The 110,881-nt window shown below is 39.3% G+C and overlaps 3 protein-coding genes across 7 annotated transcripts; all 3 read left to right on the forward strand.

The window, feature by feature from the left end:
* Positions 1-5,931: 5,931 nt before the first annotated feature.
* Positions 5,932-15,270, forward strand: CTXN2 (cortexin 2). Of its 3 annotated transcripts, none has more exons than XM_032195153.1 (3): positions 5,932-6,016; positions 7,041-7,272; positions 14,822-15,270. In XM_032195153.1, exon 3 carries the CDS (start codon positions 14,876-14,878, stop codon positions 15,122-15,124), a length of 249 nt encoding a protein of 82 aa, XP_032051044.1. In that variant the 5' UTR covers positions 5,932-6,016; positions 7,041-7,272; positions 14,822-14,875; the 3' UTR covers positions 15,125-15,270. The 3 variants fall into 3 exon arrangements, with proteins under 3 accessions (XP_032051044.1, XP_032051043.1, XP_032051045.1); XM_032195152.1 differs by having other exon boundaries at positions 7,041-7,200; XM_032195154.1 differs by lacking the exon at positions 7,041-7,272.
* Positions 15,271-20,471: 5,201 nt separating this feature from the next.
* On the forward strand, positions 20,472-71,871 carry SLC12A1 (solute carrier family 12 member 1). 2 transcript variants are annotated; one of them, XM_032194825.1, is made up of 26 exons: positions 20,472-20,882; positions 26,607-26,741; positions 26,958-27,033; positions 31,630-31,725; positions 33,141-33,280; positions 35,255-35,365; positions 35,965-36,076; positions 36,563-36,690; positions 39,933-40,017; positions 41,752-41,903; positions 43,542-43,649; positions 44,469-44,592; positions 45,505-45,606; positions 47,450-47,605; positions 49,297-49,396; positions 49,483-49,594; positions 53,537-53,677; positions 55,348-55,454; positions 56,899-56,981; positions 59,502-59,645; positions 61,926-62,057; positions 62,281-62,392; positions 64,641-64,727; positions 67,278-67,413; positions 69,712-69,779; positions 70,816-71,871. In XM_032194825.1, exons 1-26 carry the CDS (start codon positions 20,472-20,474, stop codon positions 70,949-70,951), a joined length of 3,294 nt encoding a protein of 1,097 aa, XP_032050716.1. In that variant the 3' UTR covers positions 70,952-71,871. The 2 variants fall into 2 exon arrangements, with proteins under 2 accessions (XP_032050716.1, XP_032050717.1); XM_032194826.1 differs by lacking the exon at positions 31,630-31,725 and adding an exon at positions 32,379-32,474.
* Positions 71,872-76,748: 4,877 nt separating this feature from the next.
* On the forward strand, positions 76,749-88,042 carry DUT (deoxyuridine triphosphatase). Of its 2 annotated transcripts, none has more exons than XM_032195164.1 (7): positions 76,749-76,986; positions 77,132-77,282; positions 80,137-80,228; positions 81,300-81,344; positions 86,223-86,297; positions 87,165-87,235; positions 87,688-88,042. In XM_032195164.1, exons 1-7 carry the CDS (start codon positions 76,953-76,955, stop codon positions 87,742-87,744), a joined length of 525 nt encoding a protein of 174 aa, XP_032051055.1. In that variant the 5' UTR covers positions 76,749-76,952; the 3' UTR covers positions 87,745-88,042. The 2 variants fall into 2 exon arrangements, with proteins under 2 accessions (XP_032051055.1, XP_032051056.1); XM_032195165.1 differs by having other exon boundaries at positions 76,751-76,841.
* Positions 88,043-110,881: the final 22,839 nt, after the last annotated feature.

Here is a 110,881-nt window from a genome sequence, read left to right on the forward strand (position 1 = left end):
ACTTCCTCAAAGTCAGTTTTGTATGTCATGTGAGAGAACTGGACTTCTAAGCTTCACATATGTAAGTCCGTTGACTGTTTTCCATGGATGATCATTTTCAGACAGACATTGTCCCCACCTGTTTAATGCCTGCATGGTGAATGTGTTGCACATAGTTTTTCTTTGTTTGTTTGCTAAGGCACCTAAATGGGCTTAGCATTTCTAAACATTGCCCCTTCTCTAGGAAGCCCTGAGTGCAGCTAGAGAAGGCATGCTCTAACAACAGATGTGCTTTGTAAACCACTTGACTTCTGCAACTCATTTAAAAATTCCTTTCTGCACAGGCACAAATATTTCCAAACCAGTCTGCCTTGCCTAAGGCTGCACCCAACCTACACTGCTTTACTTTGTGCTTAAAAAAAAATAATAATAAAAAATAAAAAATTAACTCTGCTCTACAAATGAAACCCTCTTTTGCATAGCTGTAATGGACCTGAAGTAGAGCAACCTGTTTTTTTTTTTATTTTTTAACGCTGGAAAACAAAACATTTTATGATTCAAAAAGGCAAACTGTCAAATGCAACAGCCTGTCTCACGGCAGGCACCTTCCAGACTGCAGCGCAGCACAGCCGTTTCACAGCTAGAGCCCACCTACTGCACAGACCTTCCCACCTGCAGCTGTGGTGCTGATTGCTCCTTCCTCTCACTCCCATGGCCGTTCAACTTTTTTTTACAGTTAGACTTCTCTGACATTCTTCCTCCTGTCCCCTCCCCCAAATAAGTGTTCAACAGCACTTTACTACCTCAGACCCCCCAGATAAAAGACTGCACAGATGCCTGCTACAGGAATTAAACTGTGTGTTGAGGCTTCAGTTCAGTGTGCTGTATATTTATAACCAGAAAAAAACTGTGCAGCATCCTATGCCCAGAATGTGGGATCAGTCACAGAGGAGACATGCTCTACTTGATCTGCAGGGATCTAACCTCTTTTCCGCCCCAGTGAAGGGTTAAATCTCTCTTAAACACTTTTTTTCCCAGTGTTATGCAACCCTTATCTACAACTTAAGTGCCTAAACCTTAATTACTTATTTTTTACCCCAGAAGGCTGTGTAACAACACTAGACTCTTAGCAGCAGTGTTACTGGTTCTGTATTGAAACAATTCACATCATCCTTTCTCCCTCCAAGTCATTACTTTACCTGCTGAAGTTACAAAGGAAGAAAACTTGAGCAACCTGCATTTTGGTCCTTCCTTCCACAACACATAACCTCTAAGGACAGACTGAGTGCCCCTAACACACCCACCACCTCCCTTGTCCATGGTGAGGCAGAGAATACCTACCTCCTGCGTGTCTAAAGGGAACCCATCCCACCTAAGGCCTTAGAAGACCTTTTTCTGCTCCCTGTTGGCCAGGGGCTTTCCCTGAGCTGAGGTGGAGGAGCTGGGGACACACTTGGGGACAGCTGCCCTCCTCCTGGCCCACTTACACCAGGTGGCACTGTTCGTTTTTACTGGATCCGTGCAACTTTCCACCTTCCCCAACATCAACAGTGACTTGTGCTGGACAAAAAGCCATGATTTTCAACTAGCTTCAGCTTCTGAATCCCTAAACTTTTAGGGAGATGTGGGCCTATTCAGATATTTAACATAGGGAGATTGCTGCGTAGAAGCCATTCCTCTGCCTCGTTCTTGGCATTCACCAGAGTACCCTATGGATCCCCAGGATTGTAGACCACATATTGAAGCAGCTGATAAAGTCAGTACCTGGTGAAAGCAAGGCATTACAAGCACAAAGAAAGATCTGGATATTTAAAGACTACATAATGTTATATATGGAGTGGTAATTCGTGTCGAGAAAATGGTTGATATTAACAAAGAAGGGGGAGATTTGGGAGTGTGGCCATGGGGGTCGGCAAGCCCCGTGGTTGAGATAACATTAGACTCTTAAAAATGAGGCCATCAGGAATGTAAAGGAGTTCAGAGGGAACAAAGAATGGTGATTCAGGAGACTCCATGCAGCCTCTGGTTTCTTGTCCTCCAGCCATTAAGGCATGGATGTTTCTGGGTGTTTGCTGTTGTTGTTACATTCAAAGTTGTTAGACCAATGAAAAGTTGTTTTGAAAAGAACTGCTGTGGAGAAAAAGGTATGAGGGGAGCCTGCCCTCAAGATAAAAAAAAAAAAAAAAAAAAAAAGAGGCAACACGATGTGATGATGTTATGTCATCAATAAAAAAAGCAGAGAGAAGGAATGAAAAGGAACAGGCTAGCAAAACGGAGACCAGGACGGGAACAGGCACATTGATTGCCTCATGAAGATAGGTTCAGCCAAACTCAGCAAACTGCTCAGAGAAGCTCGTACTGAAAGTCACTGGAAATAGGCACTCTGGAGCTGGAGAGAAGCTCGAGCTGAGAGAAACGGAGCTGCACACACAACTGCCCCTCGCTGGTAAGCAGTTGCGCATTATGGGGAATCATACGTCCTTAGGAACAAAGACTGTCCTGGTAACCTTACGGCTTATTCTCCTTCTTAGCAATGAGACAGTTTATGATCCTGAAACATGGGACCAAATTGATGTCAAGGTGTGGGACTCTGCAACTAAAAATGACAAGGTTGCAGTGGGATTGCTCAGCACCTGGTGAGCAATCTCTGAGGCCTTAAAGAGCCATGTGGAGCCACAATCACAAACGTGTGGCTTGCCGATAGTAAGGGAGCTGCAGGCTCCTTTACTGATCCGACTGCTACGCCATGGGCCCCTCTGCTGCTACAGCCATCGCAGGCCTTTGCTGTTATGCCCCCTGTTGACCTGGACGTGCCTTTTGACCCAGGCCTCATTGGCCTTGAAAAGGAGATGGATATGCTTTTTCTTCAATCTGGGAAGAATGGGATACATAAGGCCTGAAGACCGAGTTGCTTGACAACTTAAAGCGAGACATATTGTTCAAAAGGAACGGAAAATGGAGACTTAAGTCATGGAACTTAAAGGATTGTTTGTTACCTTTCCTGATTGTACTTATGTATAGGCATACTCGGGTTTAGTATGTAAAGCAATGTTCTATGTATTTAGAATGTTTGACGTGCGTGTGTGCATGTTGTTGGAGCGTGGACCCAGTGCTGTTTACTTGCCTTTTATACCTTTTATAGCTCTGATAAGTATAAATATTACTAGATTCAGATTGAGTTGAGACTTCATTTATAACAAGAAGAAACAGCACAGAACAGAGGTGTTTATCCATTTTAAAACATTAAGTACCCTGGAATAAATTATATAAAATAATTTCCACTTGCAACTCTGATCAAGACACAAATTTTTATATAATCCTTCCTCTGTAATGTGTCCCCCCCCAACTCTATTTGATATCCTGCATATATTATTTCCTTCTGCCAACACATGTTCTCATAAATTTGTTTTCACTTCTCTAAATTTGCTTAGAGGTAACTTTTGAGTTGATCTGTTTCTAAAGATACTTTTGTGCACAATATTCTTCGCTGACTCAACCTTCATAAGCCCATTTTAAATTTCCAGCAGCTGACGGTAGGGTTTGTTTGTTTGTGTAGGAACACTTGAAAAGCCCTCTAAGCTAAACAGAAAAGCATGTTACAATGGAGCTAGTTATCCTTCAAAGTAGTTACGTTTCTTGACACATTGCTCAAATGATCCTTAAACATTAGGAAGTCTTAACCAGATGATAAGACTATAATAATAGGGAACTCTAAGAGTTCCCTATTGCCTTTCATTCATTTGCACCCACTTGGCTATAAGTGTCTTGCCCAGCCTGAAGTTAGGCCAGCTCAATTTGCAAGGTCAATGTACCAAATTACCAGATGACTATAAAATACCTATTTCTGAGGGCTCTCCACTGAAGACACACTTAACACTCCCTAAAATAAGGATCAACGCAAATATGATTTAAGTAACTGATGACAGCTCTTATTAGGTTGAACACAAAGAAGATAGGCCTGATAAAGAAATGGAAAGTAAAGAGCAGTGAATGCTCTATTTGTCTCTGTATCCAGAATAGCCATACATACACTGCTATCCCATCTGCCTTACAAAAAAATCCTGCACCTAACTAAACAAAACTAGTGACCCTTAAGTGAAAAAGCAATGAAATACAGGAATAAATTTAGTTATTCCTCACTTTACCGTTTGAAAATATAACAACTTGAACAGAAAAACATAAGAACAACAACAACAACAACAACAACAAAGTGTTGTCTGCTGACAACGGGTGGCTGAAGGAGACTGATTCTCTATTGAGGGCTGCTGATTTCTGCTTCAGTTTGATGTCCTTTTAAAGTGGATCTCCAACACAAAAACATCTGTAAACTCTTTAAAACTGAACAGTGAGTATCAGGTTCCTAAAAATAATCACATGATTTCAGCAACCTCTGCCATGCAATAGTACAAAAGGAGCAATTACTTTAAGATAAAAAAACTCTTAACATTCACTTCTACAAGAATAATGAGAGGAAAAAAAAAAGAATTTATCTATGAGCAGGAAGACACCACAACTAAAATAAATATCCTGTAAATATTACAGGAAGGTCCTCCAAGTATAGCAATGCCCAATGATTATAAGAGAAGTCTGAATGTATGCCACTCTCCCAAAACAATTCTGCAAGGTGGAAGGGTGACACCATGAAACTTCAAGTCCTTATGTCTTTGTTAATCCCCAAATCCCAAACCATAGCAAAAGATCTTCATTGGGCTCCAAATAAATCAGTGACAAGGCTAAAAAAATAAATAAAAAAAAATAAAATAAAATTTAGAGCTTCTTAGGAACAGAAGAGGCTCCTTATCATATTCTGAAAGCATAGTCATATTATTTCCAACAATCTATTTATAAAGTCTTCATGGGTCTTTCAATATGAGAGGCACTTCAAAAATTAGCTTGGCTTGTAATTTCAGCAACAGACATTGTTTCCCACATGACTGACACTGCACCATTAGATGATCAAGCAGATAACCATTAGCAAGCATCTCTTTAACTTTTAGTTTAACCATTAGTTCTACCAGCAGGAGGGAGCTGTTTTGAGATTACCCAGAAGCCCACTGCAGACACAGCAGAAGAAACAGGAGTTAAAATGGCTGGTAAACCAAAATTATTTTCCCAGTTTGAATTAGGAAGAAAGCATATTAACCTATTGTGATGTTATTGCACGTACCAAGAAGCACGTGGGGTTTTAAAATTATTTACTACAGAACAAATTCTACCAGTAGCTCTAAAGTGACCTTCAAACAAATCTCACCATGCATGGTGCTACAATATGGCACTGCTTCACTGACCCACGTACATTTTTCCAGGGCTGTATTCACCAGGGCAGCATGCAAATATTGAATCACTATCATTTAAAAACAGATTTGCTGTTTATTAGTGCAATATACGGATCCAGCTTTGGAAAAAGAACTCCTCTTTCCTTATCCACTGCAAACACCTGCTGTTGTAGCAAAGGGAGGCCTCTTTAATACACCATCAGCATCAGCTAAACACAGCTAATGAAAAGATGCAACGCGAGGACCGGACTCCCGCCCCAGCAGCGGCTCCCAGCCATATGTCGCCACATGTTCCCTGCTTTAATCGCGATTACCACCGGAGCAGCTGGGCGGGACGGAGCTCCCCGAGCTCCACAGGTCCCGGCGGCGGGGCCCGGCCGGGGGAGGCTCCCGGGGGGCTCCGGGCCGCTGCCGCTTACCGATGCTCCGCACGTAGCGTTTTGCGGGAACTTTCCTCGCTTCAAGCCGAGGCGGGGGGGGCTGGAGAGGAGCGCGGCGATGGAAGGGGGCGGGCAGGGAGAGGGAGGAGAAGGAAACGGCTGTGGCGTGCAATTTGTAATTAGGGCGCTTTGAGCATCTCCCGGCGGGGGCGCAGCGCCGGGCGGCGAGGGGAGCTCGAGCGAGCCGCCCCCGCCGCACGCCCCTCCGGGGCCGGAGCTGGAGCCGTGCGAGCCGTCGGGGCTGCGGCAGCCCTGGCTCCCCAGAGCCGGCGGGAGATCCGCGATCCGCCACCATGAGCAGCGCGGCCGCGGAGAAGCCGGGTCGGTAGCGCGGGGGCGCGGCAGGGCCGGGCCAGGGGGGCGCGGCGGGGGCTGACCTTGGGGCCCGGCCCGGCCCGGCCCGGCCCAGAGCTCCCTGCCGCCGAGGGGCAGCCCCCGAGGCTTGGGGGCCTGCCCCCAGGGAGCGGGACCGAGGAGAGCAGGGGCCAAGCTGGTGGAGGCGACGGGGTTGGCGACGGGTTGGCTCGGTGGGTGGCAGTGGCGTAGCCTGCATGCCCCAGGAAACTGGTGCCCTCTTCTACGTCTGTAAACGGAGGGTGATGCTAGCGAGCCTTTGGTTTTCCTGCCTCTGATACCCACGTACGTGAATTCACAGTATGGGGCACGGCACGGGGTCTGTCCTTCCACACAGACTCCAGGCTTGCATACTTCCTAGGGGTAAAATCTCTTTGCTGCAATTTATCTCTTGTCTGAAGGCTGGGAATGTCACTGCCTGGCTGCTGCTTCATTGCAGGGGAATGCAGTTTACGTGAAAAAGTGCAGCCTCTACCCTGAGTTACCATACTGCAAAAAACACTGCATGTTGGGGAGCAGGGGGTGGCTTTGCTATGCTCACAGAACAGTTCAACATGCTTCAGTTGCTGGTCATCTATGCCCTGGCCTTCCTACCTTACACCTACCTCCCCCTATGCTGTCTTAGAAACCTCTACTGAGCAGACAGTTTCCTCCCCAGCAATTTAGGGAAGACAGGCATGCAGCATGGACATGAGCATCACTGGTTGGCTCTGTGGTCACGTAGATCTTTTTGCCTTTGCATTTCTGGCCATGTGTTGTTAACTCATCTCAGACCCTTTGAAGAATTCCAAATTCGTTCTGGTTTCTATTTCATTATTTTTTCTCCATTATTAATCTTTTTACCCTAACAACTCCTATGCCCAATTGCTGTAATAGTATTCCTGAAATTCATTTTCCTTGACCAAATAGTTGAGTGCAAATACAGTGCCTCTGAAACTCCCAGAGGATGCTTGTTGATGTCCCTAACTGTATGAACATCTTTTCAAGGCAGGTTTGTTGTCACTCAGAAACAGAAACCTGGAACTGAAGCTATTCGAAGAGCCTTCAGAATGACCAGATTCATGAATCAGCAGCTGGGCTTGCAGCACATCCAAGGGGAGAACAGATGGCAACTGATTCAGTCCATTTTGTTACACACTGTAGTTTATGAAGTGAGTTTTCAGGGACCTGAGGCTTAAACATGCCAAGGGGATGAATGTTTCCAGTTTGAGCAGCTATTTAAGGTACCCATTTACAGTACTGAGCCATTTAAAAATAAATAAATAAATTGCTGGGGGTTCTAAGGAGAAATGGCTGAAACCTGAAGTCTAAGGAAGATTCTTTAGAAAATCTGTATTTAACACTTGCCAGCTACTTTCTCAGGGAAGTCCAAATTATTTAATCTTCTCAGTACCTCTGAAAACATGAGGGTGAGAGCTAGGTCTGAAAAAAGTGACACTTGAGCCAACAAAGAGCTTGGGCTGGGATCTTCAAACCACACTAAACGTTGGCAGAGTTAGACTGGTGATGCTTCTGGAATATCAAGAGTTTCAATGGCTTTCTTCCAGCTAACTTTCAATGCTTAATACCTATGGTACTCCCTTTCATCCTCTGTGGGTACAGCCATCATCCCCAGCTCATAGCTCCATTCTCCTTACCTCAGTGGTCTATGTCCCCGGATGTTTTTCCTCATTGCTGTTTTCTCTTGGATTCTAGCTGTTTCTTCTTGTCTCACAAGGGTCTCCAATGACCTTTTATTTCACAGCAAGATGTTAAGGAGCCTTTCTTTATGGCAGTGTTTTTATATGGGCAATGAATCAAAGAATAAGTAGAGTCCTGACCTATTAAAAAAGTCAAGAGACATCAGTCTGAGACCAGCCCCTACAAAATGACTCTGCAGATTCTAACTGACTTAATGCCTGTCCCCATCACATTGCCCTAGAGGTTATCTTCAAGAATTTTTGGATGTAGGCCATGTTAGTTAGTATTCAGAGTCTTCTGACTCACAACCTGACACATACTCTGCAGCAACTGAAAGGATATCTGACTAACTGGGAGAGGACATCTAACCTGTATACGTAGCACGAAAATCTGAAAACAATACAAGTGCACTCAAGGTCAATTTTGGTACCACAGTTTTGGGGATATGTAATGCAAATATGCAAAATGTTCTGTGAACTTTAAGGCTTCAATTACAATTTCTGCAATTCAGAACAGGGCAGAGAAGAGCACAAAGCTGTGTATTAGTTTCCCAGAACCAATTTCCACACAGTGGCAATGCCCACTGGTTTCTCATACAGCTGTTTCAGCCAAACTCTTGCTAAATAAGACAGATACCCATTTCTTAATACTCCATGTTTAAGTGTCAGCTAAGCTTTGTACAGAGATCTGTCCCATAATCTCCACTGACAAGCAAATAATGTGCAAACAAATCCCACTAATTTCAGTGTGTATCCTGCAAAATTAGTGAGACTTGGAATATGGCTCTGTGTTAAAGATGTATATATTTCCCTGGACTTGGCTTCAATGTAAGGTTCTCCAAGGCAATTCTATATCTATGATTTTTTCTATACATCTTTGAAGACAGCAGTGTTTTGGTGATTGTTGTTGGTGGCTTTTTGTTGGTGGGTTTTTTATATTGTGACACCAATTTGTGATACTGAACTTAGTTGTGTTTTTTTTTCTACACAAGGTCAGACTTATAGAAAAAGTGTAAGGGTACACAATGCAAACCTGTGCCGCAGGTGGCTTCATCTGTGATGTATTTTCAGAAAATAAATATTTATTATTGCTGACATTACTTTTCCCGTAGGCTATATCCAGATCTTCTCCCCAGCATAACAGGAATTAAAACAGTATGACCCAAAGAGAAGAATATCATTCAAAACAAAGAAGGATCTCATACAAAGCTCTATGGAATAAACGGATCATTGGTTATTGTGCTGTAGCAAGTGTGTAAAGAATGTAATAGAAAACCATACTATTTAGTACATATCAGGTTGGAGGTTAGTGCAAAAACAAAAACAAACAAAACAAAAAAAAAAAAAGGAAAAAAAAAAAAAAGACAAAAAAGAAGACTTGTGCCTTGCCTTTGCTATAAATGAAGATACAACTCAATCTGAATTTAGTAATATTTATAAAACGCAAGTAAACAGCGCTGGGTGCACGCAAACACTAACTTTGAACTTTCTAAATATACAGAACATTGCTTTTACATGTTAAACCTGAGTATGCCTATACATATGTACAATCAGAAAAGGTATCAATTGAAACATAAACATGGCAAAGTTTTAAAAGGCAAGTGTTTAACAAACAATCCTTTAAGTCTATTACTATTAATGTCCATGACTGGGGGAGCATAGTTGGAGTTGGGAATCCTGGTTGAAGTGCTCCCGTATCTTCCATGGCTTCGTTAATTTTTCTCAGATCATCTAACAGTCTCCATTTTCTATTTTTCTTGATTACAAACACCAGAGAATTCCAGGGCTAGTTGTGGGAACAATGTCCCACTTTAAGTTGTTAAGCAACTCGGCCTTCAGGCTTTATGTATCCTATTCGTCCCGGATCGAAGGGAAACAAATATTTCCATCTCCTTTTCAAGGCCAATGAGGCCTGGGTCAAAAGGCACGTCCAGGTCAACAGGGGGCATAACAGCAAAGGCCTGTGATGGCTGTAGCAGCAGAGGGGCCCATGGCGTAGCAGTCGGATCAGTAAAGGAGCCCGCAGCTCCCTTACTATCGGCAAGCCACACGTTTGTGATTGTGGCTCCACATGGCTCTTTAAGGCCTCAGAGATTGCTCACCAGGTGCTGAGCAATCCCACTGCAACCTTGTCATTTTTAGTTGCAGAGTCCCACACCTTGACATCAATTTGGTCCCATGTTTCAGGATCATAAACAACTGTCTGATTGTTAATAAAGAGAATAAGCTGTAAGGTTGCCAGGACACTCTTTGTTCCTAAGGACGTATGATTCCCCATAATGCACAACTGCTTACCAGCGAGGGGCAGTTGTGTGTGCGGCTCCGCTTCTCTCAGCTCGAGCTTCTTTCCAGCTCCAGTGCCTATTTCCAGTGACTTTGAGTGGTTTGCTGAGTTTGGCCGAACCTGTCTTCACGGGGCGATCAATGTGCCTGTTCCCGTCCTGGTCTCCATTCTGCTAGCCTGTCCCTATTCATTCCTTTTTCCTGCTTCTTGATTGATGACGTAACTCCATTATATCATGTTGCCTTTTTTCATCTCGAGGACAGGCTCCCCTCTTATACCCTTCGCCCCACAGCAGTCCTTTTCAAACACCTTTTCATCGGTCACACAACTTTGCCTGGCAACAGCAAACACCCAGAAACTTCCATGCCTTAACGGCTGGAGAACAAGCAACCCCAGAGGGCATGGTGCCTCCTGAATACCCCTTCTTTGCTCCCTCTGAACTCTTTGCTTTCCTGATGGCCTCATCGGTAAGTGTCTGATGTTATCACCAACCATGGGGCTTGCCGACCCCCATGGCCACACTCCCACATCTCCCCCTTCTTTATTAATATCAACCATCTTCTTGACATGAATTATTACTCTATATATCACACCTTTTTAATCTTTGTTTTACAACTTTAATTCCTTGGGACAATATTCAAAAATCCCACAGATTTTTAACGTGAGAAAGGAGACACAGACAAGATAAAAATTCTGTCTGTTTCTGTCTTCTCAAGAATACCAATTCTTATTTTTACTTTTGTTGTTAATTCTAGACTGACTCAGGATATGTCTATAGTTCAGTTTCAGTCACGACTGCACTACCACATAGAGATACTGGAGCTCTCTTTGAACTGGCTAGGGCAGGTACCTGTATCAGTGTAGTCATGGCAGCACAGTGCTCCAAGTGGCCTAATTACTCTGCCAAGAAATAAATGGATACCTGGAATTCCCTGGGGGGAGAGGTGGTTGAATTGTTAACAAAAAGAGTTTTCCCCTGAGGCGCGTTAGTTAAATAGGTGTTAACACAAGAGGCAAAAAACCCCAAGCTCCAACCTTACAATAAAAATCCCTTTGTCCTTTACCTTGTACTTCTGATGTACCAGTCTTTCCAATCCTTCAGCTGCCTAGAGAGACATAAAAGAATTTCAGTATCTGACAGAAAATCTAAAATAAAGCAAACTAGCTCCCACCCCCAACTGAAATCTATACATAAGAGCTTACAAATACAATGAAAGTCTCTCCTGCCTGGAAATACACAGAACTCTCCTCGTGGCGATGGTGGGGTGGAGCTGCTCAGTGGAGTGGATGGAGCATGCCACCTCTGGAGGACAAACATCAGGGTCAGTCCCCTGAGCTCCACAAGGAGCATGTTCATACCTGATACTTGGAATGCCTGTAAAAATATGTATTTAATGGGGAAGTCCAAGGAAAAAAAACAAATTAGAGTAAGACTTAGAGGAAGGGAATTTGGTTGTGTTGTTTCTTCTCCCACTAATCTTTCCTCATATGCAAGAGTGATTTCTATTTTTTTTATTTTAAGTGAAGACATATATACCATGTGCCCTTGGGAGCTAGAACATGGCTGTAACATCACCACAGTGGCTCAATCCACCAATTCAAATGCATCTTTCAGCACTGTGTTTCTGGGCACACTTGGATTTTACATACTGAATGGCACCCACTGCATGGACATGAACACAGAAAGGTGAAGGGGCAATTTTACCAATGTGTTTACTTCCAATTTTTGCAAAGATAAAAATGAACACAGTATTGTTATATATGGAGTGGTAATTCGTTTCGAGAAAATGGTTGATATTAATAAAGAAGGGGGAGATTTGGGAGTATGGCCATGGGGGTCGGCAAGCCCCGTGGTTGAGATAACATTAGACTCTTAAAAATGAGGCCATCAGGAATGTAAAGGAGTTTAGAGGGAACAAAGAATGGTGATTCAGGAGACTCCATGCAGCCTCTGGTTTCTTGTCCTCCAGCCATTAAGGCATGGATGTTTCTGGGTGTTTGCTGTTGTTGTTACATTCAAAGTTGTTAGACCAATGAAAAGTTGTTTTGAAAAGAACTGCTGTTTAGAGAAAGGTATGAGGGGAGCCTGCCCTCAAGATATATAAAAAAAAAAAAAAAGAGGCAACACGATGTGATGATGTTAGAAACTGGCTGGATAGCCGGGCCCAAAGAGTCGTGGTGAATGGAGCCAAGTCCAGTTGGAGGCCAGTCACTAGTGGAGTCCGCCAGGGCTCGGTGCTGGGGCCGGTTCTCTTTAATATCTTCATTGATGATCTGGACGAGGGCATCGAGTGCACCCTCAGTAAGTTTGCAGATGACACCAAGTTAGGTGCGTGTGTCGATCTGCTTGAGGGTAGGAAGGCTCTGCAGGAGGATCTGGATAGGCTGCACTGATGGGCTGAGGTCAACTGCATGAAGTTCAACAAGGCCAAGTGCCGGGTCCTGCACCTGGGACGCAATAACCCCAAGCAGAGCTACAGGCTGGGAGATGAGTGGTTGGAGAGCTGCCAGGCAGAGAAGGACCTGGGAGTGATGGTGGATAGTCGGCTGAATATGAGCCAGCAGTGTGCTCAGGTGGCCAAGAAGGCCAACGGCATCCTGGCTTGTATCAGAAACAGTGTGACCAGCAGGGCTAGGGAAGTGATCGTCCCCCTGTACTCAGCTCTGGTGAGGCCGCACCTCGAGTACTGTGTTCAGTTTTGGGCCCCTCGCTACAAGAAGGACATCGAGGTGCTTGAGCGGGTGCAGAGAAGGGTGACGAAGCTGGTGAGGGGCCTGGAGAACAAGTCCTACGAGGAGCAGCTGAGGGAGCTGGGCTTGTTCAGCCTGGAGAAGAGGAGGCTCAGGGGCGACCTTATCACTCTCTATAGGTACCTCAAGGGAGGCTGTAGCAAGGTGGGGGTTGGTTTGTTCTCCCACGTGCCTGGTGACAGGACGAGGGGGAATGGGCTTAAGTTGAGCCAGGGGAGTTTTAGGTTAGATGTTAGGAAGAACTTCTTTACTGAAAGGGTTGTTAGGCATTGGAACAGGCTGCCCAGGGAAGTGGTGGAGTCACCATCCCTGGAAGTCTTCAAAAGACGTTTAGATGTAAAGCTTAGGGATATGGTTTAGTGGGGACTGCTAGCGTTAGGTCAGAGGTTGGACTCGATGACCTTGAGGTCTCTTCCAACCTAGAAATTCTGTGATTCTGTGATGTTATGTCATCAATAAAAAAAGCAGAGAGAAGGAATGAAAAGGAACAGGCTAGCAGAATGGAGACCAGGACGGGAACAGGCACATTGATTGCCTCATGAAGATAGATTCAGCCAAACTCAGCAAACTGCTCAGAGAAGCTCGTACTGAAAGTCGCTGGAAATAGGCACACTGGAGCTGGAGAGAAGCTCGAGCTGAGAGAAACGGAGCTGCACACACAACTGCCCCTCGCTGGTAAGCAGTTGCGCATTATGGGGAATCATACGTCCTTAGGAACAAAGACTGTCCTGGTAACCTTACGGCTTATTCTCCTTCTTAGCAATGAGACAGTTTATGATCCTGAAACATGGGACCAAATTGATGTCAAGGTGTGGGACTCTGCAACTAAAAATGACAAGGTTGCAGTGGGATTGCTCAGCACCTGGTGAGCAATCTCTGAGGCCTTAAAGAGCCATGTGGAGCCACAATCACAAACGTGTGGCTTGCCGATAGTAAGGGAGCTGCAGGCTCCTTTACTGATCCGACTGCTACGCCATGGGCCCCTCTGCTGCTACAGCCATCACAGGCCTTTGCTGTTATGCCCCCTGTTGACCTGGACGTGCCTTTTGACCCAGGCCTCATTGGCCTTGAAAAGGAGATGGATATGCTTTTTCTTCAATCTGGGAAGAACGGGATACATAAGGCCTGAAGACCGAGTTGCTTGACAACTTAAAGCGAGACATATTGTTCAAAAGGAACGGAAAATGGAGACTTAAGTCATGGAACTTAAAGGATTGTTTGTTACCTTTCCTGATTTTAAATATGTATAGGCGTACTCGAGTTTAGTAAGTCATGGAACTTAAAGGATTGTTTGTTCTTTCCTGATTGTACGTATGTATAGGCATACTTGGGTTTAGTATGTAAAAGCAATGTTCTATATATTTAGAATGTTTGATGTTCGTGTGTGCGTGTTGGTGGAGCGTAGACTCCCCACACACCCAGCGCTGTTTAATTGCCTTTTATACCTTTTATAAATATTTGTTTTATAAATATTACAAAATTCAGATTGAGTTGAGACTTCATTTATAACAGTATTATTCTGAGCACAGTATTTTTCTGAATATGGAGCCCAAGACTACATTAAAATTGCACACACCATTTTATTTCATAAATTGTATCTATTTATTTAGATTTCTAAACTAAATTACATGAACAAAATCCACAGTATTTGGCTGAAACTCCCCTTGAGATCAGTTTGAGTTTAACTAGTTTAAGAACTCAGGTAAAGCCATTTCAGAAAGCATACTTGTTTATCCAGGTTGAGACCTTGTGAGTATTGCCTAATCAAAACCTGTAGGCTTATGCCCAGTCTGACAAAATGCTGTTTAAAACAGCCACATGCCAAGGTTACTGTTTTGAGGAGGTAGAAAGCCAGAAAATTGAGTTTGCTGCCAGTAAGTGGATGGTGTGTAGGGGCTAAAAGTTGCAATGCTATTACATTAACTTAAATGTGAAAAAAAAACAACAGGACACTACAAAAATCCAAGATGTTTTTCATTTCCAACTGTTCGTATGCTACAGCTCAGACATACACAACTCATTTAGACCTAACCAAACTGATTCCACTTTTCTATGCAGGCAAAGAAGCAATAGAGGTGGAAATCCCACAGAGGCACCAGGATGTGATGGCCAATGATGAGCAGTAATTACTGCAGCAACACTTCAACCAGCATGAGTGTCAACGAAATGTCTGCCTTCCCTCTGACTTTAGAGCAAAAAACTGGTTTTGCTTTTGTAGGAATTCTATGTGTTTTCTTGGGACTCCTAATTATCAGATGCTTCAAAATCTTGCTGGACCCCTACAGTAGTATGCCTTCTTCTACGTGGGAAGATGAAGTTGAGGGGTTGGATAAAGGGACATTTGAATATGCTCTTGCATGAAAATTCATAGAATATCCTGCCTTAAATTTGATGATGATCTCATTTTGGAAACCAACTGTTAGTACACTTGTTATACATGCATACATTTTGAAGGTATGTTGGTGGCATCCATTTTTGTTAAATAAATATTTGTTGCAAATTCAAAAGGCGCTTCACATTGTTCTTCTATGAGGAACAGTGGAATGGTAGATAAGAAATGGTTAACAGCAAAGAAATACTACAATGAACAATTTACTATAAAGTTAACACAGAAAAAAAAAAAAAAAGGTTGGTTCACACACTCTCATACTTTAAGGAACTAATGGGAAAGCTAACAATTAGTAATATAATCATAATTAATAACATCAATTGCTAGCTCAACTCTCACCTTTCAGGAAGAGGAGGTGCTGTATGAACGACTGTTTGTAAGGAAACTGTACGTTGTTTCTCCTGTGTGAAACATCTAAGTCCTCTGCAAACAATGCATACTTCTATTTCTTACTGCTCATCTGAGAATGTGTTTTTGATAGATTAGGTCTCCCTAGTAGCTCTACCGCTACAGAAAGCTAAACAGAACTAGTGGAAGGGAAACAAACATTGATAAAGATATTTTAGATTCTAAAAACATTCAGCAATACAAAATGTATTAATTACCTGCTCAAAAGTCCATTACCTGCTCAAAAGTCCATTACCTGCTCAAAAGTCCATCATAAACCAAGAACACCACAGTCCCACTCTACTTGTGCCTCCCATGCAGTTAAAATCTTACGGTGAAAGAGAATAAGTAAACATTACATAACCAACCTGACAATCTAACTGAACTGGTCACGCCATGTCAATTTTTACTCCCCCTGGTTAAAGAGGATGATTGAGTTTAAACTGGAACTTCACTTGTTGCACTGTTAGCTGCAACCTGTTCTGTCTGGTTAACAGCTCCTAGCAGTAATTTCACTAGCTTGTCAAGGCCAAAGCAGACACTCACACTGCATACTCGTTTGTGCCCAGCCCCCAGAAGGCAGAGGGGTCCATGAGCTGGCTGGAAATCTTTGAACTCTCCAGCTCATCTCCACAGCTGTTTCTTCTGTGTTCCTACATCTGTGCACAGTGTATGATCTTGACTGTCAAACTGAGGAAATGGTCAGAGGAGATCTTATCAAGACAGAAGAACAGACAGTGAAAGCAGAGACTAAAACCACAAGGTCACCCTCAAACACAGGTGTTTAGAAAAGTGTGACAGTACTTGACAGAAATTCAATTCAGTTTTTAAGAAAGTTGGCATCAGAATTTTAAGCACTGTCACTTCTGCTAAATAGCTCTGTTTGCAACAAAGAGCAAAGACAAAAAGATCAGTTACAACGGCTGGTTTCTTCTGCATTTGTTTGGAAAAATCCTTACTAACCCTTTTGCTGTATATAGCAGACAGACACAGCCAGTGGAACACTGGACCTCAAATGCCACTTGGAACATGGAATACTGGATTGTACAGGGAAGGACATGATCTTCCATCTGAAGAATGAGAGCTGCAGCTAACATTCATCTATACTGGTTCATCTAAATAGAATAAACAATTACGAGAATATAAGAACTTTTAAACTGCTTCAGACTCTGTGTAAGAAAAATTGTCAGATCCACACATATTCAGCATGTTGCATTTATCCCAGTTAATTTAGCCACAGAATCAAAGGCAGATATCCATATACTGAGTCACATAATAGGATCATCCACTGCAGAGACCTGACACCATCATTCTTTTTATGTACACCTAATCAGCACATCTGAGCCCTGTACTGTCAGGTTAGATTGCTGAAGGTACTTAAGTTATCTGGGATAAATATAGTTCAGTTATCTCTAAACTACATGGCAAGCACAGCAAACATACCTCAAGAACCTCACTACTTCTTTAGGTTTTGACTCAATCTATTGCTGGAAGCAATTATCAAATTCTCTTATGATTAAAAAGCTTCATAATTTTTTCCTGCCCTTCTCACACCCCCAAAAGACAACAGTCTTCCCAGAATGAATGAATGAAACCTATTTCTTCAAAGATTTTCCTTAAATTTACAGAGTAAAACTTTAAACAGGGTTTAGATAAAAATAGTTCAAAAACATGTGGGACAAGGAAACCCACCAATGGGGGTGGTACCCAAGTGATCCCACTGGCTTCACTGGAGTCTGTTCTTCATAAATGAAATCTGTGCATTTTATAAACTCTTGTTATCTCCACTGCTACATATGCAGAACTGAAAAATAGGGAGATTATGATCTGTGCAGAGAATCATACATAGCTGGGAGGGAAATGGAGATAACAAAAGTATTTTGGGGCCTCCTTGGAAATTTTGCAATACCATAAACCCTGTAATTGAAATGGATAGCTACATTTGCTGGTTAATAGTTAACAAGCTAGAATGCTTCTCTAAATCACCATCCAGAAACGTTTTGAAAGTGAGGGATTGGACAGTTTACTTAATATGTTAAGCAGGAGAAAAATCTGGCCAATAAGGCAGAGTCTGTAATGCCTCAAAGAGAGATTACATGCATGAATAAAAGAGGAAGACTGTCCTTCTCTAAAAACACAGGACTGAGTGGTAAGTTAAATTATCTTGAATAAGGTAAATTTGATAATTTATGTGTAATGATAGAATGCTAAATGCAAAATTTATGGTAAATAACAGTCGAGACACTCCTGGAAATGAACTGTGAAAAAAAAAAGAGAAAAAAAACAAGAGAAAAAAAAAAGTATTGTTTTCAAGAACAGCAGAAAGGTAAGAGACTTTTCTTTTCCTAGCCAAGCAATACTATTAAGGAAATAGGACACTGAAATTACAGGTGACAAAAGATTTGGTTTTGCTCCTTCATGCCTGAAGATGAAACACTTCCTTACAATTTTAAAAAGCTGAAGGAAGCAGAACACTGTGATGAGAAATGTATAATAATGATAACAATAATAATACAGATCATCCAAAAACAGCAGAAGTAACAGAACTTAAATTAATGTAACATTGCTGTGGGTTTTATAAAGCGTTAAATAGGAAAACCAACATAAATATGAAGGGGTTATCATTTATCAGGTTACAGCAGAATATCGTCTATAGCTGATGGAAGAAGGGAGGAAATATGCCTTAGCTATATCTCATACTAAAGCTGGAGGACATCTGATTATCAGCTCTTCAAATTATAGTTTTGATATGTGTTTTTTAGACAAAATGTACCTTGCCAAGTTGTAAATATTGATGCAGTATTTTATCTTTCAGTGCTAGTGCCAAATGTATTTTACAAAATCATAGATTGGAAGAAATCTCTTGAGGTCATCTAGTCCAAGATCTTGCTGAAAGCACAATATTTAAAGAAAATTCTTCTAATAGGCTTATAACCCTGATTTTCAGTTCACATATTCCTTTACATAGATATATTTTGCTTCTAAAACTTTCTGCTATTATGTACACTTGCAAATTTTCAATGTCTGTCTAAGCATGCTTTTAGTCAGTTTTAGTCCATTTCAGCAGACCTGGACTCCTATTGAATTATACAGGTCTATAAAGTTACACCTCTGTATTTCCTCAGAAGAATTTTACTAGACATATGCATTGCCATTGTTTCCAATATCATTTCAATATCTCAAAATGGGATGCATGCCATTCCAGGGCCATGTAGGCCATCCCACAAGTTGCTGCAGAGATACTTAACCCTTCAAAGGCCTATATTTAAGCCCTATATTTAAGTACCCCTTTCATTCCTGGGGTTTTTATTTGCTTGTTTGTTTTTTGAGGGATCTGTGTGGAAAAGTGGAGGTGGGAAGCAGATAGTACTTCTATCATATGTTATGGGCTGCCATTCAGAGTGACCTAGATGAGCTAGAAAAACAGGCTCACAGGAATTTCATGACATTCGACAAGGACAAATGTGAATCCTGCACCTGGGACAGACCAACCTCCTGCAACATACAGGATGGGGCCTCACTGGCAGGCAGCAGCTCTCCTGGAAGGGACCTGCTGAGCCATACACTACAGAGGAGTCAGCAACATGCTCTGGGAGCAATGAAAGCAGTGTCCTGGGCAATATTAACAGGACCATAACTAGTAGACCAAAGTGATCATTACCCTCTGTTCAGCACCCATCAGATTACACCTGGAAAGACCCAGGCTCTTTACTGAGGTGAGAGATGATGGCCATAAAGCAACAGGTGGATGATTCTAACTGGGTATACATGAAAAAAATCACTGCAAGGACAAATAAATATTAGAATATCTGCCATGACAGGTTGTGGAATCTGTCCTTGGAGGACAGAACTGAGAGACCTGACTGATGAAAGTCCTAAGCAACCTGATTTGTATTCAGTGTTCAATCTGCTTTGAGCAGGAAGTTGGACTAGATAAACTCCTAAGCTGCCATCCAATATGCATGATTTTATGACTTGCTACAGCTTCATTCACATTGTCTTAAAGGGTGATTCAAGAGTAAAGTCTCAAACAGTGTAAAATTCTAGGAAGCTTTCAATGCCTATGACTACTGATATTTCTCAATAATTAATACTTCACCATAGACTTTTATTTCATCCATTTAGTTTAGAAAACCCAATGTTATTTTTGGATATGTTCCGTTGTTGATTTATTCCTTTATATGACATTAATTTTATTTACATAAAACAGTAATGTTTTGCTATACATTAATTGCCTGCTCATAAACTGTCACTGTCCTGGAACTATTGAAAACTTGAAGGCTAACTTTTGCAATTAATTTCAAAACATGTATTTCATTCAAGCTTTTCAGGACAATTTACTTCTAGGCTAGGGTAGAAATATACAAGATAACTTAGTACTTAAGTGGAACATAAACAGTAAATGGATGTCATGGAGTCCTGTGCATCCCTCATATTACCCACACCTTCATTGGCTTCATTTAAATGTAGAGTTATTAAGAGAAATATCATATTTGAAATACAGTTGTAGGTACTTAAAATCTGATCCATAGCCCATTTTATTTAGACAGAAAAATCCTCACAAACTCAGTCTTTCGCTTAATTACTTGTTATTCAACATGTCATAGGATGACTGTCTCACAGATATTTGGCAGGGCAGGGAGTGGGGAGCTATTGTCCGAAAATGTATCTAACTGTGCAAGTTAACATTTTTTTTTATTATTATTACTATTATTTCTTTTTTATTGTTATTATTTTATGGCAGAGCCATAGAAGACAAATTTAGGAAGACTGCTTAGGGAGTTCAAGAAATATTTCTTAGAACTTCATTACTTTAGGAGCAAAGACTTCATATGCAACAGCACTAGAACCTTTGCTGTAGCTACAGTAGCACTAGCTGCAGCCCCAGAAGACCAAAAGGATCAGTGACTTAAGACTGTATCATCCCTGAAGATGTCAATTAATAATTCTCCAAATGTATTCTTGGATACAAATGCTAATCGGTTTCAAGTTAACATAATTAATGAAAGTCGTGACAACAACGAAGCATCCCAAGAGGATGTGGGCTCCGACCCACCACATTATGAAGAAACATCTTTTACTGACGAAGCACACAACAAACTGAGAATCAGTTACAGACCAGGAAAAAGAGAATTATATGACAACTTCCTTCAAAGAGGGGAAAAAACAGAAGCTAGTTTACATCCCTATGATACTCACAATAAAATGTATTATCTACAAACTTTTGGCCATAACACAATGGATCCAGTTCCTAAAATTGATTATTATAGAAACACCGGCAGTGTCAGTGGGAATAAGCTCAACAGACCAAGCTTATTAGAAATTCATGAACAACTTGCAAAGGTAAGTGGAAAGGAAAGATACAATTTTTCTCTGTTCCATTTCCAGGCTGTTAATTCTGTTTATTAATATGAGAAAGTCCTTAAATTCATGGACCTTGCCCAAGAGAGAAAGTACAACTAATCACTTTCCATATTTTCTTCAGTAGCTACAGTATGTTTTCTGCCCTGTATCCTGCTCAAAGCAAAGATTTTCATTAAAAGATGATAGTAATGTACTTGATTATCAGAACATCATAGCTTAATCTTACCTAGAAGTATAAAACTACTGAATTTCTTCTGTTTCATTTAGGAGTTAGGATGGTAGATGATGAATATCAACTCATAATTTAACCAAATTACACAAAACACATTTATTCCAAATTTAAATTTAACATCAATTAAAAACTAAGTTTCACAGATTCCTGCTGTATTCATTAAAATATATCTATATATCGATAGCTATTATAAAAAGTATTGCGTGCAATAAAAGCAATTTCAAATAATCAGAAATCAAAGCACTACCTGTTTATTGCAGTAACAAACCATTCAAATAGCAAGAAAGAATCCAGAACAAGAGTGTTGGGGTTGAAAGTGTTTGCCCTGAAGAGGGACAGGAGACAACAATTTCCAGGTATTGATTCAGTGAATTAATTTAGTCCTTCATGCTCATTATAACAATGAGTTTGGAAAGAATCTGAAGAGTCTTTTGAATGACCATGCATAAAGTATTTATGGAAGAATAAGTTGGCTGAATTCCTTCTAATATATCATGCAGAAGAGCTGTTTAGACTTTTCTCATATCCATGTAAAATACACTTACAAAACACACTTACAGAGAAAATTATTGAACAGAAAAACAACTACCTAATTTGTCTTTGAAGAATTTTCTAGGGCTCAGTTTCTTCTCTCCCCTTCTGAGTGGTTCTACAATACAGGAGTTTATTGCTGATACATATGCCCAATGGATTTAATGGGGAAAAAAAGAACCTCCCCCTTAGAGGACTCTTCCTGTTTGTACTATTTCTTCCACATAGACACTACAGTAAATGAATAATGGAATACCAAAAACATGCCATTTAGTGTGATAAACCTCACTTTTGTCACCCTCTATAGCTATATACCCAAAGAAAACACATTGGTCAGGTATAATCTTTATGGTTTGCACATTTAAAACTTCCACTGCAACTAATTTGGTAAGCTAACAACCTTAAGTGTCAAATATCAGATTTTCACTAACTTGTGTGTTACTGCCTCAGCAAAATTCACCTATTTATAGACCTTTTAATGCTCGACTTTTGTATGTGGAGGAACAATCTCCATGCAAAATAATAATGCAAAATAATGTGGAAAAATGCAATGAGAACTTTTGGATGATAAAAACAACTAGATTAAGCAGTTTGAAACAATTAAACTATTAAAAAACCTACTGCAAAACATTACTGGAATAATACGGTACTGAACTGACTTTGGTAAAGTTATAGCCTCTTTCACCTTATCCACAATAATAAGTTCTCCATAATAAACATAGTTCTCCATAAAAAGCAAAGGAGAGACACAGGGTACACCCACTTACTGAACTAAAATCAATCCTTTTTTGAGTTTGTTTTGTACACTTGTGAGGCAGGGCTGGAAAGAGAGAGATCACCTTTGTATTCAAATTCAGACTGAAAGTGTTAAGTGCAGGAAAAACAAACAAACAAACAAACAAAAATAGAGAAAACACACTGTCATTGCCATTGCACTGTTTTACATAATTCTGAGGATCAGATCAGACTAACATCTGATTTTTGTTCAAGATATTGTTCAAACTCCAGTTCTCTGTAGATTCACCTGTCCTAAGAAGGATCAATAGAAAGTAATTAAATCAAGCAAAAAAAAAAAAAAAAAAAAGCCATTAGGAAAATTAAGACCTGATTCTTTAATATCTGATCAGAACATCTTCCTAGTTTGGGCCTGACTTAAATTTATATTATAACTTTAAACTTTAAATGAAGGTCTCCACATACCTGCTTAAAATGGTTAACATAGAAAAGAGAAGCAGGTTACCCGAGTAATTGTTTATATGACTGCAAAGTAGATGTGAAAAGGGAAGAATATGAATTTGGTAGCACTACTCCTTTTCAGCTGCTACTCAAGGGACTAAACATATTTCCATGTTCCAAAGAAAATTCCTATTATAGAAATAATTTACATTGATGGTGGTCAGAGAGATGAAAAATAGTGTATTTTGGCTTTGAACATAATGCTAAATGAACATATACTAAACATTAGCATATTAAGGAATTTTCAGTTTTGACCATTACCTTTTTTTTTTTTTTTTTTTTTTTTTTTCTCTGTTGCATATCTCATTTGGTCAAGAAGATTGATTTGTTTGTTTTAAACACAATTAGATAAATTGCTTGAGATTTGTTAAGACTTAGTGAAGACTAAAAAGGCATCAACTTCCATCCCAGAATACAATGAAGGGAAAATTGCTGACTTTCAGGGAAGAGAAAAGAGCATGGTCTCGCTCAGTTGTTTCCTTACCTTTTTTTTTTTTTTTTAAATATCCAGCTTACAGAAGGATAATCTTGTGCCTCTCAAACTATAAAAGGGAATGTCAGAGGTAATGGGATTTTTGTTATGCTGGCAACCTGCTGTGCCCTTACATGTGTTGTGGCCCTGATCTGGGAACCACTGCCCACAGCACTCATTAGCATGGCTGGAGTCCACTCCTGGCTGTCCCCTGGACTTACTCTGTGACCTTGGACTAATTACTTCTATCTACACACCTTCACTATGTTTTCAAGCTAGTTCTGAACAGGATAGTTCCCAAGTTAGAATAAATTCAGCAGCTGCCAGGCTAAAAAGTATAGGGATATTAACATACTGTCTCAGCTTCTGAAAACCGTGCCAGAACTAGTAGGTACTATCTAGAAGTACCACCCTAGCTTTTGCATATCCAAGTGCTTTGTGGTCTTTCATACAGTCCTGCCTTAAATTTCCAGACAGATTCCATAAAACCCGATTTTCTGACATGTGCTAGGAGTTGAAAAGCACCACTGAAAGATGCAATCAAATGCAATTTAGACATTCCAAAGAATAAACAAATGCGAGAACAGCAAGTAGTAGATTAGTAGAGAAGGCGTTAAGATAGTATGAAAAAGCTGAGCTCCTATCTGCAGGTGAAAGCAGTATGTGCAGCAGAACCCATGTGCAGCAGGCTCTCTAGCCACCCTTAAGTTAGGGATGTAATGCCCCAGTATGTGTGTGTGAGGGGGATAGTCTTATATCCCAGGATACAAATCTGAAGAAGATGCTTTATTCCTTTTTTTTAAACACTAAAATCTGGATTTACCACACTATAACCCAAGGCAATCCCCTCCCTCCACAGATTTTTTGTAACTCAAATTGCTGAAGACAACTGCCTTTTCAAAGCCCAGTGCCAGATTCTGATAAGAAATGACATATATTTGTCTTCAGATTTCTAAACATCACATAAGTTTTCCCACTGTGCTTTGATGCTGGCTTAACATCAGAAGATAAGTATTAATATTTAATACATTTTTAATATGCATTTTTTCAAATGTCAGAATGTAAGCCAGGCTGAAAGGAACTTCAAATATCCAGTTCCCATGCTGCTGGAGTCAAATGTGTGTCATCTTTTAGCAAGATGTGTCACGCTTTGCACACATTAAGCCACAAAACACCAATTAAATCCCTAAGAAATAGTTTAAGTGCTATTTCACAGCTTATAGCTGGTGATAATTACTTGGGCTTAATATTTACCTTACATAAGAAATCATTTAACCTTTCTTCCTCTTGGCTATTCAACACATTTGTTATGAAGACTTGATGACCTCATCATCTTTATCTCCAGGAGAGATGAAGGCTAGACTTCTGAAAAAAGAGAGGAAATTTTTATTTTATTTTAAATAAAATTTTAAAATTTAATAAAATTTTTAAAGGGGTTAAATTCTGATTTTGGTAGCTTTTTAAACTATTCTGTCACTTTTACTCCACATCCTTAATGCATGAGTAGCGCAGGTACAGCTACTTGGTAAATAACAAATCATTGACTAGAGCACACCAATTTAAAATGCATTTAAAATGCATTTATGGAAGGTTTAAGACCATAATTTACAATAATGACATGTGATAGCACAAATTAATTCAAAGTATTAATGAAACAACTTGTTTCAAGTACAAACACTGAACCCTTTAATTTTTTGCCTTTGAAGCTCTAACCACTGTACATGCAAATAAGCAAAAAAAAAAAAACAAAACAGTATTCTGATAATCTTCCTTAACTCACTTTAATCATTTTCTGTTTAGAACAAACAGAGCCATTATTATTTTCGGGTGAGAATTGTTAAACATATCTAAGCATTTCAGGAGCTCAAAGTCACAGGTTTTCAATAGCTTTTGTATTCCCATCACAGGCACCAACTTGAAGTTATGCCAAAATGCATTATCCAGTCACTTATTTCAATTGTGAACACAATCCTAAATTTATTGTGTCAAAGGCATTCTAAAACTTTACATCACAGGAGCTAGAGACCCCTTCCATGAGAAGGGAGATCAAACATTATCATAAATATCATATACAATTAGTTGTTATGCCGATATTGTATTCTATTTTCTGAGTATGTGGACAAAAAACAGAAAGAGATTTGAAGCTTAAGCAGTATCTAGAAACCTCATATGTTTTACAGAATCACAGATGTTTTCCCTCCTTGACTTGTTTAGTTAATGTGGAAACCTCTTCACCCTCCTCCAAACCCTAAACATCTGATTTCTCTCCAGAAGGGACACACACTCCTGACCCTCTGCCTGGCTAAGATAATGTACATACCCCTTCCTGAGTCATTTTGCACAGGACCCAGACAACACTTGGCAACAGTTAACCAAATTCCAACTCAGCGCAAAATCAGTCAGAACTTTGTATAAAAAAATTAAAAGAAACAAACCAGCAATGACAGCACGTGTAAACCTCAGCACTGTGATTAATTCCCATTAAAACCACAGGAAACATATTGTGGTGCTAAACTGAACTGAAGAGATAAAATACAGATACAAGTCTGTAAACTGGATGGGAATGATCCAAAATTCTGGGCTATTTATTATAATTACATAACAAGTATGCCAATTCTTAATCTTATCTACTACAGTTAAGCTAGAGCTGAATAAACCACAGAAAGGGTTATTAATTTACTGCATTATTTATTGCATTTCACAAGTATTTTTCTGACTGCTTTCAAGAATATGCCAGTGTCTCAAGAATATTTGCTGTTGGAATTACGTTTGTACATTAGCCAATGAAAAATACCAGAGTTCGTCACATAACTTATTTGCCATGCTGCACTCAACTAGGTCTCTTCACCAGTAAGCAATTCTCTCTCTATAATTATGATGATTCGTAAATTGTTGCAGCAGCATATAGAGGCCAATCATGAGGCCCTCATTACTTTAGGTGCTCTACTAACATATCAACACAACATATATGTTGAATACAGCTTGGGCTAAAAATAAAAAAAGAAAAGTATCAGATAACAATGTATTTACTCTGTTTAAGTGATTCTTTAATTCTTTCATTTTTTCTTGCTGCTAGCAAGCCCACCTGTTGATGCTTGGTGTCAGAAGAGTATTGCACTAGAAACAGTAAAACTTGATCTTCTTTGGAATTCCTTCTTCCATGTCCCTCTCATACAACCAGGTGTCCTCTGCTTGATACAACAATGTGTTTGTTTTCTGTGTGATCCTTCAGAACATAGCCGTGAGCACCAGCTCAGTGGAAAGAGTGGCTAATGGAGAAAGCACTGCTGGAGATGAGACAACAGCTAGCAAGGAAGAAGAAAACAAAACAGGACTTGTCAAGTTTGGATGGGTGAAGGGTGTGCTGGTGAGAAACTTTCTACATTTCAAAAAAAAAAAAAAGAGGAGAATAAAATTTAAGATTAGTTCTGCAATACTAAGCTTTGTTAAGAAGTAAGAGAGGGAGATGGACTTGAGGGATGTTTGGGGTGCTTTCAAGAATCCCACAAAGCACACTATCATGCTTCTGATTAACACTATTTTCAGTATTACACTAATGCAGAATTGTTTGTTTAAAACCTAGGTAAGATGTATGCTCAATATCTGGGGTGTGATGCTTTTTATTCGACTTTCCTGGATTGTAGGTCAAGCAGGAATTGGTATGTATCGTATTTAATACCATTTTCAACAGTGAAAGGGATAAAGAGGATAAACTATACACAATCACAATTAATATATAATCTGAGATGTGCATTTGCATGTTGCACTTAATCATGTTTTCAAATGCTTGCCAAGGTAAAATATGTTAATCCTCCAAACTATTGGAATTTTCCAGACTTCCAGCCAAATTACTGCTTAGAGGCACAGATCTGTTAACTGTGCATATGATCATCACATTTGAGTATTTCTGAGCTTTGGTAAAATTTGTATTTAGATCCTGTAACAGATGTAAACTCTGTGACTTGGGCCAATTTCTAATATGTGTGTAGAGAGTTAACCTTTAAGAGTTTGCACTTTGCTTATCTGTGAATCCCAAACCTTGTCTTCTGCATATTAAAAACAACACTTCTTCACACTTCTCTGCAAAGATGAAAACAGAACTGGAAGGAGGTGTCATTTCATCACAATTTTAACTATAGCAAAGCACTACATACTAGTGTACAATGAAACACTAAGTTATTAAAACTCTGCTACAGCTTTCATATAAGTAAGCACACTTCATAGTGTATTGTATTTTTGCCTCTTCACTGTGTATTTTCATTAATCCAATTCTTAAATCCCAGTCCCTGGGAGGCTGGGCCCCCCAGGCTCCATGCAGCATGTTGTTAAGCATTCAGTGAAACCAAGGCTCACACTACATGGACCCCTAGCAGCTAGAAGCACCTCAGGAACGTGCAACATATCAGTAGCTGTTGTGTGGTACAACTTCATTTTTTTTTGCTGCTGCTGTAGAGAAACAGAAATGTGAACTGCAATGGCAGTGTCACTGTATTACATGTTCATAAGTAAAATGGGTCCATAAGCTTTAACTGGCACCCAGACATCACGAAAAGCAGCAATTCAAAAGGTTGTTGACAAATATTTCCCTTTGTATTCTCACAGAACAGAAATACTAGGTTGACATGAGCTGGAGTCCAAACTCTGATCTCTGGGCCTCTACTCTCCCCATCTTGGATAAAACTCAGTGCCCAAATTCAGACTGAATATCAACATAATTCACAGCCTTGTTAATGGCTGAAATGAAACACTGAATAGAAACATCTCCAAAATTTTGCATGGCTGAAGTGTAATTTCCAGCAAAATACAGTAACTTCACAGAAGTTCTTCTTGAGCAAGACTGAGCTTTAAAAAAACAGATACAAATAAAATGCTCATTAATAATAAGAAAAAAAAAAATCAGCCACAAAATTACAGGCACAGGTGGAAAAAAAAAAAAAAAAACAAACACAAAACACCACCAAACAATAAATGTTCCAGAACTAAGCGGAAGAACTTTAGCTACTTTTGCAGCGCTCTATGCATGGCTCTAGCACTGTGCCTGACAAAGGGGTGCTTGCTGACTTTATGATGCATACCAAATAAGAGTGTACAGCCCAGGGCACTGTATATGCCTTGCCATGAAAATTCTGCATCTTAATATTGCCAAGGCTTTGCTCTAGGGTTTCATGCAAAATTAGTTTTTAAGGGCAGTTTAGTAACTTATTGAGATCATCAAGAAGTATTACTTTGTTTTGAGGTGTGAGAATAGCCATAGGCAAGAGTAATTCATTTTAGAACAACTTTCTTAGCAGCCATATGCCTAGGTTTCAATCTAAATTTTAATCAGATTTTAGCATTAATTTGCACCAAGATCAGTAACAACCCTTCTGCTTTCACATTTGATTTTACCATTTTAATTCATTGATAAGCAGATCCTTCTTTCTTAGGCTTTATTGCTTTGCTATTGCTTTTTAAAATTGCATGTCTTATGTAAGGAGGTTAGCCTTTCTTCTGAAAATGAGACATCTAATTCCATTTCAATGATTTCTCAATGTATTTTCTGATGTCTTGTAAGCAATGAGTTTAAGTCTCTAGTCAAGTTGCCTAAAGAGAACAGTGATGGAAGTTCATCATCATGAAAGCTTTGGGATTTCACGTGGTACTGCTACTAATGTGGAAATCAAATGAGTTAAACCACCATTTGCACACCATTTATATTCCCATCATTAGAGGGCCAAAGAGAGAAAAAATATATATATATATATTTCCAAATCCTGCTGTCTTGGGCAAAAACTCTGAGAGAATAAAAAAAAAACATGGTACAGTGTTTATCAACAACCTGGATAAAAAGGACAGGCTGGTTTTGATAAGGTTTGAGGTCCAAAACCAGTCTGGCATTTCGACCTAACATTTGGGGACTCTCTCCAAAGTCAGTATTTGTACCTATACATGGAGTGGTTAATTGATGGCAGGGAAAAACACCAAGTTTATGTTAACTGAAAATTTGGCCCCATATATTACAATTATGTTATCCTAGGTTATATATTACCATGTTTTGGTTGGATTACTTGATTTACTTTATGCGTTTTTCTTCTTAAATGTTTGTTGTTGTTGTTGTTTTTAAATAACATTAAGGCCTCCCCTAGCAGATATTACTCATCAAATTAGCATAATATCTGACCCTACTTAGCATATACATATTTACAATATGACTTGTGAAATCTAATAGAGAATTCCAGAAAAATACTCCTCAGGATACATGTGTACTTGACAAATAATTTTAAAACAGGTTTAAGAATAATGTGTCTGACGTTCAAGTTAAGAATTAACAGCTGATTAAAAGCCATATTCAGCCACTTTTGGGGCATAAAATTTAGAGTTCAACAAGGCCCTTCTATGCAGCATGTAATCGTAGCTAACCAGAAAGAATGACCATTTATACTTTTACTTTTGTTTTATGCAGACCATGTACAAAATAAATACATGACTTGTTATGGAAAGAGTTCAGAAATTAAAAGGATAAACATTATTTATTATAGGCTCAAATCACTTTAAATATCCTATGCTACATTATATATCATTTATATCTCTTGCATTATGTTGTTCTTAAAGGATTGTGATAACATGGTTCTAATTCAAGCAGCAAAGAACATTTATTCAGAGGCTGGATGCCTATAGCCCTCCAGTATGAACTGAAGTCAGGGCTCTGATCTGGAAGCTAGGGGGTAAAAATACAGCAGATAGATCAGTATGTTTGTAGTTCTAGTTGGATGTCAGTTGTTGAATACAAGTTTCAATTTGGAGGAGCCTTGGTCAATAAATATTGTTACAGGCAATGTATAATCTTCAGTTCCACATTGAAGTCCCTTGTACCTTACAGAAACAAGAGAGCTACTGCATAAGCACTAGCAAATTCAGATACAAGTAAGAACTGATTCCATGTTTTTGTACCAAACTATGTTGCTGTTGTTGTTGTTTTGCTTTTTTCTCTCAAAGACAGAAATAGGAATAGAAGCAATAAAACTGAGATTAAATGTTGTATTTCATCAAATGACTTGAAACAAGGAAGTTTTCTTGAACTACAGGGCCAAACTTTTATTCGTAATACCAGAAAATATAAGCAATGGCCACAATTGTGTCTCAGGAGATCCCAACAGGACACAAAGAAACTTTTTCACTGGGAGGGTAGTCTACCACTCAAACATGTAACCCAAGGAGGCTGAGAGATCTTTGCTAATGCAGGTTTTCAAGACCCAACTAGCCAAGGCCATCACAGATTTACTGCTGTTCTGGTGATAGCTCAGATATGACTGAGAGGCTAAGATACACACCTTCAGAAATCACTTCCAGCCAATGTTTCTATGATTCTAAATCATACTAGGTGCCTTTTACTTACACAGTTTCTTGCACAGTTTCACAAAGTTAACAGAAACTTGACTTTAGAGCCCATGATTGGAAACATACTCCAAAATCAGACTTACCGAAACTGAGTTCACCTATCACTAATACTGATCTTCAGATGTTTGCTTACATTTAATGTTTTTTTTTTGTTCGTTTTTTTTTTTTTTGATCGTTCGTTTGTTTTTTATATCAGCTAAAAAAGGATGCTAAGTTATCTAAGATTACCCACCACTGGTTACTTGTCAAAGTACACAGCATCTAAAAAATAACATTTCCATTTTTAAATGTTGATTTTGTGTTAAATTAAAACTACTTTTTGCAGGGTAGAAGGAGATTAGGAGAAAGTGGGGAAGCATTGCACTGGACAGCCTGGCAAGCAAGGATATAGAAGGATCACATTCAGATCTTGTTTCTCTCCTTGATAGATTCTTTGTCCTGGTGAAACTATATATAACTATATATATTATATAACTGTGAAACTATACAGTCACTATCCAACTCAGTATTTAACTGATGAAAGACAGAAGAATTCTTAAATGAGCTCTGGTTAATCTCTTTTGTTAAACAGTCGGGATGTATATTAAAGGCTGATATAAGAAACGCTTGCTTGCTTCATTCAGCTAATGGAGAAAACCTTTGACAATCATAAGAGAGATTTTGGCTAGGGTACTCCTATCAAAAAGCATCGTCGCTTGAAGACTGATGGGAATAATTTAATACTGCGACATGGACTCCTTGGAAACATTCCAAGTGGTCAACAAACCATCTTTCAGTTTATTGCTCTGATTCTGGCCTGTAAATTCCATTTAAAGAAAGAATAATATGTAGGAATTGTGGAACATAAGTAAAATATTTTATCTTCTTATTACTGACAGGTCTTGGAGTAATCATAATTCTTCTCGCCACGATGGTAACCTCAATTACTGGGTTGTCAACTTCTGCAATAGCAACTAATGGGTTTGTCCGTGGAGGTAAAATCTTTAGGGTTACTAATGCTTTCAAGCCCTGAAAGATCTTTATGTATTATTTTCATACGATGCAAACCAGCAGGACGATAAAACAAATAGTACATCAGCAGGAACCAGAAGGTAACAACTCTAGCCAACTCTAATCACCATCTATGGCATATTTGAATTGTCATTTTTCATCAATTCCAGATTTCAGTTCAGTCTGTGAAGTACATTTCAGATGTTCCTGCCTAATGCTGAGTGAGAAACGGCATCTGAATTTTCATGGAATTTTTCCATTCTTACCTTGCAGCAGGTCTTTAATGTTCAGAGCCTTACAGGTTGGACGTCCTTGGACAAACTGAACACGAAGCACTCTTCCTCTTATTGTGAATACTGATGCAGATCAGCGGTATCTTCAATTTAATACTTTCTTGTATAATTCTTTATAATACTCCTTACATTTCAGCTACTTCTTCAAAGATGAGCACATATTTTCACTGGAAAAGTAAAATGCATATCAGGTATTTTATGATACAAAGTTTTAGTACATTTCAGATCCTTTAAAAGTTGTAACTGAGCTGCATCTGAGGAAAACAGCAAGTTCTTACTGCATCATTTAAGCAGAAAAGGTATTTGAATACACTTGTATATACTTTCTTTTTCAAATCTTTCAGGTCTTGGAATCATAGTTATTGCTCTGAGTGTAGTAGTAACAACATTAACAGGTATCTCCATGTCTGCCATTTGCACTAATGGAGTAGTAAGAGGAGGTAAGTGAATATCATCTCATGAAAAGTACAAAAATCTTCAGACTTGAACTAGAAAAAAGCGGGAATTGAGATAACTGTGTTATAAGCAAAATAAGAATAAATAAATATATTTGGGGTGATCTCTCTTAATAGAACAAACAGCAAATTAAAACATATGTAATCTTCAACGTTTTCTGACAATAAATATTAAGTGAGATGAGCTGAAATAATTAACTGACAGAGTAATAAGCTCCATTTATGGTGATATGAAAAAAAAAAAAAAAAGATTAATGACTCATTGCATCACTCTTTGGGAGCTTTAAAAATTGTGTCACAGTATATGATTTTTCATGCTTCATGGATCCAAGTAAAGCAGAACCTGCCTAGAGGTGAGGTTTTCTCTGCTCTGTGTTACTGCATTATGGCTCATGAAAAATTGTTTGAAGGTTCGCTTTTGCATACTAGTATGTACTAAAAGGATTCTTGCAGTAGAAAGGCATTCAGAAGAGTCAGAAGTCAGAACCACTACAAAGCACATTCCTTGGTTTTCAGTTAATATATTAATATAGGCAAATCTTTATTATGTTTGTTAGGCTTAAAGTAGAGATTCCTGTGATATACGTGAGAAAAAGTGAGCAAAATCTGAGTATTTAGTTGTGCTGAAATAACAGTAATTTCTGTCTGCAGGTGGAGCATACTATCTTATCTCAAGAAGTCTAGGTCCAGAGTTTGGTGGATCTATAGGACTTATCTTTGCTTTTGCAAATGCTGTGGCAGTTGCTATGTATGTGGTTGGATTTGCTGAAACAGTTGTAGAGCTTCTTAAGGTAAATGTAAATGTTTCATATATATTGTTAAATTGGCACCTTTTATATATACATATTTGTTTTAATGGTGACACTTTTCAGCTGTGGCTTAGGGACAACTTTAGCAGGAAAGATGCTGGTCTTTCTAGCCATGCCATGTAGTGCTTTTCCATTATTTCTGCTTTATGAATATGTCATACATTTCTCAACAAGAGCCTCAAGCATCAGAAAAGGGGGTAGACACCTAATTAAACAGCCAAATAATCCCAGCTATGAAGAGCCAGCTGGACCATGAAATACAAACATTTGGTCTCACAAAACATTGAAACTGATTGAACTATGACAACTCATTCCTTTCTATTTCACCATATTCACAGAATCACAGAATCACAGAATCACAGAATTTTCTAGGTTGGAAGAGACCTCAAGGTCATCGAGTCCAACCTCCAACCTAACGCTAACAGCCCTCCACTAAACCATATCCCTAAGCTCTACATCTAAACATCTTTTGAAGACTTCCAAGGATGGTGACTCCACCACTTCCCTGGGCAGCCTGTTCCAATGCCTCACAACCCTTTCAGTGAAGAAGTTCTTCCTAACATCTAGCCTAAAACTCCCCTGGCTCAACTTAAACCCATTCCCCCTCGTCCTGTCACCAGGCACGTGGGAGAACAGGCCAACCCCCACCTCGCTACAGCCTCCCTTGAGGTACCTATACAGAGCGATAAGGTCGCCCCTGAGCCTCCTCTTCTCCAGGCTGAACAAGCCCAGCTCCCTCAGCCGCTCCTCGTAGGACTTGTTCTCCAGGCCCCTCACCAGCTTCGTCGCCCTTCTCTGCACCCGCTCAAGCACCTCGATGTCCTTCTTGTAGCGAGGGGCCCAAAACTGAACACAGTACTCGAGGTGCGGCCTCACCAGAGCTGAGTACAGGGGGACGATCACCTCCCTAGCCCTGCTGGTCACGCTGTTCCTAATACAAGCCAGGATGCCGTTGGCCTTCTTGGCCACCTGAGCACACTGCTGGCTCATATTCAGCCGACTGTCCACCATCACTCCCAGGTCCTTCTCTGCCTGGCAGCTCTCCAACCATTCCTCTCCCAGCCTGTAGCTCTGCTTGGGGTTATTGCGCCCCAGGTGCAGGACCCGGCACTTGGCCTTGTTAAACTTCATGCAGTTGACCTCAGCCCATCGGTCGAGCCTATCCAGATCCTCCTGCAGAGCTTTCCTACCCTCAAGCAGATCGACACACGCACCTAACTTGGTGTCATCTGCAAACTTACTGAGGGTGCACTCGATGCCCTCGTCCAGATCATCGATGAAGATATTAAAGAGGACCGGCCCCAGCACCGAGCCCTGGGGGACGCCACTAGTGACTGGCCTCCAACTGGACTTAGCTCCATTCACCACGACTCTTTGGGCCCAGCTATCCAGCCAGTTTCTAACCCAACGAAGCGTGCGCCAGTCCAAGCCAAGAGCAGCCAGTTTCTTGAGGAGAATGCTGTGGGAGACGGTGTCAAAAGCCTTGCTGAAATCAAGGTAGACCACATCCACAGCCTTTCCCTCATCCACCCAGCGCGTCACTCTGTCATAGAAGGAGATCAGGTTCGTCAGGCATGACCTGCCTTTCATAAAGCCATGCTGACTGGGCCTGATCGCCTGCTTCCCCTTCAAGTGCTGCATGATGACTCTCAGGAGGATCTGCTCCATGAGCTTTCCTGGCACTGAGGTCAAACTGACAGGCCTGTAGTTTCCTGGGTCTGCCCTCCGGCCCTTCTTGTAGATGGGCGTCACGTTTGCTAGCCGCCAGTCGATTGGGACCTCCCCCGATAGCCAGGACTGTTGATAAATGATGGACAGTGGCTTGGCCAGCTCCTCTGCCAGTTCCCTCAGTACCCTTGGGTGGATCCCATCTGGCCCCATCGACATCCCACCAGCTGGGCCAATAAGGACTGGTCCTAACAACATTTTTTTTTTTTTTTTTTTTACTGTTTCCAGGAGAGTGATACAATAATGGTAGATGAGTCCAACGACATCAGAATCATAGGTACCATAACTGTTGTATGTCTTCTTGGCATCTCTGTTGCTGGTATGGAATGGGAAGCAAAGGTAAAGTTTTAAAAGAACATACAAGCAAGCAGTATATTAGAGTACTGCACTCTAGAGGGTTTGTGCATGAGGGATGCTATACAACAGGTGGGATTTTCAAAAGCACTCAGCTTCAGTTTATGCTTAGCCTTTCTAAAAGCAGTAACAGTTTAACCATTACATTCATTGAAAGCACTATTACTCTGTGCTCTTCCTTGAACATTCAATTAGGAAGGAAAAGGAAGTTTATGTTTCACAGACAGCTTTATAATTCATGGCATCATTTATAGCCTTGGGTAAGTGCTTCTTTTACCCTTATTTTTGATGCAGTTTGACAGAATAAACAGTAGTTAAAACAATATATGGTTTTATCACTGTAATCTCTCAAGCTCTGATCAGCAGTTGAGCTCTATTTGCTAGCCATTCCTTAATCTCTGGTGATATCTGTTATTCCTTCACCCTCAAAAAAAAAAAAAAGAAAAAAAAAGTTAAAATTTGAAATACTTCAGAGTGTAGAAATCAGGTCTGTAATTGGACCCTTATTTTCATATTCCGCTGTGATGTAAACTTAGAACTACTTGTAAAGTTCTAAGTTCATATCTTTTTATTTCTATTAACAGGCTCAAGTTATTCTTCTAGTTGTTCTCCTTATTGCCATTGCAAACTTCTTTATTGGAACAGTCATTCCTACTAACAATGAAAAGAAGGCAAGAGGCTTTTTTAATTACCAAGGCAAGTACTGTTCATCTATCACAGAAAAGTAACTTTGCATTCTTTGTGGCTTCATACTGAGTTGAGGATTCCACTGAAAAAGGTCACAGGATAAGGATCTTTGGCTCAAATTTAAATAAGCTTGCAACCAAAGCTTTTTCTTTCATCTTTAATTTTGAGTATGTCTATCTGCTGCTGAATCTGACAGCACAGTTAGCTACAGTTTGAGTCATTTGTGTATCAGCAGAGCACAGACAGACCTTTAAACAGAGCTAAGTGCAAGTGCTGCAGTGACACTCCTGTCACTTCAATATGGCTCTGTGGCTTTGAGATGCAGACAAGCACATCGTACTGGGGACCAGACTGAGGAAATCAAATTCACTTTGCTTATGAGACAGATTCAAACCCAAACGTCCAGATGTGAAAGACTTGATGATTCACCTTCTTCATTAACTAACTCTGGAATCAAATGCCGTTAACATGTTTCATTTTCACCTATATTTGCAGCATCAATATTTGCAGAAAACTTTGGACCAGATTTCAGAGATGGAGAAGGATTTTTCTCGGTGTTTGCCATTTTTTTCCCAGCTGCCACTGGCATTCTTGCAGGAGCCAATATCTCAGGAGATTTAAAAGTATGTATTTCGTTAACTTCATAATACTAGCTGTAGGCTGAAAAAAAGAACAAGAAAAATGATTATGAATCAGCACTGTATTCAGTTTTAAATCATGTCTGATTTTAGGAAGCAAAATTCTCACTTTTAAGTACCTGTTTTATTATTTAAAAATACCATTTCACATTTTCTATCGTAATACATTATGGGTATTTACACAAATTACTGCAATCAGATTTGGGTTGCTGTATCATTTAAAGGCATATTTCAATAAGCCGCAGTAATGTAGCCATAATGGCCTGTTTGCAGAACATTACATAGAGAAAGTATGTGTGTATCTCCTGGTGCTCTTTTGCAAAATTTCCTATAACATCATCCCAAAAAACATACCTGTCAAGCTCATGTTTGTACTCACAAGAATAAGTGGAGACCAGCTTTGTCTGTTCAGGGTCATAGCAATGGCAGAGTAAACAGAGCATTTAATGAAAGCAAATGTGTCCCAATCCCTTGTCACTATGGCTGCTCAAAGGAAAAGATGCAGGTTTGCAGCTGTGGCAAAAGAAAGGTGTCTGAGGAGAAAAGGAAAGGAGGTCCAAGGGTGCCTAAATATCTTGCTGGGGCTGTTCTGTGAAGTCCTCGCTCCTTTTGCAGTACAGCAGTTGCACAAGATGCTACCTCCAGCATCTAAACTCTAACTGTAAATTAGAGACAAGAATTTAGTTTTGAGTGCCCTCTAGTTTTCACGACTCTGCACAATGTGTTTAACGTGAAGAGTGTTTAAAGCTAAACACAAAGATTAACTAATTCAAAGCTCAGAAACATTTTGTAAAATATCTCTAGCAAATATACGGCAATGCAATACTTTGCAGCATTACAAGAAAACCAAAATGCAACAGGGTAGGCAGCAGGGTATCTATAACTCAAGCTTTGGAATCTCATACTTAAAACAAACAACAAAAACACCATAAATAAAATGCAAAAAAAGGCACTGAAAAGAACAGGCTTACACCTAGATTGCCCCAGCATGTCAAATGATATTATTTGATTTTATCATATAGACTCACTGTCTTTAGTACCTTAAGGATTTGACCAAAGGTCTGTTAGTTCTGCGTTGGCAAAGCAATCACAAGTTCACCAGGATCCTATCAACCCTGACAGCCGGTTTTGTTTCCCTCCCTTACACTGACTCTATGCCTCATCTCCTTTGTTTTCAGAGGACTCCTTTTGAAGTCAAGCACAGAGAGAAATACATAGAAACTGAGCCACTAATAACATTTATGAGATTCCATTTTTAATTAAAAAAAAAAAAAAAATCATTGTACTTCTGTCCACTGGGACTGAATCAGCCTCACACAATCTCCATCCTTTTATCAAGCAAAAATAATTCTTTTGCTATACGTGGTACTCTCTATCTATGGCAAGCTCCCAAAGCAGCAGCACTTCTTTCATAAGCTATTTGAAAGAGTCTGAACAGACCAAGAAAACCAGGTCTCCTGTTGGCTCCCTGCAGCTGTTTCTGTCTGGCAATAAGTAAAAGTCTATGACCAGCTCCTCCAGGCTGCAGATTCCCCACTGAGCATGTTTAGATGCATTAGATCTAATTAAATTAACCAGCCTCCACAGAAATCCAAAAGACAAGCTGAGTATTTAAATTGTAAGATTGACAAACTTTGTTTAGAATTTGTTACAAACACCTGTGTACATGCTTCTGTAGCCACTACACACTTAGTAGGCTACTAAGTAGTAAGCTACTCCAAAGTCTGCTTATGGAAAGAGTTCATCTTCCTAGTGACTTCAGAGGATTTTGGAGCAGGCCTCAAAATGCTAATGGCATATTAAATGTGTTTAATTATTAACATATTTTAAAAGTTGCAAAGCAGCAAGAAGCTTTAACTCTAAGATTTAAGATTACAGTGATTAAGACTGCAGCATAAAACTCTACAGAAACAGTGACCAGAGGCACACCAAAAGTGTATAAATTAAAGTTACCAGGATCCCAGGGCAAAAGGTCTTATGGAGCTGAAATGACTTTGAAGTTATTTTTCAGTTCAATAGGCCCTTACCTCACTTAAAAATATATAGTAATTATTTATGCAGTTAAGTCATTCATCCGTGTTTCACACAAGTCACCAAATCTATATACATATTTTTCCATGCAATTAGTGTAGTTGTTGTAAAAGTATAAAAATTTGTGGCTTAAATGTATTCCAGGCATCTATGACAAAAAAAAAAAAAAAAAAAAAAAAAAAAAAAAATCACCAAAGGAACTTAACAAGGCAATTCATAGAGTGCTTCCTACCAGAAACAAACACACAGTAGATTATAAGGTTGGTTGGTATTGAACTCCACTTTAAAATTACAATGTATAACGCAGGTCATTGCATTTTTTTTACTTACAGTTGCATGAATGAAGCTGATATTATTGTGAGACAGTCTATAAACATTATAACCCAACCTTATTAAAACATCTAAATTAAACATCAAAATAGTGAGGAGTAGTTTGTTGTCAAGATACAAGTACCAACAATTACTAGTTGCGGATCACAAAAGTACTGTATTACGTTCAGGGTGACTATATGCAGCTCTCTTACTGATTAACCAAAAATGGTCCAATCTTGTCATCTGCACAAGCATGATGACAACCTCATAAACTGCATTAATGCGGACATGTGTTACACTTGCTTAAACAATTGCTTACACCAAAAGCCTGATCCAATTACAAAGGCACAGAAGGGTTAGTGAGAACATGAGCTGTATTCAGGTCTTTAAGAGGCTGCCTGCACATCTATTACCTACTGCTAGAGAAAAAGATGTCATGTTGAATGGAATAGTCTCGTAGCCTGGATGTGACCATCCAACAATCATCTGGACCCGCTCTACTGATTCAAGCAACTAGATGTTTAGTTCAGGAACTATTTATCTATTTTATCATTAAGACATTAAAATAAAGGCCATTGCAGCAATGTAAGGGGAGTTTAGAGCACCCGGAAATGCAGAGTTTAGGACTCTTCTGCTGCTGTAAGCATTAGCTCTGCTCCTGCAGACTATGTTTCTCTATGAACAGGGATAGGAGCATGGCACCACAGACTGTTTCATGGCTATCAATGTGCTGGGGCAGGAGATGTTGGTGCAGCTGTAAGTGATAAAATTGTACCTTCTTAAAGTATCTTCATGTTGCAGTGTGGTAGGACTAACTGGTATGCAAATGCAATCAAAATGCAGCACGTGAACTCACTGTGTTTTGGTCACTGCTTTATTTTAAGGATCCACAAGGTGCAATACCCAAAGGAACAATGCTGGCCATTCTGATAACAACAGTTGCTTACATAGGTGTTGCAATATGTGCAGGTAAGTATAGAGCCTCTGTTTCAAGTCTTAATTTATACAGATATGAAGTCTGAAAGCCTAGTATGCAAATGAGTGATTAAACTCAACACCTTTTCATCCTGTGAATTTATTATGTAGAAACAGTTGCTTTGATTTTATTGAATGTAAAAACAGCGAATAAAAAGAAATAATCAGCAAAAACAAAGTCCCTGTTTGGCAGCTGGATGACATTTGCCTTGTTTGAGTTTACACAAGAATAGAAAAATGATTTTCATAGAACTTATACAATTACTTTTGCATTTGATTCAGTGACAGACTACTAGCCTATAGTATCCATGAGTGTAGTAAAGATTCAACAACTTCAAATCAATCTGCTCATCTTTTGTTTCTCATTCACTTTGAAGTTTCATATGGCTTCTATTTACACTCATTAGTCTTAGTAAGCACTCATCAGTGTCATGGCAATACACTTATTTTATATGTTGTGTATCAAAGACAAATCAATTGCCTCTCTTCAAGAAGATGCCCTATATTACTAACTGCTCTACAATATTGGAATGTGAAGTAACAAAAATGAACACAAGCATAAAAAGGAGGCCAGGTACTGTGTTGGATAAACATGCAATACAGTTCTCATTACAAGGGTATACTAAATTTCTCATCAAGAAATATTTTTTTTCTTCTATTTGAACAGTACAGTAATAATGAGTGTTGTAAATGACACACCTCTTTATGACCAAATATCCCAGCATTGTATGAAAGTCCTGCAGGGTACTCACTTTCCTGGGAGATGAATCTCAAGTCTTCCTGACTTTAACAATCCTTGTACTTTATACAAAAGACGGAATACTCAAGTCAAATTTCAGCTCAGATATCACATGATTTGGATTTACATTTCACTTGCAATTACAATTGAAGCAGTCATTTTTCATCTTGCTATAAATTTTTGTTAATACATTGTTCTGTTCTCATAAGCAATAGCTGTATTTCGACTTCAGAGCTGTCTACTATTCAGTGTAATATTTATTTATTTATATACTGATTTGCTAAATAGATAATGGTTACTTTCGAGTCTCAATAACATTTTTGACATGTTTGAAAATACAATATGAACTTACACTTTGGCTGTTAAAGACATAGAGATCAGCTTTCTACATTAACTCCATATGTTTCTTCCCATTCTAGCAGCAAACAAGAAAAAACAGCAGAAACATTATCATTAAACACAAAGACTACAAGCAATTTATCCTCTTCAAAGTTTTTCTTACTGTACTGATCTTTGTAGAGCTGTGACAATTTAAACAGATGAGGATCTGGGTCTCTAAAGCAACTGTGTGTCCTTGTTAAACCAAAAAAAAAAAAAAAAAGTGTGTCTGGATCTAGGACCTGCATTGACATGTTACCTTTGAATACTGACACTTGTAAAATTTGTCACAGACTGACAATCTACTTCTCAGTTAATTTATTACTGATCTCCAGTGTCTGGTTCTCTACTTTCAGAAAAATGCTAGTCTTCATTAGTCAACTATTTGACTATTTTAAGAGTAACAGAAATAAATAGTTGCTTAAAGATAACATAAGAAACTTAGCCAAAGTACAGGGAAGTAATCTCTGCCTGACATGAAAACATTACTCTTTGGCATGACACTAAGGCAGTGACTGTACAAAATATATGCAGACTGTTTCAACGTATGGCAAGAACATTCTTGTGGCATCATGAGGAAGGAAAATAATAATATGCTGTTGTGTCCACAGCCTCCTGTGTTGTCCGAGATGCTACTGGGAACATCAATGATACAGTTGTATCTGGAATGAGCTGCAATGGATCATCTGCCTGCAACTTAGGCTACGATTTTTCCAGATGCAGAAATCAGCCATGTGATTATGGGCTGATGAATAATTTTCAGGTTTTAATGGAATAATATGTATAATCATAAGCAATGCATGAATACATAAGTACAAACATGCAAAAATATTATTTACTAACAACTGACTGCAACAGAACATCCACTTTCATCTAAAAAAGAGTCTAAAACTGTAGGAATAATCAAAGCAAAACATTCCTGCATTCCTTATTACCTTCACACTGCCATCACTAGCCTTCCCAGCACTCTGCTAAGGTCTTCATCTCCCCTTTCAAGAAGTACCATGCAACACTATATACTCCAACACCTTCAAACTCAAAGCCTAGACTTAACAAAGACCTCGGGAACTCCTGTCAGATGAGCAGCTCATCTCACTGCTCTTTACACAATAATGTGATTTTTACCTCAGGGGTGCTGTGGCCACTGTTAGAGGCTTGTGCCACTGTACGAAAGCCAGAGCTCTGACTTCTTATAAAAAAAAGTATCCAAAAATAGTCAAGTGGGAAGTAATGCAATCTTTCTCCTAGGCCAGAGATACTGTCTGCCATTTTTATTCTTCAAAATAGAGCTTAGGCAAAAGATCAAAGAAAAGCAGTTCTTCTGCAGCACCACAACCATGGCTCCCAGATGTCTCTTCAGCCCCTCAGCTTCACAGCCCCAAGAGGAGCTCACCACCTACCCGCACATGCTTTTCAACTAGACATTTTGATTTTTTTTTTTTTTTTTTTTTTTTTTTTTCTTCCCAGCTGGTTCTGCTAAATGACAGGGCTGGGTAACCACCTTGAAAGGGATATACTGTTCCTGTCGCAGACTACTTTTCATTCCTTCGCAGACTGTTTTCCTTCCTTCCTCATTCCCACCTCAGTTCAGCTGCCCAGACTCAGGGGAACCCTTAAAAGCAGTGACTTCACTCAAGCCATGCACAGAGCTTCATTTCCTGCATTTATCCTTGCCAGAGTGAAGTCAGAAAGAATTATGTCTTCATCTGACAAATCTCCAGAATTAACTGCTCTCTTTCCTGGAGTACTTCCTACACACTGAAAAGCATCTGGCAACCACATCCATCCACTTCATCTTTTTCTTCCTTCTCTGGTGCTTCTGAACTTAGCAGCCCTTTTATTGTAATGGTGGTAAAGGCCAGGAAAGGCCCCTTTGGAAGGGCTGAAGGAGGCCTGATGGTGCCCAGCATCACAGTTTGTGGTGTGGCTGTTGTGCCAGCACAGTCACATATTCTGTTCCTTTTTTAGCCATATTAAACAATAATAATTAAAAACAAACAAACAAACAAACAAAAAATAACAACATAAAACAAATCTCAGACCCTCTGACCACATTTAGCACTTTGGGGCTCTTTCCTGCTGTTTCCACTTTCCCTTTTTACTACCACTGACTATTTACCCATCAAGTAGAGACTGTGACTTATAGTAGCCAGTCAGTACGGGAGGTAAGGAAATCTCACAGATTATCATTTACCTCAGCAGACAGCTGCAGGTTTTTATAAAAATTCAGCTGTGCCTCAGTTGCTTTTCACTGAAACAGGAATAACACTACTCCCCTACCTCACAGCTGGTTTGTAGTGTATTGAATTTAGGACCATGAAAAGCTGTATGTAGAGTACTTAAATGGATCTGTGATCAAAAATGTATCCAAATGCAAGTCTGATTTTTTTTTTTTTTTAAGGTGATGAGCATGGTGTCTGGCTTTGGTCCTCTCATCACAGCTGGCATCTTTTCTGCTACTCTGTCATCAGCTCTGGCATCTCTTGTCAGTGCACCCAAAGTTTTCCAGGTAAAATCAAAATATCCATTTCCTTATACTCTATTTTACTTCAAAGACGAACAATTTAGTTGAGCTCTGTGCCAAACGTGATAGGTATTTAAACAACAGTTACATAAGTAGGAGGACAAACCAAGGGAAACAGCACACAGAATGTTTTTCTACAGAAACAGACAGGTCTTGGCACCCTCACAGAGGGGGGAGCATTTAGGATGGTAATGTTCCTTTGGTCAGAGCTCAGCTTGGTAGCAGAAACAGGTGCTGGTTTTCGATAGCTTCAAGGCTATTTTCAGGACCACTTCTATCTCCTGACAGAAAGCCAGCCCATAGCTCAGTAATGCCAGGAACATGCAGCAGCCCTCATTCCTGTACTGGCAGGGTGCTCAGACAGGCTCTCTCCACACACCACCAGGGCACCAGCAATGTGTTTCCCAGCAATGTGAATGGGAACACAGGGCACGGGACAGAACGATACGTTGCACCCTTACAGCAAAGCTCTGATTTCTGCGACAGTTTCCTCCAGTTTTTTTTTTGTTTTGTTTTGTTTTTTTTTTTTTTTTTTTTTGTTTTTTTTTTTCCTCCATGTCTTTTTAAAGTACTGGATAAGTGTCAAATGACTGTGATTTTTTTTTTCTGCTATAATTTAGCAGGGTATTGGCTTATCACCTTATTTGAACGTTTACATGCCATAGCAATAGATGAACTTGAAGTACTAAGATAGATTTAATTTTTGTTTAGCAAAAACCTAGCACAAGCTGTCACTCACATATGGTGAATTTCTTCTGAAAGAGATCACTGCTCAGCAGAATTAAATTCTGATTTGTCTACCAGGCTCTTTGCAAGGACAACGTCTATAAAGGGCTCCACTTCTTTGCCAAAGGATATGGAAAAAACAATGAGCCAATCAGAGGATATGTTCTCACTTTTGTGATTGCTATGGCGTTCATATTGATTGGTTTGTATATAATTACATAACTGCAATATATGTTTTGAAAGTATATAAACTGACATTTTAATACAATGATTAGCTATGGTTAGAAAAACTTCCAGTCAGGTAAGCACACTCAAAGCTCTGGCAGCAATTTCATTACTCTTAAAGCAAAGAGAAACAAACAAGGACTCTGGTAATAGCACAGTACCACCAGAGCCTCATTGCCAAAGATACTAAGTAAGTGCAGCTCCTGTTCATTTCACTGTAAGAGGGCAGCGCTTAGAACTATATCAAATAAGGCAATATCCAACTTTGAAAATGTATTTCCAGTTCATATTGCATATGGATGTGAAATAATTTTGAGATAATTAGGAGGCCTACTCTGTCAAGCCTTTCCCACAGTCAGCTCAAAGGCACAGCCCAAATTGCCAGCACTGGTGGCAGAAAAACTTAGCTACCATATTGAGTGTGCTATCACTATTATCAGTAATTTTGGGGAGTTGGATTTTTTAAATTATTTTTTCTGAAATTTCAATTTCAAATTGTGTGACACTCTCAACAAATAGGAAGTTTAGTAAAGAGAATTCAGATCACCATTTAAAAAGCAAAACAATACATTTTGACTAAAAGCCTTTCAAGAAACACGTGTCCTCTGAATCACATATTTAAAGCTCTGAAATTCACACCAGATCCACATCATTAAGAGGCAGTCTGCAGGACTGGAGTATCAAGTATAACCTTACATGGCATATATATTATTAAAATGAGCAGACACACTAATATAAATGAGGGTATATCAAGGTGGCCTTAAATTAGTACCACAGAAAAATAGCAAAACTCCCTGAATAAAAAATTCAGACAGTATCCAGATTTAATGCAGTCAGAAGAAAGCTATCCACAACCTAGGAAACTGATGCCTGTGTGTGTGTCTTGCAGCTGAACTGAATACCATTGCTCCCATCATCTCCAATTTCTTCCTGGCTTCATACGCTTTGATTAATTTCTCCTGCTTTCATGCCTCATATGCAAAATCTCCAGGTAAGTCGGCATTCACCTGTGATTTAAGGGTGGGCTACACAGACTTCTCTCTGCAAGTTTTCAACTGTATGTCAGAGAAAGCTGCAGTACCTGTAAAACATCTAAGCTATGTGATCTGAGGTTTTACTGCTCCCATTGAATATGATGACATTTTATTTATCTGCAAGAGACAAAAATAATGGCTCTAGCCCTTACATTCCCTGCAGTTGTACAAGATGAAAAAGACTTTGGTGAATCCCACTGGAGCAGAAAAGCTCTTCCTTAGGGTGTATTTCTCCTCACTATCACTCAACATGGATGAATAAAAAGTTATGCTACCTCTGACCACATAAAGTAAGCAAGGTATAGTGGGGTATCATTATGCCTGTCTCTGCCAGAACTATGGTGAAATTTGTAGAAGGTTCATGAGCAGTAACTGTGCTAGTAGTAATACAGCCTTGGAGGGAACACACAGAACAAGAACAGGTCCCCAGAACAGCATCAGCTCTGCAGTGGCTAGTAGCAGAAATGTAGGGTAGAACATAATGAGGGCCTCTACAATGGTAACTTGGGAGTTACTCTTTACACTTGTACAGCAAGGGAAAATACAGGCTTGCAGGCATATGCATCACCACAGATGAACAGTCCTCCTCATCATCATTAATGGAGGGGTGACACCTTAAGGACTAAAGTCAATCAGCTGAGCAGCACCGTTTAGGGCACACAGGAAAGACATGTTCCTGCTGATATGAATAAATTATTCAATTCAAGAAGCAGAGAACACATTTTTGATTTCCAGCGTGAAGAAACCTGCAGTGGTAGCAAAAATGCCTACATCAGCTTCCCTCCAACAGATCTGCATGGTGCCATTTGTTCAGAGGGCAGAAAAGATGAACACTTCTGCTAATTACCTGCACAGCTGAACAAATGCAGATCTGCTTTACATGGCCTTAGAGCTGAGTAAAAATTACCCCTACATATTTCACATACGTGCATCTGATTCAACTCTGCCACTACTTAACATTTCCTGACAAAACCGTACCCTTTTTTTTTTTCCTAATTTCCTCCAGTTAATTTCTGCCAATTCACAATGATAAATTATCATAATTGCAAGGCTGCAGGATAGCACATTTCTTCACAGCAGGACCTTCCCATTCCCTCATTACAAAGATGATCCAAAATAGGGTTGCTCAACCTCTCCTCGTATCTTCAGTGTTTTTCTCCTCTCCAAAGAGTCTGCTCTGTAGAACACCTAACAGAGACCTGCAAACCATGGAGGCTCACTGCTTGCTTCATTTTAATTGCTAGCAGGGGAAGGATTCAGTACTGCAGCTGAAGAGCAGCAGGAATAATATCTTTTTAAAGTCAATTGCCAATGATTTTATTTTTATGCAGCGAGGCCAGGCAATTTACAAATTTGAAAGACACATGTACTTAGAACATTGGGACAAACTGTCCTCTCAGCAAGCATTTAGCTTCTATTAATAAGTTCTATGTGTATGCATCAGAAGGACGTAATAACCTATTACTTGGAGTTACGGGAAAGCCTATTTTCAGTTCTGAACTAGTGAACTTTATTTTGGCAAAAACACATAAAAGCCATTCAAAGCGAGGCTGGACAAAGCAGTAGGAAGCAGGTTATAGTGAAAGGTTTGCAAGCCCCAGTATTTGGTATGTATAGAAATCTAAACCAGCCAATACCCTGGAAGTACCTGTTGCCTGAGAACTTGCACATACCCCTCCCACCCCTTCTGACAGAGCCTGAAAAAAACTGCATGTGAGTCTGTATGTGCAAGACCACTGGATCGCCATTTGCTTTATATATTTTTCTGCTCTTCCAATTTCCTCAATTCTCTTTAAACAGGTTGGAGACCTGCATTCAGATATTATAACATGTGGGTATCACTCTTTGGAGCCCTGTTGTGCTGTGGCGTCATGTTTGTCATCAACTGGTGGGCAGCTCTCATCACTTATGCCATTGAACTCTTTCTATATATTTATGTGACATATAAGAAACCAGGTAAGGCCACAAGATACTTATTTTATGTATATGTTATGCAGCCTCAGCAGACTTTACTGGAATTAATTCTGCTTAGAGAAGCACCCATTCCTTCTTCTTAAACACCTTTCCTTACAGGGAATTTGAACCATCATATCCCACTTTATATAAAATAGATTAAGGCAATAGTCTTCTGAACTTTTGCCTTTTTAACAAGCACTTCAGGTTCAGGGCTTTGTATAAATGGTCCAGCACACCATTTGTTTCCCACATCATTATTAAAGAGTTAATCTGTGCTTTCACTTGAGTTTCACTCATCACGTTTTTCCATCCATACACAAAACCTTGCTTGAATTTTGCTGTGTTCTTAGCTGTCTCGTCTGGCATCCTCACTCAAAAAAGTGAAACCTGCTGCCACTATACAATAAAAACACAAGCTGCATTGTGACCTGATCTTTCTCCACTACCTTCATATAATTCCTCAGTAAATCATGAAATATAGGCACATTTTACTGCTGGAAAAGAATGCTTAGTAGCTCAGCAAATCACAGGAGCTGTCCTTAGAAATCTGTGCACTATTGCAATACAGCACCAGTATAAGACAACTTAGTCTGGTTATTCATAGCCAAGACTAAACTAACCCAGGTCCAGATTTTAGTGCTAACCATCTGAATACCTTGTTCAGTGAAACAAATAATACAAAGAAAAAAGGCAAATCTCCCAGCATAAGATGTGCTTTCATTGCAGCTAGGTTGATACAGCAGCATCTGGTCTGAGCCTGTGTTACTCTTTTCTGTGTATATTAGTTCATTGTTGTGTGTCCTCCCTATTTGTGCTCTCATACCTACTGGGATGGTCTGTGGTTCTTTCCCTGTACACCACGTAGGAGAATGCAGCTGTGAAAAGATGGGGTGTCAGAAATACATTTGAAGATTGTTACCCTTTTCCTAGTATATTACCAATGAATGTCCTTGCTGGAAAGTAGCAGCTTAAAGCCTGGTTGCATTCACTGAAGACACCAAGCAAAAATCTATCCATCTCCAACTCTCCAAGATAGTGACTTTTGTTCAGCACTTACCTACCAACAATGGAGTGGTTCAAAAAGTCTAATATTCCTCAGAAAAGAAGGCCTCTAGACATCCTTCTACTTATTTTCACTAAGCTTTAGCTCTGTACCTTGACATAACTGGACTTGATCTGCATTCATGTTGACCTCAGTATGGAAAGTTGTTTCTCATCTGCCTCCTTCCACCAAAGAACAGAGAAGACAATCTATATGCCAAAATTAGTTTGGGAGAACAATTTTTGCCCCATACAGAAGAACAGAACTAACCAGAGCTTGTGATACTCCCTGCTAATGAATTAATTTGAACTTCCTCAAATTCCACACTGAATGGATTGCTCAGGGCTGTCCATTTTATACATGGGGAAAGAGTACAAAGTTAATGAAACATAAGAAAACATTTCCCAAGCAGAAGAAATAACGTTGCTTATGCTTTTTATAAAAATAATGAGACAATTCATTTGCATGTTATTTTTGCATCACACAAACTAACTTTTCTTATGAAGCATAAAGAAGGGTAGATCTATATCTAAGCATGGTAGAATATACACTTCTTTGACTCATAGATAACATGATTTCTGACCTTTGTAATAGAACACAGAGAAAAGCCCATGGTTTAATATGCATTATTTATCTTCATTATATGCAGAAGTAAATTGGGGCTCTTCTACACAAGCTCTTTATTATATTAATGCCTTGGACAGTGCTCTGGCTTTAACTGCAGTGGAAGATCACGTGAAAAACTTCAGGTAAGATTTCCAGTGAACAGCTGAATGGCTTACTCTGAATAAGTACATTACCCAATTAAATACAATCTGTTTTTTCCTCCTAACAGGCCCCAGTGCATAGTATTAACAGGAGCTCCTATGATCAGGCCTGCTCTGCTAGACATCACACATACTTTCACAAAAAACAATGGGCTGTGTATCTGCTGTGAAGTGTATACGGTAAGGTCAACTCGCATAAATACAAAAGTTCAGCACTGATGGGTGCTGCATATCCCCATTACACATTCCACTTTCAGTTGGCACACAGTGTTCCCACTGGTGCTGATGAGCTTCTGTGCAGACCATGAAAAAGATTCACACTGAGAATTAATTTTGTCATAAGTCTTGACAAGAAAGCTATTGGCTGATGTAGTGCCTGTTGGTAAATGCCTCATTGTGATGCATTTCAGAGCTCATAGTAGATGGAAAAAAAAATGATAAAAGTTTTTATTTATCAATTTTTATTTATCATTTTTTTATCAAAAAAATGATAAAAGTTTAAAAAAAATAAAGCATTGCAAATTTTTTTTTAAATTGACACAGTAAGGTTTAAAAAAAAAAAAGAAAAAAAAAAAAGAGGGAGGCAGAGTTCTCTCAGGAATATAGCACTAGAGACAATTACCTAAGCTCTGTTTCCATCTTTGCCACTCATTTGCAGGGGGTTGGCAAGTAATTCAGATCTCTGTGCAGTGCTTTCTCCAAAATTGTAACAACGCTAATTTTGAGTATAAACATACTTTTCCAATATCTTCTAAAGAAAGAAGCAAAATATATTTCTAGCTATAAGTAGACAGGAAGTTATGTATTTTAAAAGGATGAACATTAGACTTTAATTAGGAAATGACAAAAATAGATGGGTTTGTATTATAGAAGAGAAAACGCATTTTAAATATTACAACAACCTTTTGAGAGGAAATAAAAGGTCCATGACACTAAAAGGGACTGCAGAATCTAACTAATAGAGTCAGAGTCACTGCAGACAAGATAATGTATTCTTCCACATGAGCATAAGAATAATTCCTTTGATGCTGTCACTTTGAAGAATGGAAGTATAGAGAAGCTACATGTGATTTTTTCCAAACTGAATGAATCTATAAAGAGTGAATGGCTCAAATCCTTTTCTATTGTAATTATTGGTAGCTTTCCCACTGCATTCAATAAGCACAGAATCAAACCCAAGAAGATCCTGAGATTAGGCAGATTCATAAGGTTGATTTCCAGCATGTTTTCTGATTTATTTAGGCATGTTTCTCTGATATTACCACTTTCTATGTAGAACTGAAATTTCATTTTAGTCTACAAAAAAAACAACTATGTCTATTTTGTCAGTGTAAGCATTTTTTTCCCTATTATTTCTCCAGTAACAAAAGCTAAATTTAATTTGGTTGGTAATAAAAGTGTGACACAATAAACCTTAGCAATTTGCAAAACTATGGCAACAACCGCATGATAAAATTCCTGTGTCCTGGGAGTGGGAATGTCATAATGTACTTAGAATAAGTTTGCTGCCATAGTACAAGACTGTGAGGTGTCTTACTGTCACATAAGCTTGCACGACTCCAGAGAGAGCTATGACTGGAAATCCAGGCACTGTACTGAAGATACAATACATATCATAACAAATACAGCAAGACCATTTACCCACAAATGTAATATCCAACATATTTTGCCTCAAAGGCTGACATGCTGCTAGCTATGCTAAAGTTTTGAGACTATGCCAAAGGGAACATCTTCCATTCCCTATCCCCAAATGAGGGCAAGAAACTTCCTGGGAATATGATAATGTTCACAAATGGGTAAAATAAATATAGGAATTTAATATACAGACAAACAGCTTTTAAACCATCTTTTAGGTTGTGGCTGTGTGTGGGCTTGAACAGTGATTTTCCAGTGAAAAGGGCTATTCTGCTTTTCTCCCTGTTTTCACAAATATTTTTGCAAGGTTAATCTTCATCTGTACCGAAATTCACTGCACAATTGCAAAACATGAACAGTGATACAAAGGAGGAGTAGGGGAGGACAGATAGGCTATCTGATGAAGTGGGACTGTCCCCTTGGACAACAGAAGCATCTTTGTGCAAGATATTTGTAAATGTTTTATTTTTTTTTCCTTTTCATGAATTCACAAGTTCATTAATAATGCAGCAAACTCTTCTCAAGTTACACGTTAAGAAATACTCCAGTAAGCTTACTGTCACACAAGAGTGCAGCATCGTCTCTGAAAGATTATGTGCATTTACCTCCCTCCTCCTGTACTTTCCAAAAAGTCATTCATTAACAGAACTATGTGAGGGATGATGCCTGAGTAAGCATCAATCCAGCCTGCTTTTGATCAGATCAAAATTCACATTATTATTTGAAACAATGAAAAATGTGCAGATAAAACATGACACACAAACTCTGCCAGATCATTTTCTTTTTCAATGCTGCTTTATACATGGAACTTGCTGAAAATTTTCTCCTTTTCTATCCCCTTCTCTCCTTTTTCTATCAGCCAATACCAACGAAGTGAAAGTAAATGTATTGCAGTTATTTCTACATCTCTATAAACATACAGTACATCCAATTTCCTTCCTTACAGGAAAAAAAAAAAAAAAAAAAAAGTATTTCAGCAAGGCTGGAAAGCTCTGAGACAAAGAAATTTTGAGTTTACAATCTGTATCACCCATTTAAAATTGTTTTTAAATTAAGTGATTCTTCCTGTACACTTCATTTCAGGGTGAATATCTTTCAGTTTCAGTTTTACGCTGTTCTCGATTGGGAAATTTTGAGCCTATAGTATATGTTATGGCTAAAAAAAATAAATATATCTAATTCTTCCTCTACTCAATTTTAATCAATTTCCTAGCTTATCAGGAGAAGCTACCAGATACTAACTTACTTTAAGTATGAAAGATTTAAATATGAATTTTGAAATACAACCTCCTGAGCATGAGTTTACCAAGCCTTTCTAGTTTGTTGTATAAAGTTTTATTGAGTTCTATTAGTTTCCTGTCCCTTTATAACCAAAATGGCAGCTTGCACCCTCAAAACTACTAGAAATTATAAAATAGTAAAGTGGTGACTGCAGACTGCATGGAACTCAACTCCGTAGCCAACTCAAGTTCTAAATTATCTGTTTCTAACAAACCAGTCTGGTACCACTTCCCTCCTTAGGAACAAGCAAACACACTCACTTGATTTCAAGCACTTCCAAGTTATCTGCATCTTTCTGACACATTTAATTATTACTACTTTGATGTTGCTGAACACACTCCCACAGTTTACAATTCCACTTTCTATTCTTCCTCAGAAAGCAAAAACTACCTGTACAGCCAGTAACACTCCAAAGCCAGCATCTTGAGCATCTGTCTCTGGGTTTCTTCTTCACTGCAGAAGAGCTAGATTACTGTTACAGATTTCTAAAAATCAGTATAAAAGGGAATAAACAAGGCCTCACAAACCTTAATCTCACACTTAAGAGCACAGATTTTTGAAATCAGTTAAATTCCAGATATATGCTCCCCAAACTTATCTTATCTGTCTAAATTCCCTGCTGGCAGCCTTGATGTCTCCTCTGGGCCAAATCTTTCTGGGGACTGACTGCCAAGCCTTTCTCTGCTGAGAATGTACCAGGTCTTATGACTTGGATATAGACATGGATTTTGCCTCATTAAATTACCAGATGACCGCTGGGAGGACCTGGTAACAAAGGCAGTTACATGTTTAATTGTATGGCAACATATCTTTCTCTTCTTATTAGTAGATAGTAGTTTAACAAGGTGTATTTAGATCTGCTCAGCCTTATTTATGAAATCATGTCAGGAAAGGAGTTTATTCACTCTGAGATGTTTCATCATACCTTAGATATTTTTCTAAGATGTTACAGCCCAGAGTAGTCATCCTTTCTGTCAGAATCGCTATATTTAAGTAGCATTAACAGACTCAGCCTTCTTGAGCAGAACGTGAATTATGTTAGCAGCCTAGTTCTTTTCAAAGGGTTGAATCTCTGCAGACTCTTTTGGGAAATGTATTTTTCTGACTCTCTCCATTTGCTCCCACAGCAGACTAGGTAACTCCTTCAAAATTGCTCTGTGTTGCATAATACAAGCCTTCTTAATAATATTTTATTGTATCATGCAGGGATCACGCAAACTGTGTGTTAAGGAAATGAACAGTGGCATGGCAAAAAAGCAGGCCTGGCTTACAAAGAACAAAAGAAAAGCCTTTTATGCAGCAGTGGCAGCTGACAGCTTCAGAGATGGAGTCAAAAGTCTCCTTCAAGTAAGCTTTTTGTTTACAGAACACAGAGAAGAGTGCTACATCAAAGCATCCCTTTATAGAAAGCATTTCTGTTTACTTGTTAAGAAGTCCTGTGTATGTATGGAAAATGTTATAAACAGAGAGGGCATTCTGGGGGTACATGTATTTATATTACAGGTTATTTCATAAACAGATCTAGTTCTGGGCTATGGAATTATGAGACAAGGCAGGCTGATTCTTTCCTAAATGAACAAGATACTTCCTAAAAACAAAAACAGAGGCCTTTACAGGGCATCATATGAATGTCTGTGCAGCTGACACTTGATACATTTCAAATCAATTCTATTGCTTGGTATTATGCAGCATAATAAGTTGCTAAGATTTTTATTTTTTTTTGCATTTATTGAAAACAAAGTGTAATAAACATACATTTTTTGCAGAGAAGGCCATCTAAAATAGTGGGCAATATTTTTCTATTACCCTAAGAATAAAGCAGACTTTTTCCAAAAGTCCATTTTTAAATGGCCTTAACAACAGGGGCACTTTTTATGTTTCCAATTTCTCTCTCTCACCTGTATTTAAACACAAAAGTACTGAGACAAAATGCAGAAAAAATTTGTTCTATCAAAACTTGACATGGTTACTTCACCTTTGGTTTAAGCATTGTCTCAGAAGGAGATCCTTCTAATATTTTTGAGAACAATCATAGTCTAAAGATCTCTTCATTACTACCTAAACCACAAATAATTCCCAGCACACCAGAATAACCATATAATCACTGTAATAACCTAAGAACAAATGTATTGGTTTGCCAAGCACTTATTCATTTGAATATAAACAGTGCAAATCTAACAGTGTTACCCCAAAGCCAACCAAAAAAAACCAAAACACACACGCACACAGACAACCAATAACAACAAAGAAAGAAACAACAACAAAAAAACATACCAAGATTTCAACAGTTTTTTGTTGAGGTAAAAGGTTCCCAATACTCCGAGTATTCAGATTTCTATAAGAATTAAGTTAGCTTAAACTAGAACTGATAGCCCTTACTTTTCCATGTTTTAACATCCAGTTCCAGTTTTGGAGGCAAAGCAATATATTGACAATCCATTTGTTCTTCCTGTTTATAAACTGTAATTTTATCTACAGAGCATGCTTAGCTGCTTCTGGATAAATAACCTTTAGGAATGAATACAGAAGAAACAGAATAGAACAGCAACAGTTTCTAAGCTCAAGGCAAAAAAAAAATATATTCTTAAGAGGATATGCCTTCTCTACATATCTGAGGTGTTTAAAAAGACTTCAGACCCAGTTAATCTATTGGGTATTCCAAATCTGATAAAAGCTTTGTGTTATTGTCTTAGAATGAGCATACAAACAGTGCTTGAACTCTCTTTTGATTACAAGTTTTTGAACCATTTTAATGAGAGCATGTCAGAAGAGATATAAATGAATACTTTAGCAAATTTAGAAAAATTACATTTCTGTCATCTAAAAATCATTTATAGTTGGAGTGATTTAGAGCTAATCTTTTTGCATGGGTAGGAGCATGAAGGACATTCATGAAATGCAATCTAGTCATACGCGTGTCCAGAACATTATTACTTCATTTATCTTTCACCATTACTTCTCATTTACAGTAAGAGCATGTGTGTGTGTATTCTCAAGCAGTGTTTTAATATTGATAGGCGTCAGGCTTGGGTAGAATGAAACCAAATACCTTGGTGATTGGATTTAAGAAGGACTGGAGAAATGCTGCTGCCTCGCAAGTTGAAAACTATGTGGGTGTTATACAGTAAGTCACAGTTCAGCATCACCTTTTTCACTCCCTCTAGTCTAGATTAATATGGCATTTCCATACAACAGTTGGACCAGATGATCTTGGAGGTCTTTTACAACCTTAATGATTCTATACAGAACTTAACATGCAGAAAAATGTAAGAATAAACCTAGAGATCTGGGTTCACATATGCTATCTCTGTAACACTCCATGGCTTCACTCACCTTGCAAGATCTGCTTAGAAAACGTCTGGCACAGTTGGAGATTATGTGGCTTGACAATGCTACATAAAGAAGCTGCACTGTTGTCAGCAGTGCTTTTGCAGAACTATATGTTCTTTTTTTTTTTTTTTTTTTTTTTTTTTGTAGGCAGGAGCTCAGAGAAAAACAACCCTAATGTACACACTTAGGGAATAAGAGAACATCATGGAATTCTTCTTTTAAGCCTAGGAGACAGAGGAAAAGCCTTGCTTCAAATCTCTTGTGTGCCTAAGGCTCAGCAGCTCTGTGGATTGGGATTTAGCCAGAAACAGTCATTTAGAAACAGGCTTCTCAGATTCTTGCTCAAAACTCACCTGCAAACCCACAGCAAGTCAAAGAAATACAAAACCCACCCCAGCTTTGTTATTTCCTCAGAGAAGGAACAAAAAAATAGCTCATGGCAACCTAGCTCCTAAAAAGTGTTGTGTGAAGTTCTGTGTGCAGTTCTGGGCACCACAGTACAAAAAGTACACGAAACCGTTGGAGAGTGTCCAGAGGAGGGCGACGAAGATAGTGAAGGGCCTAGAGGGGAAGACATACGAGGAGCAGCTGAGGTCACTGGGCCTGTTCAGCCTGGAGAAGAGGAGGCTGAGGGGAGACCTCATTGCAGTCTACAACTTCCTCGCAAGGGGGAGGGGAGGGACAGGTGACCTATTCTCCTTAATCACCAGTGATAGGACCTGCGGGAACGGTGTCAAGCTGAGGCAGGGGAAGTTTAGGCTGGACATCAGGAAGAGGTTATTCACCAAGAGGGTGGTTGCACACTGGAACAGGCTCCCCAGTGAAGTAGCCACTGCACCAAGCCTGTCTGAATTTAAGAAGCGATGGGACTGTGCACTTAGTTACATGGTCTAAACTTCTGGGTAGACCTGTGCGGTGACAGGAGTTGGGCTTGATGATCCTTATGGGTCCCTTCCAACTCGGTATATTCTAGGATTCTGTGAAACACCTGTTATATTAGGAATAGCCTATCTGTTCCCATACCCTTTTTTCCCCCTCCCCTCAAACGAAGGAAAAAAATTAGAACTGTACTTGATTCTTGTGCAATACCTTCTGCAATTTTACCCAGAATAGCCCAGCACATGGCAGTAATACCTCCACTGAGCACTAACACTTTTACGCATCAGCTCAAGGCAGCTTTCCTCAATGACATGCACGATATGAAATGATATATGTTCTTTTTTTATTTTATTTTTCAGTGATGCCTTTGATTTTGAGCTTGGCATGATTATCGTCAGAATTAGCCAAGGATTTGATATAACTCAGGTCCTCCAGGTTCAAGGTATGTGGTGACTCAGTAGTCAAATTATACTTCACATCTATGGTAGTTACATGCTCAGCACAGGGAAGATTCAGACCAATACTCTTAGCATCACCATCTGGTTTTGGAAATAGTTCCTACACCTGTAATTTCTACAGTTCCTCATTGCTTCTGCAGTTTCAATACTTCCCAAAATCCTTGCTGAAGCAGATGTCCACTGGTAGTTACAGGAGGCCAACCCTCACATGCTAATGAATTCTGCACAACAGGGAACTGAACTCCCAAAGCACTCGTAGCACAGGCACAGGCTAAAGCTGTAAAATCATGCATGGAGCAACCAGTTGCTCCAGCACGGTTCCTTCCAGCTCTCAGCACATCTTCCTCGCTCTGCCTACCTGAGATCTCTGGGGCTGATGGTAATCAGGAAGCTGTGCTTTCAGTATCACCTCTGTAGGACGCTGTGGCCCAGAAAGCCGCAAAAATCTCAAAACTGCACGAAATATCAATTCTCCTTTTCACCTTTTTGTTCATTCTTCCTTAGATTAGCAGCAGCAGTTGCAAAAGGACTTTCAAGAGCTATGTTTAACGGTGGCCTTTGTTTTCCCTTTCCTCTTTAGGGCACCAGAGTTCTACTGGTTCCTCATGTAACTTGGGGAGGGAATGGCTCCATGTAAACACCCTATTAGAACAATTCTCCAGGTTTTCAATACGATAACTTTTCCATTTCCTGTAAGCTTGTTCACTTGAGCAGACAGATCCAACCTAAACCCGGAAATTACTCCCAGTGTCCCATGTAGACCTCACCAGAGAAAGCTTTTGTGATACAAATTAGATAAAATCTGTAGACAAGGAAGGTATATGTACACAGGAAAAGAAGAATGGTGGTGACTCTTTGCTGCCGCCTGCTGTAAATCTGCCTCCAGCTTCTCCCCACAGCATTTTAGAGACCCGCTGACAGACTGTGCTCAGGACTGAAAGAACACCCAGAAAGAACATAAGTACCTTAACTCAGCTAATTAAAACAAAAAAAATATTTCTCCACTAAAGAGGATGGATTCTAGGGATGAGGCAGCCTCCAAAAGCAAATCACCTACGAATTAAAAGGCACCAGAGACACCTTTAAAAACAAACAAACAAACAAAAAAAAACAGTAGACAAATATTCACCCAGGAGAATCTCTGGTAGTCTGATGTGCATGGAGAGCTACAGTGCAACATGACAAGAACTTAAAATACTAAAAATAGATTTATGCTTCCCCAGACCTGTAGATACCTCCAGTAGAACTGCCCGCCTCTGCATACTGAGAGTCAGAAAATGACTGCTCAGAAGATAGAGGCATTAGAACACCAGTGAAATTTCAGCAACTACCAACTTTGCATTCTTACAAACCAAGTTTTAAGACACTAGGAATGAGAAAGAATTAGAAACAGTAGAGCAAATAAAATAAAACCCCTCTCATATGCAGAAATGTTTTGAAGCAGATGCAGTCTCCAAAATGGAGGAAAAAAAAAAAAAAAAAAAAAAAAGGTTGTATTCTGTTCTATTTGCTATGGAAGTCTGTTTAAGAGAGAAACTGAAATTCTACTTCTGAATAACCATTAAGTTGGTGGTTATCATCACCTCTAATAACCAGAAGCACAAGGTTGTCATGGATTCTAAAGTAAAAGAAATGGCATTCATTTACACTGGCAATTGAGAGTGCCAAAAGTGCTTATGATATCCAGCTGGTGAGGTTTTGTTTGTTTTAAAAAAACTTTATTAAATAAATTTACCTCACTCTACATAAATAGAAGTCTTTCTTTTGAAAAAAAGCTTTCAGCAGGTAAATGCCTGTATCACCATAAAATTAGTGCCTCATCATAATATATACCACAATAACATATTGTACTTTTTCCTCAATATTGCTAAGGTGGAATTGTTCTTTTTTATTATTGAATTTACAAAATTGTTTAGCTAAATCTGAATTTTTCTGCTAAATTGAAAAACAAAAACAAAAAACAAACATCAGACATACTTCAGCTTAGAAACTGATCACATATTCAGTAACCTTTCATATTTCTGAGAATCTCAAGTCCAAATTGATGTAGTCTTGCTCTCAGAGCAGAGGCCCAAGAGCTTGAACTCTTTACACCAGCTTTCTTACTTTAAGAAAACAGCTTTCCTGATCTGTTTTTGAATTCTTAAGAATGAAAACAACCCACAAACATAACTAAATGTATAGTATCTTATGTAACCATAAAATACAGTAATACTGAATTTGATCTTGAAAAGGAAGTCTGAGAATGGTTAACTAGCACTTTAATATTCACTGCTGTGATAAGCATGGGCACCCTAAATTAGGGCTTCTAGAGGTGAATTCAGCCTCCTCCTCCCTATTGGTTTTCGAGGAGAAAGTATTTAAAGACTTTTTCTCCCAGCAGCTTTACATTGTGTACTAAGAACCACAACAGCAATTACAACATCGCTGTTACTTCAATAAGTGTTTTTATTTGAAATAGAAAATGATGTGTTACCAGTTCGCCTACTTTTTCTCAAATACAGAGGAATTAGAGAAGCTGGAGCAGGAGAGGTTGGCACTGGAAGCTACCATTAAAGAAAATGACTTTGAAGAAGAAAAAAGTGGGATCTGTGGATTCTTCGGAAAAGCCAGAAAGCTCAGTATCTCAAAGCATGAAACAAAAAAGGGTAAGTTCTGAAATGAGAACTTCTTCCTGACCCTTCAGTTCATTACACTCTCACCAATATGCAAGCTGGACTTTGGCTGTAAGGCCAAAGCTCCTGAGCCACACAGAGTCTCTTGGAACAAGGCCTGCCCCGCGCAAACAGGCCTTGGTGGCCATAGAAAAATAGCATCAATGTTTGAGGAACACAGAAAAAGTCTTATTTTTAAAGGACATTTTCAGTTTTTAAACAGAGGTGTTTTCTTCCTCCTCTAAAGTAATTACGAGCAATATTCAGGGAAGAAGCAATCTTGCTTTATTCAACATTCACATAGGCACATACACGCAAGCACCCAGTATCCAGATGGAAAATAGGTAAAAACAGTACCACTGCTCTATATTCTAAACATCATTTTGTAAAAAGGCACAAATGAAGGTGGTACAAGTATTGAAAGTACATATACATGTACAGCATGCAGTGAAATAACTAATTAACACATAACTTAAATGTAGAGGTGTTAAAATCAAAATTACATTTCAGATACAGTAAAATGACACAGAACTAGAGAAAAAAAATTAAAGGTCTGATATTGCAATTGCCAGGCTGTGATGATAATGACCCACCTGAAGCCACGCTTGTATGCGGACAACTATTTTCAGAATTTTCACCTGCAGAGCTTATTACATCTGTCTGTGCATGCAACTCCCACAGGTATCACGAAGACCTACAGACAGAAAACACAAAATGAAATTATTCTTTACTTGCAGGCTTTAGTAAAACATATATATAAAAAATAAATTAAAAAAAAAAATGCACCTCCCTGCTTCAAATACCCTTTTCAATTTTATTCAGAAAAGAATAAAAAATACGTTTATATACTTTGGGTCTCAATATAATATAGATTATGTTAATAAGCATTCCTATGTCTCCATTTTGCTTATTCTTTCATACTCCCCAGAGCTGTTGCATCTTCCTGCATAGATGCTAGAAATGTAAAGGAAAGCCAATAGCTGCTTGGGAACAGTTGCATCCAGACTCTAGAAATACAGGAAAATAGAACAAAGCATTTTCAGAACCTGACAGATCAGAGTAAAAGCTCTAAAGAAGCCTGTCTGCTCCATTTATAATACTGCTCTGACACTGTCTTTTTTAAATCATTGAAGCAGTAATAAAGCCACAGGCTTCAAAAGATGGAATGAGAGATACTGTTAGTGCATAGACAAGACTGTACCTTTTAAAAGCAGTCAAGCAAACAGCAAGAAGCAAAGTTTATTTTCAATTAACAACGACCCTCTCAAGCATAGGGAAGTTGCCATATATGCTTATGTTTTCTGCCTTCCAGTCTTAGCCTCACTTGTGTTCTTGCTGTGCCCAGTTAGCTCTTTGTCCTTCTTTACTGTTCATTTTATGATGATCTGTATTTTACAACAGCAAGATGAGCCTGTAAACAATGCAAACACAAGATAATAACCATTTATTTCTAAAATCTATCAAATATTTCCTAATTGCTTTTGAAGATCCTGGTGAAGTCTAGGGTAGTTAACAAGATCCAGAGAACAAAACCAGATAATCCTTTTGAAGATGTTACAGTCTAGTGAACACAGTATTTATTACACAAGCTTTGTTTCCTCTGTGTACTGGTCAACTAAGGGTCCATAGCATGTATGCTCTACATTTTTGTAGATTTATATAATTTAGAGCAGAAACAAGTCAACCTCTGTACCTTCGTGTCCTTACTGAAAAGTATATCAAAAATAACGAACTTCAAACAAATATTTACATGTTTGCTAAATTTTTAACAAGACAGTCTAATGAAAGAAAGCAAATCCATGTGACAGCAAACAGGTATTTCTCTAGTTCCTCATCTTGATTCAGGCAACAAAATACCATCACCTGTTTCGGGGGGATATGTTCTTGTTGCTTATAAGGATATCAGCCAGTTTTGCTTATATAAATAAGTTTAAACAAATATAGAAGTGTTCACAAATTTAAGATACCAGTTTAATGCCTTTAACATCTGATGGTTTCATATAAACATGCTAGGTTATGGAAATAATCCATTGTTTCTGAATGTTATATGGATAAATTCCAACATATCATTTGTTCCTAAGTAAAGGGCAAACTTATAGTAAGGATAGGCACAATTTCACTAATCTTTTTAATCCTTTATTTTGTACAAAGGAATTGAAATAGAACTACAGTGACCGGGGGGGGGATCCTGAAGCTTTTTCTCCATTTGGCTCCCTACAGCTACACGTTGCTTAACTTGTCAGAAATCTTTCCACATTTTCTTTCTCATTTCAGAGAGCACCATTAACACAATACAGTCAATGCATATGGGTGAATTCAATCAGAAGCTGCTAGAAGCCAGCACTCAATTTAAAAAGAAGCAAGGAAAAGGTACAATTGACATTTGGTGGCTGTTCGATGATGGAGGTAAGGAATTCAAGTGAGAACCGCAGGGAGAGATTTCTGTGTTACCAAACAAAAACATACTCGGGAACTTGTACAAAACTGTTTTACGATTACATAGATAAGTTCATTTTAAAATAGTTTAAACAGACAGAAAAGTATGTCCAATATTGCCTATATTAAGCATGGCAGTTCTCCCACACAATGCACTAATTTGATTTTCCTGCAATTTTATATGTTCTTCCAGGTCTAACAATCCTAATTCCTTACATTCTAACTATCAGGAAGAAGTGGAAAAATTGCAAATTAAGGATCTTCACTGGAGGAAAAGCCAATAGAATTGAAGAAGAAAAACTAGTGTAAATATATCTATTTTGCCTCACTGCTTAAGGATTTTGATAAATATAATATATATGCAGCAGAAAGCTGGGAATTAGCCAGCAAAACTTTTTGTTTAAAAAACTGTCAGCAGTACCAAAACAAGTACTTTCTATAAAGGTGTTGAGCTTATGGCATAGCACTCAGGGCTTGGTGTAAATGGTGATGGTGTGAGGAAACTCACATCCAGATATTTTTCCCATTAACAGTTCATATTGCCTTCTCTGAGAAGGACACTGCACTTTGTAATGAGAATATCATTAGTTTTATGGGATTTACATAAGATCGTCTAGTTAATGCTATGTGAAATTACACATGAAGCTCCTCATATGCAAATACCATAGGCAGCCCATTTGAATGTGATTAGCCATAGCAAAAGTTAAGGAAGGTAAAGACCGTATTAATCAACTTTAAGACCAACTTAATTTGACTTAGCTCTTTTTAAAAGTCTAGATTTCATAATCATTTGCTTTCAAGCAAATGAAAGAAACTAATACACTCCTATTACCAGCCTCACTGTATACAGGACCTTTCCTTCCGAGGCACTTTACACACTAGAAGTACTGCCATTTCATCAGCAGGTGAAGCAGGCAATTTGGGCTGGAAATTTGCAACAGATGCTACTTCTTAAAAAGCAGTAGCACTATGTAGTGAGCTAGTAACACATCCATTCAAAACTCCATCAGAAAGCAGTCAGGATAGATGCAAGAACAGGAGTTAGAAGCCTGCCAGCACCACTAGGATTACGACGCCATGCCTTACAAAGACAGCTGCCACAGGGACACTGCTAAGATTTTCCCTTCACATAAAGGAAACTTTATGAAGGAGGCTCTCTCCTCACCGCTGGGGTACTGTCAGCAGTAAGAACTGCCCTGAAGTCGACACACTTAGGTAGAACAGGTGCACAAGTGTTTGTGTAAACTGCTCATACCACTGGCTAAAAGCAGCCTTTCAGCTGATTGGGGCCTGTGAGGGAGAGCTCTGCCCCCTGTCAGGAGCCTGCTGGAGCTCAGCTGTTTGGGAGCACAGCGGGTGCCTGGTCCAGGCCTTGCACACAAGGCACCAAGCTCCACCAAGAGTGGAAATAGGTTTTGACATCAAACAGGATTTGTGGAAATATGACAGACATACATAGAGGTAGCTCAACACCTGTGCACACCACTGGTGCTACAAAAGCCAGAGTGAACATGGCGGTCAGTATAACTGACGACTTGGTTTCAAGAAAAGAATGCGTGTATACATTCCTACATAAACATCAGCTGTCCTCAGCAGCATAATCCACCCATCACACTCAGAAACCTCAGACAGATGCACCAGAGGCAGGCTGGCTCTGTTCTCTAGGAAGATCTAACACAATGATGTCCAAGTACAGTTTCATACATTGTACTTCTCAGTTCAGAAAGAAAACTAATCTGGACTTTTTCTAATGTGTAATTCCCCAAATATTAAAACCTTCCCACAGAAGTTGAGACTTGGTTATTTTTGGTGTTCAAAAGATTTGTTTAAGCAGTATGTTCTTCTTACATAGGAAAATCACAAGTATATTCTGAGGTCATAGGCAAGTATGGTTTTCTATCATGGTTTACTCCTAGGAACTTTTTCAAATTCCAAAGCTTGCATACCAGAAAAGGGGGGGAGGAGGTGGGGTGGGGTGGGGGTGGGGGAATAAAATAAAATAAAAGATTAAATTCCCAACCGTACTTCAACCAAAGACAAAACTGACTTAACTTCTTAACTGTCCCTCTGTAATCTCAGCACAAACACACAGAGCTGTAAACTATTCCTCCTACCAACTAGTGCAGAAGAGCACTGTATTTCCTTTTATGAAAATATTTAAAGAAAACATATGAGTAGATCAATATAAATGCATACATTACGTATTGCACATCAACCTTCTGGACCAAATTTTCACCAATACATGTAAAACCCATGTTGTATGTATTCCATGCATTTTTCCAAAACAAACAACCTTCCCCTCTGTCCACTACTTGTTTCCATTTTTTATTTATTTTTTTATTTTCATAGATCACCAGTTAAATGAATTATACTGCAGCAATCACATCAATCCAGTTCTGTAATTGGAAACTGAAATATTAAAGCATTTAAAGTACTTTGCCATATAGTTAAAGACAACGAGACAAATGCATTTGATATCTTAACTCATTATGAGTGCTCTTTGATGCAAAGCACTCAGAAATATAGTGATAAAATGTTCTCTTTTGTTTTCAGGATGGCTTCACTTCTAAGCAAATTCAGAATAAAATTCGCTGACATTAATATCATTTGTGATATCAATATGAAACCCAACAAAGAGAGGTAAGAAACATTACCAAAATCCATTACTTAGCAGCAGGCCTTTATCATGAGCTTGTTTCTTTTATGCTGAGCATTTAACAAAAAAGCTCCACAAAGAATAAATGTCGCTTTATTGCAATCATTTCCTAAGAACCTACAGGAGGAAAAAGAAGAACCTTTTAACAATCACAATCCAAAATGTCAAAACCATAGGCAGCCTTTTTCTTTATGTTGCAATTATAAGATAATTTTAATAAAGCCTAACCAGACACCGTACTTAAGAACTTAAGAGACACTAAATTTAACAAGCATTTGATAATGTATTTCCATATCTATTAGTTTGCAATATACTTCACCGTATCCTTCAGTCAGCCACAGTTCTCTTGTACACCTCTCTGCCAACTCACTCTACTGGGTTTTATCATGCATTTATGAACTTAGTATCTTTCTGGCCAAGCATAAGCATACTTCTTTGCCCACAGGTACAATACTATAACACACCTCCATCACTCAAGTATAATAAATACATGTATAATGTACTGAAATGCATATTTAAAAAAATTAACTTATCTACAGACTTCATTTTCTCAGACAAGGGTTAGGAAGTTGGTAAGACGGCACTCAGGAAGCTCCACCTCCAACTATTAGGTCCAGTTGTTTTCAGTTCCATGCCACTATTAAACTTTTTGTGCTCCACAGCCAGTTAAAACATAAAAATCTGACCTTAACATTTTCCTCCTGTTTAGGCTTGCATTGACACTTTATATAGTGGTATCTTCCATATACATGTTACAGGAGGTACTTAGTTCAGAACCTGTTGTAGACAAGTCCAGATGGAGGGTGAACACATCTCTCTTTCGCTAAGGGGAACTCCGCTTACTCATGTTAGCTATGGATTTCCTTTTCCACGTATTGGAGGTCAACCAAAATCTTCAAGAGTCCCTGCCTTATGAAACATCTCTCTATTGAAACACCCTATTTCTTCTGCTATATGTAGACAGAAGTATATAGTACCTTCCTCAGGGAACAGCTGAATCCTAGTTCAATTCACAATATTGCTCTTGGTATTAGGGATTGAAGCATTCTCACTTTGCTATGTTCCCTTCTATCCCACCCCTTACTCAATAGCCCACAGAGACTTCATAGTCAAAGGGCTCATCTTCACCATGCAGAGCCTTTCCACTGAGTTGAGATGAACCTCAGGTTAGTCTGTTAATCCTTCTAGGCCCCATTTCTCCCTACACACATAACTGCAAAAACAGTACTAGATTCACCAGTGTTTCTACAACACACTGGAATTTTTTACTTGGGGGGTACAATTGAAGAACATAAAAATATTATTACTAGATACCTACAAATTGCTGAAGTCACTTACTAGTACCCTCTTGATCCCTCAAGTTAATATGGTTTTAATTATATAAAGAACTGTGCAGAATATTTTTCCCCAGTACTAAGCAGTGATTTTACAGAAATAAAAACTATCAATAGGAATTTGAATCTGGTGTTAACATAAAATTCAAATACATTTGCTGCAACAGCACTATCTGAACAGAGTAAGTGAATACAGTGCAGGATGCTTTCTAGATCACAGCATCTCTCCCCCAGCTGATATCCCAATTATTTCACTAATAATGAAAAGGATTATCACTTTTTTACATACTGAAACAGACACTAAGGATGTTGACGAGCTCGCTGGGAACTCAGCCATGGCAACATTAAACGCTGCATTGCCTTTAAGCCAGCTCTTGACCTCCTGGCCATATTGAAAAGTCCAACCTGTGCCCAGGCTCCCATTTCACTTATTTCTAGGCCTGTCTGCATAAAGGGGAAAACACACTCGCATTAACACAAATAGAAACGCACTTGCATTAACATAAAGTACACTCCTTGAGATCTCTGTGGGACGATAGAACTACCCAATAAAGGGACAAGCAGGGAAGCATGGCAGGGTAAGCTTCTCCAGATGATGACAGTCACAAGCTTCAAGAAACAAACTGAAAGAGAGAAAAACCGTGGAAAAGATGGGAAATGATCACAAATCTAATCTCCATTCAGCAAAAATCCACAGTGTTTCCCTCAGCCCCTTGCTACAGGTGATTTATAAAGCCTGTTTTTTTATTTCATGAAAGCTGTAACAGAAAACTTGTACCAGTCAGGTGATTTCTCAAGTTAATGGTAAAACAACGTGAATAAAAGCTTGTTATTTATGAGGAGACCCATATTCATTATTAATGTCAGTAACCAGTATATTGCGGTTTGGAGTTACAGCACAACTCCTTTTAGTATTTTTGCTATAGCCAGGAAAATGCAACAAATTCTCTGCAACCACAACAGGCCAAATGCAGTGTTTTCATCATCCTATCCTCAAATAATCTTTTAGTTATCCTCAAATAGCCTCAACATATTGATCTGGTATAAATAAAACTTGGGGCACAATGCCGTACAGAACAGTTAAAGATTTTGCATGTTTTTCAGCTACAGTTATAGTCAGTGGGGTCTACCATACACAGTGTCTACAAGTAAGTAAGTTCATATCCTGCAGCAAGACATCCTTTGCAATTCCTGTTTCAGTTGGAAATTCTTTGAAGAGATGATTGAACCATATCGCCTCCATGAAAGCTGCAAAGATATAACAACTGCTGAGAAATTAAAGCAAGAGACTCCATGGAAAATTACAGATGCTGAGCTGGAAGCATTCAAAGAGAAGGTAAAGCCTTCACTACCTTTTTACATTTGTACCTATTCTTACACTGTAGACCAGATGCTTGAAGTTATTAGTAAGAAAATGTGAAATACCAGATGTGGAATTACAAACATAACATGTACAAACCTGTATTTGATATTTATAATTTTCATTTGTGTTATAAATACTGCGGGTGTGTTATGATTACATTATTCAGCACTGTGTAAGACCTTGGTATGCTTTACAAAGTATTTTCCAGGCTAAGCTCTGCCTACATTCAAAGCCAGCCAGATGAAAGCCACGTCTAAGCCAGAAGCCAGAGAACTGTGCTAAGCCCAAGCTAATAAGATCTGCTGAGGTTTATTAAGGGGTTCCACTGTTAAGTGCCTGAATCTCTTAAGAACAGTTCCAAACATTCACCACTTTGGCAAATTTAGAGGTGAATCCAGTCCTTACAGCTAGCTGCTGAAATTTGTGCAAAAGGCAAAATTTAGCATGGATTCTTACTTCAGTGGCAGAGCTGTCTAAACCTGCCTACGACATAGGAACTCTCCCCCAGTTTGAAACTATTTTAAGGCTGATGCTGACTGATCCACTAGGTAAATTAGAGACTGGGATGCTCTTGAATATTGTTGGAATGTATCTTTTTAGCAGTGAACTGACAGGCTTCATCTGCCCAGTGCTAACAGATCACCTAGAACTGTTGCATTCTTAAGACACAAGTTCTGCTGCAACTCTCAGGGAATGAATCCAGCAATCTTCTTTACAGTTCCTGTTGGATTAACCTGAGCGCATTTGGAGTTTAGTTGTCTCCACTTTATGATGCTGGTAACTTCCTCAGTGAAGCAAGGACTGTGAGTATGAGATCAGAGATGCCAAGGGTCACAGCTGGACGTATTAACATAAGCTGAAATCAATGGCGATTTAAGATAACACACTATACTGCTGACTGCAGCAGCTGGGAAGCAGACTGACTGCTCACTGTATTACCCTTTTCATAGATTTGATAGCCAGCATAAAATGATGGTAGTCAGCTGCAGGCAGAAAACTTTTAAAACACTCTCAGAATAAATCATCAAAACCTGAGTCAGTCCTTAATCTCCATAAAAAAGACAACAGAAATATACTCCCAAATATACACACTTGTGTACACAAACAATGAGGATACAAGAGGAGGAAAAATACATATATACACATACACATACACAATGGTTAAGCTTGGTCTCATCTAGGTCCATAACTAAAGAACCAAAAAAACCCCACCTCTATGTTTAAAGCAGTCAGCAATATGAAAGTGCCAAGTCTCTGTAAAATAATAGCAACAAAATGTTTAGCTTGCACACCTGGAAAGACATGCCTCTTATCTTAATCAGTAAGACAGTTCTGGAAATTTTATGGAGGACATTAGAACACATTTAAAATTCAAGAGAAAAAAGCCTGGCAGCACCACAGATAAAGGGTGATGTTACAGGATGACTCTGGTGAGATAACTTTCTAAATTACGAGTACTCTTAGTTACGTAACACAGGTAAAAGAACAGTGAAATTTCCATAGAGAAAGAAAATTTAAGGTCTGAATGGAGAAAAAAAAAAAATTACCTTTTACCTTCTCTACTGAAATAGAAAGGTTATTTTATGACACCACTGAAGATACATCTGTCACCCATGCTGCAATGTCCCTGCTCTACCCTCTTATTCTCTATGACTTTTGTTATGTGTTAAAAAGTTTGAGAACCTGACCAAAGTAAGGTTGGCTGAATCTCAAAATAATAGCCATTTATGCAATGCAAAAACCATCCATACAAATACACAACACATAAAGCAGTTAACAGTCTTACTCTAGAGCCCTGGTCTTTTGGAGAAGAAAATAATTTTTATAGGGTGGCAAGGTCATCGTTTACATGCTGATGTTTAGCCTTAGTGGCATGGCAGCTCAACACTGCAAAAATAGATGAATTAATGTATTAACCATCAGCAAACAATATCACAAGTCTTTTCACAGCTCCAAAACAGCTATGCTACATAGCCAAACTAATACCTAAAAACTATGCCTGATCTGGCTATGGTACTGTGCCAGTACAAGAACAATCTCAACCCCCAGGAAACCATAAACAGATGTGAAGAAGTCTGGCCCCTGGGCATCAATACCAACCAAGAAACCCATCCTAGACAGCCTTGTATTTTGCCATCTCTGTCACTTTGGATCACAGAACACACTTGGCTTCCAGTGCTGCCAACGCAGAAAATCTTTTGGGCAATAGGTAGGACTGCAGACCATTGACCTAACGATCTTTTTATTTCTCCCATGTTTTGGTTTAAACAGAGTTACCGCCAAGTCCGTTTGAATGAACTCTTACAAGAACATTCGAGGGCAGCTAACCTCATTGTCCTGTGAGTTGCGTGGTTTTGGTTTTAACTTAGAAAATAATATTATGTGCATAGAGATTGTAGACTAGATCAACAGAAACACTTGTGCTAACTCATTGAGGGCAAAAATAGCCTTTTAAAGTACATTTTAAAGGACTTAAATCTGCACTGATGATTCTCTGGGACTACACTAAATATGAATCTCTCCTCATATTTCTTCATAGCTTAAAGCAAAGCTGTACTCATGAATGTGTCAAAAACATAATCTTCACATCCCACTCTACACATTGAATGCTACACCTGCTTACCCACCTGCACAAAGTACCTGTTTTCCTTTCTTCCCCCCTTCCATCCCAAGATATTAAGAACTCAAAGTTGTAGAAAGAACTCTTTTGATTTGCACATAATCAATGGAGATCATTTGCCAAGATCTACTTGAAACTACACGAAACTGAGTAAGGATGATTAACTGCATAAAGGATAATGTCACCAATAAAAACAAAAAAAGTCATTTTTAGATCAACTTCTAAATAGAATCATTTTTTTTTTCATAAAGATACTCAAAAAATCACTTAGTATTTATGATGCACAGATAAAGCTCTTTAGCCCCATTAATTCAGTCTCCAAAATAGGGGTGAATGTGTAATGTTTAAATTGACTCATATGTCAAAACTCACATCTCACAATAGCTACACATCAGGAAATAAACTGATGGACTGCAAAAATGTGCATGTAATGTATTTTTATCCTTTAAAAAAAATCATTGTTGATGAAAATACTTCTTTATCTATTCAAGGTAAAGGTATTCACAAGCAGTTCATGCTCACAACAAATAGTCATGTTAATGGCATTAACTAGGTGACAAAGAATTTGCAAGATTAAGACTTGATGGTAGCTTTGTACTTTATAAGATTAAAACAATCATATAGTCTAATTATGAACATTCAGAGTGGCATATGAACAGCTGAAGTTTTCTACTTAATATTTTGTGTGATGCATGTTCTCAGGTCTCCTCTTTTTCTTAATAATGTTATTTTTACTTTTCTGTCTATCTGAACAGGAGTCTCCCAGTGGCAAGAAAAGGAGTGGTGTCTGATTACCTGTATATGGCTTGGCTAGAAATTCTCTCAAAGAACCTTCCTCCAACTTTAATGGTCAGGGGCAACCACAAAAATGTACTGACTTTCTATTCTTAGAAGGACTTCAGTGCCTAGAACATCCCATGCTTGATTTCAACCCCACAATTTTAATGGCAGTGCTTTATTAAAGACACACTTATTTAATACAGATCTAAAACTTCACTTATTGACAGAAAAATTATCAGAATTCAAAGCAACATAGTGGAGAGTTGGACAAGAAAATGCAAATGGTCCCTAGTGGTGTCACACTCCTGTGCAGGCAAAAGCAGGAAAATCCACCTGTATAACACGAGACAGCAAATATTTTGAGAATACAATGAAGAAACTCCACTAATTTTATTTATATGGTAGCTAAAATGCTTGTGATATTCATCCTTGAGAGCCAAACTTATCAGCTAAGTGTAAAAAGTATTAAATCTATAAATGAATACTTTTAAATTGCACTGTCATAATTGCTACTAAACACAGAGAAGGATTAAAATCAAATGCATCAATGTGGGAGAGAAAAAAAAACAACTGTACAGTACCCATGAGGTCAACAGAACAGAAACAACAGAATTCCTGTGATGCTGTTTAATTATATTACATTAAAATTAAAACCTATGCCTACAACAGATTCTTTTACCTAAATTGTAATGCTTATTCAAATGCTTTTAGTTAACTTGCAAACAAAAAAGATACATAGAGATGGATTCTGTATGGCAAGAGCTGATAATGAATTTTCAAGCTTTGACCTGGAATGGACCTGTATGATTTCAATAATTAAAGATGGTAAGTAAATTTCACAAAGAAATTAGTCAAAGACTAAATATTCTGACAATTTTTGCTATGACTGTTATGAGTTAATATAATTTGAGATTATACTTTGGAATGTAATATACAGTGATTCATGTAAGTGATTAGAAAGCAAATGATTAGCTGAGTTGAATGCCTTATTTTTTATTTATATAAATTTATGTTATTTTTTAGACTTTCTAAATAATACTTGTTATACATTAAGTTGAAATAAAGGAAATCCATTAAGCTATGCTGTTTTTCTATTTTCAATTCTGCAACATTATAGTACTTTATCATTTCAGCTGTCAATAAAAGCAGTTTCTCTGTTTAACGGGGAAAGCTATATCCTATGTCTAAGCATTATTTAAATTAAAGACCATTGAGGAGCACAGCTAATTTAATTACTGCTGTCCTGCAACTTCTTTGGATAGACTACGAGAAATCTAAGCCCCAGGAAAGTCGGTGGACCCTGATTTTCATTAAATGCTTATCTCAAAGCAGGCCTCAGATTCCATCTTTGCTTGAATTATGAGAATGTAACTTGTGGAAGATCTAGCACTCTATCTCCAAAAATGTCAAATATTTGATATTCATATTTTTCAAGTTCAGCAGAAGCAATTCAGCAGAATGTGGTAATGTAGCCCAATAATCCATGGTTTATTTTCTCCAGCTATTAAAGGCAGATATGAAATATTGGTATTCTCTCTTAACACTCCTTCTTACACATTTACAATGAGGCTGAAAGATCACTTTGCAGTTTAACTGCATGACACAGATGTACGAGTTTCCTAGATATGACAGACTTCCCCCACAACTCTGAGCAAACCAAACCTCAAATTCTGTACCTGCAAAACATGGAAATTATTCTGATCCTTCACAGTGAGGTGAACAACAATAAAGGAGTTTGTTACATGCTGTCAAGTCCTTCCGCCTTGGTAGAATTGCGGCAGCCACCACCCTTTCCCCTTACCGCAGACAACAAACAATATATCAAAATATATACATATTATATCAACATGTACAAAATATCATAAAGATATTATCTTTGTGAGGTACCCAAGCAGTAAATAGAAAGAGAAAGAGCCTCTGGGTAAGCTCTAATTAGGCCTTCTGTAAGTGTGTTTTGTATCACAAGATATGGAAGGACTAGGGGCAATTATGCATCTGCATTAAGACCTTCAGTTTTGTACATGAGTGAAGATAGTTTCCTAAATATTTTCAACTCCGGTAAATTCTCAGTCCACAGGGAACATTGCCCCAAACTGATATTAGGGAACTAAGCAGATCGAAAAAGAAAGAGCATGATATGCATTAGTAATGGCACTTTCAATACCACTCCTGCTTTTTTCACAGACATCACTGCAGGCATCGCAACAGTGAATCCCCAAGAATTAAATTTCTAAATGAACAGCCATACAAAAAGTAAGCACTAACATACACATCAATGGAAAACTCCTTGCTCAGACTACAGAGATTAAATAATTAGCACAACAGTGCTATGGGATTTATAACCAGCAACATAAACTCTACACATAACTATCTGAAGTGCTTTTCTCACAAATCCACAAGTAATTTCAACATAACAGTTTCCAAAGAGCTTCTTCTTCACCACAACTTTAATGCATCTGCACGACTAATTTGGACAGCGTGCTAATTGTAAACTCTTGAATTGCAACTTCAGTTGCAAAATTTTATTAGTCCACCTACCTCCTTTCCCACTCTGTAAAAGACACTTCCTTTTTTACATATATTATGCATAAAACAACTGCTGAATTTTAATCACCATGTTAGGAACTGAATTCTAATTACACATTTGACATCTCTAGAAAAAAACATGGCTCTAAAGCTGTCTAAAACTTTTTGAGCATATATCACACCATGGGTTTAAATAGGCTAGGGTTGATTTGATCAGACATGACAAAAGCAAGCATAGATAAGTTGACCAAAGATGTACAAATGAGAAAATAACCACTCTTTGAAGAAGTAAATAATATTTTGAGAATTCTACAATGGCCTCAGCCTACCACAGTTCATACAGCTACGCTTAAGGCCTAAGGGCCTGTTAAAAGGATCCACTACTGCTTGTCTCATCAGTGAATCTCACCTTTTCCTCCTCATATTAGTGGAGCTCAAACAGGTATCACAGAAGGCATTGTATTGTAGTTCTTTAAATCTCTTTACAACCACTTGCAAATTGCCCATCCTGATCGTACACCCATAAGGCAGGATGCTCAGTAACTGTAACCCCTGTCTAGTGTTCCAGATCAACATTCTTCCAACAGGACTTTGACTAGATTTTCAGTCCCCAACAGAGTTTAGTTTGTTGTTTTTTTAACCCAACAGTGCAAGTAGAAGACCGTAACCAAAAATTCATTGTATTCTGAAGACAATACTGCACCTGGTCAAGCCACATTGGGCAAAGAGCATGCCAGTGTCCTACTTCACACCCAAAAGGGTTCTCCATTTTCTCATCATGATCACAGTGCAAGGCCCCAGCCACCCACAGAGGTTTAAGACTGGGGTAACTTACTGAGCAATTTTCATTGCACCTTCAAAGTTCTACCAGAAGCCATCCTGGCAAGGCAAAATGATGGCTGTCCTTCATTCTCAGAAACCCTGGATGTCCCTCATCCTTTCCCTCTTTTTCTAAAATTCTGTATAGTATTTCAAGTTCTTCCTTCAGGCAAAAACAGTTTTGGCAACTGACTGGTAGTCTGCAAGTAACAGACATGGCAACAGATAGCATGAATTAACACTAAGTCCAAGATACGGTGTAAACAGCAACACCATTTTAGCTATTATGGACCCATTTAACCATATCTGTTTGTCACCTCCCCTCTGTCAGAGGTCCCCATCTCATCAGCAAAGCTGAGAGAACAGAGTTCAAGGAACCCTCAACCTCTTCAGCTCAAAGCTCAGCAGCATCCCTCTTGGTGCTGACCTCAACTGCTGTGAGAGCAGAAAACATTCTGTGCCGTTGCAACCCATGGCCAAACCCAATACATTTCAGCTTGCACGCTCTACAAATAATGACAATAACCCACAGCTATGCCATTGCTGGAATTTCATCAGAGGAAATTCAGTTTCAAGCAAAAATAAAGCACTAAAGTTGTTCCGTAACAGAGTAAAAAGCAATGACAAAATTCTACAGTCTCCACACAGTACAGCAAAACACAAGATGAAAAATAAAACTTAATTGCAAATAAACACCCCCACAGCAGCCTTTAAAATTACATATCTTAATCACTGTGAGAGAGACAGCTGTTCTAAGTCAGGCTGGGGTGGCAGCAGGGAAAGCTCTATTTTAAAGCCACATTTTTCTCCTAATAAAAACACTCATTCTATCACCAAAACTTCAGTGCAGAGAATTTTATGGATTAGCACCCCTAAAAGAAGCTCTGTATTTCTTTCTATGTACCAGCAGCTGCCACTCTTATTCTCAATTTAGCAAAAAGGCAGATAATTTCAGTTTATCTCACTATTATTTTTCAAAGCCAGCAGATATGCCTAATGGAGAACAGCAATAGTCAGCAGTCAAGAATGCAGAAACGTTGACCAAATAACTGCTTATCTCCAGAGCAAACAACACATTCCCAGCACCAAGGCAAACTTGCTGACACTTCTGTCTTTTCTAAAAACCTGACAGGGGGAAGTGTTGGTCAGCTGAGGCCTTTTTCCTTGATGACAAGATGTTTTGACGAGTTCTCTTACCTGCTATGCAGAGGCTTCCTGACTACCTTACATGTAGCATAGAACCAAGCCCGCCTCACGGAGGAGCCAGGCCGCTCACAAAATCAGTCCTTTTCTGCACTACGATGCAGGATGCAATTGTAACCATTATGAAGTGCTGGCTGTATAAATAACCAGTTATGATCAGACATTAATGTGATGTAACTTCAAAAAAAAAAATAAAAAAAATCAACTCTCAATTTGTGAATGGGTTATATCAGAAGTCATTAACTATTACTTTTTTTACTGTTATAACTGAAGATACAACTCAATCTGAATTTAGTAATATTTATAAAAGGCAAGTAAACAGCGCTGGGTGCAAGGGGAGTCTACGCTATACCAACACGCACACACGAACATCGAACTTTCTAAATATACAGAACATTGCTTTTACATATTCATAAGAAACCCGAGTATGCCTATGCATATGTACAATCGGAAAAGGTATCAACTGAAACATAAACATGGCAAAGTTTTCCGAATTCCGGCAGGTGTTTAACAAACAATCCTTTAAGTCTATTACTATTAATGTCCATGACTGGGGGAGCATAGCTGGAGTTGGGAATCCTGGTTGAAGTGCTCCCATACCTTCTGTGACTTTTTCATTGGTCACACATTTTTGCCCGGTGACAGCAAACACCCAGAGTCTTCCATGTATAAGGGCTGGAGAACAAGCAACCCCAGACGGCATGGCGTCTCTTGAATCACCCTTCTTTGTTCCCTCTAAACTCTTTTACATTCCTGATGGCCTCATCGGTAAGTGTCTGATGTTATCACCAACCATGGGGCTTGCCGACCCCCATGGCCACACTCCCACATCTCCCCCTTCTTTATTAATATCAACCATCTTCTTGACGCAAATTATTACCCCATATATCTCAGTACATATGCATTCTCATTCAAATGGTGATTATTAAGACTAGAAGTGCCGGACAGAAACAACGAAACCCCAAATTGGGATGTTTTTCAAAACACTGTTTTTCAGAGTGCAACACGCAGCAATGGTTTCACTGCCACCTGCCTGCACTTCAGAACGTGACACAGCCAGGAGACACTTGCATACACGCTAATCTTTCAAAAAATGTCATTAGGAGAGGGTTTGGGACAAAATTTGGAAGAGCAGAGAGAACTCCTACAGCCCGCAGCGACGTGCGGAGAGAAAAATACATCCATCCGCGCGGGGAAGCACGAGTTGTGCAGCCGCAAGGCGGCAGGTTCCGATGTCAGCCTACGGGGGGAGTTCGCTTGGCTTGAGGAGGAGGAGGAGGAGGCGGAGAACTGGTACCACGGTTCCTGCAGGGGGCAGCGACGTAGCCGAGCCCCGCCTGCCGCGCACCCGCCATCGCCTTCCCCGGCAACCCTGCAACCCCCGCGGGGTCCGCCCGGCCCTCGGGGGCGCCGCCGCCGCCGTGCCCCGGGGCTGCTCTGTGCCGCATGGCAGGTACGGGCCGTGCCGTGCCGGAGCCAGCGGGGGGTGTCGCTGCCCCCCAGCCCGCAGACCCCCGGCCAGCGGCGGCGAGCGCCGGGAGCCCTGAGGCGTTGCGCCGCCGCCATGGCGGCCCGTCTGGTGCGGCTCCTGCGGCTCCGTAAGGAGAGGACGGAGGGGAAGGGAGGGGGGCTGCGGGGGGGGGGGGGGGGGGGGGGGGGGCGGGGGGGACTGAGCGGTTCCCGCCTGGCGTTTTCGCGCGCTTTTTGCCCCGCCTCACGAGCAGCTCGTGTCGCCCCGCGCAGCCATGCCCTGCTCCCAGCCGGCCCCAAGCAAGAGGCACGCGAGCTCGGCGCCCGGGGAGCCCTCCGCCAGGCTCCGCTTCACCAGGCTCTCCGAGAACGCCTTCGCTCCCTCCAGGGGCTCCGCGCGAGCCGCGGGCTACGACTTGTACAGGTGAGGGTCCTCCCCTGGGGAGCGGCGAGCAGCCGCCCTGCGCCTCGGCTCCCTTGTGCCCGGCCCCCTCCCCGCATTTCCAGAGCTCCAGCCGTGCCGCAGCCTCCAGGTCATCAGGCAGTAGCGCTGTCAGGGTTGGCACGGCAGCACGAGCTCCTGCTGGCACCAGCACTGGGCGCTTTCCTGTGAAATAAAAAAATAAAAAAAAAAAAAGTCAGCACTCGTGGGTTTGGTCTGCCAGAGCTCGTTGCTTTGCCACTCTCCTCTTGGCCGCTGGGTGCTGTGGCCAAGGGCGTTGTGGCAGTTTGATAATGGCGCTCAACAGGAGCCCTGGTCACGGCTACGCAGGGCTAGGTTTGTTAAACTGGTAAGTGTTGTTCAGAGGCATGCGTTATGTCTAGGAATGTCTACACGTGGTTGTTTGCATTGCTCAGTGATAAGATACAATCACTAGCTATATCTGCGCTCTACTCTGCCTTCTTCCAATTTCACTTAAATATCCATCCTGTCTTTTTCTTTCCCCTTAACCATCAGACTTCCTCTCAGAGGCTTTATGCGTCTCTGTGCTCTACCACGCTCAATGCTTTATATTGTATTCCACTTTTCTAGGTTTGTTTTTGTCTTGTCTAGTGGTGTACTGTACACCTGGAAAAAGACAGCTTTACAGAAAACTTTTTGTTGCTTCCACATGTTTAAAAATAAGTTCTTCCTGTGATATATGGAGTAATAATTCATGTCAAGAAGATGGTATTAATAAAGAAGGGGGAGATGTGGGAGTGTGGCCATGGGGGTCATGAAAAGGTGTTTGAAAAGGACTGCTGTGGGGCAAAGGGTATAAGAGGGGAGCCTGTCCTCAAGATGAAAAAAGGTAACATGATATAATGGAGTTACGTCATCAATCAAGAAGCAGGAAAAAGGAATGAATAGGGACAGGCTAGCAGAATGGAGACCAGGATGGGAACAGGGACATTGATTGCCTCATGAAGATAGGTTCAGCCAACCTCAGCAAACCACTCAAAGAAGCTTGTACAGAAAGCCACTGGAAATAGGCACTGGAGCTGGAAAGAAGCTAAAGCTGAGAAGTGGAGCCGCACACACAACTGCCCCTCACTGGTAAGCAGTTGTGCATTATGGAGAATCATACATCCTTAGAAACAAAGAGTGTCCTGGTAACCTTACAGCTTATTCTCTTTATTAACAATCAGACAGTTTATGATCCTGAAATATGGGGCCAAATTGTGACTTGTTGAAAATGGACTCTACAATCTTATTGATTGTGGAGTCCGTTTTCAAAGTAGGTATATTTATTCAGCGCTGGGCAGCATGGAGGGTAGTCCCACCAAAGTTGTGCACACCTGATGCAGCAACTTGCCTTGGTTTTATGCCATAAAGAGTTACATATGCATGAAGTTTCACAATATGCCTATACATATTCAAAATCCGTCCCCACTTCATATTAAAATTAGTTCCAAGGAGTTATTTCCACAACTCTTCCCATCTGCGCTTGCGCAGTGTATTCTGGTGGTGGTCATCAGGGGTCATGGGGATGAAGATTGATGACTTCCTCGTCACTGCTTGTTGACCTCTTGTCTTTGTGCAGACTCAGTTGCTCCTTGGCTCTTGTGCATTCGCAGGACCAGTTTCTGCCACTTTCTTAAGATAGGCTCACGCTCTTATTAGGAGACTGACCTTGGTAAGGCGCCCAAGGCTTCTTGCTTTAGTTAATTTGCACAATGCACCATAGTTAGCAAAGACACGAAGTATCATCCTAACTTAATGCTGTCAGTGCTCTATCGCTACTTGATAAGATTCTCCTAACTCCCTCTCTCCGTTGAGGTCAAGGTGTGGGACTCTACAACTAAAAATGACAAGGTTGCAGTGGGATTGCTCAGCACCTGGTGAGCAATCTCTGAGGCCTTAAAGAGCCATGTGGAGCCACAATCACAAACGTGTGGCTTGCCGATAGTAAGGGAGCTGCGGGCTCCTTTACTGATCCGACTGCTACGCCATGGGCCCCTCTGCTGCTACAGCCATCACAGGCCTTTGCTGTTATGCCCCCTGTTGACGTGGACGTGCCTTTTGACCCAGGCCCTATTGGCCTTGAAAAGGAGGCAGAAACGTTTCCCTCTGATCCGGGAAGAACAGGATACATAAGGCCCAAAGGATGAGTTGCTTGACAACTTAAAGCGAGACATTGTTCCCACGACTAGAACTGGAATTTTCTGGTGTTTGTAATCAAGAAAAGGAATGGAAAATGGAGACTGTTATGTGATCTGAGAAAAATTAATGAAGTCATGGAAGACACGGGAGCACTTCAACCAGGATTCCCAACTCCAACTATGCTCCCCCAGTCATGGACATTAGTAGTAGTAGACTTAAAGGATTGTTTGTTAAACACTTGCCTTTTAAAACTTTGCCATGTTTATGTTTCAACTGATACCTTTTAGTAGATTTTTAGGTTATAGTTAGCTCACCTGATGTAGGAGGCTTAATCAGAAGAGAAACTCCTTAAAGTTTCTGCTTTGGCACACAAAATTGCACATCCTTGTTGACCTGGTTAATTTCAAGTTAATGTCTATGTTTCCTCTCTCTCTTACTAGTTAAAAACAGTTAAGAAACAATCTCACGATTATGCGGTTCAAATGATGCTACTGAAAGCTAGCACTGTGAAAATGGGAGCATCTTGTATTTTATACAAATATTGTCGATCTGTAACTTTCTTGTATAAATTTCACGGTAGGTCATGTTCTCCTACATCCCAGCAGGAGGAATTCTGGGTGATTTTGTACCTTAAAATACAGAGGTGTCTTTTTTCCATATTCTATATAAACTAGTGTTTATTTCTGTAATGCAGTGCCTACGACTGTGTGATACCACCTATGGAAAAGGCTGTAGTGAAAACAGACATTCAAATTGCTCTTCCTTCTGGTTGCTATGGACGAGTAGGTAAGTAAGCAGGCCATGAAAAAACTGCAGTCACTGCAGAACAGGTTTGACATGATTTTTACATTAATATTCTTGTTTTCATATATTTTATGTGTGCAGAATAAATCTCACATCTATGTGTTTGAGCCTAATAGTAGACATTTGTGAAAAACATTTAGTAGATATAACAATAGTAGACATTTTTGAAGTTCGCTAGTAAGAATGTTCATAATCTGTATACAATGTCATAGGCTATGCAATAGTTAATTATTTCTCTGCAGTTTCAGAATTCAAATGACAAAGACCAATAAATAATGGATAAATGGAAAATGCACCCTTGACTATTTAAAAATTAACTCTGAGATAGGAGAGTATGGTAGTATTTTACTACTTTTAGTGACAAAATAATTGAGAGAATGTGTACAAGGTATTATGTTATGTTTTGTTCATTCTTTTTCTGAATTACATATTAGTAAAAACATAGTAAAAACAAACAGAAAAACAGCTACCTCAGTGGAAGAACGTGCTCAGAGTTTGCTGTTTCCTTTCATCTAAAAAGAGAGTGCACGTGCATTTATTTTAATCCAAACAAAGAATTCTGGAGAGAGTAATTTTTAGCACCTCATTAAAGTACGCTAAGATATATATTAAAAAAACAATTGCACATCATTTAATGTGTATAATATTCTTAGTAAATTCCTTGTCAGATATTGTTTTCCATCATAACTAAAATGGATTGACCTAATAATCTTCTGAGATTATTCCAGAATAGTGGAAACAACTAAAAATAAACCAACACTAGATAGTCATTGTCTGCTCCAGCATTCTTTGGAGAAACCTGCTCTGCAGTTGATGGTCTAAACAAGGATATACTTGCATCATTTAAAGATTTCAATCTTAATGTAGCTTGTAGCAGCTGCTTTTTAAATATATACAATAACACGTACAGTAGTTCCCGTAAAATCACATTTATTTTAGAAAGACCATGGAAACAGTTCTTGCTGACACAACTTCAAGCAAACACACTAACCTATAAATGTTTTATAAGAGTTTAAAAACAAAATTAATACACTTAAAATTATTGTTTTCTAGCACCACGTTCTGGCTTAGCTGCAAAGCACTTCATAGATGTTGGTGGTAAGATTTTTGTTATTTTTACTATAACTTCGTAAATCTTGATTGTTATAAGTGCCTTAATTTAACATTGTAATATGTGTAAATAAGTAATCCTGGCTTCATTAGTTGTCTGGCAAAAGGAGATAATTGGGTAATACCCCAGTGACCAGTAAATCACACTTACTTTAAAACTTTATGGTTTATTACTGATTTTCCTATAATAACCACAGAGCACTCATGTAAGCAGTGCATGGCATAGCTGTTATTTTGGGGTTTAGACATTAAAATGATTTTTTACAGTATGTTTTCTTCATTTTCATGAAATACCTGTGTGTGATTCTTTTCAGCATAGTGTAAGATCTAAGTGAATTAAATTAAAGCATATAGATTTTCTTTTATACAGAAGACACAGTCATTGTAAACAAATAAAATGATAAAAAACACTGGAATACACCATTACTGTGGGCAGTTCTTCACTTAGAGAAAATTTTTCATTAGGTTACAAAGAACCTAAAACTTTAGTTTACTCTTAGTGATCAAAATGCAACAAATATAAAGCAAATAAAATTTAAACTAACTTTGTATGTTTATTGATTTAAAATCTGAAAATCTTTTGAAACAAGTGAAGCAAATCCCACTTTCTACAGGTCTTTCCTTTTTTATCATCTTTTGCAACAGATGTGTTTTAAACAGGTTGTCTTTTAATATACTTTGAACTTTTCCTTAATCTTAATTAGAAATTCACAGATCTCTAAAAACAATTATTATAGGTGTATATACATAAAACCAGAAACCTTTATGAAAGTCTCAGAATCACACATTATAAATATATATATACACTAACACTTTTTGATCTGAAAGTTAAACTAGGAGGTACTCAAAGGAAATAAAAAGTGCTTAACAGGATGACCTGTTCAGTTTTTCAAAAAACAAGAGTTTAAAAAACACAAGTTAATGATTACTAACAGTTAGTAGAGGACCTTTTATGGAGAAAAAAACAAAAACAACAACAATTGCTATATCATTTTAATTTGTTCTGACTAGGTACATTTCTGACAGTGAAAGCCATTACCCATTTAAGTAAAAATACATTGTAAGAAGTCCTGCAAGTCAAGGAGGAAAAAATGGGATCATGTAAGAACACGTTCAGAATTCACATCTGCTAGGTGTGGCTGCTTTCCAAAAAAACGATGTGCCAAAGTTCTGACAGAGTAAGACAGTATGTCAGACTGCCAATTCTAATGCACAATTTTTCCAAAAATGATTTAGATGATTTCCACCCAATAAACGTAATTTAGAAGAGAGTCTTAGTGCTCAGCAGTGTGTATAATTATTGCAGCTTGGTGTTGTGGAATAACAGAATGCCAAGGCAGAAAACTTATTGTTAACTTTTTTTTTTTTTCCCCAGTATGCCTAGTACGTACAGTTTGTTTCTGACCCGATGCAGAAGGAGGACTGTTCATAACTTATGTTGCTGACCAGTTCAGACACAGAAATATTCATCAGTCTTCCGCATTGAATTATCAGACAGTTTTCAATTCCTAGAGAGCTCACCTGTCTTTGTTTTTACACGCTATTTCATTTCTTTGGGCTGGGTCATCTTCTCCAGTGGTAAGCTTGCTGAAACAAAGAAAACAAAGAAGGAAGCCTGAATTTTAAAGTGATATTTACAAATTTCAGTTTTCTCAAATTAAAGTGGCCACTGCTGAAAAGCCACTTTTAAGAGAAACTACCTAATGTTTAAGTTTGAACAATTTTCAGAAGAATTTTACTAGCTTACTGCCAACAGTGGTTAAACACATGGCAAACTTGTAGTGACTGGTGTTAGAACATGATATATATTCATTGAAGGGCAGGATTCTCTTACAAACATATTCAACTTGATCTAGAATTACATATTTGTGGGGAGGGTATGGCCCTTGGATAGCCAGTCTGAAAGCTACGATGAATACAGGAAGGAGTTATGGCAGCCTGATTTCTAAAAGAAATAATGTTAAGATAGGTGTAGAAATAAAAAAACTCAGTGTTATCTGTATGCTTTTAAATAATAGCTCCATAGTATTACCCCAAAACTCATTGCCAGTCTCTTTAGTAGTACTCAAGTAGGTGGTCAAAAGAAATTGGTGTCTGTTCATGACAAGCTTTTCAGCCAATACTTGTAAAATAAATTTTAGTGCCTATACATAAAGCTGAGATTCTGCTAATGCCATTGTTTAAAAGTCAGGGAACACATCTGACTAGATGGATTGTAGATTAGTATATCCATTATAGTCAGTATCACTCCTTTCAAAAAAAAAAATGGTTTGAAGTTTGAGAAAAGATAGAATACTAACATGCAGTTAAGCTCCAGATACTCCAACACAAGCTAAGTTTTAGATACTGTTCTTTTTTTTCCCCTCCAGAAAATGGTAAGAATGACAAGTAGACCAAGAAGCATCATTAGCAGTTAAGCACTAACCAATGCATCAAGTGTGATTTTTGTCATTATGTAGAAATAAACTTGTTTTCTGTCAGATAAAGAGGTAGAAAAGTTAAATTAAAATGCCTTTAAGTTGCACCAATTGTTCTTCAGACTTTCTTTAGATAATTCCAGCAGAAATGTGACAGTATTTTCTTGCCTGTATAAATTTAAGGGTATTACTTCAATTGATACATTCTGTACCCACAAAAGCATATCTATTTAAATAGAATTAGACTTTAATAATCACTTTAGAGTATTGTGTTACATCAGAACAGATTATATTATAACAAATAAAACTAGCCCTTGATATGTTAAACTAGCAAATTCCATTATCAGTCTCTAATTACATTATCTGTCCCAGCATATAGTCTAGAAAAATGTTTTCTTAGCTGCACAGAAATGTTTGAGAATGGCTTGTCAAATTAAGGATATATCCAAAGAGCTAATCATCTTTTAATGGGCATTTATGAGCATATGTACATAATTTTATCTGCCAAGCATAAACTCTGACTTTCAGCTCTTCAGCTGATTGATGCACATCAACAAAGGCACCAAAATAATGGGCTACTGACCACAGAACTTGAGTGATGCTTAAAACAGTTTGGACTGGTGTTAACAATTGGTTGAATCTCCCTTTGTCATGCATATATGTAGTATGTATAAATTATATGTGTAGCACTCTTACTAACACTTTGTGTCACCCCTAGTTTAGGGATTATGTGAGGATTATAGATTATTTTGTGTTTTAAAAGGGGGAAGGTAGACTACATTTCTAGAAGTTAGAAGCAGTTTTCACGGTATTTTATAGTTCAGCTGTTTATGCACTGACACAGGCATAAGGGTTCAGTTTTTAAAGGTTTTAAATATTGATTTGTAATACTGAACTGTGGTAGAAAACGTGCAAGAAACCTCTTAGATGTGATGACCAATGTAAGTGATGCATTGTGATGCTCAATTTAGCTGATGACTTTCAGAAAGTTGGTCTAACCTAAAACAAACAGTGCAGGACTTGTACCTGTAGCTTCAGTACATCAAGCTCTTTGAATCAACCAAACCAAATGCTATATTCAGGATTTATTTATTTTTTTAAAAAACTTTGATTCTGGAAAACGTTCATACATAGCAACCCCTAAGATTTGTTGACTCTTACTTCTGACAGTACTCTGTAGGTAGGATCCCTTTAAACAATTGCACACAAATATCAGTGACCTAACAAAAAAACCCTGCATGTTTTGCTGATTTTCCAGAACTCAGGGATACTCCTGGTCTTATTAGCAGCTTAATTAGGCTGCTTTTCAGAAATGTGGTTGGATTAACCCAAAATATTACATGGGAAATAGAGCTCCGTAGATACCATTCATACCAGAACAAGTGCAGAGATGACACAATAACATTACGTACAGTATATAATGCAGTGTTTTCACACAGCTGAAGAAACAGAAAAAACGTTCAGTTTGTATTCTTATGTGTTGTGTATATGTTGAGCTTCAGCAATAATAATTCAAAGTAAAGTATAGTCATAGTACAATTTATTTTGAAATCTATGATCTATGGGTAGCATTTTGTATGTATGATTCCTTGAATGCCTGGGAAGGACATTCATTTTACTATTTCTGCAAGTATTATGCAAAATACATACTTTGGTCCACAGGGAAATCTAATTTCAATTTTTTATATTAGAAACATATTTCCTGTATCTGAGAGGGGAAAAGAGAACCTGAATGATAATTCTTATATATTAATAAATAATCTGCTGAACTACCTTTCTAAAGATTGCAGAATATAGAGTTAATAGTTTATATATAATAGCAAGCTTTTTATACAGTATTTACACTTGAATGTAGCTGGATTTTCCTCCCCTGGATGCTCCCATTGCTTCTGAAACGAAGGAATCCGCCCTGGTATGCACCTTACCCTCAGCCTTTCACAGCAGAAGAACAAGAACTCAGTTCTTCCCAGCCTTTGTGCTTTGCTTTGTGCTTTTAATCCATGAGAAAGGCCTTAGTTCCTTAAAGCTTCAGTTCTTTTAGCTTGCCTGAGATAAGGGACTGGAATCCATGTAAATCCATAAGTTCCTAAATAAAGTATTAGAGTTAAGAAAACAAATTTGTGCTTGACACTGTAGGAGCTGTAGTTAGCAGAATAAATGGAGGCTAAAATTGGTACAGCTGTCTTGATTTCAGATAGGGTATTGCAACTAAAATTAGTAGTACAGTGGCAAAACACTTCTTAATACATGATGGTGCTTTTCAATTCTTTTTGTAAGATTAACTAGCAGTTTTAGTTGTGTCAGTGTTTTCATATATATTGTTTAATTGCATGAGTAGTATAAAGGATGTCATTATGAGATACGGCATTCACCGAACTAATCTAAACAAGCATTATTTAAAATACTGACAACATTTATTAACAGAGTATCTTTCTTAATTCTTTGTCAGCTGGTGTCATTGATGAAGATTACAGGGGAAATGTTGCTGTGATACTCTTCAACTTTGGCAAGGAGACTTTTGAAGGTATGTGTTGAGCTAGACAAAGCCTGTTTTCAGCCATCGGATGGGAAATGAGAAACTAATTTTGTTTAAAAGTCTACAGAGAGAGAAAGTTACCTGAGAACATTTTTACAATTAACAAAAACACGTAAACTTAATGTCCTGTTAAGGAAACCTGAAAAGTTTCTACTATTAAATTAGGTGACATGCAGAAAAGAACTTCTTAGCTAACCTGTAGATTCATGAGCTTTACTGAAATACAACTTTGTATTTTGGTTTCTTTCTTGTTTTAGCAAAAAAGATTTGAGATAAAAAGTCTGTGATTCTGGGAAGTATGAGTAATAAAGATAGAATTTTCCCTTAATCGTGCTCTCCTTTTGCAAATGCAGTTTTAAGCCTCAGGACCCAGTTAAGATATTGCTAGTGATTTGTGCTGTGAAGTGGCAGAAAAGGCTACAAGATTCTTACAGAAGTTCTCTGAATCAAATTGGTACTAATCAGAGTTTTTGTTTTCCTTTTATCAGTTCGGGTTGTTTTTTTTTTCCCCAGGGAAATTAATTCCTGTATCTAGTTCACAAGGGAGCTACATCGTGGAACTTGCTCACAGCATCTGCAGTATTTATGCATAATAACACTTAAGATGCCACGGTGTAGCAGCAGGAATGAGGGGAGATCTCTTGAGCTAGTATTGCTGTTGAAACTTCATTTATGAGGCACAAGCACAAGTTTATCACATCCTGTATATTTCTGGGACTATTAATGTTTGCTTAACTAAGCTTCAGATAAGTATTTACACTTAAATACATTCTCATACTCTTAGAAAGGGATTGTCTAAACTATTTGTTTGCTTTTTTTAAAAAAGGAAATTATAATAATTTAACTTTGTTGCAGTTAAGAAAGGGGATAGGATTGCCCAGCTCATCTGTGAACGCATTTTCTATCCTGAGCTAGAAGAAGTTCAAGTAAGTTGACAGAAGGAAATATTTCTGCTATCTTCAAGAATCAGTAGCTTAAGATAGTTGTATATAAGCTGAAATTTATGGTTTATGTAAATACTTGGTATTAAAACTATTTTCAGTGTTAGGCAGCAACACTATCATGCTCTTTTGAATAAAAATCTTTATGCTTTGCATGCACTTACCTGGAGGATGTTTTTTTGTTTGCTTTTTGTTTTTTATTTTAAGTCTTCAGAGGTAGAAGGCACATGAGAAATATTTTCATTTGGTATTTGTTTAAACTTGCACAGAAAGTATTCAAAACTCTCTCTCTCTTAAAATGTTTTATTTTAGTTTGAGTTATAGCTAGCAAGAAGCTGAGTAAATATATCCTCCTCTATGGTGGATGATATCTGCTGTGTAAAAATTAAAGGCAAGTTAAAACACTAAACCAGCTTATCATCATTGATGTCTTTCAGGCTCTAGATGATACAGAACGTGGCGAAGGTGGCTTTGGTTCTACAGGAAAGAACTGAAAGTTATTGTAATATGCTTTCTGTGTTGTTGCTTTTTTGTTACTCCTAAATATTCATTTGAGTTAGGAGTGGGATTTAGATGTACATAAAAATAACCTCAAGTTTTATACAACATTTCTGTACTTGTTCTCCTTTCTAGGTTTATAGGCAGTTAATTCAGCTGCATTATGGGGGAAATGTGCATGAATGACTTGATTGATTGGTTGATGATTTATTTTTTGTAGCTTTTTGGTCCTCAGTAATAAGTACTTGTTTGTGCTGATTATACTGCAATAAATCTAAAAATAATTTAACAATGTGATTTTATTTTACGCATCTTTAGTTAACTTACCTAAACAGAAATTGCTGATTGTTACCTTGTCAGTTTATATTAATCTTCCGAAATCCAGTTTTCATGTATCTCAGTATTTCATGCTGAGAGCTCATTTCATAAAGAATCAGTGATGATATAGAATATAGCTACCGGTATGACTTCCTGCTCTGACCTAAATCAGAATAAGGTGAAGATATTTACTATTGCATCTTCTACCTGTCAAAAATGCATGTTTCTGCTCAAAGCTAATGTTCTGGCTTTGATCCTTAGCTAGTCCTCAAACAGTCATTTTTTCAGCTTTCTATTAATAGAGCAGGCAATATAATGTTTGATCTAAGTAACACAACTCATCTGGAAATTATTTCTCTATAATAAATAAATGCTATGAAATATGCTGCTTGTTGATATGAATACATGAATAAGGTACTGAATAAGGTACAACATGAATAAGGTACTGTATGAAAGAATGATTCGGAATTACTGCAGCATTCCATAAACTGCCTTTTTTTTTTTTTTTTTCCAGTGGGCATACTTGTTGCAGTAGGTATCTTTACCAAAAAAGGCTCACTTATTTTGAAAAGTAGTATATAGTTGAGTTCCCTTTCATCAGTCTCCTCAGTCGCTATCTAGAGAAGCGTGAAGCATGTAACAAGTTTCAGATGACTGCAAGGTTTTTGTCAGTAGGGTTTCTTGGGGGGGGGAGGGGGGGAGAGGGGAGAAGAGGGAAGTAACTGAAGCACTGGAAATGCTTTCAAGCTCATCTCTACACCAAACTCCTCCCTGTATGCATCAAACCACTGCACTAGATAACATTCTGATAATTCCTTTAATAGAGTTGGGGTCTTGCTTCAATATGAGTAGCGAAGCTGTAGAAGATAAATACTTCCTACAAAGTACCAAGTTACATACCAGCATATTGAATGTTCTGAAATTGATACTTATTTTTAAGAGTCCTTCAGACTTTCATTTACAATAAACATGGGAAGCAATGCCCTCCAGATTATTTTAATGTTTCCTTGTGAGTACCTGTTAGAGCAGTTTAGTTTTTTTATTATTATTTATTTTAGTTTTCTTTAAAATTCCCCTGGCTTTTACTCATACGACTTACCCTTTCCTATAAGTAGGGAGAAGATAGACTAGTAATTTTTCAGCAAAGTTTAAACTTCATAATTCTAAGCTTTAATTAGCACATTTGATCCTGTTTTCTTAAACATTTTATTTTTTATTTTTATTAATTTCTATACTAGCAAAAGGAAGAGAGGACTACTAACCTTGTTGATCTGGCTCACTACTAACAACTAGTTATAAATTAGTTCTGTAATTCAGTGAAAAGCTGGCTAGGTTTGTCTTTGACTGAATGACATGCATGATTAAATCACCTCACGAGAAGCCAGAAACTAATGTGCAAGTCTTACATCAAAGATATATAGACAGATTCTTCTCCAAAATCTGTCACTGAGGAGTGGTTCCCAAGGCTCACTGTATGAGACCAAAGAGATGGAAAGCTCTGAAGCAACTTGGAAGTAAAATGCTATTTGAAAAAAAAAGAAAAATAAATAAAATGAAATTAAAATGCTATTGGACTGCTCTCCATTGTCTCACAAATAAAAAGCTTTGTCTGAACCTGTTTAAAGTTTACACTGTTAACTACCGGTTATTTGTAGAAGTGGCAAAGCTTGAGGAATGATACTGCAGAATCTCATTGTGTAAAAGGAATGTGGACCTTTTACAATGGGAAATAATTAAATAATTTGGGGGAGGGGGAGTTCTTGTCTACTGCAGAAAGTGGCTTTTTCCTGCAGGGAAAGGAAAAGGATATTGCTGCTAACAGTCTGCCTTCTTTCTGTTAGAAATGAATTTGACTTGTTAAAAATAGAGATAGATCTGACCTTCAATTCCAGATGAATTTGGTGGAGAAGGCTAACCTTTGAATTCAGATTCTTGGGTCCAGCTTCACCACCATCGTTTAGGCACCATTGAGATGTGAGAGGGTTCAGTTTTCCAGTTTGAACTGAAGTACATACGACAACTTGGAAGGTTACACATTCCAATAAGCTGATGAGAGTCTTTAAGGAAACAGATGATCACTAAATGATTCCTACCATTTGAGCTCTCCACTTAAGGCTAAAAGCTTAAGAGAAAAATTATGGTAATAACACCATTTATTTCTAGTCCTTTTCTTGTTTCCCCGAAGTATTAACCTGGTCTTTGGTGGCTCTGAATTCAAGCACTGCTTCCTTAGTTCAGCTACAGTTATATTACTCTCTGTGTCACACTCAGAAGTTTTTGGATCTATCTAATGTTTTTCAATAAATCAGCCACTAGATGGCACTTAAAGTTTGCTTTCTTTTCTACTTTTTTTTTTTTTTTTCTAGAGGTATTTTTCAGAGATCTATTCATCTGTAATTAAGAGGTGATGACTCCCATCGGGACTAAGTTGGCGGAAAGCAAGATGCAGCAATATTTGAGTGAAAGCAGGCAAAAGTATAACCATTAAAGGGGGAACAATGACTGTAATTTAAATAAGATTTGGGTGGTTGCAGTGTTTGCATAATCCCTCCTGGCATGCAAGAGCAGTAGAGAAGCCTGTGGCTTTGCTCTCCTGCTGTGTTTCAACAAAAATGGAAAATTGTAATGAACAGCAACATTTTTCCTATCTTTAATGTTCATTCTGCTCTTATTCCCCCTTCCTCCATTCCTTTAAGTAGAATGCAGTTTACTTAAGGATTGCATTGTAATAGAAGTAGTGTATAGCTTGATAAACTGTATTGGGATTCTCCAAATCAGATGCTTATTGCCGCAACTTCAGGACAAATTAAAACTTAGTTAATGCATGTTAACCCAGTAAAGGCAAGTGACATACAGTAATGTGAATTAAGGGAAATTTTATTAAAATTCCCTAGACAAACTAGGTTGCTACTCTTACAATAGCTCAGTCCACTACTCTTGTATTCCCCCCCCATATATATTTTTATAACTATCATTGTATTTTGGCTTAAAGATGGTTAAATAAGTTTCAGTATTAAGTAAACTTCTATGACCCTGCCTATTTCCTGTCCTGTCAAACCTTTCCTTGTAAGAATAACAGTGTCCTTTTATTTGGTGGAGTGTAGCATGATGTTTTTGGCAGGTCCAACATTTTTGACTTGCATAAATTTGTGACCTCAAGTGCAAGAAAAGTGAATGCTTGCTTCAGTGCCTCATGGTTTCTGCCTGAAGAGAAAAAGTGTCCACATCGCTAATCATTACAGTTTCTGAAGGAAAATTATCAGCACACTTATTCCACCTGATTGCACATGACTGCACTTCCAAAGAAAAGAATCTGCAATAAAAATGAGTATTTTGTACCTAGTTATGTAAGGTACCAAAAGTCTGGAAATATAGGGCAGACTGTACTGACTTACTGATTTCTAGAATTGGCACACAGGGCACTTCCCTCACTAACAGCTATTTGGCAATCTCTACCTCAGTAAGGATGTTATTCTGTAAAGTGTAAAAGTGTAAATTTGGATCTGCTGCTGGGCAAAGAATGTCATTCCATGTTTAAAGGTTGCAGGATCAGGTCTGAAGTGAATTAACGTAATTATTTTCCTAATTTTTCCCTCCATTAACTGTGTGGCTATTTGGCCCTTTACTACTGAAGTGGTGTTTTTCCCCTTCTCTATTAGAACACAGCAAGAAAACCTTTTGCCCTGCCAAGTCTGAAAACCTGACAAATTAATTTTATAATTCAAGAGCCCTCATCCAGAAAGCAACTACTGTTTTTAATATACAAAACTATGCTTAGTTAAACAAATGTGAGCTGTGTATGCACATTTGCTTGTTTCACCATAGACTTTAATATTACTGTTCTGTGACATCAAAAAAATGATGACTTTTTAGAAGATATTTGTATAGTAAATTTTGTAACAGATACTAGAGTTTTGTATCAATTAATATTGCTTGTAGCCTTAACATTTAAAGCTGGTGTCCTTGAACTGAAGAAAGTTCTTTTGATCACTACTGATTACTGCAAAGGAATTTGTTTTGTAAAAGGAAAAAGAAAAAACAAATAGTCATGAAAGTATTGTCTTTAGCCAGATTTTTTTAGCGTGAGTATTTTGTGGTTTATGGATTCCTAGCTAGTCCAAGAGGTTGTCTCAAGTCGACAAGACAAAATAACTATGTGTCCTAGTTGGAAGAAAACTTCTCCCTTTCATTTGCAACTAAGCCTGATTGTGCGTACCATGTCTAGAGAGCAAGGCAGCATGTATCTAGTGCTGCCTTGCTAAAACCCCTCAGTCATAACCATAATGTTCCTGCTTGTGCCAGCTTGCACTTCAGTTGCTGATAAATTACAGGTACATTCCCTTAGGATACAGGACAGCATCAGGGAAGCCCACATGTCAGGTTTTCACAGCAGCAAACACAAAATGTAAGCATCACTTTCCTATACTTCCACATAGAAGTTATTGCTGGCAGTGAGTCCAAACTTTCAGGGCTATTACAGCTAATTCAGGCCATTCACAATCTGCAATATGGCTTTTTTTTTGTCCATCCTATCCTATAACAGTGTATCATAGCAATATAGGCTGGCAGTGGTCAAAGAAAAGAAGGTATTATGTTTGGGGGAAAAAATAAGAAATAATCATATTCTTACCTTTCTTCTCAACTTGCCTTAAAACATTAACAATGTGGGAAAACTGAAAAAGGAGTTGTGACAAAGCCGGGAAATCATGGATCCAGCAACAAAGAATTCATTGCACTCGTGATGTGAAGAGGAAGAAACAGCTGTGTAAGAATGGAGTAAAGGCTCCCATTTGTCAGCTTGGTGAGACTCTTTGTTTAATATTAACCATATTAATGTCACTTATAAAAGTGGATAAAACCCACTGCCTGGAAGAGTGCTGCCAAATGAAAAACCAAAACACTGCTCAGGGGAGGCAACAAGGTACTGGGACTTTTGTCAGGGTGTTAGTCCTCACCCAAGTGCAGCCCTCTGCATCTTTTTCTCAGTTTCTTGCTAAGAGAAGCTGCAGAGGTCTTCACATTTCTATTATTTCTGGAACCATAACATAGATTGTGTCCTGCCCCCAGGCCACCTGCACAGAGCTTTCAGCCTCCTGTTCATAGCTTTCCCAAATGCCAGCTGAGTAAGACTGACTTATGCAACAGGCAAATCTAGGCAACCTTTCACCACTGTATTTTGAGCAGGCTGGAAGTCTGATGCGTGGGAGAGTTAGCCATCTGGTTTTATTTGGAAGGCCTTTTATGGAACAGCCCAGACCAAGCAGAAAAACACATCTCATGTTCTTGCTTGGTTCCTACAAGAGGATTCTGGGCACCTGCTTACCAACAGGACCTATTCATTTTTTCATCACCATTTCCCACTAATAAAGTTGACTTTAAAAGTTACCAGCCCACATTAATAATAATAATGAATTGGACTTCACATTAAATTGTTTGATTAAATATTATTTAATAATTACTATAAATTAAATTAATGGACTTTAATAATAATAATGAATTGGACTCCAACTCTTAAAGTTTACCCTTCAGAAGTTCAGAACACATACTGAAGCCATAGCTGTGTATGTATTAAGAAAGCATGCAAATGATCAGTGGTACCAGGATTGCATACAAGCTAATTAAAAATTATTACTTATTTACAATTACTCCAAGAAATTTTGAGTAGCTGCCAAAATACTAAAACAGCTGGATGAGGAGAAGAATAGGGTCCGCCTAAGCTGGCGCTCAAATTCATACGAAGCAATACCCATAGTTGTCTGTTACCTTTATCACAGCGTTGGGCTAGTACAAAACAATGCACACTGATAAAGCTGTTTGCTAGCAATATCTGCCTGACAAATAAGGTATTCCACCAGCTTCCCTTATATTTGAACTGTAAGGGAATACCAAGTGCCACTAGAGCTACAGGTCAGCAAAACCTGATGCAATGCTGAAACCAGAGCTGTCTGGCTGTGGTAAGATTGCTCAGCATGACATGATTCCTTGGGTCTCCCTGGATAGCAGCTTTCCCCCTTATCTCTTTGCTCATTGGTTTCTATGTTCTGGTTTGGCAAACTTTGAGTTTCCAGGTGTACTATTAGCTAGCAAGCAGTATAAGGGGTGTTTGAATAGTTCATTGAAAGATTCATGTGAGACTCACTTCTAATGAACAGTAGAGGAAGTTCTATTTAACCAATGCAAAGGAAGAGTGCACACAAATTAGGCATTAGAAATAAAATTAGGTCTAAGAGCAAACTCCTGGTTTAGTACTCTAAAGAATGTGCCAACAGCCCAAGGAAAACCTTTTCGTTACAACCTTTCGTTACTGCCTCTTCTAGAGCTGCTCTACAGTGAAGTACATTATGTAGTCTCACTAGCCTGCGCATGTTCCTGGTCTGTTGCTGACAAAGCTTTCTTATTATATTACTGCATTACACAAAGCCATCTGCAAACGCTAAACAAAAAGAAATTATATCCAACTGCTAACAAAGACATTTTGGGTATTCAAATTTTTTCCCCTCCTTCATACCCAAAGTGCCAGTCAGACAAACGCTTCTTCTGAATCCTTGTTCATTTTGCAGAGTTCAACTCAAACAATCACAAAAGGATACTAATCAGAGCCTTCTGTAGCTTTGCAGCTATACTCTGATAGCTGTCCTGCATACTGAATAGGATTTTCAGTGGCTACGAACTGCCAAAATACAGCCCTCATCAAAATGTTAAGGGCAGTGGCATTCCTTTAGAGCTATGTCCATAGTCAACTTCAATAGTCTATATGTACATAGATCTTCAAAAAAAGTCAGACCGTTGCTTGTTTTAATAGTCATGGAAGTATTTTATTCCCTTAGAAAAAGAATTGATTCATGTTTTCTTAATGCCCAATACCCAAGGTCAAAAAGCACGTTCATATATTTGGGCAGAAGCATTTCCTAGGAAGAGATCAAGATGTCAGAAAGTTATGATTGATCAACAGCAGGCACCCAGGGAATTTGAATGAAAACATTTAGGAGTCTTAAACCAATAGCTGTCAAAAGTCCTCTATCTATAAATGTAGTTGTTTTTAGTAAGTATCTATTGAGTGGTTTTAATTCACCTAAAGAAAATATGCTGGAATAACTTCATGGGTTTCTGGAACATCACATCACTAATTGCCAAAGAACTTTGGCACAATTGAAAGGAGCAAGAGGCAGACAGAACACTTCAAACACTAGTTAGGGCAAATTGTGAACTTTTGCCAAGAGAAATGCAATTGTTAGGGTTTGTGCACTAGTTACTACTGAAAGATGACAAAAATCTGTCTAAGGAATAATTACCGAAAGAGACAGCTGTAGGGTGGGACACTGTTAGCCTCATATGATCTGTACACAAGTAGTGATTAATATAGGATTACATTTGAGATACGCTATAGTCATTAAGACTCAGGGACCTTCTCTCAGAGTTCCTTTCCTCCATCAAAATGAAACTTAGAATGCCTCTGTTATTTCACAAACTCAAAGTTACTCCTAAGGGCAAGAGCTAATCTGCTATGCCATAGTCTCCCAAGGGAAGCTGTGGAAACCCCTTTGGCTTGATACAGACAAAGAAGGGAAAAAGCACATTGCAGAAAACAATCCTGCTTTGGCAGATGGGCTGCATAGATGACCTAACGGGTCTTTTTCATCTATAATTTTATTCTGTGCTTTTGATGCTGAAGGCCCTGTTGACATCCACAGTGCTTTCCTGGAAGCTTCAATCAAGATCTGGTTTTGAACTTGGAATAGCTAACATCACTGAGCAACTAACTCTAGTATGAAGTGACAGGCAACAAGAATGCCAATGGAAACATGCCTTGTCGTGGTAGTTGGGTTTATCCTGGGCCTTAATACCAGGATGCCCTGAAACACTTGTATCAGTGTATAGTAATTGTAATGTCAGTGTTCTGCTTACTTCAGTGCAGAAGAAATGCAGCATGCAATCACTTATTGTACTATTTAACCAAGATTTTGTTTGAATTTATAAGCATTTCTAGTCTAGACTGAAGTACTCAGTTCATTAGGAGATGCAGGTATCCATCTACAACTCCTCAATCCAGCAGCAGTGTTGGTATTTCTTTCCTGTTCTCTGCCCACCTAAGTTAATATAAGAGGCCTTACCTCCTTTTCACTATAGCACATCCTTATGTAAAAACTGGTACAAGCTTACAAGAGCCATTTTATCACGTTTATTCCTTAGTTGAAAGACAAGACTTTATAGTCTACCCTGTTGCCATGGGAGTTACTTCTGGGCCCAACACTATTACAGTTATATCTCAAAGTATAGCAGGAAGATTCGTGATCTCTCTTGTCGCTGAGAACTTGGGAAGGTGACAAGGCTTGATTCTCAGTGTGAAATACACCTCTAGCCTCTAGAGCAAGACAACTTTGTGCAGTGTTTCTGCACATAGAGCAGAGCTCCTCAGCCAGCAGTCAGCTATCCAATAGCCTGGCAAGGTCTAAAGATAGTCTGCCAATACAGAAACTGAGTGAAAAATGGTAGAACATAGCCTACCGCAACCCAGATCTGAATCTGGAAATGTAGCCTGCAGAAGCATGGTGGTACCAGAGTAATATTCTGACTCAGCTAGAACAGTTTCTCAGATCTGAAAGAAATCTTGCCCAATGGGAGCTCACAGCAGGTCACAGCCCTGTTTCTCATGAGGTTGGCTACATCTGTTCCCTTTTATGCAAGAGAAAAGCTTCATTAGGACCCTGTGTAACCTTCTGTTGGGCAATACTGGGCACTCCTGGTTTCATCAAATGATGAATCAGTGGGTTCCATTATTGCTTCATACCTCATACAGTAAATTTTTGGGTGGGTTCTTGGATAACAATCTTGGCTCCAAAAAAACATTTGCTATGACAGCCTTGGAAACAGCCATACTGCTCTTTTGTAAGAAATGTCTGAAATACTGTATATATTTAGTTACATCATTAAGCATAAAATGAAAGCCATCTCTTTTGCTATTGTATAAAATAATAAAAAGCCCCACAACGTACTGATATCTCTTCTAGAATTCAGGAGTTATATCTCTTGGAATTCCCCACTCAACCCCACCACACACAAACACACTCCACTGTGTGATTTAAGAAGGTATCTTAGATTTTACACCTTCCCATCTGCTGCAGAACAGCTGTGTTGAGAAGCCTTCTCCAGAGCTGAAAGCAGGGGGTGGTCCACAAAGGCATCCCCAGTACTTAGCAAAGCAAGCTGTGCAGATAGTTGAGGGAGAGTGGAATCTGCCACTTGGTAACAAAAAATAATAATAATAAAATAAAAAAAATGCTATTTTTAAAAGCTATATCAGTATTTTTTTGAATGTTTTATAACTTCAGTAAATTATTAGTTGGCTCTATCATAATCCAGTTCTCTTAAGTTCCTGCTAATGGCAGAATAAATTTGAAGTCTGGAGTGCATTAGAAAGCACGAAGAAGGACTAGACATTACGATAGTATTGATGGTAGCCTTGATTATTTTCAGTAGGAGAAATCCCGACTTTGCTGAAATCAGTGGCATTTAGGCTGGGATTTAACCACAGAACTATTTTTAAAATGAATGAATAAAGAGAAATATTTTGAGTCTTAAGCCCTCACCTGTTATCCTTCTTCCTTCAGTCTGGATTGAGGTGGGGATGTTGGGCTAAAATTCTGGTAGTTACTCTTAATCTAGCTGTAGACTAAATACAGCACAAGTGTAAGTGGACACGAGGAGTAAGACTTGCTTCTACCACAAATCAGGATTAGTTTCTTTCACTCATCATCTCACAGCAGTCTTTTCCAGCGACCTATACTGTGGGTCCCCTAAAACTTTTAAGCATGGAATTGAAGGTACAGACAGGACATTTAATTGGCCCAAATCCACTCTCAGATTCATCATCTTGAAGCCTAAAATAGTCATAAGTAAAACAGGTAACTGAACATATCAGCTGAAAACCTGTTTAGCCAACTTGTCCCTCACTGTAGAGAAAAGTTATCGGTGGAGAAATAGGTCTGTCTGTTCCCATTCTTACCTTAATGTAATATTGCTACTATATTTTGTCCTCCAGAAAGCACTAGAGAGTGTGGCATCGCAGCTTTTTCTTCCCACTAAGTGCCTCATACAGATGACACACCCTAGCAGTGCTGGGCCTGAGCTTGGGAACCTCAGCCTGTTCCAAAAACCAGAATTCCCACATAACTACATAATTTGCTGCTATCGAGTTACTGGGTTGGCCACAAATTGACTAATGCAATACTCACTGAGGATCAGGAGGTTGTAGCATGAGTCTTTAATTTCCAGGAGAGGGTGATTTGTCCTTTAACATCATAAACACTTTAATTATTAACACACAAATGCACACTAAGTCTCTATCTAGCAGCCAGGCACAATACAAAAAGGGAATCTACTGGTGGGGATTCACAACCTTTATCTTGCTCTGATGTACCTAGACATTAGGGTCTTCTGAAATCTCTTAGCAAGATTTGTAATGCTAGTGCCACCTCAGCTGTGGGGAACAGGCCAAGGACAGGAAAGCAGCTGGGACTTAGCACTGCAGAGCATTGTTTGCCTTACTGTGACTGGGAAATATAATTCTCAGGTTGGCTACCATGCCTTCTCACTTGGTGTTTTCAGCCCACAAACTAGACAGTGATAGCTATCAAGAGCAATTCATTTTCCCCTTGCATGCTTCACCAGTAAAGAAAAGTTTTCCCTAAAAAAGGATATCAGTCCTAGAAAATCAAATAAATCTTTTCCTAATCTAGGATAGTCTTTTGAAGTGCTCCTTGAACCAAGGCTTCACATCATTCATTGTGATGTCTCAGTCTTTGGTAACCAAACTGATTTATAATCTGCAATTTATAATCTGCTGGAGCAAAAGAGTTTGCTCCAGCTATAACAACACCTTACATTTGAAGGAAACAAGACCTACTTACATATTCACCAGTGCAAAATCCTGGTAGTACTGATAGTGCTTTCTTCACCAGATCAGCTCAACAATCCTACAAGTCTTCAGAAAGCAAATGGGAGAGAACAAGCTACAATTATTGGCTGCAGATATTTACACCAGGTAGTGTCCTGCTAGCTACCTTTAATTGCCAGCATCCTCCAGCACAGGAGAGCTTCATAAACATTTGCAGCTGTTAACAGCCATTTCTTGCTTATGCATGTTCCCAAGGCTATATATATATATATATTCTTTATATATATATATATTTGTACCAAGCAGGAAAGATTCACTCTACAAAAATTTTAAAAACCACAATCTTTAGGTATCATGCTGAATATACAAAACAAACTTCTCAAACTTCTGCAAAATAAATGACCACCTAAGCTCATTGATAGAAAATTGCAGGGCAGGTTCATTAAATGTGTGCCTACCTCTCTGTTAGGGCTGCTAATCATCTCTATAACAATCTACTGCCTGAAAGATTTTTTCCAAATGTTGAACCATAAAATCTGAGCAAGTTATTTTGAAGTAGATCGTTCTCTGGATATTGCAATACCAGCAAGTTTTCCTTAGCATTTGATTTACATATTAATCAATGAAGTCCTTCTAGAGTGACTTTATTCAGTCTATAACTACAACTCACTCTAGGGGCATCCGTAAGAAAAGGAATTAATTTTGGAAAAGGTAATTTTTAATACCACTGGATTGTGGACCACTCTGTGGGTCAAAGGGAATTTCATTGCTCAAGATGGCCAAGTAAGTATATTCGGTTTCTCAAATCAGGCATAGATGACAGGGCCACAAGAGTTGTATGTACTCCCTCTAGACTACAAAGAATATGTTTCCTTTTGCTTAACCTTCATGCTCTCCTACTTTGCATTTACCTCCAGACTTCAGAGCAGGAGCCATTTCAAACAGCTGCTTAAAATAGACTGCTTAGTTATTTGAGCATCTTAAGCTCTAAGTGCAGTAAGCACAGGCCATCCTTATCCATTCATGCATGTGGCATCCATAGATGCTGACTGTTTTCTACATTAATGTCATGAAGATCAGGTGGAACTAAAAAGTCATACATGTATCAGGTCCCAGAGCAAACTGCAGACACAGGGTCTCTTCCTGCCAGCTCTGCAAAGGAGAAGGAGGTACCTCTTGTTTGCTACTTATATTAGACCACAGTGTATTAAGAGTTGTTAAAGATCAGTTTTTACTTGTTTCTATTCTTCCTAAAAATAAATATGATTTTATGCCACCTGCTTCTTCTGACCGGAAGGGGCCAGATACCATAGATTCCACTGAAAAGGCTGAAAGAGTTCTTGTGTTAGACTAGATGTTGTGCTTTTGGACACTTTCATTCCATGAACAGTGATTCTGAAGCCATACAACACTGGAAAACAACATTTGAAGTGACCATAAAAAGTGGAAAGAAACAGTGCATTCAAAAGAGCAAAAGGGGAAATAAAAACAATGGGAGGATTTTCATAGTCCATCCTGATATGTATTTAGCTTTAAGTAAAAACCTCTGTGGTATCCCATCACAAGGTGGTCAAAGGACTCTTTTTTTTTTTTTTTTTTCCCCTAAAAAAAGGCATTTGCAGCACTTTAGATTCAAAGAAAAAAGAGCAAGAAACACTTTCCTGATTAGCCTCTATAATGAGGAGGAGGAGTGGAAAGGAACCCCTTCTAGGATAGTGATCAAAACTGTGGCAAATGCTGGACAGTTGAACTCTTTCAAGGTGACTATAATCCATGAGCCAAGTTCAGTACTCAGAGTTGCTTTCTCTGTATTAGTGCCTAAATGTTTCCTTGTAAAAGTGCAAAGCCACTGGTCAAATTGAGCCAAACTGAACCAAGTGGTAAATGTAACATCTGCTACACTCATATAATAAGCCTTTTAGGAAAGCAGGCAGTGAATGACAAGCTGGACTAGTAGCCACCCAAATGAAAGGATGTGGTGTGAGCTTTACCTTTATTAGACCTCAGCAATTGGGAAGGAGCTGCTACTGATGCTCTGCCTGTGCGGGGACTGAACTTGACTGAACCTTGGGTCTTACTAGACATCAAAAGTTCATGTATAAGCCATGCCTTTATGAGAATAGGCTGCTTTTATTTCAGATTTGAAATCTCCACCCAGTATCAGTGTTGAAAGACCTCCACTTATCAGAAATCTCACAGCACAATTTATATATGAGCTCACCTGTGATCAGTGGGAGGGCAACTCTGAAGCATCTGTCAAAGAAAAAACGTCACTTGAATACAATATGGAGAAAACCTTATGGTCAGCTTAGCAAATGAAAAGGTATGAGAAAGTCAGCAAACCAAAAAGAAACCAGTGAAATAACTTAAATAATAGCAATTAACTACCTTAGCTCCATTTTCTGCAATAAGATGTTGTCCTTGCTTGGACATTTACTTGTGTAGGTGGGAAAATATTGTCACGAGGGGTCACACGTGCTGAGGTGATGAGAAAGTGTATGAGCAAGAAGCAAATGGTTGTAAAAAAGTTGTATACAATATGACATAATGCACCAAGTCCAGCAAACACACCTGCCTGGGTTTATAGGAGGATAAAGCTAAAGTTATAGGTCATTTGAGTTCTCAAGTGACAGGTCAGATCTGTGAAGTGGCAAACATAGCATCATTATTAAAATAAGTGTTGGCAAGTATTATGGGTCTGCCCTTATGTTTAATAACATTTATAAGCTGTTTTGGATATCAAGTAGCTGTTCAGTCAGTCAAACACAGAAAAGTCTCTATGGATGCTGGGTTACTGGAACAGAGCTGAGGGTGTGATATCTCTCCATCCATAGAAATTTTTATTTGTTTGTTACTTATGCTCTGGCCCTCTGAGAGCTCAGGGCAGAACTCCACTAACCTATAAAATTCTTCTTATGTGCCAAGGTGTCTCCGTCAGCAACTTCAGATGCATGACACCTATCTCACACCCAGGCCCATCGGTATTACCAAAGTAGTATTCTCAGCACAGCTGGCTGAGCAGGACCCAGGCTCAGCTGAGCCAGCACCAGGACCCTTCTCTGCTCTCTGCCATCTTTTCCCTCGCTGGAGCTGTGGATGGCTGCACTGAGCATGGGTGAGCTCCAGGGGCACTTCAAGGATCGGGGTAAAACCTTGTTCCAGTGAAATCAGTGGTAGTTCAGCTACTGACTTTGGTGGGGCCTGACTTCATTCATAGAGAGTTGACTGTTATGATAGATTTATCAACCCCACAGGCAGCTCGTGCAAGAAGGGTAATAGATTTAGCACTCTTGCTTCTCAAAACAAATCCCCTGGCTTGGACAGAGGTCTGCAGAGAGCTGCTTCCTCTGGGCCAAGCCCTTTATCCAGGAAATTGACCACCGAGTACCCCACAGAAAGCCCAGAACTGACCAGGGCACCTCCACCACAGGAGGACAGGCTCCTGCTGGCACACCAGCCTGCTGTGGGAGAAGTCAGAAGCCCCATGGAGGTGTGGCCCCAGTGGTTCTGCATTGCAGCAAGACAGTCCCTCGAGGAATAGCAGCAAGGGTGGACTTCCTCAGCTTGCACCATAGCCAAGATGGCCTTCAGCAACCTTGGCTCAGAGAAGGCATAAGTCACCGTATGAGCCAGCATCAGTGCAAGCAAAGGGATGGAGTCTGGCCTGTTACAGGGCAGGGAAACTGCTGCAGTGGCCAGCACTGACCCTGCGCCACAGCTGCAGAGAGGACTGTGGTCTGAGTCGCCTGTCATATACTGCCCTGGCAGGATTTAAAAAGAAAAAAGCAGAGAGAGGGAATCCTGCTCTATTGTCCTTCTGCAAGTGGAAAAGAGCTGAATTAATTCAAACCAAACTCAGAACAGAAACTCCTCCCAGGCGGAGACATTTTTTCTGTCAAGTTTCAGCCTTGGGAGAATTTTTACAGCTGAGCAATAAACTCTTGAAACAGAGGTTAAGGGCCTCACTAGCTCCAGGCTTCTAACACAAGGAGCAGCACAGAGCAATGTGCACTCTTTAATCCACAGCAATGTGTCAGGCTGGCAGGAAGCTGGAGCTGCCAGGGGATGCAGAGGGTTAATCACCACAATTGCCCAACAAACATTTCCTAATATTGTCACTTTTTACCCCAAAGTTACAATTTCTCTGTTACTATAGAGGCAAGATGTTGATACTGGATTCATTTTCTGGGTTTTATTCCTTTTTGTCATTTTTCCCATGAACTAATAAGCCACAGTGGATTTGAAAGTATGAGCAAATATGAACATTATACAAAGCACTTTTATGTTCTATTGACATTTTCTTCCCACCCCAATAATTTAGAGCTGTTAACATAAAAAAAAAAAAAAAAAAAAAAAAAAAGATGATCATACTTCCCATCACTTTCATTTCCCAAGTTTATGAAAGAAGAATCATGAGTAATTTCCCATAGTTATTGTTTGCAGCACAACACATGGTCTCAATTACCAGGATAGAGAGGGTATTGGTGAGGATAAGTGATTTATCTGTGCATTTCATTCAAAATTCATTTTCCATACCATAGTTTATGTTACACTGATCAACCATCATCTTTCTTACTCACTTTATAAACATAATCCAGCTATTCTGAACAGGACACTGGGTCACAAGTGATCTGTTTGCTGACACATTTTTGGAGCTGTGAAGCATGCACAGAGTGACCCACAATCAAACCTACCTGCCATTACAGGAATCTACCCAAGAAGAGCAGATCTGGACAAACCTATGCTAAGAGTACCCAAAATAACTGTTGCCCTTCACTTTTATTCTCCTTTCCAAGGAAACAAAAAAGGGGAACAACTAGTATCAGGATCCACATCCACATATAACAGAATTCTGTGCATTCACATGCATTTTCTTTATAGCAGGTGGAGGCACCTCACTTGCCTTTAGACTAACGATGCCTTGAAAATGCCATTGCTGCATTAATGAAACAGCTGTCTCTGCACCCATAGCTTATCTCTGCCATGTGAGCTCTACCTCTGGAGTGGATGCACGAGAGCCTCATGGTACATCGCTCCTGCACAAGTAGCAGGCAGGTATCAGCATGTGACCATGCTGAACCAGCCTGTGCTATAAAGCTGCAACTCTAGCACAACCACAGCAAATCGGATAACAATTATTTTTTCTGGACTTTGTTCTTGAATTAGGTTTGAACAGTGTCCTACTGCCTGGCTGAGACAAGCTGATGGCATCGCTAAAACCCACAGCAAATGGAGTGCTCAGTTTCTTGCAGATTTTGCAGGGCTGGAGGTTTGGCTCTGTTACCATTAAAGCCAGGATTTCTCTCTTTCATCCCGCCTTCCTGTCTGCTACTCAAAGCAATGAGCTGCTTCTCTCACAGGACTGGTTAGAGACCATAAGGGACATGAGGTGTTTAATGCTTAGGGGCCTGCTGGAGAGGTTCCCTTGAGTAAAGCCTTTACCAATTCTCTATTTTTTAAATGAATTCTAGGCTGGTCTGTGGGGAACCCAGAACTGTGCTATTTGTTAGCATGAATGAGCCCAACACAATTAATTGATCTTTATCACCAGAGGGTTATGCAACTCCTGCCAGACTTGGCCTTCAACCTGGGCCCAGCGGTCATGTTGAGACCCCACAATTTCCTTCCATGGTTTTATCTGTGCTGTCATTGTGGAGAATAAAATGTTCTCGTTCCCAGCATATTTAGGGATATAGGAGTATGTAGTAGGCCTATGTATAGATCACAGTATGATCTTTGGTGAATTCAGCCTCATAAATTATGTAATCAAATTACAGGGACAAACAATGGGCAAGTTCACGCAGATCTGACTTAGCTCTAATACAGTTCTATTTCCTAATAGGAAGCATCTTGTCCTTGCTCTGAGAACATGCACCATGGATATTTTTCAGCCTTTTTTTCCCCCTCTCTTCCCCTTCATTGCTGGGTGCCTCTTTCAGTCTTAATCCATGCAAGGTGGACGTGATACGGTGCTTGAAAATAAAGAACATGTCACCCCAGGAGTCTTTTCTCACACTCCTGTCCATCCCTCACCCAAAGTGTGCTGTGTTGTACAGCAGCTTTCTCAGCCTGAGTCTCCAGTCGGGATTCTCCAGCTCTGGCCTCAGATTGTCTCACTCCACAGCTGCACCCCAGGAGTAGAAACAGTTACTGGTTGAACACGTGGCAACCTCTTGCCTCCATGGTGATTTGACATTAGAGCTTTAGGGAAAGCGCTTCACATCTTTTATTGCAGCTACTTCTTCCAAGTGCTGTGAGAACACTTGAAAAAGTATTGAGACATCTTTTACAGTGGCAGATTTGAAAACTGCAGTTAAAATAATGATAGTGAAAAGCTTTCAGTGAAGGGGATTTATGCCTTTGGCAAGTACCATTTCAACAAGGGGAATGGGAAATCTGTTAAATTCTTTCTTGCTTGGTTACCCTTCTTTTGAATTCAGTAAATGAGAAATTGTATTTAAGGACTTAATAATCTATACTCAGTACTTGGGAAGGTCACATAGTGATCTGATCCTGACAGGCTTTGGGGATTTTTCTGTCTGGCTCATTTGGTAAATTCTTACCACCCCACAGATGGACTACACCCTCCAAAGGGGAGCCACAGTCCCACAGCCCCAAAACCACAACAGGCAGATTAAAAAAAAAAAAAAAAAAAAAAAAAAAAAAGGCCTTTTTCCTGCTATTGCACATAAGCAGTTGCTTGATATGAAAATGCTTTCTAGAATACATTTTCCAGTTCTTCTCACAATATCACAAATATAACTACCCCCAGAAGGACAAATTTTGCACTGGAAGGATGCGCACCAAGTTTAGCTCTTCTTAAGGACTTTGCCTTACACATCAACCCAGTCATGCCTGGATTACATCTCTGTGCTTGGACAAGCTGAAATATCTGTAACTTTCCCAGCTAAGTAAGAGACTATGTATTTTTACTTCTATCTTCTCCAGTGTCTTTGATAGTGCAGAGAGGAGTTGGTAAGTAGGCAAGAGATTTCTGTCCCAGAGCAATGACCTCTGCTTCAGGATTCAGATTAGGTGGGTGAGCCTGAGTCTTTCCTCATCGATAAAAGAATGAGCACAGCAGGAAGGCAGCAAAGAAGGAAAATTAATTGTTTTCAGGACTGAGCACAAAAAGAAACCTGGCCATATACAGTTATTCAAACAACACGGCAAAGAAAGCCACGTTCTTCTCTGGGCATTTCAACCATCTTCCTTAGTATGCTTTTTGCTTGAGAAGTATCCTCATCGCCCTTTTGCCAGTGGACAACCTAGGCCAGTGACATCCCTGTCACTGCCAGGGGCCCACAGCCAGGCAGTTCCAGAGCTCCCCACTAGGCTCCACCTCCAGTCACTGATGGGACAGCGCCCCTGCTCTCCTCACTGGATCCATTTTAGTGCAGACATGGTACGAAAAGCCCTGTGGCCAGCTCTACAGTCCTTCCAAGTGCTCGTTGGTTTCAGAGTGCCAAACAATGGGGAGGGCTTTACATTAAAGCTGGTAGCCTTGTGGAGCTGGCTACCACAAGGGCAGGTGGCTGCGGATTCATCTCAAAAAATCCTTTAAAGAGCTGGCCCTCAGCTGGCAGAGCCAGCGCTGCTGAGTCGCTCTTTCCCTTTCTCCCTTCTCCCAGTTCCCTGTTGTTTCAGCTTTGCACTGATGTGGATGGATATAGACTGACAGTGCGGTTCCTTGTCTGCTCCGCACTGGCACTTTCTTTCTCCCTTCCTGCCCATCCCTCCAGTCATGTGTTTCTCAAAGCAGCAAGTTGTGCTATCACCTTCTACTCTGGACTCAGCACTTACATTCCCAGTTCAGCTGTTCATATTTTGCCTGACAGTTGAAGCCAGGTCCTGCGCAAATATTTTCCAGCTACAGTTTATGTTTGGCGCAAAAAGGATCTCATGATCAAGGGGTTTAATGATGATACATACTTTTTTATTTAAAAAGACAAGTTTATGTCTGGAGATCCCTTTAAAATGCCTGAATGAATCTGAAGAAAACTGCATAAGAGAATTTTCATCTCTTTTTCTTGTTAAAGGTATCTGTGCTGTGGACCACCTGGCAGGACTGGCAAGCTGAGACTTCTTAGACCCTCTGGACATCTCCAGGCTGGAGAACCAGTGCTGCAGTGCTCTGAATCTCAGGAGCTCATTGAAGCAACAGATAGAAAGTCTATTTCCCCATAAGCTTGGTTGCAAGCCATGTTTTAACACAGCATGGGGATGATGACCCTGGGCCTTGTTCCCCTGTATAGATTTCTTAGCCGAATTTACCCCTTAAGACACAAACATGCAGTATAGATTGGATCATTGTTGCACAAGTCAAACCTGAAGTCAGTACACTCCAGACTTAGGAGTTGTACATACAACCTCACGTTCAGAGGCTGGGGAAGGCTAAGTTATTTGGAGGACATACATGAGCAGGACTGGCTGTGTCAGACTGCTGGATGGACATGCACAGTGGACATGCACAGGGACAAGCACCTTCAGGATGGGAACAGCCCCGTGGCTGGTGGAGCATCACAGGTGTGTGCTCAGCGTGGTGCAGGGCTTTGGGGTCCCACCCAGTGAACCCATTTCTGCATTGTTTATTCGCAGGACGCACCTCCTTGTCCCAGCTGTTTTGCTTTTAGGGTCAAAATTCAAAATCAAAGTGAAACTCAGCCAAAATGCCAAGGTTTCCTGGTTACAGATTGAAACGAAGCAAAGACTTCACAGTTTGTATGGTTTCAACCTAAAATCATAAATCATCTCTTATTCACCTAAAATTTGTTCCAAATTTACTCAAAGCTTGGACCAGATTTGCCTGAAACTCGGCCCAGGATTGCTTGAAATTGAGCCCAGCTTCAGAGAGGTTCATGAACCTCAACAAACCTGGCCTGAGCCTTGAGTATGTAATGAAACCCAAAACCAGGGGAGTTTCACCTGTTTTGTGTTTGGTTATAGATGTTTCTCACGGCTCTAATATTTAGTATGATTAACATAACAATGCATTTATACAAAACTGCAAGCATACATACAACATTAAAAAGGAAGAGTTCAGACAGCTTTCCTACCTGTCTGAGCTGAATAACACAGTGTGCTACATCTATAATCAAATCAAGCTCCACACAGACGCTTAAAAAAATAGACTAAAATTCTTCTTGGTTGTCACAGGCAAAAAAAAAATCACCCTGAAGCACCTCACATAGGAATGATAGGAATAAAGAATCAACCTCCAAAGAAAACTCAGCAGTAGCCCTGTTTTCCTGGCTGGTTCATCCAGCAGCTTTAGCGACGAAAAGGGGAAGCTGGCAGAGCCAGGCCCTGCTCACCAACAGTGTCACTTCTGATTACCTCTATGCACTCTGATGACCTGGATGCTCACCCAGAATCCTTTTTCCAGCAGAAGACTACCAGGAACCACCATTCTGATTTTTTCTAACCAGTGCTGCAGCACCTGCAATGGCAGCATCCCATGTGGAGCTCTGTGGGGTAATGGCCAACCCAGAGGACTGGTGCTGGGACATTTTTTGCAGCTGGACAGTTCCCATGGCTTCATGCATGCCAGGGCTGTCACAGAAGATGAGCCCATGTAGCTCCATGTTCTCTGCTCTGAGGACGCTCCAGCACTTCAGAGCTGCTCCAGGCAGGACAGCCACGGCCTATAGGCTCTTCCAAACTGAAACATCTGGTTCTTGGTTTCTGCCCTGTAAAAGACGATGACAAACACATCCTAACCTCACAAGAGTGTAGTGAGGATCAACACGCATGTCTGAGGCACTCATATCCTAGAGCCTTGGGAGCCATAGAGAAGCTCATAAACAAACAAACCCACAGATGTGAGCACCAAGCCAGGGCGAGGGCTGGGCCCGTGCTGCTGCCACGCAGGAGGGAAGGGTCCAGCCCAAGAGAGGGAAGGAGAAAAACCCTTTCCTGGGTACTTAACAAAAGGTTAGCCCAAGTGTGAATTCAGACTGGAAGCACTGAGAGAAAGTTTTCCCTCTAGACTCTTTAGAAATAAAAATATACATTTTTACATACTCCTGTAAGCATGTGTCTGAGCAGGTTTAAGACTTGGCTATGTGCTAACAAGCAGCAAGAGCACCCAGTGGGCCTGCCTGCACCAGTGCAAGGCTTTGACCCAGCTTCACCAGCACGCTCCCAGTGCCCGAGCAGCCTCAGCCTCTGCTCCGTTAGAAATGGAAGGGGGAGCCTGACATTAAACAACACTGCAGTGACCTCTCCGGCCTAAATGCTGCTCCACTGAACTCTGGGGGAAGCTCTGAACTGAGGAGTTGGCTTGGGCACAGTATTCCTCAAAAGCATTTGTTACAAGGGTGTGAAGTATTTGGCAAGTTTTAAGGACAGCAGAAGTAGATGGCTGGAATTTGTCAGAGCTGAAGTCATCAACGTCTTCAAGATTTTGCTGCAAAAGAGATGGTCTCATCTTTAGGCAAACCAAACTGCATGACCCACTTGAGAGAGACCAGCCTTTGTTCTCGGTCTCTCTGGGGGCACCAGGGTCTCAGCAAGGCATTCCCTGAACACAGCAGCAGCACTGTGAGGTCCTGCCTCTGAACACCTCCAAGGTAACAGGGACAGCACAGGTCCAGTCTGTGGGGGAAGCAAAAGCCACGTGCATTGGGGTGTTTTGGGCAACTGAATAACTGCTGCATTCTCCTCCCTCTTGTTACTAATGCACTCACTGCAATCATTTGCTATTTACGTTAGCATAAGTGATGCGTTATTCTTCCCCCAAATAGAGCTGTACGCTCACCCTCTCTGAAAGTTTCCCTCTTTAGCTCTCACAGCACCCAGAGCAAGTGTGACTGTGGGCACTTGGAATCAATCATGATGCCCAGACCAGTGATGTCAACACACAGGCTTGTAGGCAGAGCCCCCTCCACAACAATGTGTAACTGCAGGAGCTCCCAGAGGGGCTGCATGGGTTTCTGCAGCCATCCAACACAGGCCACTGTCAACAATTAGAATCCCTGGGGTTTTTCTGAACGGTTTTAGCTAAGCATTATCCTCCAACATCATGAAAAAATGAGGGCTTATTCTGGGCAAATGTTCCAGTAGGACACTGCCAACCTGGATTTACTGGATTAGCCCACTGTACATTCTATCTTGGCCTTAGCTGCTGGCCACTCCCACAAGCATGAAGCCAACCAAAGCAGACTGAGCTTAAAGACTTGCTCCAGAGAGAGGGTGAAGTAGGCAAGATCCTGGGCTCAGACGTCCCAGCTTTGAGACGTGTGTCTGTCCTGTTACCTCCTGTGCTACCTTATGCAGGTCAGCTGCAGGACCACTGCAAAATGGGTACGCAGCTCCTGTGGCTCCACAGGCAGCCGCGGCCTCAACAGCTGCTGAACTCTGGCTTCCTTCTTTGCAACTCAAAATGCAGGATTATCTTGTCACAATGGTGAAGTTCAGAGGAGGGAAGCTTTCTCCTTCCCCTCCCATACCTACTCAGGAAGTAGCAGTACCACACTGCAACATAAGCTGTTAACCTTGCTCATTTATAACCATTCATAACCAGACTCATTTTGGCAGAAGCCATCAGACCCATAAGAGTACTGTGAGGTTTTGATGATTCCAGTACAGGATTAGTTTAAATGGGGAATCCTAATGATTCTTTCGCAGCTAACATGAATTTTTAAAGGTGGTGAGAAGGCTTTTAGAATGCCAACGCCTCCCCCTCCAGCTTGGTTTAGAGCAGCTGCAGGCTGCCTTGTGCTGCACTTACCTGTCGCAGTGCTGCGGGCAGAGACCAGAGGTGCCCCAACAGGGTCCCAGGAGTTGTAGGCAGCTGTTAGGTGACAGTCATAGTGCCTTGCTCCCCAAACAGCTGACACCTGTCTGTGCTCAGGAGTCTTGCCCAGATTAGCTCTTCCAAAGCACAAAGCTGAACTTGAATCACCATGCAGATAACTTAT

This window comes from Aythya fuligula, chromosome 11 (genome assembly GCF_009819795.1).
Source record: "Aythya fuligula isolate bAytFul2 chromosome 11, bAytFul2.pri, whole genome shotgun sequence".
Classification (NCBI taxonomy): domain Eukaryota; kingdom Metazoa; phylum Chordata; class Aves; order Anseriformes; family Anatidae; genus Aythya; species Aythya fuligula.

Excerpts from the sequence above, each read along its gene's own strand:
- SLC12A1 (XM_032194825.1), top strand. The coding sequence starts at position 20,472 with ATGTCAATTAATAATTCTCCAAATGTATTCTTGGATACAAATGCTAAT. Across the intron at positions 33,281-35,254 it reads CAGTTGTAGAGCTTCTTAAG|GAGAGTGATACAATAATGGT; the intron begins GTAAATGTAAAT and ends TACTGTTTCCAG. Across the intron at positions 56,982-59,501 it reads TCAGGTCCTCCAGGTTCAAG|AGGAATTAGAGAAGCTGGAG; the intron begins GTATGTGGTGAC and ends TCTCAAATACAG.
- DUT (XM_032195164.1), top strand. The coding sequence starts at position 76,953 with ATGGCGGCCCGTCTGGTGCGGCTCCTGCGGCTCC. Across the intron at positions 86,298-87,164 it reads TGGCAAGGAGACTTTTGAAG|TTAAGAAAGGGGATAGGATT; the intron begins GTATGTGTTGAG and ends ACTTTGTTGCAG. Across the intron at positions 87,236-87,687 it reads CTGAGCTAGAAGAAGTTCAA|GCTCTAGATGATACAGAACG; the intron begins GTAAGTTGACAG and ends GATGTCTTTCAG.
- CTXN2 (XM_032195153.1), top strand. The coding sequence starts at position 14,876 with ATGATGAGCAGTAATTACTGCAGCAACACTTCAACCAGCATGAGTGTC.